This window comes from Urocampus carinirostris, chromosome 4 (assembly GCF_059441175.1).
Source record: "Urocampus carinirostris isolate Australia breed hairy pipefish chromosome 4, RoL_Ucar_1.0, whole genome shotgun sequence".
Taxonomy (NCBI): Eukaryota; Metazoa; Chordata; class Actinopteri; order Syngnathiformes; family Syngnathidae; genus Urocampus; species Urocampus carinirostris.
This window is the reverse complement of record NC_142352.1, coordinates 13580461-13697533: the sequence shown is the minus strand read 5'-3', so window position 1 is coordinate 13697533 and position 117073 is coordinate 13580461. Positions and strand designations below refer to the sequence as shown.

Genomic DNA, 117073 nt, shown 5'->3' with positions numbered 1-117073 from the left:
TATATATATATATATATATATATATATATATATATGTATATACATATAATAGTCTGTGGTTTGCAATAATCCGTGGTCCGTACAGCCCTTTGAGACTCTTTGTGATATTAAGGGCGATACAAATAAACATGACTTGACTTAAAAAACAGGTGCATCGTTGAAATTTTTTTTTACAAATATATGCTTCACCAGTTTTGGCGTTCACGTGTTCCTAAATAGCGAAAGCAGGCACCAAAAAGTGTAAGTACATTTGTACGATGCTTTGGATTTTATTTACAAGGAAGGTAACATCGTAAGCATCAATACACAGGAAGAATACAATTAAAAGTTTACATTTCTGTTCACGCCCTACATGTACGTCTTTCTCTCTAAATGAGACTTCCCGAGGACTTCGTCACTAAACTGGTACGTCAATTTCTTCTTGATCTTTTTTACCTCTCCTGTTTTGCCATAGTTGCGCAAAGCCCGCGCCATTTTTTGGTAGGTCATTTTTTTGCGGTTGCCCTTCTGGATCCCCCAACGGTGTGCCAGGGCCTCCTTGTGTTTGGATGAAAACTGGAACATCCCTTTATCTCGGTCTACCCACCAGATACTGTCCTTCATATCGCCGTTCCGTAGAAGGTCCAGCAAGAACTGATACAAACGGATCTTCTTTTTATTGCCTATGAGAAAAAAGATGTATATATATTAGCGATAAATAAGTTTGTATGACGTAAACAAAGGTGCATTGTAGAGAGTTTTGATGACATGAAATGGACTATGAAGCAGATGGTAAAGCGTGTTTGCAAAGGGTGGGCGGATTGATCCAAATATTGATATTAGCAATACAGAGCGGGTATCTGGATAGGATGAATTTGATTGTCCCGGGATTGATACTGTTTTACCATTTTAACTAGCACAATAATGATGATGGTACTGAATTGGAAGAAAATACATACATTATAGTTTTCAATCGTATTAATGGTGTTTACACTTTACTTTATTTTCAAAATATTTTCCAATGGAAGATATTTTAGTTGTGTCACGGTTGCCATGGTGCCCAATTGGCCCTCAACGCATGGCGTCAGCTGCGGCTCGTTGACAGATTGGTTTCCCTTCTATTTAAGCTCAGTGCTCTCACTCACCCTTTGTCAGTCCGTCAACAAACCTCTGCTTTTGCAAGACGTGGGTTTGACTCTGTCTGGTTTCCTGCTTGTGTTACCTGTCCGGTATTGTTTCCGTCTATTTTGTCCTGTTTAATATCAATCTCCAGTTTAGTTTCCATCTAGTTTGTCCTGTTTAATTTCTATCTCCAGTGTTTGATATCAATCCTGTCTGTCCCGTACTGTCCGGTATTGACCCCATCTGTCTAATATCTGCTTGTGCAATTGGTATCGATCTCGTCGGCTTCTGGCTTCCTGTCATTCTCCGCCAGACTTACATCTTCCGCCCAACGATCGCCGAATCACTGGGGTTTGGGTTAACTTGCATGACTGCCCCATTTCCCGTAAAAATAAAAGCTTGTCTGAGAAACGCATCTAGGATCTCCTCCTGTTCCGGTTCATGACAAGTTGCCCTGTTGACATTGTTAAACAGTATTTTTATTTTTGTTATTAAACAGTTGGAATAGAACTATGTATATTAATTGTCATCCTGTTAAAAGGACATATCAAATCCAGGAGTCTGGATTGGTCTGCTTGTATATTGGAGATTTTGTGTGAAATTCATTTAAATCCAAAGCTGCTTTTTATATGTTATATGACACTATTATAACTTCAAAATTTAATTTTTAATTTTCAATATGTCTTCCCTGCAAGAAAAACATGGAATAGGGGTAGGCACTTAAAAGCTTTAGCTTAGGTCTACTCCCTTATGGGCACATGTTAACATATTATATTAGTGACCTGATCTACCGAAATGAGTCACAGTGAGGCAAATTTAAAATGTTTTTTATTTTGCATTCATGGACAGAAAGTATAAGAAATAAGCTTTAAAATGATACAAAAGTCAAAGCTTTATTTTGAAATGTTTTGAAGATATGGCCATTTGAACTATGGCCTCTCATCCTCCCTTTTCTGTTCAAAAACCTTAGAAAATCACGATTACACTTGTCTGTGCTTCTTTTTTGGTTTGTTGTTATGAAAATGTTTTCTTTTACAGTTAAAAGAAAATTCTAATTTTAAATTTAAATTTGAACAATTTGTAAACACATAAAAAAGAATTAGACCAGAATGAAAGACATTTTAGAATACATTTATTTTGAATTTTGCTTTCTAAAATTGGAAATATTGAACTTTAATCGCTCTTGTTTTTTTATGATTTTCCTCTTTTTTTCTCAGTTTTCTCAGTTCTTTCCTTTCAGTAGCTAATTTATGTGTTTTTTGTGTGTGCTGTGCCTAAATAAGAGATGTATTGCCCTAAACATTGCATCATTGACTTCAATTTTTGGTAAAATAACATTAAAAGGGGTGTTTTCTTAAATCTGCTCTGGTTGATAAATCGTAGTCAGCGAATACAGTTACAGTGGGTGGTTTGCTTATTGAGTGGCGCCTGGCGTTGGTGACATCCAGTGGACATTTTTAAAACTGCAAGTCACTGTTCGATGGCTCACTTTTCTCTTGTGCTTCTTTCAGCATTGCTTCTTGGCCCTGATTAAAACCGTTGGTGAGTCTGAAAGGGCCCGTCAGCAGTAGGTTTGACATTCCAAATACATATCATGGGTTTCCTTACCAATCTCTCCAGGTAGAACGTAAGGGACTTGATCTCGAAGACATTCCTCATCAGACACCTCCAGCGGGGGACTTTGACCCCTGTGCTCTTCATCGTCAGTGCTGTGCTGGGACACGTGCGTCGGATACACAGTCCGTGGGTAAAATGAGACCTTACAAACAAGACACGAACCCTTTTGTTACCAATCTTAGAACCGGTTTCTGATAGCGATAGCAGAATAGCATAAAGACATATGTGAATAATGTCTTTGGGAGTAGCAAGTGCAGACAAGTTCAGTGTTGCATGAGGAATTGACTTTTTTGCAGCATTTGTTTCAAGGGCAGCTGAGCGAATATGCACGCTTCAAGTACGTGGGAGTGTGATGATTAGCAATGGAATCACCTGTGCCCGCTCAATTGGTGCCAACCGCTGCGGGCTCTGATTGGCTCCCTATCCTTATTTAAACCAGTCCTGTCAATCCCCTGTTGTCAGTCCGTCTGCGAACCTCTGTTTGTACAAGGCAAGCCTTTTTTCGACCCTGACTCCCGACTTTCCCTTTTTTGCTCCCGTTTGTCTCCGGCTTATGACCCATTTTTGATCCCGCCTGACAACTCTCCATTCCCGGCTTACGACTCATTTCCGATCATCGGATCGTGTGTGCACGCCTTATCCTTCTTCCCAATAAAACTGTGAGAAACGTTACGCGAGTGGGTCTTGCCTCTGTTCTGTTCTTGACAAATATGATTAAATTGAGTGCAACTATTTTTTTTGAAATCTTAAAGGCGGGGTGCTTAATTTAAATTGTTCTTAAAAAGTTCAAATAAAATATTTTCCCTATTAAGTATGTGTTAACAACACCCGACTGAGTTAAAAAAAAAAACGTTTCTATACTTTTATTCACCACGCCTATTTGGTTTTATCTTACTTCTTAATTTTTTGTTCTGGCCACCGAGCATGCGGAGCGGTGTAGGGGGGAGCTTTTCCTTAGTTCCAGGATGAAAACAAAAAATGACCGTTTCAAATACAGTCGGAATGTCAGGGCTAACCCCCAAAAAAGGAAAAAAAGAAGTGTTTATTAATTAGTCAAGTGCGTGTAAAAGAGACAAGTACAAGCACATGACCGGATGCAGATCGACAGAGGCTGCAATGTTGATCTCAGCCAGCAGATGGCGTCAGCAAGTCAAATATTTTGATTCACGGACACCACCTTTAACAGTTTTTAGCCCTTTTCTCAAAAAAAAAAACAATTATTGTTTGCTACATGTTACCAATATTTTTGAAAAGCTGTTTGTTAAATATGGGTATCGTGCAGATAGAAACGTATTACAGACAGGCACAGTTTCTTTGTTTCCTCAACTTGAGCAAACAAAGTAAGAAGTTCTATCATCAACGTCTCATCTCATCTCATCTCATTAGCTGCACCGCTTATCCTCAGTAAGGTCGCGGGGGTGCTGGAGCCCATCCCAGCAATCATCAGGCAGTGGGCAGGGGACACCCTGAACTGGTTGCCAGCCAATTGCAGGGCACACAGGGACAGACAACTCACTCGCACATTCACACCTAGGGACAATTTGGACCGGCCAATCCACCTGAAATGCATGTCTTTGGATTGTGGGAGGAAACCGGAGTGCCCGGAGGAAACCCACGCGAGCACGGGGAGGACATACAAACTCCGCACAGGAAGTCCGGTAGCTGGATTTGAACCCATACAGGAGGTTCCCAAGACCTTAGAACTGTGCCGCATACGCGCAAACCACTGCGCCGCCGTGCTGCCCTATCATCAACGTGTTAATGCTTAATTATTTTCGTTAAAGTATTTATCAAGAAATATTACAACTACCTGTCTGTTCTTCTTTATTCAACTGACTCGAATACTGCTCGGAAAAACTCAAATTCCTTGACTTCTTTTTAAAGTCAATAGTCAATCATTAAATAGTTACTTTCTCTGCTAAATAGCTACTTTTACTATCAAGTAACTCAGTTACTAATTCAATTACTTTTTGGAAGAAGTATTGAGTTACTATAACTAATTACTTTTTTAAAGTAATGTTCCCAACACTGGCCTTATATTACTTTTACCATTTTCTTGCTACACAAAAATAAGGGGGTGAACAAAAGCCTGTGAGGACGAACATGGCGTAACCCTTTGGCTCTCCCCCAGGCCTCGTTTGTGGAACCTTATGTGTTCCGCCCCGAACAGCTCTTCTAAAAGTAAGAAAAAAGCAGATTGGCACAGTGGAAAATAGAGCATAAGGGGTCTCTGAACTCAGTTGGCCATTGATAACACATACTTGATAGAAAAATTTTTTGGAAAGGCCTCTTTCAAATACTGTCCAAACACCAACCCAAACCCCCAAAAGATGCAGGGTTCATACAGGTGCTTGAAAGGCTAGAATTTTAATGTTGTATTTATTTGGTTTGAAAAGTGCTGGAATTTTGGGTGAACCGCTTGTAAATGCTAGAAAATATTGCCATGTTTCTTGGCAGTCTAACACAATGGACCACACAATAAATTATGAAAAATAGGACACGTCTGCTTGAAGATGACACCGACACGCTAGCTCTGGGGGCTTCGCTTTGTCATTTTATTTATTCTTCCTTCCTGAATAACGGCATCTGGCATTAGTTTATATTTCATGCTATACATCATCACCTCCTATGCTTTTCGTCCAAGAGGACAGTTGCAAAGATGCTGGAAGGGGGCCGTTTTAAGGAATGCTGGCTAGAAAACGAAAAATATAAACGATGGCTAAAACGCGGAACAAATCCACGCACAGCATGCTGCAAGATTTAAAAAAGAGATCCAACTCTTCACAATAGGAGAGTCTGAACTCTCCAGTCATATGGAAGGTAATCCATGAAGATGACTAGCTTAATTATGATGGGTTTTGCTAATTGTTTTCTACATGCTACATCTAAACAGGGCACTATGAAATGATGGAATATGTATTAGTGCAAGGATAATTCATCAAATATGGTCGTTTATTATGGGCCATGTAAAAAAAAAAAAATAGGTCATACATTTGTAATGGGAAGAACTTCCTGCAACTAAAATGTAAGCTACATATTACTATTATTTATCCTAACACCTTTATGGGTAGAGAATAATATTTTACAAATTGATTGTTCAGATGCACAGATGTATCCCCAAATGACTCAAGATCTAAAAATCATGTATTGATTAAAAACCGCTTATGTAAATTGCTGATATATTTGTGGATCTACAAAATACATGACTCACACCAGATTTTTTTCATTTAATGGTACTGGAGAAATTGGAAGATTGGCTTTAAAAGTCCTTAAAACGTGCTTGAATTTGGCTATGAACAGAGCCATGAAGATTAAAAAGGGACAGTTTATTTAAGCACATCTAAGAAATGATGAACTACTTGACTGAGACTGCCATAGTGACTCTGAGCCAGGAGATGGCAGCAGAGCGTAACTACGTTTCAAATTCCGGACAACACCGTTGCATACCTCATACGACACACCCCACTTTTGGATTACACCGGCTTCAAAAATTTGTATTCAGAAGAGAAATTAAAAAAAGGTGTGTTATGTTGGATATGTGAAAGTTTATTTATTTATTTTTTGGGGGCGGGGCGGTAATTTGGGGAATTGACTTTTTCTTTATATGTCATCATGAGACTTACTGGTTGCTGCAACATATGAGAATGAGCCCCAAGGTTCGGATCGAGCAAATTTTCAGGATCGAAGCGCATGACGTCGTGTCGGACGAAGCCGGGCGGGTGCAGGGACTGCACGCTCTGCAGCTCTGTGAAGTTGGCCTCTGGCAGGTTTTCAAACTCCATCGGGTGCACGTGAGTGTGCGTGTGGTAGTCCCATTGATCTAAATCCAGAACACAACCAAACGTACAGGCTGAGTTCTATAACCGCAGACCATCCAAACAAACAGCAAGTCAAAAGTATATTTTTTGTTTAATTAGCTATGACATTGATTTTTTTATTTTCTGTAGATAGATAGATAGATAGATAGATAGATAGATAGATAGATAGATAGATAGATAGATAGATAGATAGATAGATAGATAGATAGATAGATAGATAGATAGATAGATAGATAGATAGATAGATAGATAGATAGATAGATAGATAGATAGATGGATGGATGGATGGATGGATGGATGGATGGATGGATGGATGGATGGATGGATGGATAGATAGATAGATAGATAGATAGATAGATAGATAGATAGATAGATAGATAGATAGATAGATAGATAGATAGATAGATAGATAGATAGATAGATAGATAGATAGATAGATAGATAGATAGATAGATAGATAGATAGATAGATAGATAGATAGATAGATAGATAGATAGATAGATAGATACTTTATTCATCCCCGAAGGGAAATTCACATTTCCAGCAGCATCCCTGAGCTGAGAACAATACAATAATAAAGCAAAAAGAATACAATATACAAATACCCAGTGTGACGTGCAAATGCCCACTGTAGCGTGTTACATAGAATATCTAAATAGTGCTACACAGAATACATATTGCAATAAGATTCGGTAATATGCAATGTAGGTGGTGTGGTTTAATGTGGGCTTTTACTCTGCCGGGTAGAGTTAAAGAGCCTCATGGCATGAGGAAGAAAAGATCTCTTCAGTCTGTCCATAGTACAAGACAGTGACAGCAGTCTGTCGCTGAAACTGCTCTTCTGTCTTGAGTAAATGCTGTGTAGTGGATGCGATGGATTGTCCATGATTGACCGCAGCTTTTCCAGTGCCCGTCTCTCAGCTACTGTTGTTAGGCTGTCCAGCTCTTTGTATTCTGATTAACCACTGGTGTGTGACCAGCTCGGTGGACTTTGGGGTAGGGCGCCCGCCCTGAGACTGGGAGGTTGCTGGTTTGAGCCAAAGACTTACAACATTGGTACCCATTGCCTCCCTGCTTGGCGCTCGGCATTAGGTGTTGGAATTGGGGGAATTGGTCACCTAATGACTCCCAACACATCAGTTGGGTTCTAATAGACCTATGGGAACCTCATTTTTAAGAATGTGGTTATCATTAAACTGAAACTGAAACTAATGCTGTGTACGAAAAGACAACTCTGCCCAAAGCATCGCCTTCAACCTGAAGGACAGTCTTCAGGGTAGGATATCGGGATTATACTAATATTTTATTTCTGCAGTCCAAATTATTAAAATTGGATGATTTAGTAAAATGTTTCACTTCACAACTGCTATTTAAGGTCAACAAAAACATAGTGCCAGAAAACATCCAAAATTATTCACTCGGAAAGAGTGAAGTTATAAATTAAGGGGCTGTAGTAAATTCAAAATCCTAAAGGTGAAAACCACCAGGAAAAGTATGTGTGCGTCTGTGTGTGGAGTCATTGTTTTTGTCCTGTTTTTATTTCATAAGGTTCGAAATAAAATTTTCATTCATTCATTCATTCATTGTGTATGAACAAAAAAGTTTGCTGCATTTATGCTTTTATGTCATGAGTGGTGACGCCTTTACACTTATCTTCATTGAGTGTGGTTTGGTGGTATATTAAAAACTTTTGTCAGGAGAAAGTCCACAAAATCTCCTCCATGTCTACAAACAAACATGACTTGACTGCTCAGTGTGGAGTTGCAACACACTAAATATTATCATCTTTTTCCTGTGTTTTCAGATGTACACCTTCTGAAAAATGACCTAATTGAAAATATCTGGAGTTCTACAGAATTTGGAACTTTGTTACTCTTGAAAGACATATACTAACACACGAAAGGTCCCCTGTTCGAGACTGGGTGGAAGCATGTATATATATAACGTATATACAGGTCATCCTAAAATAATTTAAACACACTTTGACTTTAAATAGACAACACGCTTTTTTTTCTTGCAGATTTTGAAGTAAAAATGGTGGATAATAGGATTATGATGGTGGGGAAAAAAATTACAAATGTAAAAATAAAACTGAAGACACATTGGGGCATTTGTGTGAGGAACTTTTTTGCACTTCAGCTTTATTTTCACATTTCCAGAATGTTTTTTGTTTGTTTGTAGGTACCTAAGTCCAATATCGGCTATTCTTACTTCAAAATCAAATCTAAACTAGCAAAAGAAGCTTACAGGCTGTTTGAATGTCAAAGTGAGTACCGTAAACATTTTTTGGGGCATTCCGTATATAGTAGAAGTACTGGTTGGATCTAAAATTCATATTTAAAGATCATTGTAATTGTAATTATTGTAATATACATTTTATATTATGTGATGTATATTTGTTTCTAAAATTCAGATGAATAATTTTCCAGGATAAGAAAACCTATAACATGTTAAACATGTAAAAGTTGAGGGATGTTGCAGTAAAACTGACCTGCCTGCATCTCAGTATCCAGAACATAGGGGCTGTAATATTCTGGTATTGGAGGCCTGTAGATCTCAGGATCGTACATTTCTTCGGAAGACTACAAAAAAACATTGAAATGTAATAAAGTAATCAGTGTCATATTGTACAAACATACACAATTATTAACGTATTCCAATCAAGACCTGTTTTCATTACTTTGGTACGTTGAACTTTGTATTTTTTTAAATTCAATCTAATCTGCAGAAATACTACAAAAATGAAAGTACAGAACAACAAAATCTCATTGCTGAAATACTGAAAAAGTACAACCACAGTAATACGACAAATTTTATGATAATCTATATCAGTATTTTTCAACCAGTGTGCCGGGGCACACTAGTGTGCCGCTGAAATTTTATCTTTCCAAAAAATCAGGCCATTATTCAGTATTTTTGCTATCCTATGATGAGGAACTGTAATAGTCATCCATATCAGTGGGTGGCAATAGATTTTATATACTTTTTATATATGCTCATGAGGTAGCACAGTACATTTAATAACTTAATTAGTTTAACAAAGCGGTTTAAGATTGCACTGTAAAAAATAGAAACATCATTCTTTTTTATTTTAAGTATTATTTTCTTCTTTTTATAGACTAATTATCTGCGTATGAAGTAGTACAGTAAAATATTTGACATAACTTCATTTTTAAACATTTTCGACGGACGGTGTGCCTCGCAACTTTATAATAAATAAAAGTGTACCTTTGTTCAAAAAGGGTAGACAAACACTGATTCATATAATAGAAAATAATCGTCCCTTTGTGTGTCTTCAACAAAAATACTAGAACAGAAATACTACAAAAATCCTTCAAAACTAATTATCAAATTTAGTGCTTAAAACAGCGACCTTTACAATTATTTTGATTTAATTGTGAGCCTTTCAAAACCAATTTGATCCAACAAAGCCATTTAAAAACTAAAAGTAATATAAAGAAATATGACATACATGTCTGAATGCATATTTATTTATAAATGAAAACATTGGGTAGGTCCCCAGGATCGGCCCCTTGGCCAAATTTCTTCACCAACTCTAAAGAGTTGCCCACCCCTGCTCTACACAAATGAACTTCATCTCATGCTAATACTTCAACTGTGAGACCACTCCTGTTATTCTAAAACTAAAATCAATGACATTCGCTAAAAGATGGTAAAGAAACAATTCTACTTACAGTTGGAATGAGGTAACTCTCCATTCTGTAGGGATGCAACATGGGGGCTTCTCCTCCAACGAGTGGGCTCCAAAACACCTCTCAGATCAAAAGCTCGCTCTCACAACCTTTCAAAACTTTTGCAGCATCATTGCACAATGTTTCAAAATTTCCTCTCATTTAACGATAACCGAAGCATGTCCCTGTGCCCTCTCTTATTGCGCCGTTTGACTCGAGCAGTCCAGGAGGCCTTCGGCGAGATCAAATATGAACGGAAAAACGAGACGGAGCAAGTTGGCACGTCGGATAAAAAAGGAACTGTTAACTTCTGTAAATTTTTGTGAGAGGGAGCATCAGTGGGAGAGTGTCTTCTGCTTCAAAGGAAGCCCACGAAACTTCTTATTTATCACCAGCTCAATATTGTCACCTCCCGTGGTGGCCAATCACGAGTGAACATCTCCCGTCCACCGCTTTATCTACGTTACCATTGAATACACTCAAATAAAGTCAAATGCTTACTTTCTTTGCAAATGAAACAACTCATATAAGACATATTGGAAGCAAGTGGTAGCAAAGTGTATATAATTGCTAACGTTGTTTTTGTTTGGTTATGGGTTTTTTTTTGGAGTGGGGTGCAGCTACTGTATTAAATAGCATTCAAAAATATTTTTTTACGTACCTCGACTGCATAGATGGGCAAACTTTTTGAATTAAGGGCCGCATTGGGTTAAACAAATTTGTAGAGGGGACCAGGATTAAACCCCTTTCTTAAGGAGTAAATATGTTATTATTCACTGAAAAAAACAAAATATTTCGGGTCCTGTAAAGTTGTTTTCTGCATAAAAAAATACACATTTTCATGAACAAAATACATACATTTCACAAAATAACAAGTACAGATACATGCTATATAAAAGGTTGTGGCATATTAGTTGTGGCACCCTCAAGAGTGGCACCCTCAAAAAAATAGTAGAACTTTTTCTTTAAACTTGCTTTTTATTGTTCTTTTTATTTTTATTTTTTAACATAAAACAAACGAAACACAACAATGTTGGGGATTATTCATCATGATCAAGTCATTTTCAAAGTCCAGTCTTTATTGTTTGTGGTGTCTTGTTTTTTCTATAGTCGATCCATTTTCCCCATTTGTCCTTGGATTTGGTCACCTGTAACCCAATTTCAACCTTTTTTTGAACATATTTTATTATTTTTACCATTTTTATTTTGTGGGCCTGGTTAATGAGGGTGACGGGCCATATGTGGCCCACAGGCTGTATTTTGCCCACTCTTGCTCCAGCAGATGTGTGTGTGTTGGGCATTAATATTGCAAGCAAATCTTTGAAAATTAACTAAATACTTTAAACTTTTGACAAAATAATTGTCTGTCTGTTTAAACAAAAATTGACGTTAATCAAAATAATCCAGCCGTTTTTTAAGAATTTTTTAAAACAGTAAAATATACAGTAACATGTTTTTTTTAGGTTGTCTTCGCACTCCATGCCTAATCTCTTGTTAAGGTGTGTACTGTATGGGGAAATCTACCTCACGTTTTAGGTAGATTTTTAATATATAACCCACTTTTTGTTTTATACAAAAGAAAACCTTTTTGGGCGGTTGTTTAGTACACATTGGACCATTTTTGTTATTGTTTTTAACACAATCACCCACTATCTTTAATGATTAGGTTTTTTGGAAAACTACCAAATTGTTATTGGTGGTTTGCCTTTGACATACCAAATAGTACAAAACACCCATTAAATGATTTGATGAGTTGACTTGAATTAAACAACTGGATTTTAGTTGATTGTTTTGCAAACTACAAATCAAAAGTGGATTTGTTACTTTGTGTAAAGCAACCCATAGAATTGGGTTAACTAACTCATATATTGGACATCTTGCACCAAATGAGGACATTTTTGTCCTAATTCCGTAATGAAGGAACCCAAATGTTGAGAACATTTCAAGACAGAGTGTTTTCAAGTCAAGCTGAGCCTCACCTTATTCCATGCTAAAACCTTTTTCCGAATCTTGATATCCTGTGAAGGCTTACAATCTGCAATTACTTTCACATAATCAACCGAATACCCGCACATGACTGGAAGATAAGATGAAGCAACATTATCAGTTTTGGAGGTTGTGATTATCACAAAGGAGATACGAAGGACTTTCTCCGAATGCCAAAGAGGGATATAGCCCCTGCTCGCTACCTCCTTTTAACAAAGAAACATGCATACCTTGGCTTTGGAGGATGTGGACTGATAACACTTTTTTTTAAAAACCCAAACTACATTAAATTACCCTCTTAAATACAGGGTGTTCCAAAAGTCTTGGCACATTTGAAGTCCCCTTATCTCCTTAACTATGAATGGAAGGAAGATAAAAGTAGCGCTATTTCAAAACTAATTGCATTTTTTTTTTTAATTCAGAGACATTAATGACCTTTACTCAACCAGAGAAGGTATTTTGTGTGCTTGAATATGCAAAAACTGAATCATGGACTGTTGTTGAGCTTGCATTTTGCAGACATTTTGGAAAGGAGCCAACAGATTGAGGTGGTATTGAAAATTTATTACAGATGGGTGTTTATTCCCAGCTAAAAGATCGAGATGCTCTTAACTTCAGAAGATGAGGTTGAACAAGTTCAAACTTCTTTCCAACAGAGCCTGTGTAAATCGATCAGCGGAGCCAGCATGGAACTTCAGTGTCTTACAACAACTGTTTGGTGGGTCTTGAGAAGATGACTGTCCAAGACACCTTACAAGCTACAGTTAGTCCAACAATTGAAGAACATTGATAAACCAGCTCATCATGACTTTTGCATTGCAATGCAACAAAAGATGGTAGATGACGGATTTGATGACCGGCTTATTTTTTGGCAATCAGGTGACTTTCCACGTAAACGGAAACACTAACAAGTATAACACTCACATGTGGGAGACTGAAAACCCACATGAAATTCCTGAAGATCAGCGAGATTTCCCAAAGATGACTATGTTTTGTGCTATGTCGAAGAAAGCTGTCTATGGACTATACGTCTTTGAAAGAGGAACAGTGAATAGTGAGATGTACCTTGACAAGCTCGAAAACTGGTTAAATTGAGTAATAAAGTCTGGTGACTTATTTGCAAACAAGAACGCTTGAGCCTCAGGGTTAGACACACACCACTGCCGAATAGATGGATTGGATGGTCCGGGTAGAATGATCACAATCTAATGTCTCAGCCACCCAGAACTCCAGATCTCGCACACAGCGATTTGTTTTTGTGGGGATTTGTGAAAGGATTAGTCTTAGTGAACCCTATTCCAAGAGATGTGGATAAGTATAATGGTTATAGAATAAATTAGTTTCATCATAGAAGTTGTGAAGTAATCATTGAGCATGTCACATTCCATTAGACAGTGTTATGTAAAGACAACAACATAGGTTTTATTACGGCATGTCTGTTGGGCTCTTTTTAGTAGTGTATTCACAGTAAAGTATTTGGGTTAGGAAACATAATCCTTAATTATCACCAATAACTACTCTGTGGTTTGCAATAATAATAATAATCTGTGGTCTTTGCAGCCCTTGGAGACTCGTGATTAAGGGCTATACAAATAAACATGACTTGACTTGACTGAATGAATGGCTTTAGTTTTTACCAGTATTGAAAATACTCAGGTGGTAGTGTATGGTAAACAAATACAAAATAATTATAAATCACGAGATTGATGTCCCTTTTTATGTTCACACAACACACATAATTCATTGGTTTTGGGGTTTATATATTTCATCGACATGTTTTCAGTAGGGGTGGGCGATACTGAGAATTTAGTATCGATCTGTCAAGTAAATACATGGTAGTATGGATCGACATCGATCAAATACTGATACTTTTTGCTTTGAAATGTCATTAGTATTGAATAATTGAGCCCTCTCTTTGAGTTAATTATCTCATCTCATCTCATCAGCTGCACCGCTTATCCTGAGTAGGGTCGCGGGGGTGCTGGAGCCCATCCTAGCAATCATCGGGCAGTGGGCAGGGGACACCCTGAACTGGTTGCCAGCCAATCGCAGGGCACACAGGGACAGACAACTCGCTCGCTCATTAGGGACAATTTGGACCGGCCAATCCACCTGAAATGCATGTCTTTGGAATGTGGGAGGAAACCGGAGTGCCCGGAGGAAACCCACGCAAGCACGGGGAGAACATACAAACTCCGCACAGGAAGTCCGGTAGCTGGATTTGAACCCACTCAGGAGGTTCCCAAGACCTTAGAACTATGCGGCACACGCGCTAACCACTGCGCCGCCGTGCTGCCCTTAATTAGTATATATCTACGATAAATACATAACACAGATTTCATGCACTGAAATGTATTCTTTTTTGTATGAAATAACTCCAATTTAAATCTTAAACAGTATAAAAAATACTTATATTACAGTTGTTGCAGAACAAAAGCCGGAAAGTCCAATAAAAAAGCAGCAATTTAACATAAATACAAATATAACAATGTCAACTATACCTTTCATTACAAAATATTTTTAAAATTGAGTAGTACAAATAGTGTAAACAATACAATATAAAAATTGTTAGCAGGAATAAAAACAAAATACTTCTATTACAACTGTTACAGAGAAGAAGTCAAGAGAGTCAAACTAAAAAAATCAGCAACATAACAAGCAAGTCCTTTTGGCTCTGTTGCTGTAGTGAAAATGGATTTGCAGGTCTTTGTTCAGGAGCAGTAACATGTTCACAATTTTGGTAGATTCCCGTTTACCTGTCATTTGTACCTTCTGATTGCGGTGTGTGCATATGGATTTGGCCCTCTCTTCTGTCTGGCAGGTAAGGTGCAGCAGCAGGCTACGTGGGGAGAGGTGCTGTAAGTGTGCCTGTCAGTCATCCACTCCAGCATAACCTCAAGAGACCAAGGGCGCTGTAGAAAAGCGGCCCTTTAAAGGAAATTGGTGGTGGTGGTGGTAGTGGGATAGGGAGGTGAAGTATCAATACCAAGACAATAGCATCGATCTGATCCAGTACTTTCTTAAAATCGATAAAATCAATATTTGGATCGATCCAACCACCCCTACTTTTTAGGGATGTAAAGTAACAGTACCACAGGTCAAATATGTAGATGATGCAAGAAAAAGATTATTTCCTAGCTTCCGGGTGTTGCGTGGCAAGAGACTTTGGCAACCTGTTGCCCAACCTGCTGTCTGCCATCTGCTTGCAAAGTACAGTGATACATCTGTGAAGAGAGCTCTCCCTTAAAGTATTAAAACAAAACACAAGGGATTATTCTTTTAAATCAGTGACATACCCAATTGGCATATGTCCCCTATTAAGGCAGACATAGACAAACCCTATTGAAAGTTTATTGTGCTGTAGAAATAAAGTTTTCTGACAATGAAATGTGTAGTGATGTGTTGGTATATTGTTGCAACGGGTGTTCTGTATGAAAACATTTCTGAATTGAAATATCAACACTGTTTAGAGCTGGCATTTGTTTGAAGGGTCCCAGTCGACACTACAACAATAACACTACCTTTTCCTCAGCTATCAATTCGGTTCTTGCATAATTTTGTAAATGCAATACTTGTGCTTATGTGTGTTATCTGGTTAAGCTTACGAACAAAACAAAAAAGTACTGCAGAGATAATGAAGTGCAGAAAATGCAATAAATAATGGACTGAGAGTAAATAAACTGAAAGATCTTTGCTGGTGATCCAGCTCTGAGTCGCAATGAGTTTTGACATTCTTTACTGGAAACAGAAACAGAAAGTCTTTCAAGAATCAAATGGAAACAGATAATTATATATCATATTTTTTGTTTATTTCAAGTGTTTATTCTTGTTTTACTAAATATAATACATAAACTAAACCTTAAACTAATGAATATATTAAACATGAATATAATTGTCTGCCAATGGGAATGGGAATAAGATAATTTTATGTAAAAACTTGATTATTTTGCTAGTTTTTCAATTATCTCCCTACATTTCCCAAAAGGATATTTTACAATCCAACACAGGTCTCCATAATTTTATGACAGACTCCCATAATATGCATGCAGACTGAATACAATTCCAACTATTGGAGCTACTTCAAATAAAGCAAACCATGTATGTAATTTAATGTGATTTATCTGGGAACAGTGCATAATACAAAAACACAACAACAGTCACACACAAAAAAATGAGGAAGTGGAAACTTTTCTTTCGGATTCAGTTCTACAAATGTCTCACCATGAATCCACAAAGGCCTAATTTTCACAAAGTTAAGATTATCCTGACTTGAGCAATAGTTGGATGTCTTGTTAAACTTGTTTTCACAGAGAGAAAGCTAAAGAAAAAGAAGGAAAAACACACATCAACAGAGGTTTGTGTTTCAAAATGGTGTTAGAATAATAAGTATTTCTCAACAGAACTCAAAACACAGCAAAAATGTCAGCCCGTTTGGACGAAATTGATCAACCTTGGGAAAACTAGGTTGTTATGTGTAAAACTCCTTTTTTGTCCTAAAATGAAGAAACAACAAAACTAAATCCCATGCTTTTTTCTTGTTGTTGCATATCAAACTAAGTAACTGACTGACAGACTTAGGGACAGAATAACTGATTAACTAAGAATGGGTTTGGGTAAAAAACAGTGACATGTTTTTTTTGTAGGATTTCTAATAGGGCTAGGCGATACTGGGACTTTTGGTATCGAGCCAATCCAAATAAATGTCAAGACCAGAATGGAGACAGGACCCACTTGCGTTGCGTTTCTCACAAGTTTTATTGGAAGAAAGAGAAAGGGTTGCGCCCACGATCCGGTGATTGGACGCAGGTCGCTCTGAACGCGTAAGTGGATCTTCCGTGGTGAGGGATGGCGGTGTCGGGAACGGAAAAATGGGTCAGTAACGAGGAGAGCAAAAACGTGGTCGGGGTCTTAAGCGAGTCGTAAGTCAGGAAAGGAGAGTAGACGTGGTCAGGGACAAAAAGAGGTCGAAAGCCGGGACGGGAGAGTAGACATGGTCAGGATCAAAAACGGGTTGAAGCCGGGGGACAGACGGGAGCAAAAAAACAGGGAGCGAAAAAAGGCTTGCCTAGTGTAAACTGAGGTTCGCAGACGGACTGACAACAGGTGACAGAAAGGAGTGGATTTAAATAGGGACAGGGAGCGAAATCAGAGGCCGAGGCAGTCTGTGCCAAAGGAGGGGGCATTCACATCGGTAATCATGACAATAAATTTACGCTATTAGCGATCAATACCGATCCACAACCGATTTTTTTACCTGGAAATGTCATGATCATTGAAGTAGTGTATGAATATAATAAAAAAACAGCACAAATAGTTTATACTATTTTTTTATTTTTCATTTTATTAAACAACTTTTACAGTATAAATAAAATGAACATAAATATTTCAACTATTTTTCGGAACCAATTTAAAACGAGTCAAACTACAAAACTAGAAAATCAGCAATGTAACGAAAATACAATTATGACAAAGTCAACATGACAACTGTAATACTTTCCATTAAACAATATGTTGAAAATGAAGTCAAAGTGAAAATAATGTAAACAATTCAATGTACAAAATACTTTAGCAGAATAGAAAATCAAATACTTCCACTAAAACAACTGTATCAGACCAAAAGTCAAGACACTACTGAAAAAAACATTTATGAATAAATCAATTTATTCCAATTGTGAAACAAGATTCTATAATATTATTATTGTATAAAACACATTTTTTTATCTTGTATTTTAATGTCATGTGCCTTATAGTTTGATGATCCTTATATATGAATACAAATAATTCACAAGGGGAATTTTAATGACCTCGTGCGCCTTAAACCAAGGAAAGTACATTTCTTTGCACACTATTTTGGAAATAAAGTCAGTAGTGCAAATAGTATGAGTGTGAAAAAGTAAAACCACAATTGGATTATTTTGAAAGTTAGAATGTATGTAGTATTATGACCCGCTCACAACATTATTATAGTGGTATTTGAAATTGGATGACAGTATCGATCCCGGGTCAATATTATTGATCTTATCCAAGTACTCGCTGTGTATTGATAATATTGATATTTACATCGATTTACCCACCCTTCATTTCTAAACAATCAATTATTTAAGTTTTGCTGAGGGCTACATGCATTAGCAGGCCAGATTGGGGATACACTAAGTGCTGATATAAAGATACCTCATATGGTTCAGGCTCCAAAAACACTTGTCCTTGAGGACACCCATTGGGCATAATTAACCAAAGCAAAACAGATTAATTCATTTGGGCTGACAAAGAAAAGAGGGTTGGTCATAGAAACTAAATCGAGTCACTGTCTTGACTAACCATAGACGAAGTTCGATATCTTGTGGCCTGGCAGCTCAGTCACAACCAAGTTACCAAAATAAAACGTTTTGAAAACATTTTATCTATTAGTCTACTGCTTTACATTGGTTATGTGTACACGGGGTTGGGTAGAGTTACTTTAACATGATTACTTTCAATTACTTTTGGATTACTTTAATACCAAATATGCTAATAAAAGACAAAAGGAAAACTAAATATGCCATCTACGGGCAGTGGGCAGGGGACACCATGTACTGGTTGCCAGCCAATCGCAGGGCACACAGGGACAGACAACTAATTCGCTCATTCACACCTAGGGACAATTTGGATGGGCCAATTCACATGAAATGCATGTTTTTGGAAGGTGGGAGGAAACCGGAGTGCCCGGAGGAAACCCACGCAAGCACGGGGATAACATACAAACTCCGCACAGGAAGTCTGGAGCTGGATTTGAACCCACGACAGGTTCCCATGACATGATTTGTGCCGCACAAGCGCTAACCACTGTGCTGCCCGGTATCGATCCAATTCAAGGAAAAACAAGGCACTATTGATCGATGCCGATCCGATACCGATACTTTTTGTTGGAAACATCAGTGTCATCAGCTTTTCTCTGTTTTCTTAGCACCTTGAAGACATGTTTGTTGATTTTGTCTAACCAATGCGAGGTTGGGAGTTTGGGGGATGCTTTCTACATATTTCAGCCTAAAATAGGAGACATAGAATATCTGTAAATGTGATTTTGTTATCTACAAATTGTTTTACAATTTTCTTGTATCCCTGTTGCGGGTCTTTTTGGTGTTTCAAAAAAATGTAAGAGATAAATCTATCTATATAATTGTCATGCTAATGTTTGATATCTATAACAGTTTTTCTTCTTCATACCAATGATTTTGTCCAAAGTGTTGCTTTGTAATCATCAACTGATTGCAAAATTGCAAAAGCTGACATTGACGGTTTCGAACACGACCGTTCAGACTCTACCTTTCTAAACATTTTGACGTTTGCGTGCGACGCAGGATCACGAGTTTGTGCCCACGCGGGTTTTCATCGAAGGGGACTGACACGCATGACCACTGACTGTGGAAAACAGGATACAGGCGATGCCGCAACAGGAAGTGTTGCGCTGCTCCTCTGCAAAACATCAGTTTAGCCAGACTGAGATGGTTGATGTCTAAATTCTTAAAACCCTGTGGTAGTGCGCACGTTTCGTAATCAAACTTGGCTCAACATTTATTTCTTAAGAAATGCTGTTTGAAGAAATGTATGTCCAAAGCAAATTGTGTTTTCAGTAAATTGCTTTTATTAATCTTTTAAACCAAATCATATTTATTGTTGAAGCACTTTTCAGGCAATAAATTACCACTCAAGGTGCTGTATAGAAACAATTAGTGTGCAATAAGACAATAAAATCCCCTCCTTTATCCCCACCCAACAACCCGAAACACCTAAAAAACAGACACACACAATGTTTAAAATACAACAAAAAGAAAAAAAATAGGATTAAAAATCAAAGATGATAATGGCAAGACAAAGATTAACAATGTGAAGAAAGAGACAAGAGAGAGGCTTATCGACACCGATAGGTATGACAGCAGATGGCCTCAGGATTTCAAGCTATTGAATCACACCTTACTAATATAAAAAAGTGGATTTTGAGCCTACTCAAGGCTCCCCGCTGACCTGATGTCCGCCGGCAGACTGTTCCATAGGTGAGGACCAAAGTGGCTGAATGCTGCTTCACCATTGGTTCAGGTCAACACTCTAAGAACAGTTAACAAACCGCTGATAGAGGACCTCACGTAAGGGCTGATATAAAAAAAAATCAGGCAGATAAGATGGCCCAAGACCATTAAGTCATTTAAAAAAACTAGCAAAAGCAATGAAAAGATTTTACAAATGGTGCAAAATGATCTCCCCGGCTCCCACAACACACATGCTGCTGAATTTTATAGTAGCAGCAAGCCGTCAATGTTTTTTGGGGGGAAAACCGGAGAGCAGGGCATTAAGATGATCGATACGAGGGGATACAAAAGCATACATTAGCACATCTGTGTTTGCTTGAGAGACAAATAGGCGGACTAATTATTTTTTGAAGATAAAATCTAATCTGTGCTACGTTTTAGAAACGTGGAGTAAAATTGAGCTCAGAGTAAAAAATAACAGTGACATTTTTAACAAGATCTGAAGGTCTAAAATCTTATGATTTGGGTAAAGGTTTCTCTCTATGACCTCTGGTTTGTCCTGGTTGAGCTGTAGGAAGTGCTCTGCAATCCATGACTTACAGTAATATCTAAAATGCATTTTAAAAGGGTATGTATCCACAGGACTTGGGTCATCAGGGGACACAGCGATGTACAGATGGGTGTACAGCAGGAAGCTTAAAGTTTCGATGGGAAACACATTTTTAAAGGGACATTTTAAAATGGTTTGTTAAGAGTACATCCACATGGAGAATTAAATTACCCTGAACTTTTCTTTTACAATCTGACTTAACATGGTCATTCATTCATTTTCCAGCTACTTAACCTCACTATGATGCTGGAGTCCATCCCAGTTGACTTTAGGCAATGGCATGCACACAGAGACTCGCCTATTATGTCCCGGGGACAAGTATTACTTGCCAACCGACCTTCCAAGCATGTTTTTTATACGAGGGATTGTAGCTGCAAACGTGCAAACAAGTAAATCACTATGCCACTATTTGATTTAACATTTAATGTATCTAAAGATTGTTTTACAGTGTCAAGAGTCAATAAACATGAAATATCTTCCAAAGGAAACAGGTTGGAATAAAGCGTTATGACTAAACAGAGTAAGATCATGATTAAGCGTGAATGAAAAGATGACAAGGGAATAGAACAAGTAACACTCAAAGATCAAATTGCCCAAATGCGGAAACGCCCACGGTCTCTCCGAAAGAACAAGTTATTCAGTCCTACCACTTTGCTGTGTTCGTTTTGCCGCCGAAGTCGAAGCGCCAAAGTCCCCTGGTTATCAACTCCTGGAAGCAAATCGCCCAAGGTGGATGAAAAATGCAGCTTTCTATATATCTGTGAATTAGCAGGGGAACTAAAACTTCCTTAATTCTGCCAATTTAGGTTGGTTACCATAAAGCTCCTTCTCCAATTTCTTCTTCTTCTTCCTTATTAAAACAAGAAGGTGACAAACTTCCTACAGAACATGTTGTTTCAGGCTTTCACTCACAATGGATGGCTTTTAAGTACTGTACACAAAATCTAAAAATGAATTATCTCATTTCAAAGATTGCATTTTTTTTTGTGAATGTAAATTGGGTTGGATTAATATTTGAGCAAAGGAGAGTCCAACTCATTCAATTCATGATTAAAATAATAATGAAAAATGAAGCAAATCTTCTGAGTTGCAATTTCTTATATAAATTTTCCGATAGTTTCAGTTACAAGATTGGCTAACTGTTTTGAGCATGATACCGTGGTGTCAAAAGCATTTATCAATGTTCGTCCATCTTTGTTGATAATAATAAATATTACGTTATCAATAATGTAGCCTAATTCGAGCATTGTTTTTTAAAAAACAGATTTAACTGACTGTTCAGTTTGTTTCTTTTTACAAATGTTAAATCTTTGGCCTGTTATCCTCCTGTAGGCGCTACAGGTCCCTTAAAACGAGGATTAATAGACTCTGAGACTTTCTTATTTTGCAATGCATTGAAAAATGGGTATTCATGGGTATTTATCTTATTTATTGACCTACTTTGTTTTTTTTTTGCCGCTAAATGTTATTGTACTATTGGGCATTGCCCTTTTATTACGATGTTCTCACAACTTCAGCCAGTCTCTAACCCACCGGGTAAATATTTTTGGCTTTTATCATATTTTTTAGAGTGCCAGTCGAATTTCTTTGTTAACAACTATTTTCTTAACAATAACAACATAGACCATTCGAATTCTAAAGTTCTAAATTGTTAAATTTCTGGGGAGCTTTGTTTTGGACTGACATTCCGAAGACGTTTCAGTGGCCTTTGTTTTTTTTTCCAACGTCTCCCAACATGCGTGTGAGGGGACATCCAGAGTTCTCACTTCCTACTACTCACAACCTCCATCCAAGACCATGGATAATATTAGACATTGTGATTCACAAGGCACATGGACGAACAATCACTTTGCATTGAAGGGAGGGAGGGAGAGAGAGAGAGAGAGAGAGAGAGAGAGAGAGAGAGAGCGAGAGAGAGAGAGAGAGAGAGAGAGAGAGAGAGAGAGAGAGAGAGAGAGAGATGAATTACAAAGTTACTGTTTTAACCTTCAACAGTGTTTATTGTGTCTTACTATCCCCTCAAAATTAAAATTTAGAAATGTATATTGTATCTTATAAGGATTACCAAAACTATCCTTCTAAAAACCAAGTTCCTCTTTTGTCTTGTGCTTAAAACAGACAATGATGACTCAGTTGAGATATTAATCATATGTGAGTGAGTGTGTGTCTGTGTGTGTGCTTGCATTTTTTAAAACAAATCCCACCTCATATTTTTTATATAAAAAATATAAATAGTAAAATAAACAAGCATTAAATATATTTTTTGGGGTTTGGATTGCATGTTGAATGTCATGGATCTAAATATACAAGCAAGGCGGTTATTTAAAACAGAAGTTGCCAGACATGTATTCTAATTGAACGAAAAGGAGTCCTTGAGTGATTAAAAAAAAGTCAAAATACTTTTTACTGTGAATCGACAGACAGAAAATCAGACAGACAGATAGATAGACAGATAGACAGATAGACAGACAGACAGACAGACAGACAGACAGACAGACAGACAGACAGACAGACAGACAGACAGACAGACAGACAGACAGACAGACAGACAGACAGATAGACAGATAGATAGATAGATAGATAGATAGATAGATAGATAGATAGATAGATAGATAGATAGATAGATAGATAGATAGATAGATAGATAGATAGATAAAGAGAGAGAGAGTTGAGAGTTGTAGGCTATGTCCTTTAGACTGGGTAGAGAGCAGTCGATGATTTTCTGGGCTGTGATGATGGCTGTTTTTTAGGTTATCATGCTTGTAGCTGAGCATACCACACCATGATGTCGAATGCAAGCATGATCTCCACTGTGGCTCTGTAGAAGGACAGCCAAATCGTCTAATTTCGTTTGATTTTCCTGAGCACTCTCAAGAAGTGGTGTCGCTTCTGGGCCTTCCCTGCCACAGTTTTGGTGTTGGCAGATAGAAATGGGTCATAGGATGAAATGAAATGATCTGCATTTATATAGCGCTAGGAGAAGACGTCTGATGTGGATAAATGCATTGGCTTACTCAAAACGACCATAAATGTTTATCAATTTGAGCAGCTTTCGGTTTCAGTCGATATTAAATTTTATGGCCTCCTGGGGAAAACTTAATTAGCATACACAGCTAACGTTAGTGTCTTACCTATACTATTACTGAGTACCTGGGTACAGATTTTTTTAAGCTTTTGGATGAGCACCGGTGTATGGGGATACTCCATTTACAATATAGTTTTACGTGTGGACTGAAGTCAGGCAGACTGGACGACTTGGTTGGTCTGTGAATAAGTCAGGAGAAAGAAGTTATGCGTAAGTCGGTAGCTGCTCTGCTATCCTCTTTTTTTTTTAAATGCCGCTCTTTGTGCTTTATGACAAGGTGACTATCTCATCAACAGCTGCACAATCTTCGTCTGACAATTCATTGCCAATGGTGTTGAAGAGTATAGCTTTTTTGTTGTCGTTGTCTACTATTTACTGGCCCTGGGGAGTACTACTCACTCTGCTTTACTGCCATCCGTCTTGGCGTTGGCAACTTCCATCATGTGGTTATGGTCACGTGTGTGCAAAAGGCCAATAAGTTTACTTTTGGAACAACGCATTGCCAGAGTCTCACTGACTATGACGTTTGGTGTGAACCTCTGCTAAAAATGTCACAGTAACACCTATCCAATTACATGTTCTAAAGATGTTGGCACAGTCACAAGAGGGAGTCATACCTAATCATTTTTGATTGATGACCAATCTCATTTGAAGTTTTCATTTCCTTGTGTTATTTTAGTACAGTACATCAACTCAGACCGGCCTCTGCCAAGGCAATTTTCTTGTTGTGGTTTTTCAAGTGCTGTCTCCCTCTGTTGGTTGTTCTGCTTGATGTTTCTTGAATCTGTGTCTCTTACTGTAAGTCAAATTGAGCTACACCTGTCAATGTGAAGTGGAAAAAATATAGCTGCTCACATGTTCAATGCAATAATATACAGAATGAGCACAGCCAATAAATTGCCTCCCTCTGGTTCGGAGTTACACAAAACAAAATATGGCTTATCTGTAGTTCATTATCAAAAGTATAATGTTTAGTTGATTTTCAGGAATTACTCTTAAGTGTTTTTCGCCACTAGCACTTCCCATTCAATCACATCCAATTTTATTTTGCACCTTCTTTCCTTCTCCCAATCGTCCATGCTGGAATCCATTAGGGGTACTAGAAGTGCAAAGGACAAATATATCTTTATTTTAAAACCTTTGACACCAAATAAAAATCATTAATCCAATTGTATCTTACCTCTGACATGTCGATGACTTTTCTAAAACAAGTTATTTTGGTGGAGATGATTCTCACACGGAAGTCCGACGATCTGTTGACCATACCTCCCTAAACCAGAGCATACTGTCACTTTCAACTCTAGCTATTTGTGTACCTATCACAAGAATGGCTTTAAAATCAGTTTAAAGTGAAGGGTCCTGTTGTACATGCTCAGGTGACCCTTTGTACAGTAATTTTGTGAATTTAAGGCATTAATAAAAAATTGTTCTGGACACATCACTAAAGTAACAAGCTAAAAGAAGAAGCATACCAATGCTAAAGATGCTGAAGGAAAGGTACGGTCGCGACTGCTAGAACTACTCTTAACTGTTGCTGATGGTTGCCACAGTAACGGGAGGATTGCCAACATTGCTGGATATTGGTGCAAATAAAGGGTTTAAACGTGGACGTGTGACTTGTTGTATGAGCTTGTCCCATAGCCTTCAGGATGCAGGCTCCGATAATACTGAGAGCAGACTGAAGGGTGTTTAGTACAAAACTTTTCCGCCTGATGAATGTGAATATAGAAATCCACGACTTGGATTTGTTGATGTTATAGTTAAAGTGCATCTTTTAATACAAATAAAGCATTTTTTATCAGTGCAGTTTTTGAGAAAAAACCCTCACCCAGATCCTAGCTTCAGTGGCTACAACTCAATTGAGTTTGAAACCCCTGATGTAGAGTTTGTCAGAAGACTGTGTCTGGCGATGATAGTCCATAATTAAATTACTTGACTATTTATATCATCAATTTTTGTCATCAACGTCGGCTAATTGTTGCAGGCTTATTAAGCAGTATTAAAAACAGGGTGTCAAGTCAAGTCACATTTATTTATACAGCCCTTAATCACAAAAATGTCTCAAAGTTCTGCACAGGGTCACGATTACTCAATTATCTGATCTTAAACCAACATGCGGGAACAACTCAAAACCTCAGCGTGAGGAAAAAGAGAAACCTTGAGAAGGGACCTCACAAGTGGTAATCCCCCTTTCAGGATGACCAGGGTGAATTAGATTTAGCATTACAGTACATAAACATAGTAAACACTAAGTAACATGTTGAAAATTTGGGTGGAATTCGACCAAGGATTTCTTATAAATTCTATGTTGCATGGACCGAATAGGCAGACAAAAATTAAAAAACCCAAATGTAATTTCAAGATTAAAACAATCACACTAATATAAACTTCCTTTTAGTAATTTCTTGGGTCAGCCATTCTGAGATTTCCAGTTGAGAGAAGATGACATAATTGTTGGTCAGGATTAAGTAAACAACAAATCATAGCAGGTAGACTGTGATTGGCCGTTGAACGAGACCTGGTCAACTTTAATATAATTTCAAAATGGTTGCCCATTCAATCATTTATTCATTAATTAATTTTACAGACGCTCATCCTTTCTAGGGTCGCAGGGCAGCTGGAGTCCATCCCCCCAAATCTCGGGCAATGGGCACAGACACTCTGAACTGGTTGCCAGCTAACCTCAGGGCACACAAAGACAGAACAGCTTTTACTCATACACTCCTTTCAAAGGACAGTTTTTAATTTGCCTAACAACATGCATTGCAGGTTCTTGAAAGATGAGAGGAAACCTGAGAGCAAGGAGAAATGAAACTAAGGCACGGGAAAAACATGCCATTTACGTCTTCTCTGTAGATCCTCTTCAACATTCGCTCCTCATCCATCTTCTCCATGAGTCCAAACCAACCGAGTACTCTCTTATCCACACGCTTGCTCAGTTCCACTTCTACTCCAGTTCTGTCTCTCACAATTTCATTTGTCAATCTATCCAATCTTGTCACTCCTAACATACTCACCTCAAAAACATTTAATTTTCTTTTCAAATCTGCGTTTAGGCTCCAAGTCTCTGCACCATACAACACAGTCGGCACAATCACTCACATTCCTAATGAATAGAAAAAAAACAACAGTTTTGGTGAACAATGTAGAACCCACCCATCAAAAGTGCACAGCCTATTAGGTAATTAACAACAACTTATAAATCAAATCACAAAGGTTTAATTAGTGTAACAAGATTGTGTTTAATACAATACAATTGAATGCGCCCTGCACTTTTAAAGACATAAAAACACACCCTGGCGTTGACAAAAAATTCTGAATGTGCACCACGCCTTGCTGAAATTAACTCTCAGAGTAACTACAGGCAAGGACTGTTAAACTCTATAAACCCTAAAACAAATGGCAAGTCAAGAGAAAAGGCCATCACAGTCCAGATGACAGTAAAAGAGTAAAGAATACATGTTCTACAGCACGTTGAGGACATGGAGAGTTGGATACAAGATTTAGGATTTGCTTTATTTTTCTTCTAATAGCAAACAAAGACACAAGCCCAAAGGTAAAACATAGCACCAGACAAACAGAATACTGAATGACTGTTACAAGAATATCACGGCCTAAGAAGACTTAGCTTCCTCCAGGTCTGAAATGCAAAATAACTTAAAATAATTTCTTACAAATTGGAAACACAGGCTGTGATGTGACAGCAACTGGACAATTGAATGATGTCATCCCATTAGATGGCTTCAATGACAACAACAACAAAGAAGTGGCACGATCAAATTATCAGCTTCAACTTGAGGTTTAACTTGTTTCCACGTTTTATATAAATTTTCTTTCAGGTTGACAAGCCGTGACCAAAATGATTGATGATGAAACTAATGAGACCAGGCATGCTAGGGAGAGTCATTTCTGTGGATGAGTCATGGATCATCAAGTACGACCCAATGGTCAAACCTTTGGTGAAACGGTTCGAATGTGCCAAGGTTGAGGTGAGCAAGGCAGTGATGGTCAAAAGGTATTTCATTGCACTCTTTGATGTAAGAATTCTAAAGGATTTTTACCATTCGTCAAATCAGCTAGCAGATTTTAAAAGATTTGACCCATTAAATAAGGAACAAAGAAAACCTAATATCTAATGTTCTTGAATGTAGTAGATGATCTAAGGAATGCCATTGCAGTTAAACAACGTTAACCCTTTTAGTTATGATCAAATAAAAAATCATATTGTATTACATAAATAGGGTCAAAAAAATAATAGATTACTTTGACACAATTTCATTTTAAGACTTTTGGTAAAAAAGAGCAGGCAGATCATTTTCTCTTACACTACACAGATATTTCTAAAAAAAAAAAAGGTCATAGGAAAAAAAAGAGCCCAGCTTATGTTCACCTCTGTTATTTCAGACCCCCTAAAAGTGGGAAAAAAAGAGCTTGCTGTTTCAGGAACCACACCGAAGCAAACCTTCTTGTAGACCTTTCATAGTGATTTTATGGTCATGAGCCAAATTTCTTAACACATGAATCCATGCAGTCCAACCAAATGAATAAGAACAACTTCATATAGTCAACAGTTGAAGAAACATTATAATTTGAGCTTTAAAATTAAAAATAATAATTTAACATTTTGACCAATGGTGTGCCTTGATTAGTCTGAGGTTTATATGATTTAGTATTCATAATGTATACTTTAAGTACACTGCCTCCATTCTATATTTTAAAAAGGTATACTTAACCAACCAATTTTGATTTTAGGTCACATTAATAAATCATACTAGAAATCCCAAGTAAATTTTAGCCCTGATGTACAAGATCTTATTGTTCAAATTTAACCATGAATGAATAAAAATAAAATAACTTCAAAAACAAACAAAGGTATCACCGCAAACATCATCATCAACCACAGAGAGCTGGAACCTGTCCCCAAATTTTAAAATCTTGGAGCCCAAATCATGGCCAGGATAGCTCAAACCACAGCCGCACTTGCCAGACATAAACCTATCTGGAGGGACGAGAACATAGCAGTGAAATCAATGGTCGAAGAAATGCAAGCACTGGTTACTTCCACCTTCCTCTATGCTTATGAGAAATGGACTCCCACAGAAAAACTAAGGAGTTGGGGAGGGGGGAATCCAGGCCATGGATATGTGATGCTACAGAAAACTTCTAGGCATCAGCTACTTAACCCATGTGTGAAACGAAACGGCGTGCAACCCCATCAGAAGTCACATTGGACACTACGAAGAACTGTTGTCAACTGTGCGCTGACAGAAATTTCAGTGGTACTGTGTTTGTCTTGCTGTCGGTCACCCCTCTCGAGGGATATGACCAGGGTATATAGCTCGATAGATTATTTATTTAGATGATTTTTTATATATGTTACAGCTGTAGCTGCAGCAAATGTGTCATAGCCAGAAAGTATTTTCTGAGGGTTGGATTGTTTCACCCTACTGAATGCCTAGGTGTGAAATGCACGGCCAGTGATTTTCAACCACTGTGCCGCGACACACCTAGTGTGCCGTGAGAGATTGTCAGGTGTGCCGTCAGAAATTATCCAATGTCTCTTTTTAAAATTTAAAATGTTATAAAACATTTATGAATCACCTTGCGACCCTACCGATGATAAGCGATGCAGATAATGTATGGATGGATTTATGAATCATTTTCTGCAAATATGTCATTGTCAGCACGGCGGCGCAGTGGTTAGCGCGTGTGCGGCACAGTTTTAAGGTCTTGGGAACCTCCTGTGTGGGTTCAAATCCAGCTACCGGACTTACTGTGCGGAGTTTGTGTGTTCTCCCCGTGCTTGCGTGGGTTTCCTCCGGGCACTCCGGTTTCCTCCCACATTCCAAAGACATGCATTTCAGGTGGATTTTGCCGGTCCAAATTGTCCCTAGGTGTGAATGAGCGAGTGAGTTGTCTGTCCCTGTGTGCCCTGCGATTGGCTGGCAACTAATTCAGGGTGTCCCCTGCCCACTGCCCGATGATTGCTGGGATGGGCTCCAGCACCCCCGCGACCCTACTGAGGATAAGCAGTGCAGCTAATGAGATGAGATGTCATTGTCAAGTGTCTGTGCTGTAAAAACTGGGGGTATTATAAATTATATTGCAATTAAACATACTGCTCAGTGTCATTTTATAACATTTTTGGTGAGTGGTGTGCCGCCAAATTTTTCCAAAGTAAAAAACGTGCCCTGGCTAAAAAAAACACTGCCTTAAACGCACAAAGTCGCAAAGGCTGCAAAAGCCATCGTCACAACATCCCTTCATCCAAAACCTACTTGAGGGCAAGGGAAACCCAAGTGCATTCATGTTGGACCTCTTTTTTCAGTTTTATTTTTTTTTATTCAACTTTTTTTTACAGTAGCGTGCGCTTTATCAACTCCCAAAATAACATGTTGCAGTCAAACTAATTAAGAATATTTTTGTCTTGGAAACAGAACACGCCTAGCAACCTCACTCCTGCAGTCCTTAAATGTTAAGTGTTGTAAGGCGTGATCATCTACTTGTTTTACCTCCTCCCCATTTTTCCTCTCCAAAAAGCTCATACGTGGCTGCTGGAGGAGGGGAAAAAGAGGTTACGAAGCGGTGAAGGCAGCCTCGACCGGGGCCATTCCTGCTTACTGTTGCGGGCTAGGGGATCCCGACAAATGCGTAGCGGATGGAGAGCAGCTTCCACTAAGTTGGCCTGGATGGCAGGGACACTCCGGTGCAAGGATTCCTAATTCACTAGGTAATAAAACGTTATTATCGACTTTACTAACTTGGTGCAAGTGATGCTTATGGTAGTGCCGTGCACAGATTAAGCACGCTGACGCAAAATACTTTGGCATGCAAGTCTCTTTTTTGTGGAGCTAGCGTTAGCTTGCTAACTTTTCTGTGGGACAGCAGCTAATTTCGCTCGACGCAGACAGAAAAGTATCAAACCTCGTACTTATGAGAAATAGGTTTCAAGTAACGAAGTATTACTCTGATAATCACCATAGCTACGCGGTCAAACTGATGAGAGCAGCCAAATTTGAGCACTGTTTTAACGCCTAACCCGGGGATCGGCAATCCAAATTGTTAAAGGGGGTAAACAGACGTAAATACAACAACAACAAAAACAAGTCAAATAATATTTATGTGTTTATGTGTTCATTTCACCTGTGATAAGTGATGAGTCCCGGGGACTCGCACGCTCAAAAATCTATGGGTCCCAACAGAGATCTATGGGTCCCCAAAATTTAGTGTTATCGAGGTTGAAATTGTAAATCGGCGACAAATATATAATATAAATCTATATATTCATTCAGTTTTAATCATCACAGTTTATTGGTAATACAAATCAGTTATCACTTCAATTTTTTCAGTTCACAACAATATTGTACATTATACAAAATAATATTGCTGAAATAATTATATTAATCTATATTTTCATTCAGTTTTAATCATCACAGTTAATTCATAATACAAAGCAGCTATCACTTCAGTTCACAATATTGTATATTATACAAAATAATATTGCTGAAATATTAATCCTTACATTGATGCAGTTTTAATCATCACAGTTAATTGGTAATACAAAGCAATTATCATTTAAGATTTTCCAGTTCATAAATTCTTCGTGGTTTGCTGTTCCGCCACAGTTGTAATGCCTTCTCAAGGTCCAATCCATTATCATCCTCCTCATAGCGTAACCAGGATTACAATTTAGCCCATTTTGGCAGAAAAGTCATTTTCTTGCTAATTTTCTTTTGCTTGTTTTCTTTCGTCGTTTTCCTTGCCTCGGCGATCTTCCGAAGAATTTCTCCGACGTTTTTTTGTGCCGGATTTATTGCCGTTGTTATCACTTTCTGCATTATGTTTCGACTTATTACTGACACTGAAGAAATTACCACTTTTGTGTTGTTTTTCACCAAATACTAACTGTTTTTTTCGGAGGCATACTTAAACTTCACCTTCCCCCGACGACAAGCACCACAACAATGACGTAATCTCGAAGCAACGAGATCTCGTTTGCCGAGATCGGCGTGCAGACGAAAACTCGAACCGCGAAACCAAAACAACAATGGAATGCGGTAAACCTTTGTTAAAAAAAAGCGGGGACGCACGTTGATTTGACACGATGCGTCCCCAGCAAAAATGATGCGTCTAGGACGCAAGGACGCGGGCAAATGAGAACACTGCGTATAGCCCTTATCACAAGGAGTCTCAAATGGTTGCACAGACCAGCCTATTGCTAACTACAGACTATTAATTTACTATGCCCTGATCTAAAACCTACGTGAGGGCAAGGAAAAACTCAAAAACCTCAAGATTATTAACAAAATGTCTGGTGACGCAAAACAATTACAAGCTTTTTTTCAAAGAAAACTTAAAAGGGATTCATATATACAAGTGTGTCCCTTAATATTAAATACACGGAAACATTTTTACATCATGGGAAAAGTTTTAAAATATGTTTGTCGAGTTTTTCCTCCTACATAAACCGAATCAAAAAATGTGTTAAAGATCTTCCTTCTTTTCCTATTTCCAAACATTTTTAACAAAGCTCCAGGGAGCCACAAAGGCACCGCTAAAGAGCCAGATGCGATTCGAGAGATGCAGGTTGCTGACCCGCGGCCTAAACACTGCAGCAAGATACTTGTAACTTGATGTAATGCAAGATGAAAATATCATTCGTCATATTGAATTGTAAATTAGGGTTGGGGGATACTGGGAATTTGATATTGACCTGTTCCAAATAAATAAATGATAATGGCAGTAATAGTAGATACAGATCCGATACTGTTACCTTTTGCTTTAAAATGTCGTCAATGAATAATTGAACCTTCCCGCTTGAGTTTTTTTAGACACTAAAAGTGTTTCATTTTTATTAAATAACTACAATTCAAACCTTAACAGTATAAAAATAAATACAAATATTTATATGACAACAGTTACTGAACAAAAGCCAAGAGAGTCGAATAAATAAGCAGCAATCTAAAGGAAATTAAAAAATATAACAATGCCAACATGTAAACTATACTTTCCATTGCACAGTATTTTGAAAATAAAGTCAATAAGTGCATATAGTGCAAACAATGCAACCTAAAAACCTAAAACCGAAGCAGTGTAACGAGCAAGCCCTTTTGGCTCTGTTGCCATAGTCACAGGTTTTTGTTCATGAACAGTAACATGTTTAAGTTTTTGGTAGCAGCTCGTTTCTCTGTGTGTAAAGCGTGCCACTGTATTGAAGCATCATGGGAATGAGTTCAACGACTGATTGACAAATTACGTGCGCCTTCAAGATAAAAAAGACAACATGGTTACATTGGTTAAAAAAAAACCAAGAATATTCTGATGATGAGATCAAATCAAATGTCTTTGTTTCCATGTCATATAGATCCCTTGTGGTCTAGTGATAATACAGTGGGCCCATGTTCATTTTTATTGTTGTTATTATTATTTTCTCTATTGTTATCATTATTGAAGTGAGAATGTTGTCAGACAAAAAAACTGGTCTGGTACATAAAAGGGTGCTGACCACTGTACTAGACTAACAGTGGTACATATATCACATACAAAGGCATTCAATTTTATCTCGTTATCGTCATACGTCACTAAATACTGCAAACCAGATAAGTACAGATGCATTTACCTTCATCTGTCTGACAAGGTCACAGTTATAACCTTGGGAAATGAGTAGTCCTTAATTGTTGACCAATCAGTTTTATAGAAGTGAATCTTAAACATATTTAAAATCTACAAACATTTTTATGATCTTTTTTTTATAACTTGCAAAGACTACTGTTATGTTTAACAAAATTAATCTATTTGTTTAGATGATTTTTTTAAACATTAATTCACTTTATTTTGCAAAGAGCTGAGAAAAATGCATACATATGTGCACCCTTCCTGATACACATCATCATCATCATGAGTCCAACAGATGCGGTTTGATGGATAGGTCTACACTGTTCAAATGAAAGTGGAAGTTGTGGGGGGTCTTTTTTTAACTTAACTCTTTATTTTCTATGTATACTATTTTTATTTTTATGTTTTCTAAGTACTGTTTTCCGGTGAGTAGAGGGTAGACAGTGAACCTGACTTAGTCCAATGTGACCTCTGTAGATGGTCTTGGCATGTACTGTGGAGCATAGCTGAAAAAAAAATGTGGCATTCGCTGGCCGAAATGACTTTCAAAAAAGCTTTTTTCTATAGCCTTTACACTACAAGAGCTTTTCTATCCATAATTTCAAGTCAATCCAAATAATTAACAACAATGTAAACATGCATCTGCACTTCCAGCCTGGACACCGCTACACTGTTTGCCTGGATGTAAACATCTGTGTCATTGAACCGGAACCGTCATGTTACACCAGTGTCTGAAATAACGACTGCCCGAACGCCCGGGGCGTGCATCTTTTACGTCGGGCGTACAATTTACAAAACGTCTCCGCCCGGGTGGCCGACAACTTTTTCAAGAAAGAAAAAACAACAAAAGATTGTTTTTCAAATTAAACCTTTGCTCTATTCCAATTTCAAAATCTTCGTTCGGTTTGGAAATTTCAGAATTTTGGTTCGTTTGGCAATTTGCATACTCGGCAGCCAAGCCTGCATTAAATAAGTTGGTGCTTCCGGACTTTTCCGAGCATTATAAAGTCATGCATTTGCATATCATTTTCCAAAGTAGACGCACACAGAACACAAGAAAAATGGTTAAGTGGTTAGGAATCAAGCCAAAACCTCAGCCCAAGAAGAAACATTCAAAAGAAGCTACCAAAATCTATGACGCTACAAAACGTAAACGTACATTTAAGCATCGTGGAAAGAGGAGTTCACGTGGCTTGTAGCAGACGAAGCAACGCTAACATTCAATGAATGAAGATGATTAAACACAGGTACATACTGATGGCAGATGGAAAACGGCGATGTCATATACATGCAATGAATGTTAAAAGTAGATTTATAATAAACTTGATTTTAAAGTGTTGCACTGTTTTATATTGTGATTACCAATCCTTAATACTTTGCAACACTGTTTTTTTTTTGCGATTAGTCGTCTTATTGTGATTCAAGTTGTGAAATATAGGGCAGGCAACTTTATGGCTGTGCAGTCAACTTTTCAGAGTTGTCTGCCCTGGTGTCTGGTAACTTTTTGTCATGAGTTTCAGACACTGCATTACACCACATCATTTGTAACGCATTGTGTTGACGACAATGATAAGCTGTTGTCGCATTTTGCTACTACAAAAGGGCCAGACTATGACAAATACTGTGAATATTATCTTCTTGTGAAAGTTATAAAAACAATAAAAAAAAAACATCAGGGTGATGAATACCAGTATTTGTCGGAGTAGAGGAGGTGCCCGTGGCCGGCAAAGCTCAACCAGGATTCACACATGGAAAATCAGTTAGCTTTTGTTGACATGAAAATGACGAGGGAATTTGCCCACATCAGGGTCAAATGTTGTATGTGCAATTGGAAATACTCTCTTTTGGAGTGCAGAGGGAGGGCTTGGGGGACAATCTGTTGTTTATTTGGAGTAAAGTATATTCAAAATTCACTTAGACATTCATTTTGTCATAAATACAAAGCAAAAAGCAGTTTGTTTAATACAGACAAACGAGATAGGTTCCGGACAATCGTTTGTAAGTTGCTTCAGTGCTATATTTTGTTTGCTTAAGTATGTTTAAGGCTTGTATAAGTAATCTGTTTTGTTTTGTCTAACATTTCATAAAATAACATGCTCTATAAAGATAAATACAGTTAAGTGCAACTTATTTTTGGAAGGTGTGCTTCAAGAGGTCCTGCTCCGTGGTAAAACGTGGCAGAAAAAAGCGCTCCGACCATTTTCTCAACCGCATCAGGCTTTCTAATTCCACTTTCATTTGAGAAGAAACTGCTCGCCTCTTCTTTACACTTTACACCATCCATGTTGAATGGATACATGAGATATTAAACAGTCACTTTCTGAAAGCTCGAACAAAAGTCTCGCCCAAGTGTCGACCATCCATTCTTTTTATTATAATCCGCTGTAAATTTTCCCGCCATCATAGTCCGGATCTGGGTGGAAAAAAATGACACCGTTTCATGAAACAAAAGCAGCGAGACGATAATAACTTTCGAATTGCTAGATATGCTACAATGTTAGCATCTTCTTCCGCAAACAATGCATTGCGTGTGTAACATGTGTCCTCTTCTTTCTGTGGTAAACTTTAGGCGAACTACGGAGAAGGTATAAAAGTCACGAGATCGCTAACATGCCGGATTTAGTTGGAAATGTAAACAATCTCACGAAAATTATTTCACCTACAAATATTTTAAGTTTTGACTCAGCCAAGGCCGGAACCTGTGACCTCCCGGCTCGTCGAAGTGTCCTTGGGTAAGACACTGAACCCCTAATACCCCCAATAAGCAGGTTAGCGCCTTACATGGCTGCAAGGCCGCTATTGGGAAATGTGGAGCACATTGTAAAGCGCTTTGGGAAGTCATTGACTTGAAAAGCGCTATATAAATGCAGATAATTTCATTTCAGTTGTGGGCGCCCAACCCTAAGACCACCGAGCTGCCCTTCTCGCGCATCATATGATACACAGGGCGCACTGCACGATTGGGCGTGCCATACAAATTGAAGAAAATTGGAGACTTTTATGTGCGCCTTATAGTCATGAAATTACAGTAGTTTTTCTCTTTATTTTGGTTTGTAATGCACATGTAAATTTATTTGCGTCCTTTGTTGGAGCACATTGCTGAATTGCTTTACATTTAAGGTTAGTACCGTGGTTCTGTACCCAATGCCCGATGTCCCTTAAAACATGCTTGAGCTAGTTTCCATGTTACGTGACTCTATTAAATATGCTGCCACACCAAGATTGCTTTTGTACCGTGCATGTTGGAAAAGCTGCTCCTCGTTTTGGTATTTCACTAATTATAGCTGTAATCAACAAACCGTCACCGTCACCATTTTGAAATGTTGACATGTCTTAGGAGACACGCCTGTCTTTTATTGTCCATTACTTCAACACTTTCAAAAGATCAAGAGCTGCAAAAAATACTGGGAGGAATTTTGGGTATTTATTGTATGTCACTAAGTTTTTAGATGATCTTGCCGGCAACCCGTAATATATTTTAACATGCATTGCTAAATCTTTTAAATGACCAAATATGTATGATTTAACAGTTTATTTCTCTCAAAATGTATGTGTCAGAAAAATTAGGGTTTTCAACGCTAGTTTCTTATATTATCAAGCTAATTGTGTGACTTATTTTATGATAACATGGGCCAATTACAAATGAAAAATCCACTCCATCTGGATGCAATCACTGGAGTTTAATCCATCTTTAGTTATTTTCAACTAACTGCAAAAATGCATGAATATTTACTACCAGGTTGTAAATAGGTAAACAAGCTTCTCATGTAGCAACCATCAGCTTCGTTGGGGATATGCCTTGCTGGAAAGTAGGGCTGTGTCTTACTAGAGCTGCGACTAACAACTATTTCAATAGCCAACTAGTCAGTGACTATTGAAATGATTAGTTAAATAATCGCATAATTATTCATGTTTTCTTAAATTCAGAAGAAGTTTATTAAATTATTTTCTAAACATTAGAAATACAAGAAAAATGGGGAACGGTGGCTCACAGCCCCATGGTGTAGAGGCCCAGGGTTCAATTCCAACTAGAGGCGTCCCCGTGCGAAGTTTGCAAGGTGTTCTTGTGCCTGTGTGGCCCTTCTTCGGGCCTCTGTTTTCCTCCCACATTCCAAAAACATGCATGTCAGGTTGCTTGGCGTGTCCAAATTATCTTTAGGTGAGAATTAGCTTGTGGTTGTATGTTTCCATGTGCTCTGTGACTGGCTGACAACCAGTTCAGGGTGTCCCTTGCCCACTGCCCGAAGATAGCTGGGATGAGCTTCAGCACCCCTGCAACCTTAGTGAGGACAAGCTGTGCATAAAATGGATAGAGATAAAAAAAAAAGAAGAAAAGGTACAATGAAAAATACATCTGTTGATGAAAATACTGTTGATTTGTACAAAAAAATACAGCTCAAATCTAGAACTAATTAGGCACATTGTTCGGTCAGTAGCAACATAACATGAATACATTTAAAAAACTAGTTTTTTAGGGACAAGTAAATAATAAATTTCAATCAAGTAAACATTTGAATACCTATTAACCTAGAAATAGCTCATTAGCAGCAGTAAAACAGCAAATAAAACTATTATTATGCGCACATTGTGAAGTAGATTCAGTGGTCAACTAACGAATCTCAACAGTTTGAAATCGGTTTTAACAAATAGAATTTGTCGTTTTTAACGTTTTAACAACTGACGTCTCCAGATAGCGTGCATTTTTCCAAATCTTTGTTTCAGGCACAGTCTGGCATTACGCTTAAGCCCTCTTTTATAGCAAAATATATGCATATAAAAGGTCATCAAAGCTTTATAGGCTTGAATCTACCTGAGGGGAGTCGGCCTCATTTTGTTCATAGTCAAACATGACCTGTGGCTGTATCCAGGCTACAATGCTCCCAAAGATTAGAAGTTTTGGTACGCATACTTGATGTTGACACTGCCATTTCTGTATGTTTATGTTACCACTCAGGACAGAGACACTATTGTGCATGTCTGATTCTCGGCAGAGATCATATTTATGTAGGGATGCCTTAAAAACTATCTCTATTATCAGTATTTGACGACGTCAACTAATCGTTGTAGCCTGAGTGCAAGCACATACTAGTCTGTTAAATAAATATTGTCATAGAATGGGTTTGAGATGTTTTTCATACTACACAGCTTTTCAGATGATAAAGCTGAATATAAAAATTCAGAATTATTCTTCACAGAATCAAGGTTTAAAAATGTATTATCAATGTCATTTACACTAATTATTTAATGTGATGTGTTGTTATTTTTTCAGAATCTGCTGTTAAATGTGCTTTTTGGCCTACGGTACAAATGAAACCTGAAGGCTGCCGGAAGCCCATCTGGGCTGTATCTGCTCTGCTCATCATTGTCAGTCTACTGACGTTGACCTACAGAACAGTATCAGGCCAGAAGATGACTCAAACTGCCATGGCTCATGCAACAGCCAGGGCTGCAGGACCAGGTTCGAACTTCACCGGTGACTTTCAAAGCCTGCAGGCTCTCGTGGACTTCCTTGCTTGTGAGCATGCTCATGTTTGGGGCTTGTCCCTTATGGGCTCAGTTGTTGTTGGCCTCAGTGGGATTTTTCCTTTGCTTGTCATACCTATCGAAGCTGGAGCAGCCTTGAAAACTGAAGGTAGGACAATTTAAGATCAATGTATTTCTAATATTTTGCTGCTATTTTTTGTTCTGGAGTATGTGTCATGTTAACAAAAACATTTTTACTTTATAAGGATGTTGATGCAAACATATATGACATTTTCTAGACCGAGTTCCTGCTAACAGATGAAGCGATTGAGTACTCCATGACAAGTGTTACTTGATAATCAAGTATGTTTAGCTTAACATTATGTATGGAACTAAACAAGAATGTCTCTCAAAATTAAAACAACAGAAAAAATTGGGTAAAGACTGCTAGAAATATTGAATCCCAAGCTCTCAAGAAAAAATTTAGATAAAAGACAAGCTTCACTCTAAGGCGCTTTGTTAAATGTGGATTTTTAAATTCAAATAAAGTAACACAACTTTTTACTGCACTAGCTGGTAAATAAAGCAACATTAGCCGCCAAAGAGATGTTGGTTGTTTATGCAGACATATATGTAAAAATGCACCGAATCTAGGCCAGAGACTGTCACAAATCTTAACCCTGAGAAAATGGACCCAAGTTTATCTACTCTTATAATGTTCTAGCTGTTTGAGACTGCAATGCTATCCTTCACAATTTTCTATTGACCTGCCACATACTGCTACTTTAAATTCCGGTTCACAAACATGACAAAAAGACTTGTTGAATATGGTGTAAGTTTGACAACTTTAACTCAAATGTCATTCCTGGCATGTTCATATATAACTCCATATTTATGTAGTGTGTAATGTTCTGGTATTGAAATAACAGTCTGGCTGGGCTATTTACATTAACCAAATGACCAATTGGAATTTCTAAAGCTGTTGGTTTTCCAGACATTTTTAGCTTTTCCTTTTTTTTCTTGGCTCAAAGAATAGGAAACTAAGCTGTAACCAAGAATAATTGTCAGCTGATACTGAGCTGTTTGCAGTTCCCTCTCTACAATGACAGTAAGTAAACAAGAACAATAAGACAAGATGGAAATAGAAAACCTTAGAGAACAGGCAGTATATGTTAACCCAGTTCATAGGAAATACGTAATTATATATAATTATCTATATGTTATTTAATCACTCACGTTATAATTCCAAGTTTTGCAGGTGACTGGGAATTTATTTTAGTCTAACTGAGGAATGCAGTGTACAATTATTTTTCTTCACTGCAACTGTTAGTAATACATGTCATTTAACTCAATTTGATTTGTGAACTTTGCAGGTAGTATTTAACCAAGCTGCAGTTGATGGTCTCTAGGGTGTCAATATCTCAAACTAAAGACTAATGTACCGTATTTTCCGCACTATAAGGCGCACTGGGTTATAGGGCGCACCCCCAAAAAATTGTTTTTGGTCCTATATTTGACATACATAAGACGCACCGGATTATAAGGCGCTACAGTGGGAACGTCGACAAAACAGTCAGATAGTTCAGTCAAACTTATTACCCCCTTAACATTCCCAAAGCTTGCAAATATGTGTCGAGAACACGTGCGGATGCAGTGTCCGTACGATGTCACTCAAATACATCGTTCCATCATTCGGAAGGTTAAAGTCTTGGGATTCAAGAAATGCCAACCATTCCTTAGTTTCTATTTTCTTTTTCGCTCGCAACTTTACTGTGCATATGACAATAAACACTTGGAATTGAGTTTAATTTAAAAATAGACATTCCATTCCATCCATTATCTGCACCGCTTATCACAGAAACATCGAGTTTAGTCTGAAACAAGATACTGGGAAAATATATAGCCAGAGTAGCTCACCAAAGTCGTTGTGTTCAATAATAATGTGCAGCCATGGTCCTTATATCCGTGAGTTTAGTAAATCCAGGAGAATAAAATATTTACAAATACAGAATAGTAAAAAAATGCTTTCTGTATGCCGTCAACCACGTGCTATACGCATTCATCTTTTTCGGCCAATTGCAGCCTTTGTTTTGCCGCTTCAGCCAATGCCAGCCTGTAAATGATAAAAAGGATCCGCCCCTTGACCTCCGAAAAACTTTAGCCAATAGTGATCGATTCAACTGATGATTGACACATTTTTTTCGGCCAATTGCAGGCTTTGTTTTACAGTTCAAGCCTATGCCAGCCTGTAAATGATAAAAAGGATCCGCCCCTTGACCTCCAATTAACTTTAGCCAATAGTGATCGATTCAAATGATGATTGACACATTGGTTAGCCAATGAAACACCGGTAAATAAATCCCAGCATACCCCGCAGACTACTTGGCGTTCGGGGGAAAATCTAGTCGGCGGCTGCAAGTTAGTTGGAAGACTTTGCGATTTAATATTGATCCATAAATAAGGAGCACTGTATTATAAGGCGCATGGTCAGCTTTTAAAAAAAATTAAGACTTTTAGGTGCGCCTTATAGTGCGGAAAATACGGTACTTGTCCTCTTGCAACTTATTTTTCTAGTCTGGTTAAAGCATGTTTGTGCTGTTCTCTGAAGGGAGTAGTACGCACTGTGGTAGGTGATCTTGGGTTGCTTGGAAATTTCTCACATGAAGTTGCTTTCATTTCTTCGAAAAACAATATACTATCGAGTTTTACACGAAAGTTCTTTTTAGGGCTACTCTAAAAGTTTAATCTCACGCAAAAACGTGATTCTCCTGATACTCTACTAGCTCAAAATAAGTTGTATAGCTTCTCTTACAAGATAAACTGTTCTCAGCTGGAACACTAAAGTAATGGTTTATGGAAATGGGCTTTAACCCAAAGAGCCATAGAGGCAAAAATACACAATATATTTTAAAACAAAATTAAACATAAACGCCAAATCTACTTTCCAGAGAAAAGCTCATTCTTTCAATTTGATTTCATGAAATCTATGAAATAAGAAGAAGAATGCCAGAACCTGTGTCCCATATTAATATGAATATACCACTCAACATTTGTCTTCCTCCCTCAATTACTTGTGTTGAACCTCATTTTGACCTAAATAATGGTTTCATAAGAAGGTGCAAGCAAAATTCTGATGTAAAAATGTCCCAAAAACTGCAAACTATAAGGATATCATTGTATTTGCTTTTGGTACGGACTGCACTGAGCGAGAGAGAGAAGGGACTGTCTTGCGCTTTGTACAGAGATCCGCCCACCACTACCGCTCACCCAATCGAATTGCTCTGAGTGGTTTGCTGGCGTTTCCTGGTATTTACAGTTTGACCAGAGGGTTTTCATCATAAAGTATCTCAACAGTGATTATTCATAGTTTAATGAGCTTTCATTTAAAGGTTTCTTAGTGACCTTTTGCCAAAACAGTGTATATTACTGTGACACCCTGACTGCCTTATATTAACCTGACTGAACCTTTCATCGGTAAGGTGTTGCTTTCGCTTCGCATGTATCAAAATCGGGCCGTGACCACCTGACTATGGAATGCTTTTGCAGTGGTTGCATTTTAACCCCGAACAATATATACTCATATTTTGCTCGCGAGTCATAGGTTTCCGATCCCTGCTCTATGCACCAATTTTGGCTAGGTTCACACTACAGAGCTTAATGCTCAATTCCGATATTTGTGTAAAATCCAATGTTTTTGTGAGATAGTTCACATTTCCAACTGAATGCAACGTGATCTCCTGTTTGAACGGTGATGTATACATAACATATTTCTATAGATAGGCAAGCGATCTGACATAACAAATTGAAAAATAATTTGTTCCAGTGACAGCATATCAACACTTGGCTTTGCGTCATTTTAATCTTTTTCTATTTTCACGCTTCACAATAATTTCCAGCTTTATGCTCAGTGCCTCAAATAAGGCCTCTGTAGGGTACGGTTTAAAGATATATAAAAGGCAAATGAAAAGTCATGTTTGTTTACTGTATGACTAACCTCACCCTTATTTATTCACAGCCGGACACCAAAAGCTAAAAAGACTTTTGAGCTTCGCTATTGGTGGTCTTCTTGGCGATGTGTTCCTTCACCTCCTTCCTGAGGCATGGGCACTGTCTGGTTCTTCAGGTGTGTCACGTTTCCTTCACTTCCCCAATTAGTGGTGTGAACAGATAGACACTATATCACATGCCATTATTCCAGCCCGCCAAACGAAAATGGATGAAATACAAAAAAAATACAGTAATCCTTTGCTGTATTGCGGTTTACTTTTCGTGGTTTAGCCACCCATCGGATTTTTATGTGCATTGTGTTAATGAAATGAAATGATTTGCATTTATATAGCGTCAATGACTTCCCAAAGCGCTTTACAATGTGCTCCACATTTCCCAATAGCGGCCTTGCAGCCATGTAACCTGCTTATTGGGGGTATTAGGGGTTCAGTGTCTTACCCAAGGACACTTCGACATGTAACACGGACGAGCCGGGATTCGAACTGGGATCCCTTGATCCCAAGACGAGCGCTCTGCCACCAGAGCTACTGCCCCCCTTCACACTTTTCCCTTTTACACACTAACCGATAGCAGCGTCAGCCATGCAAGGCAACTACCTGCTATCGGGATTATTAGGGATTCAGTGTCTTGCCCAAGGACACTTCAACATACAACACGGAGGAGCTGGGAATCGAACCTGTGACCTCTTCATCCCAAGACGAGCTCCACCTCCTGAGCTAATGCCGCTGTAAAGTTCACTATGTGTGAACTAAGCTGTGTTCAGTTACTCCCACCAATTACCTGGACTTCATTGAATGTCTTTAATTTGACATTCAGAGAACTGCATAGAAGTTTCTTTGATTAGTTGGATTCCCCTATTCCGCAACAGATTTAAGGCTGCTTGCTAGGCGCCATCCGAGGCAACCCACCCAGACTGCGAGGCCGGCGTGTTGTACGGCACGTGGCCCTGTTTTCTGGCTGCGCATAGCATGGCACTTTGTCGGGTGAACTTGAAATCCTTGAAAATGTTTTGAATTTTAATGCTGTGATTTCAAGGTTTGAAAGGTGCTTGAAGTTGTTGCCATGTTGCTTGGCAGTCGTACTCGATAGAGCATGCATTAAATGAAGAAACTTAAAACAAGCCAGCCTAAAAATTATGTCAACACCGCTCTCTGGTGGCTTTGATCGCCATTGCATTTCGTCTTGCCACGTGGTTAACAGCAGCTGGTATTACCGTAAATTCCGTACTATAGAGCGCACCTGATTATAAGCCGCACCCACCACGTTTTAAGAGGAAAACCGATTTTGTACTTACACAAGCCGCACCTGTATATAAGCTGCATGCGCCCACATTGAAACATGTAACACAATCATAAAATTAGCCCAAACCCGGCTTTGTGTCCCGCGATTGTAACTGAATCTAAAGTACACAGTCCAACAACCACAGCCGGCAAAATGAACAGAAAATGATACCGCTACTTAACGTTTAATGCAGACCTGCAGAGTCTGGGTGCCCGTTGAAACTAATCCAAGGAAAAAAAGTCTATATTTCCAAAGGTAAGGGTGGGAAAAATATATATCCACTATTGTCCCCCGCGACAACCGGTCTCACTCTCCTTTACCCCACTTCCTGTCAGCCCGCGTTTGCTCCGCCACCTCTTTTTTAATTCGCAAAACATATCAGAATAAGTGTCTCAAATAAATACATTACAAAATTCTACAGGTGCAAATACATATTATACATCGGTTACACATATTTACAAAGAAAGACGGTACACCAAGAGAGTTTTCAAAGCTTTAATTATAATATTATAACTTTCATCCCAAACGGTGCCTGTGAAGGGTAGCAAAACGCTACTACCAACACGCTCACGACATAGCAAACGAGTCTGTTAAAAAAAAATCATACCGGACTTGTAGAAACCACGGTAAACCGTCCTCATCTTCCTCCTTGTACCTGTCATCAGAGTCGTCTTCCCAAGTATAGGAAAAAGACTTTATCATATAGACGTCGTCCCAAGCTCTCTTACTCAAAAACACGCTAGCAACACACTCGCAAAGTAAAGTTTACGTGCAGTAGCTCTGTTTCCTTCTTTATCGGACTGCTAGTTTGCTTTTAGCTTGAAAGCTGCATCATGTGCCTTTTTTTTTTTGCAGTTTGCATGATGAGGATATGTCTACGCTAAATTAATTTGTGCACAAGCTAAAAAGTTGCAGCCTTCCTCGGCGCATATATTCCACCGGTCTACCTTTTGTACTCGAGCGCCGCTGGCGGCTGTTAGAAAAATGACATAAATTGGCCGCATCACTGAAAAAGCCGCAGGGTTGAAGGTTTGGGAAAAAAGTAGAGGCTTATAGTCCGGAATTCACGGTAGTTTGTATGGCGTTGTCATGTGAAGCGTAATTGCGCCCTACTCCCTAAAAGTATAAAGTAGCAAAGCTGCGTGCGCATTAAGAACGATAGCAACTTTATTCTTTTTGATCCAAGTCAACACAAAAAAACTGCATTTTTTTAATCGGCGCGACTCATTTTGTCCATATTGGGTAAGTAATGAATGAAATACGTTTTTTAGGATAGCAAGTGTACGTAACATAGAGGGTCAGGTGACCAGTTCATACTTAAAGTAGCTTAGTTCACACATTGTGAACTTTACAGCAGCATTAGCTCAGGAGGTGGAGCTCGTCTTGGGATGAAGAGGTCTCAGGTTCGATTCCCAGCTCCTCCGTGTTGTATGTTGAAGTGTCCTTGGGCAAGACACTGAATCTCTAATAATCCCGATAGCAGGTAGTTGCCTTGCATGGCTGACGCTGCTATCGGTTAGTGTGTACAAGGGAAAAGTGTGACGCACATTGTAAATCGCTTTGGGAGGTCTTCATTGACTTGAAAAGCGCTATATAAATGCAGAACATTTACATTTAGAAGAATTTACTTTCCTTTCTCTAGACATTGATGTCATCAAGTGCTGTTGGTAAAAACAAAGACCAAGTAGCTTTGATTCAACATAGACCAAATATTCATGTAATGATGCACAAAAACTCAGTTACATTTACATTTTCTATGCTCCATTCTGTGAATTTTAGCTGCTGGTAAATCATTGGGTTCAGATATATCAAATGTTCTGTTTCCTTTCCCGACTCGCAGCTCTCAGTTACCTCAGACAACACTATGGATTCACACCATTTCTATTATTTTATTGGTACTGTAGATATCATTTTATTTATAAGGATATTTATCAAATTTCAAGCAAGAAATTGGGGAAAACTGAAAACATTTGGAGATGTGAAAATGAGAAAATTCAAAGTGTTTGGGCATCTGTGTAAAAATCTTGCCCTTGAGCTTTGTGTTTTCAGAAAATTTGATTTTTGTTCACCAGGGAGGGATAAAAACATAAAACTATTTCATGTTCTATCTCATGTCTCTTTCTCTGTGTCTTTTAACCTCTTTTGCTCTAACTTCCTTTTTTCAAATTTTCTGAAAACACAAAGCTCAAGCGCAGAAATATAATTTGTTCTTGCTCTACTAAATTCAGTTAATTCTTAATGCTTAAAAAGGAAAACAAGATGTTACTTGGATTTAGTTCTCCTCCAGGGTTGGGTAGGGTTACTTTAACTTGATTACTTTAATTACTTTTGGATTACTCCAATACCAAATATGCTAATAAAAGACAAAATAAACTAAATATGAAAAAATTTATGACTCACAACACATGGTAAGCTTTCTCTCCTGGCTTTGATCTCTGATCTCCGGCAAAACTAACATAAAATGCGACAGAAAAAAAATGAAAATAATTCTAAACAGCTTGCCAACATCATTTTTGCCGTTCCATGTATTCCGTTACTCCCCAAGCCTGCACAAAATTTAGTAATTTTATTCATATTTAGTTTCTTTTGTCTTTTATTAGCATATTTGGTATTGGAGTGAATCCAAAAGTAATTGAAAGTAATCAAGTTAAAGTAACCCTACCCAACCCTGTTCTCCTCAGTGTTTCAAAATCAACTCAGTGAAATGGTCTATTAATAAATATCAAATGAAATCTATACATGTAGGTGTTTGCATGTATTTTATTTATAGATCCGTATAAAAATATAGGCCTATCCAATATCTTTTTCCCACGTGTATTGCTAATGTATGTTATTCGAAGGTCCGGTAGACACAAAAAAAATCAATCATTATTGTTCTTGTCATGATTACCCAAGTGGAGCCATCTGGGGTAATCATCTGGCGCGCTGGAATGCGCTTCCTGATTGGTTTATGTTCCCTTTTTAAGTATGCTACGCGGAGACCTCTTCGTCGGAGGATTACTTTTTACCCCGTTTGACTCGCCTGATTTTCCTGTGTATTTTTGACTTGTTTACCTGATTCTGCCTGCCTCCGATCCGACCTGCTTCCGTTCCACGCTACGATCTTCTCTCCAGTCCCGGTAAACTCGACCTGCTTCCGTCCCACGCTACGATTGGCTACGTGTCCCGAAGTTGTCTTCACGGCGTTGCTGCTGACGTTCGACGGTCATCGCGTCTCCCGCTAACCCTGTACGCTTCCCCAAATAAAAGACTTGTAACGAACGCTCTGGGGTCTCCTGCTCTGTTCTGGTCCGCCCTGACAGAATCCTCCGACCAGAATGGACCCCGCGTTCGTACATGTGCCCCCTGACGACTATGAAAGCCAGAACTAGCAGCCCAATTCCCCTTTAGAATGTGCAGTTCGGCAAGTCATTTCCGACGCGGCGGTATTGGCTAAGGCACCTTCGGCCTTGTGACTGCGCAATGACTCCCATGCCTGCCTGTTCGACTCTCCGCGGCCTGCCAGTTCGACTCCGACTCCGCTGCCTGCCAGTCCGACTTCGACTCTCTGGTCTGCCACTCCGACTCTGCTGCCTGCCAGTCCTGATTCCGACTCTCCTGATTCTCCTGTCCTGTTTGCCGGTTCTGAGTCGACTCTCCTGTCTTGCCGGTTCTGATTCTGCCTGTCCTGTTTTGCCGGTTCTGAGTCGACTCTCCTGTTTTGCCGGTTCTGATTCTGCCTGTCCTGTTTGCCGGTTCTGAGTCGACTCTCCTGTCTTGCCGGTTCTGATTCTGCCTGTCCTGAGTTGACTCTCCTGATTTACCTGTGTTTCCCTGTGACGTGTCTTGGGTTTTTTTTTTTTTTTCTGGGGGACTTCTGGAGCCGTCCCTTGAGGGGGGGTTCTGTCATGATTACCCAAGTGGAGCCATCTGGGGTAATCATCTGGCGCGCTGGAATGCGCTTCCTGATTGGTTTATGTTCCCTTTTTAAGTATGCTACGCGGAGACCTCTTCGTCGGAGGATTACTTTTTACCCCGTTTGACTCGCCTGATTTTCCTGTGTATTTTTGACTTGTTTACCTGATTCTGCCTGCCTCCGATCCGACCTGCTTCCGTTCCACGCTACGATCTTCTCTCCAGTCCCGGTAAACTCGACCTGCTTCCGTCCCACGCTACGATTGGCTACGTGTCCCGAAGTTGTCTTCACGGCGTTGCTGCTGACGTTCGACGGTCATCGCGTCTCCCGCTAACCCTGTACGCTTCCCCAAATAAAAGACTTGTAACGAACGCTCTGGGGTCTCCTGCTCTGTTCTGGTCCGCCCTGACAGTTCTCCTCCTGGCCTATTCCCTCTGTCAAATCTTAGAACCGATTACGGCCCACGACTTAAAAAGTTGGCCGACCCTTGCACTAGATATTGCTAGGGATCCTATGCCTTTGTTGTTCCTCATGAAGGTACTCTGTATCTATCTTATATTGTTAAGTAATTTAAAGTTTACACATGAACACTTTTTCTATTATTTAAAAAAAAGTGAGAATTTTACAAAAAAATGACGTTTATTGCTGTCATGATTACTGATGTGACTCAGCTGTGCCCGCTCATTTGGCGCCAACTGCCGCGGGTTCTGACTGGCTCCCTGTCAGTATTTGAACCCAGTCCTGTCAATCCCCTGTTGTCAGTCCGTCTGCTAATCTCCGTGATACGAGGCAAGCCTTTTTTGACCCTGACTCTTGCCTGTCCCGTTTTTGCTGCCGTTTATCTCCGGCTATGACGCGTTTTTAATCCCGACCACGTCTGCTCTCCCATTCTGGCTTACGACTCGCTTACGACCCAGACCACGTTTTTACTCTCCTGTCCGGGGCTACCGACCCATTTTTTTCGTCCCCAACACCGCCATCGCTCGCCACGGAAGATCCACTTCCTTGTTCAGATCACAAAGCGAGTACGAAAGCGAACACCGGATCGTGGGCGCAGCCCTTCTTCGTTCCGTCAATAAAAACTAGTGGTAAACGTTACGCAAGTGGGTCCTGTTTCAGTTCTGGTCCTGACACATGCACTTGTTTGCATACTAGGATTTATTTATTTATGAATAAATAAATTAGTATCGGTGGGGTTGGGGTGGGTGGATTTACCTAAACATTTGCCTCCTCAAAATGTCTGTATGCCACTGACCACAATGTTCACAAGTTTTTACCGTTGATTCTATATCTTATATTTTTTATCCTCTTACTCAAGGTCATTAATTGGAAAATGCTCCCTGTCTGCTTTACTACCTATAATGATTGTTGAAGAAACGTGTTGCTACTCTGTTATTAAAAAGTCCGTCCTTTCTTTCTCCAGCCAGCAAAGAGAAGCACTACATGAGCATGGGTTTGTGGGTAATCTCCGGTATGCTGACTTTCCTTCTCCTCGAAAAGATGTTTTCAGACAAAGAGGAGCAACAAGATCCACCATCTCATTCAGACGTCAATTTAAACTATACTGTAAGTTTTGCAATCTTGTCATGCGATTTAATATCAAAGCCAAAAAACCCTCACCTGAAAAATGCAATGAGATTATTCCATTAGCATGATTTATTCAACGTGTCAATGCACACTTTGTTGTATCTGAATTGAGTAATCATATCGCATTATGTGTTTTTTTTCTTGTACAGACAAGTTCAGTAATAAGTGGAAAGGCTGATGTCTTACAATCAAATGGCACTCATCATGAGATGCAGAAATTCTCCAAGCATCCAAATATGCAAGAAACGTCTGAGAAAATCAGAGTATGTATGCTGACTCCACACACACAGTGACCAAAAAAAGCAGCAAAAGGAAAAAAATGGCCATGATGGCGCTTGTACCTGTATTTTAAATGTGCAGTCTTGCTTCATGATACTCTGGGTATTCAATATTACATTTCTTCCAACCAGTACTCAGCTCACTCAGCTCTTGTTAAAGAGTACCACTGTTAGTTTTGATACTTTTTCTCTCTATTAAATAAATAAAAAGAACCTCACACCTGTATATCTCTGTTCAGCTTTCAGATTCATTTTTTTTGCTATAAGGCCAACGGTAATTTTGATTCGGATAAATGGTGTTTTTACTCAACCATAGGGTTATGATTTATAGTCACGGAGGCAGATCTCTAATTTGATATTACAGTCCTTTGAAAAACTTTGGGAACCCTTGATAATTGTCAACATTTTCCTTTATACATCAATAATGGTTCAGATTAGCAATTTCAGTTAAATATATAGCAGTGTTTTCCATAGAATTGTGTGAGAGCCTGGTGGCTGGACAGTATAGGGGTTCCTGGGGCATGCTGTCACCTCGGAAGAAAATGTTGTTCATTTTAAATTCAAACGCATCGATCTGGTGCATTTTAGAGCAGAATCAACAAGCTAGATATATGATGAATGTGTGCCCTTGTAAACTATTGAATGATAAATACACTAGTTATGGAAGGGATAGGAAATAAGTAACATCCACAAATAATGGTAAATGAAAGTGTGGTAAATGCTAAAAACAAATCAATTTGTCAGTTAACTAGACATGAAAGTGTTGTTCTGATGCTTTACTCTTTTGAGGTACCGTCAGGGTTGGGTAGGGTTACTTTAACTTGATTACTTTCAATTACTCTTGGATGACTCCCATACCAAATATGCTAATAAAAGACAAAAGAAACTAAATATGAATACAATTGTGACTCACAACACGTGGTAAGATTTCTCTCCTGGCTTTGATCTCTTTGATCTCCGGCAAAACTAACATAAAATGCGACAGAAACAAAATGAAAATAAATTCCATGTATTTCGTTACTCCCCAAGCCTGCACAAAATTTAGTACTTTTATTCATATTTAATTTTTTTTGTCTTCTATCAGCATATTTGGTATTGGAGTAATCCAAAAGTAATTGAAAGTAATCAAGTTAAAGTAACCCTACCCAACCCTGGCACCGTATTGACAAGTAAACAAAATAAATAAGTGATATTAGTTTTAAATTTAACTAAATTTAATACTGGTTTGCAATAGGTTGCTGTAATCCGCAAATTATGAGCTACAGTTGGGGTCTGTGTCCATCAAAGCCTTATCCTTTATTGAGAGAATTTTTTAAATTGTTTGTAGTTGTAGCGTCCCATATCAACGCTCCGTTGAAATTGCTAGCATTGCAATGATGCTCTGGGCAGGTATTTTAACGCGTAACCTTTTTTTCTGGTGACCGAGAGTTAAAAAATGTTCATCTTGGGGAAACCGCGTCGCTCGTCAATGTCACATTTTACCCAGCCGTCTAATCACAGTGCAAATGGGGTGGGACAAACACCAGAAATACCAATCGGGGACAGAGATACGCAGCACAAATACACATAATGGTGTTTGCAATAATTTATGATGTAAAAAATTTTAGTCATTTGATTAACTTTGCATTTATTTACATTTGAAAAATATTCGATTTTTACCGTTACAAGTTTATAAGACTGTAGCGCAGGGGTCCCCAACCTTTTTCAAGCATCGATCTACTTTTTGTTCCTAATTAGGGCGAAGGCACCCAGTTTGATATAGCTAGATGGTTTACTAAATAGATACAAATTAGCTTAGTAGTCAACTGGAAAAGTAAACGGGTAAAAAAACGAAAAGGGAGCCAGATTGCTAGCTAAAAGAGTAAAACGCTGAATTTATTTTGTTGTATTTCCTATAAAATAAATTAATTAAAAAAAGTAAATAAATGTGTTTTATACATCGCATAGATTCTCATTTTCTTTTTATCAATCGCTTAAAAATAATTGTTAATACTTGTTTTTTTTTCTATGAAGCCCATGAACTGGAATTTATTTATTTGCTATTTCTAATATGACAAATTATCATGTTATTACTATGTTGGTAATATGCCATTACCAGGTTAAGTTAGAAAAAATATTTTACGAGAAAATATCAATGAGCCAGCACTGGTGAGCTATTTTCACAACAGGCCTGTGGGCTCTTCAACTGTCCTCAAGGGCACCCTCGTGTTCCCGGGTACTATGTTGAAAACCCCTGCTCATGCAGGACTAATTAAACTCTGTTGGCTCACCAGAATTTTCTTATGCATGGGGAACACTATAACAGACAAACTCGGTGATATTTGAGAGGTGGAATGAAATTCATAGGATTTACGGAGAGTGTGCAATAATTACCTTCACAAAAGTAGGCAGATGCATAAATTAGGGGACAACAATATTTAATACATGTTGTCATGACTTTGTAGCATAATCCTTATACTTGACCTGTATTTCAGATAAGTGGCTACCTTAACCTACTGGCCAACTGCATTGACAACTTCACACATGGACTGGCTGTCGCTGGGAGTTTCCTTGTGAGCAAGAAGGTGAGCAGCTGTGTGTGAGCTAAAAAGTATGCATGTGATCCATATTATAGCAGATTTCACATAGAAGATTCATAAAATGCTCCAGTATCTGGCTGCATTTTATACATAACAAATAAAAGACAGCTTTTAAAACTTAACTGTCAAACTGATAGTTTGATTGGTTTTAATCAAACTTACAAATGAAGTCGTTTTTTATTTTGACAAAATTAATTGAATAATGACTGATCCGTCATACAGCTTCTTTACTGTCTGCGCAATCGCAATAACTCTTAAGGTCTTGATGATTCAATATGACTGTGTCTTCTCTGTAAATGTAACAATACGTGTACTTAGTGTATAAGCCATTACTGTTTGATTAGAAGAAACGTATTCGTTCAATAATAATACATCCGGGGGTGGCACAGCAGAAGAGTGGTTAGCTCGTCCACGGTACAGTTCTGAGGTCATGGATTCAAATCCAGCTACCACCCTTCCTGTGCAGAGTTTGCATATTCTCCCCGTGCGTGCATGGATTTCAGGTTATTCGGCCGGTCCAAATTCTCCCTAGGTGTGAATAAGCGAGTGAGTTGTCGGCCTTTGTGTGCTCTGCGACTAGCTGACTGCCCACTGCCTGACGATAGCTGGGATGTGCTCCAGCACTCCCGCAACCCTACTGAGGATAAGCGGTGCAGATATTGGATCTTAAGTAGATGCTTTTATTCATGAACGCTGCAATGGTCATTCAATAATATTCTGTACTTTTATAATCAACGGTTAAATTGTGCTCTCAGATAAGAATTGTTGTTTTCGATTCAACAACAAACCCCATTTATTTGTTTGTATGTCGCCAAGACATTTCAGTATTCACATAATTTAACAAGTGACTTTGTAAAATGATTGGTAACTATATAAATATGTAATTATTCATAGTTATCTTTTTACAATCTCACCACTTTTTAAATATAGGGTCTGTGCAAATTACCTACTACAAAAAATATTGCAGCAGATATTTTTATCATTTTAAATATTTGTATTATAATATACTGTATATAGTATAATGGGTATTATATTATGTATATTATAATAGATTTTTTACAAAAATAATCAAAAGATGTTTTTTTAGAAAGTGAAATTAAAGCTTACAATTAGATAAATTGTCTGCTTTCTGTTAAATCAGACATTTAGTCTTACCTAGTCGTGGGTACATAATATGATACAGAAATATCACTTCTGAAAAATTAACCCAGAAATACTACAAAATACAACTGACGCAACATTACAAAAATACAACCAAAATTCTACTTTAGAAATTCGTATAAAAATATAGAAATACTACAAAATACCACTACAGTAATATTATAAAACAATAGCACATCTTGAGATATATTGATGCAGAAATACAACAAAAATACTACTACAGAAGTATTAGATGTTATTAATTAAAAGACATAAATGATTACAACAAAATACTGTAAATATTCCACTACAATCATACCACAAAACTTCTACAGGTATGCTGGAAATACTACAGAATAACTAAAAAAACTGCAGTAATACTACAAAATATACTCTGTTAATACTACAGAAATACTACAAAAACAAAACAACAGTAATACTACAAAAATACTACTATGAAAATAGTAAAAACATGAAACTACAATAATACTAAAGTAGTACAGATATAAATAAGAAAATACTACAAAATACTGCAAAAATAGAACTATGGTAATACAGTACTAAATAATACTACATTTATTATGGTCCATGCAAAAACTTGAGGTAGCGTTTCCCAGTAATGAATTATAGTGAGAAGAACTTCCTGCAATTGAAAATGTAAGCTACATATTCACAATTTACTGAAGATCTAAAAATCATAAGTCTTGATAAATGCATACACAAGATTAAAAACTACAAATGTAAATAACACATATATGTGTGGATCTGCAAAATACCTAATTCACATAAGATATTTTCTTTTTAATGGTACTAGAGAAATGGAAAAAAATTGGCTTTGAAAGTTCCTATTGCTTGAATTTGTCTCTGAAAAGAGTGCACGAACCCTCTACCCAATATCAAATATTCATTTCAATTCAAAATTTTATTCGGATATCTTATTCAATAACACACTCAGCCAATTGATGGCCACATACATGTGTATTGTTGCTGAAACAAGAATAGTCCAGTTGGTGTGACATAAGGCTATCAGCAGGAACTATGGATGAACCTGCCAAAGAGGAAGTTAAAAAGATATCTAAAAATGCTTGCGCGCGTGCAATACTGGTTCTCTTGTGCAAGCTATTACCATATGTCCCTTAACCTGAATGCTCTAACTTGAAGCCATCCAGGGTAATTTTCCAGAAACTTTGATAATAGTCTAAGAAAGTTAATTAATAATGCTTTGTTTTCAGGTCGGCTTTCTTACCACCTTTGCCATTTTGCTCCATGAAATCCCACACGAGGTGAGACCTTTGCACAAGTTAGCTCCCGTTTGCCTTTTTGATTTTTATGTTATGGAAGGTTTTCAACCCCAGATCTATGAAATGTGCCGTTTTCCGTAGGTGGGCGACTTTGCCATTTTGCTCCGAGCCGGGTTCGACCGGTGGCGCGCCGCCCGTCTGCAGCTGGCCACCGCGCTGGTTGGTGTTCTGGGGGCATGCTTTGCTTTGTATGCTCAGTCCCCAAAAGACGCAGGTAAGCTGTTTTCTTTGTTTGTAAAATAATTCGATTTTGAACCATGCCAAGTGCAGTAATAATTTGTCCTGTCCAGAAAATGCTACCTCCTGGATTCTCCCATTCACCTCGGGAGGCTTCTTGTACATCGCTTTGGTGAATGTCCTTCCTGATCTTCTCGAAGAATCCAGTTTGAGGTAAGAGCCATTCCTTACTGATCATGAATAAAGTACACTGACCCCTCTGCAGACTTGTAAGCTTATGCTTAGAATTTCTCAAATCTTGAGTGAATTAACCCGGTCTAGAATGATTAAAAACATATGAATCGGTTCCTGACTTCCCAAAATCGTCCAAGTTGACCCTAAATAGCTATGTAACACATCTTCCTGATCAATTAAAACACAACTATAAATTGAATAGAAAAATACAGCACTGAGATATCGAGTTGATATTAACAAAATAAAATGCTAATTCATTGTGATGAACCATTGAGCAAGTCATCTGTTGCTAAGGGAGATTTATATGTTGTTCAGAAGGACTTGGAAGCACAAGGGACTTTAGATGAAATGCAAGCACTTACTGTACACTTACAATTACAGTTACTGTAACTTTAAATGAACACACACACACACACGGCACAATATTTTCTTTTCTTTCTTTTTTTGCTTTTTTTCAGTTTTTAAGTTTCTTCCATGGCTTTTTTTTTTTTAAAAGGCCTTTCTCGTCGCAGTTAAACACTTGCTGCGGAATATACCTTCCTCAGAAATTAGTGAAGCTAAGCGCTGCATAAACTTCTGTGTCTTTGGTATCGGCACTCGCTGCTTCCTCATGCCCTACCACAGAGTGTATACCAGTCCTCTCCTTGAATTTCTGCTACTACTGACCTTGAAATCCACTCCATGTGTACCCGATGATAACTCCCCCTCTCTTGACACTGTCTCAACTTTTAGGTCCTTGTACAGGGACAGTGTCTCTTTTGAGATTTATAAGTTCAAAGTATAGTAGACACTCTAAATAGGGAGAGAAGAAGTCAACGGATTTTGAATTTCCAGGTAGAACAGAGAATAATGCCCGAACCTCAGATAAGAATTTCCAACATGTTATGAACCCTCACTTGAGCCCTTTCTTGTTTGGGGGCAGCAGTGGCTCAGGAGGTAGAGCCTACATGTCGAAGTGTCCTTGGGCAAGACACTGAACCCCTAATACCCCCAATATGCAGGTTAGCGCCGTACATGGCTGCACGGCTGCTATTGGGAAATGTGAAGCACACTGTAAAGCGGTTTGGGAAGTCTTTACCTGAAAAGCGCTATATAAATGCAGATCATTTCATTATCCAATCTCCTAGGTTACAAAAGCAGATCAGCTATTAAGGATGTGGATATCAAAGAACCATAACATTAATAGCCGTGAGTGACAATGATGTGAACAGTGCATAATAATAGCTACATATCCACAACAAGAGGAGTCTCTTCTTGTAATCCAGGTGACTCTTAATTATTTCAAGCTGTTGTTTTTGGACTGTGTACTTCATATTCAGTTAGCTTGGCCTTTTAGCTTGGCCTTTGCCATGATCCTTAGCTTGGCCTTTGCCATGATCTTTGATTTTTGCATTCCGGAGATGGAATAAGAGCTTGCTCTGTCCACTCCACGCATCGGCCCGGTATTGCAGTACCTCCGGGAACGGTGCATTCGCAATGATCGCAGCAAGGCTTTAGGGCTAGGACCTTAGCTTTGCCTTTTGGCTGAGAGTAAGTGTCCCGGCTCCTAGGCTTTGTAGCGTATTATGAACTGACCGATAACGGATAATGGATAATGAATAACGAAGATAGAACAACAACCCTTAAAAACCCCCAAGCTACTTTTTATTACAAGTTAGCGCCAAGGGCACCCAGTTTGATATGCATCTCTAAAATAAAAACATACTATGTAGTTAAGATGTTATTAACAGGTTAATTATTGGAAATGGGGTTAAATAGACACAGTCAACCACTAACAAAATTAAATTCCTAGAATATCACAATGACCCAGGACTGGTGAGCAATTTTCTGCACTGGTCCACGGGAACTTCAACTGTTCTTATGGGGCACCACGTCTGGAGACCCCTGATCTAGTCATTATTGGTGGCTCCCATGATAGATCACTCACACAAACACCACGCTCATGTTAGACTAGTACAGGGGTGGCGAACAAGTTTGAGACAAAGAGACGAAATTTTTAACTGTGAGAGTCAAAGAGCCACGCCACGCACTGACTTCATTCAAGCGATTTGTTTATGTCCGATATTCTGGTTTCAACTGTTTGTCGTGACAGCTGTAGATCAGTTATGGAATCTTTGAGTTTTTTATTATCTGGAGCCAGAGTTTCAATTAAATCCACAAAACACTGTTTCAAAAACTCACCTTCGCTGTATGTTTTTTTACTACGGGCAATGTTCCATGCTACCTTATAGGAGGCAAGTGTCACAGTTTCTCCATGCTTAATAAATTGCTGAAACATTTGAGACTGTCTTCTTACCTGGCTTTTCAAGGTGCTTAATTTTTGCTTGCGTAGTTCAGTACTTTTGGGGAATTCTGTGTCAATATTAGCATGGGCTGTGCTAAAATGACGCTGAAGATTTGAAGTCTTGAAATGGGATATCGTGTTACTGCATAATAAACAGAGTGTTTTGCCATTCATATTTTTTCCTTTTCCAGAACTCATGGCTAGGGTCGTAAAAAAGCCACAAAAAGGAGATAAAAGAAATAAAACACAATAAAAAGCTTGTGATCAGGTTTCTTAACGCGAGAAACTCATACGCATTTGGGAGGAGCTGATGCCAGTGGTGAGCGGTCTCTACTGGTAGTGTTGGAAAATTCTCGTAACCTGGATTTTCTCTCTGGCAACATTTTTGCTCGAAAGACATCTCGTGTCTCGGATTTCTTGTATCTTGAGTAGCTTGTATGTAGAGAGGACACTGTATTTACTTAATGTCCCTGAAACTACTTATGTTTTTCTTTCTTTTCTAGGCACTCTTTACTTCAAGCCCTGCTCATTTTCTGTGGTGTGGCGGTCATGGCTGTCCTCTCAACTATCGTCATTTGAACTCTTGACGCTCTGCTGCTGTTTTGCCCATCAAAAACACTTCAACCAAAAGCAAGCAGGACATCTTTGACACTGATCCTGCAGTGATCCTTTTTGAACGCTTCCAGTCCATCTCCACGGCAATTATATACAGTCTTGATAATTGTTACCCGTCATGGTTTTGGCTAAACAAATACCAGGAAAAAAATGCACTTTATAGTAAGATGAACTTGATTTTTTTTTAATTCCAACATGGACAATGTGCTAGTTTTAAAAATCAAGGGAAATATAATGATTTGTATGGCTCTACTAAGGTGTTTTAAAATATATTTAAATATAGTATATCAGATAATCTGGCGATGGTCCAGAGGAGTCAACATTTTATATATATTTAAAAAAAGATAGACACATATTTATTTACCAGACATTTGCTGTCACACAGCATATAAATTGGATTTGTGTGACAGCAAATGAGTGCAGCATTAATTTTTCACAGGGTGTTATTATTTCAATTAAAAACAGACAATTGCAGCTGTTATTAACTCATCCAGTGCCATAATGTACAAATACATTTAAATACAAGTTTTTAAAAGTCACTTGAGTGCCAAAAATGTAAAGATATATATATATATTATTTTTATTTTATTTTTTTTTTTAAATCAAAAGGCTTCTGCACTGGACATCAGTAAGCCCCCGGTAAAGATTTCGGTATGATAAATCTCAACTAGCCGGAATGGCTCTGATCAGATTTTCGCCCTCACATCGAGGAGCCACCACTTTTTCGTGTTGCTTTGCTTCCTCTATCCAGCGATTGAGAGTGTGTGGTCGGCTCCCTTGTTACCGAAATCGTGTGATCTTGTCACCACAAACATAAAAAGTTATTGTAAAGTTTATGCATCGTTCATGCATAAATTCTGTGTTCTTGCAATAAAGTGTTATTTTGAAAGCAAAGTTTAAGGAAAGCATTGTTAGGATATTACACAAATTCAAAAAAGGCACCTAAGTGAAAGTTGTGCTTGAAATACATCTTTTCACAAAAGGCCAATTTTCTCGGAATTTTTCTTGATAATGAGTTTTTCCAATAAACTTAGCAATGTTTAGCTGTTGTTTATTAAACAATGATAAAAGCTAATCAAGATGAGGGTTCAAGCATTCTTTTGATATGTCCTGTGCCTATATAGCTACAGAGCAAAAATTTCTGTAGGCCTTCAAAAACAATAGTCAAAATGGCACCCACGCTTCCCATTTAATTGAAACGTTTATGGGAAAGTAAATATGAAATTCTTATTTTTCAGTTCTAAATAGCGAGAAATACACTCATGAACTTATTCTCACTAATGTATGATTTTCTTTCATGTGAATGTGTGACAAATGTGTGACCTTTTTTATACCATTGAAATGTTTTCTTTCTCAAAATTGTATACCCCATTCTTAATATATAGTTCTGAAGCATGTCTCTATAACGCGGTTGTAGAGGCACCACTCAAACTGCCATATTTTAAGTGTCAGGATTTTGCAATAGTGTGAAATAAAATGTTATTTATGCGTTTTTGTAAGACTCTTATTGAAGATTTTCAACATGTTTAGCAAGAAGGTTGTGCTCAACCAAACTGGTCTATTCAGTCTGTATTATGTACCAGTGGAACCAGCCCAGCTGCATTGCTGCACGAACAACCCGGTGCGTGGATTAAGCCTTGCTGACGAAATATTTCCCCACTGTATGTCAAGATTCTCACATCTCATGTGTTAAAGGTATTCAAAAAGGCAAAGAATGAGTAGTGTCTCGCCCAAAAATTATGTTGCAAAGTATTCCACCCGCTGGGGGACTCGAGAAATGTAGACTAACTTGACTGATATGGCTAATATCTTCAAGAGATGTGAGGTCATGGAAGAAATACATCTTTTCAGACATGGGGAATTCAGTGAACACAACATACAGTATGTCACATTAGTGAGTATACCCTTCACATCTGCAGAGATTTCCTGATGTTTAATAGAACATCACTGACGAAACACCGCTTTGACAAAATGAAAAGTATGTAAACAAAGGCCATGGTTTACTGGAAAGATACTCCCCGGTCTGATGAGACATAGATAAATTGATTTGGCTCAGATGGTGTGAAGCATGTGTCGCGACAACCAGGTGAGGAGTACAAACATGCTTGTATCGTGGCTAAAGTCAAGCATGGTGTTGCGAATGTCATGGTTTGGGGCTGTATGAGTGCAACTGGAGTTGGGGAGTTGCATTTCATTCAGGGAAACACAAATTCAAGTATGTACTGTGAAAAACTAGCATAGAATAATTTTCTCCCTCCAGAAACTGGGTCGCAGGGCAATGTTCCAGCATGACAATAACCCCACATACACTTCTATGGCTTTTTAAAAGGGGCTCATGGTAAAGGGGTGGACTGGCCAAGCATGTATCAGATCTAAATCCAAAAATTGGGGCCTCCTCAAGCTGAAGGTGGAGAAGCAATCTTCAATATCCCCTAGCTCAATCATGGAATAGTGGAAGAGCATTTCAGTGGCAATTTGTGAAGCTGGTGAAATCAATGGCCAGGAGGATTAAAGTGGTTCTGCAAAATCATGGTGCCCACGCAAATTATTGAACTTCAGGAACTTTTACTATAGGGTGTACTCACTTTTCTCACCAGGGGTTTTGTGACTCACAATTTTTTACAATTTCTTTTAAATATGCACTTGTGCACAATGTTATTATTTCAAGTTTTTTTTTTTTTTTTTGCAAATATCCTAAAATGAACAAAATGTTCTCCCATACTGTATATGTTTTGCAAGTTATTACTGAGAAAAAAATAAGAAACCATACATAGTAAAACAGATAAATGTAGTTTATAATACCAGTGTCAGGCAACGCATTTCACACCCAGGCTTTCAGGTGTTTACTGATGTTCGCGAACGAACCTGCTTTATGGAAGTTTTTGAAAGTAAACAAGAAGAGCTGGCTCCCCACCAATAAAGAGCCAGTTCCTTCCCTCTCTTGTGATATTCGGGGATTCTATGTTGTTGGCTTTAAATTATTTGAGTATAAAAAAGGTTGAAATTGATTTGTATTTTTTGGGGGGACATTTGTAAAACAATTTATGTTTCCTGTCTTTCAGGTGTAATGTGTTTTACATCACAAAAATAGAGTTTATTCTTGTACTTCATAGTTTCTTCGTTGTTGCACTGAAAAGTCAGGATTTTATTTGGTTGTGTTTTTGTTACAGATTCTGAGTTGCTTGACACTAAAGTGACTTTAAAAAGTTCAAGGTTTAATTGAATTTAAAGTTTACTGTGGAGTGAAAAAATAAATGCTATTAGAATTTAGTTGCATAATAGATTTTATACTTTGGTGCATTGCTGCCTCCTAGCCACCTGAAAGAATGCCTTGATGTCGCCAACTCAACATCTGATTGCTAAACCAACAGCTTTATCTAACACCGATTTTATCCGTGAGGCCCTCAGTAGTCTTTGTGAAGGCCTATGGTCAGATTTCTGAGCCTGGCAACAATCAATGGCTGAAATGTGATTGGTTAAATGCAAAAAATATAAAGCACACTTCTGGAAGCAGCACTTTTGGGCAGTGGGAACTGGTTGCCAGGCAGTCGCATTGCTCACAGAGACAAACAACCATTCACACACTCGTTCATACCAATTTGGACCTACCAATTATCTTCACTCATGTCTTTGAAATGTGGGATTAAACCAACGGAGGAAGCCCACACAGGCACAGGGAGAACATGCAAGCTTCGCACGAGTAAGGGGGGTGGGTTGGCGGTAGCTCGACTTGAACCCTGGATCTCTGCATCATAGATCTGATGCACTAAAAACTCCAGTGGGTATCATATAGCGCCCTCTAACTGTCTAGAAAAACAAATAAGAATATAACCATAGATCTAATGAGCAAAACTCATTGACTATCAAACAAACAGGAATTTTTGAAAAATATTCACAGGTCTTATTTTTTTCAGCTGAGGTCCTGCAAAAAGCATGTTCCCTTGTCTTTTCTGTAATCCTTTGGAACATACCCTTGATTCTCATCAAGCCATCGTGCATTTTAAGCATTTTTTTTATGATCAATGTTAGAAAAGTGTTCCTCTTCAAAGGACCTCATATTGACTTAGTCGGTGATTCTCTTTCCTAAGCTGTTCTTCGGTTGCCATAGTGAATTGCGTCTGTTTTCATGGGAACATGACATGGATTAACACATTTTTTCCGAACTAATCATGTTGCCCACAAAAATACGTCATTTTTTTGGCTAGGCTACTTCTTTACCCAACCGCATCAGATTGGGGTACTGAAATGAGCAGAGTCAAACAGAGCAGAGCTACTTTGACTGTGGAATCTGCGATTTTAGCAAGTAGAGCAGACTAGATGAAGATAGGTACAGTCTGTGGAAATAAGCCTTTAGTCTCTTCTCGGCTTAAGCAGTACTAATGCACTCTCTTCAGTCTTTCAGTCCCCTGCGTTCGGGATGAAACAGGTAAAAAGGAATTCAGTTTCTCTGACCCTCTGCTTGGAATGCTAGAACTGTGTTTTTCAGAACTTGTCTCATTGGAAACCTTCTGTTATTTATTAAAAGACTGACAGTTCTTAAACTGTTTCAGTAAAATGAAAATAATGCATTTTTTGACACCCTATTGTTTTCTTTTGGGGGGTTTGACAATTGTGTGAAGGGGGTGGGAAAACTATGAGTTGCGGGCCACATTGGGTTTAAAAAATTGGCAAAAAAGCCATAATGGGAATAATATATACATCTCATCTCATTAGCTGCACCGCTTATCCTCAGTAGGGTCGCGGGGGTGCTGGAGCCCATCCCGGCAATCATCGGGCAGTGGGCAAGGGACACCCTGAACTGGTTGCCAGCCAATCGCAGGGCACACAGGGACAGACAGCTCACTCGCACATTCACACCTAGGGACATTTTGGACCGGCCAATCCACCTGAAATGCATGTCTTTGGAATGTGGGAGGAAACCGGAGTGCCTGGAGGAAACCCACGCAAGCACGGGGAGGACGTACAAACTCCGCACAGGAAGTCCGGTAGCTGGATTTGAACCCACACAGGAGGTTCCCAAGACCTTAGAACTGTGCCGCACACGCGCTAACCACTGTGCCGCCGTGCTGCCCATAATATATACATATAAACAAATATACATATATACATATATACATATATACATATATACATATATACATACATACATTTTTTTGTATCTTTTTTTCAAAATATTTTTGCATTATTGCACATTCTATCCAGGCATAGATAAAAAAAAGACGAGAAGATACGTATTTTTCGAGTAGCAAAAACAATACACATTTATGAACAGGCTAACATTTAAAAATACATGTTATATTTTCTTTTTCATTTGCCTTAAATAGACTATTTAATCCAATTGGATTTCAAACACTCAGAGTTAAAGCTAAGTGATGAATTATGCCTCTTTTCAGTGTATTCGTTCACTTAATGAGCATTGAAAAACTAGAAATGAAATATAGTTTTCTCTGAACATCTTTGATAAATAACAACAAACCTCTGCACTTGCAAGACTTGTGTTTTGACTCTGTCCGGTATCCTGCTCGTGTATCCAGTATCCAGGATCGTTTCCGCCTGTCTTGTCCTTTTCGGTATCTTCCTCCAGTATCCAGTATCGATCCCGCCTGTCTCGTCCTGTCCGGTATGTTGCTCCAGTCTCTAGTATCCGGTATCAATCACATCTGTCTTGTCCTGTCCGGTATCTTGCTCCAGTCTCCGGTATCGATCTCGTCTGTCCTGTCCTGTCTGGTACCTTGCTCGTGAGTCCGGTATCAATTCCGTCTGTCCAGTCCTCTCCGGAATATTGCTGTTGTATCCAGTATCTGGTATCAACCCCGTCCTGTCCGGTATCTTGCATGAGTATCAGGTATTGATCCCGTCTGTCCCATCCTGTCCAGTATATTACTGGTGAATCCAGTATCGATTCCGTCTGTCCTGCCCTGTCCGGTATCTTGCTCCTGTATCCAGTATCCGTCCTGTCTGGTATCTTGCTCCAGTATTTGGTATCTGTCCCGTCCTGTCCGGTATCTTGCTCGTGTAGCCGATATCAATCCCGTTTCTCCTGCCCTGTCTGGTATCTTGCTGTTGTATCGAGTATCTGGTATCGACCCTGTCCTGATCGGTATCTTGCTTGTGTATCCAGTATCCGGTATCCATCCAGTCTGTCCCGTCCTGTCCGGTATCTGGTATCAATCCCGTCTGTCCTGACCGGTTTCGATCTCTTCTGCCCAGCGATCGCCGAATCTCTGGCACTTGTGTTCTCGTGCATGACTGCCCCTCTTCCCGTAAAATAAAGCTTTTGTGAAAATGTTACGCGTCTGTTCGGGTTCTGAGAGTAATACTGTATTTGTATTTTTGTTTCATTGCTGCTTTTTGTTTGACCTTCTGGGCTTTTGTCCTAAAACAGTAATGATAAAAAATACTTGTATTTATTTTCTATTCTGTTAAGGTTTGCAATGTAGGAATTTCATTCTTTGTGCTGTTTATCCTAATTATAAACTATAATGTTATGAGTGCATTGCAGGAAAGAGGTCTAAATATAATGGAAGCTAGAGCTCTTGTTGGTGATAGAAAGGAGTGGAGAGGTGTTGTGAAAGGATAGTGGGATTGTGGACGCGTTGTTAAGGATGGGCTGGGCACCCGTATGATGCGCCAGGGGTAAACCAGTGAAAGCTGTCGGGCCCTGCTGTTGAACAAAAGAGTGTGTTGTGTCACCCTGACCCGAGTGACATGGCCGCTTTCTGGTGTCCCGTTTCATCTGGAGGGACGAAAGCATGACCAACTTGGGTGCCGAGGTGCCTAACTTGTTTGGGTGTTTGGGCAATTGGGTTGGCCATGGTCCAAAAAAATTCGTGTGTTTTTTGCTATTTATTTCCCTTTTATTTTCTTTGTTATTGTATGTGTGTGTCTTGTCTTAACCTAAATCTAAACGGCTGCTAATTTGACTTTTTGCACTACTGGCAGTTCTTTATAGCTTGCCACTCCTTGCACATTTGCTCTCTGCACTATTGTACTTACAGCGTTATTGTTACAGTGTTAATGTTACTGTTTACCTGACTTGTTAACCTGACTGCCCATTTTGCACATCTGGTTAGCTACTCCTCTTGCACTATCGGCACTATGGTAAAATACTATACGTAGCCATAATACAATACAACTTTTACTTATATCTGTACATTCAAGGAAACTGGGCAGGTCAGATGTATCGACATTTCGTTCTGTATACACGTGTACTAGAATGACAATAAAGTAGATCTGAATCTGAATCTGAATCTGCTGTCGGTCACCCCTCTTGAGGGATATGACCAAGGTAGATAGATAGAATAAACTAACTCGAAGGGGTGGGGTTCATTTATTTAATCATCATAACCTTTCCATGCTAAAAGTAATGGGTCTTATCGGTTGTAACTACCATGTCTTTACTCGGATCAGATCAATACCAAAATTCCCAGTATCGCCCACCCCTACCCGACATCCTGGAGGAGAGAGCTCGCTACTGCATCCCTCGGCCCAGTCTCCTCCTCCTTCTCCTCCCAGAGCTGGTCGCCATCCATCCGCTCGTTCTGTACCACAACAGATGGCGACAACAACATTGCACCCATTGGCAATACAGGAGCAGCAGCTAAATCTCGTGAGCGTCCGCTAGAGCCGAGCATGTTCGCAGGGCAGGACTGCGTAAGGTGAGAACGTGACTCCACCGGGGGAAGCTTCTCTCCCGTCTCGGGAAGGGGGCGAGGGGGACGGAGGAGGGGGGGAAGATGGCCGCTATGAAAATCTTAACCGGCGGAGGGCTCTTCCTGGCGATGTGCGCGTTGGGGCTGCTCGCCATGGCCATTTGCACCGATTATTGGTATGAAACGGACGCGAGGAGGCACCGGGAGAGGTGTAAAAACTACGGTAACAAGCGCAACGACCCGGGCTACATCTACATCTCCAACCACAATCTCCCCCTGCGGATGCCCCCGAAGAGGAGCGCAGGAGGCGGCCCGGAGGTTGCTCCTCTCTTCAGGGCTAAGCGACACTTTGTGGCCGGGGCTTCCGCCATGGAGTCCCACTGCAGCCGTCAGTTCAACTCGACCGTGTCTGGCCTCTGGAGGAAATGTCACCGGGAGGGATTTGACCTTGAAACCGAGGACCTTATTTACAAAGGTAAACATGACGCGTGAGGAGGAGGCCGCGATGCTCGGCATTCGGCTGCCACACGCGCCTTTAGCTTGTCAATACAAACACAGACTAGCAACCCAAAACCTGACTAGCTTGCTAATTCAGATTGGATGGAGATGACTTGTTAAAGGTATTCCCAAATTTAAAATCATACATCATGTGAGAAAAAAACTGCATGTTTTTGCTAAAAAACAAATCAATAAATATTTCATCGGTGGGCAGCACGGCGGCACAGTGGTCAGCGCGTGTGAGGTCATGAGATCGAACCTCCTGTGTGGAGTTTGCATGTTCTTCCCGTGCTTGCGTGGGTTTCCTCTGGGCACTCCGGTTTCTTCCCACATTCCAAAAACATGCATATTAGGTGAATTGGCTGGCCCAAATTGTCCCTATGTGTGAATAAGCGAGCGAATCGTCTGTCCCTGTGTGCCCTGCGACTGGCTGGCAACCAGTTCAGGGTGTCCCCTGCCCACTGCCCAAAGATGGCTGGGATGGGCTCCAGCACCCCCGCGGCCCTACTGAGGATAAGCGGTGCAGATAATGGATGGATGGATATTTCATCGGTATATTTCAAATAGTTCCCATACCTGTCAACCTGTACGTTTTTGCCGTACAAAGTATGTTTATTATGCATTTTAAGACGTGTACGACGTACAAGAAAATCTGTACGGAAAAACGCAAATTTGTCAATTATGGGTACCTTTCGGTAAACACCAACTATCACGAAACGGCAAATCAATCAAGTCAAACGAGTTCGCCGCGGTAGGCTCTATCTCTGTATCGTTTTTTTTTTTCGTTTGATGCTACTGTGCGCATGTGTCTGTCGCCTGGGGATTTCCCATCATGCATCATTCTGATCACACGTGAACAAAGCGAAAGCAGAGCAGTAGGCCTACATTACAACATAGTTTTGAATTTTTTTTGGATACAATCAAGTCGCAATGGCCGAACCTGAATTAAAACGCCGTAAGTCTTTCTGATCTGAAAACAACAGGCGGGGTTGATTGAGTAAATTTGAAATACATGCGGTCTTAAAAAACATCGGATTTCAGGTGGTAGTTGTGTAGTGAAAGGAAGTCTGTCTCTTTTTAGAGAACCGGCTCAACTCACTAAAGAGAGCTGGCTCTCAAACCGCTCACTTGCTTGATGCATTATATTACGAATTATTATGTTGTATAAAGAAGATAAGAAAAAAGGAAGCATAAAATGAGATAATAAAAAAGACAGGTTTGTGGTTATCCCTTCAATCAGTATATTACCAACAATAATTTAATGCAGAAAATGAGTTAATCATTTGAATAAGAAAATGTATTATTCTACTTAATTATATTTGCATGTATTTTTCCCTTCTACAGTGAACGTCCAATCTACGTAATTTTTGAACTTTTTTTATAATAAACCTCATTCATGTCGAGCAACATAGTATCTCACAACAAAATGTTAATTAACAATATATATGGTATAATGAAACACATGTACCGGTACAATATAACACGTTAAACTACATAAATAAACACGTTTGAAAAAAAAATATGGTGTAAGAATATTTTGTATTTTGTAAGGGAAAATACCACAGTTTGTAAGGGGATGGAGCCATGGAGGTTGACAGGTATGAGTTTCAGAGATATTGCATTTAGAAGAAGGTCTGTCTCGCTTTTGACTTTCTGAGCTGTGACGTGATGCAATGAACACCCTCACCCGAGCAAGCCACTCAACATAATGGTTAACCTGTTAAATAGTCGAAGAATTTTTAACTGTTTTAAGCCAATTTGGTAGTTTTGTGGAGTAATGATACAAAAACTGGCTGGCAACCATGAAGGGGCTATCAAATGTTTGCTTTATTCCGATTTCGAAATCTTTGTTGGGTTTGGAAATTTCGGAATTTCGGTTTGTTTGGCAATTTGCATACTCTGCAGCCAATCCGAAGCCTGCATCCAATAACTTTGTGCTTCCGAACTCTCCCTCTCTAGACGCACACAGAACACAAGAAAAAATACATAAGTGGTTAGTAATCAAGCCAAAACCTCAGCCCCATAAGAAACATTCAAAAGAAGCTAACACAATTTATGATGTAACAAAACGTAAACGTACATTGAAAGCATCGTGGAAAGAGGAGTTCACGTGGCTTGTACCATATGACGCAACGCAAACAGCGATGTCATATCCATGCAATGAATGTTATAAGCAGTTTTATAAAGAACTTAGAAGAGTAGCTCAGGAGGTAGAGCGCTCGTCTTGGGATCAAGAGATCGCAGTTCGAATCCCGGCTCCTCTGTGTTACATGTCGAAGTGTCCTTGGGTAAGACACTGAACCCCTTATACCCTCAGCAGGTTAACGTCTTACATGGCTGCAATACAACGCCGCTATTGGGAAATGTGAAGCACACTGTAAAGCGCTTTGGGAAGTCTTGACTTGAAAAGTGCTATATAAAAATGCAGATCATTTTCATTTCCTCAAAGTGTTGTTCTGTTATATATTCTTATTATCAATCCTTAATACTTTGCAACAATGTTTTTTTTTTTTTTAGCAAGTAACTTTTTTGTCATGAGTTTCAGACACTGGTTTAATGAAACAAAAAGCTGGTTTATGAATTAATATAGTGCATGTAAGTTCTTATGTCACTATTTGTGCAAAAATGGGAACAACTTGAAATTTCAGATATCAGGAACAAGTCATTTTTTCTTTTGTTTGGAATTATTTTTGTTTAAATGGAAACACGTAATCATGTAAGCATGCTTATTGTTTTGGTTATTGTTTTGATGAAAAGAAAAAAAATGGGTGACACAGCCAACGATCGTCAAGAACAAGCATGATTAAATGATTAAAGTTGTATGCAGAATATGGTTGCTAAGAGGCGACATGGCATCAAAGCTGGGATGTCATCTTCTATATATAATGAAGCTTACGATGTTTTATGGAAATACTATAACGAAAACCAGAACTGGGACAGAGTGGGGAAAATGAGTCACGTCTTTTGAATCATCTCAAAGAAATGTGTGTGTAACATGGTGTTAATTCCCTCATTGAAATAATCTGCCCATGTGACGGTTTTATGATTATGAGTGATCTCATAAATGTCAAGACTAAAGTGGAAATATTCTGGCTGACTGTATTTGTTCAGTTCAGTCAAGTCATGTTTTTTTGTATGGCCCTTATTCACAAAGAGTCTCAAAGGGCTGCACAGACCACAGATTATTGCAAACCACAAACTATTATGACAGCATCACCTGATCTAAAACCTACATGAGGGCAAGAAAAAACTCAAAAACCTCAACATGAGGAAAATGAAGAAACCTTGAGAAGGGACCGCACATGAGGTCATCCCCCTTGCAGGATGACCAGGCTGTAATGGATTTTGCAATAACAAATAATACACATATATTGTCTACATGAAATATTGGTAATTCATAAGCTATAGAATAGAAATGTGTTTTAAGCCTAGATTTCAACACTTCCACTGAGGTTGCAAATCGAATCTCAGGGGGCAGAGCATTCCACAACATCGGGGCCCGCATGGAGAACTTTCTTGAACCTGCGGTTCTCTTCTTGGCTCTTGGGATCACTAACAGCTATTAAAAAAATTTGCAAACATCTGAAGTTAATATATTCAGTTACTTTCAAAAAAAATCCTTCAAGAATGAGTTTTGGATCCATTTTGGATTGAAGGCCTGGATATATCTATTTGTAGTCTAATTTTTCAGCACAATACCAGTTGTACAGTGATACCTCTACATAGGTTCAAACATTTAAATTAAAAGATCGTAGTTTTAAACAAACATTATTTATTGTTTATTCTATAAGAAGTCACATTTGGCCATAATTTGATTGCCTCTATAAGGACTAAATTGCTATGATACAGCTTACGAAAAAATTGTAGTTGAATGTTCATTTCGCTGAACTTTTTCTGTGATTTTAAAGGAAGATGTGTTTATGTTCCCCTTTTTTGTTTCACCAGGACTAATTCAAAGGTGCACCCCAGTAAAGTACCACTACACCTCGTCCATTCTTCCACGAAATTTACCCGTCAACATCACAAAGACCATACGGCAGGACGAATGGCACGCACTTCGTGAGTAACCACGTTTTGTATTTTTGGCAGGGTTTGCATATTTGGAACTTATGTTTTGATAGGTTTAAACTTTAGTAGACAGTCAAAGTAAGGAGAGAAGACTTCAATGGGTTTTGAACTTGCAAAGAGAACAGGAGAGAGCACAAACCTCAGAAAAGAAATTCCAACCTGGTTTAAAAGCCCTTCTCTGGACGCTTTGGTTACATCAAATATCCGAAATTACTAAAGCAGATCCACCCTGAAGGGTTTGGTAATGGCAAAAAAGCAACATGATTTGCTGATAGCGACAATGATGTAAACAGTGAGTAATAGTCAAAAGAACGAACAACAGTAGAGGTATTATAGTCAAAATAACAAATGGCAACCTATGCTATCTCCTTTGCAGGTGTCCAATATTTGAAACGGATAAACACTATCAGTTATATTAACGGTTTTTCTGATGTTCTGCGGAGGTGTTTTTCTCATTTGTTTTTGCTGACATGTCATCAAGTGTCAACTTTCTTGAGTCATACGTATCTAGAACTTCTCAGACTGTGAACAAATGTTCCCTATTAGACATAACTGAAATCCAATTAATCCGTTTCTGGCCTCCCAAAAATCATCTAAGGTAACCCTAAATAGGTATAAAACATACTTTCCTGATCATTTAATACAAATTCAAATAGTAATTGAACATTAAAATACAACAATAAGATAAATAAGATGATATAAATGAAATAAAATGTGTGTTTAAAACCCACAACAGAGCACGGGATCCGGCTTGTATGGCGGAAAATCCAAGAGCTAACTTGGACTAGGTGATGCTGGCGGTGAGTGGTCTCAGGCAGTCTCTAGTGGTAGCGTCTGGAAATTCTCCTAACTTGGATTTTCTCTCGTAAGTCAGGCAAAATTCTTGCACAAAAGACATCTCACATCTCAAGTTTCTTGTAACAAGAGTAGCTCCTTTGTAGAGGAGGCACAATAAATAGATATGCTATCGCATCTATTGTTTTCATGCAACATTTGCGCTGTCAGCAGGAAATGTTATTCAAATGAAGAGGTGGTTTTAGGGGAGCTTGGTTTGAACTACTTACCAATTGTTTTTTTTTTAAGTCTTATTGGCCACGCATGTGTCCAAAAAAGAAAGCAAAAAAGATAAGAGAACGGTAGTAAATAGAAGGTTAGCTGGACAGCAACTAGCCGCAGCATCCATGCGCGCCGCCATGTTGGATGACATGTAGGTGCAAGATCTCCCCAGCGGCAATCAATCACCATACTAAAGAATGGTTGTTAAACATTGAGGTAATGGGATTTGCTGGCGACAATGATTGCATACAACCGTGATTTTTAAGTGATTTTTAAATATTAAGTAGAGATAAAGCGTGGCCCAGCATGTTGTGTGCCTTGGTTTTGTACTTTCTGCAAAAAGAAATTAAATTATGTTAGAAACATTAAATTAACTGTCACTGTACTAAATAATGTCAATCACACTCCAAAGCTTCAAAATACTTAGGTTACACAAATGGGTATGATGAGCCAAATCACCTGCTATGCAATGTATTCAATGTTTATTTAATAATTTCCCTCGCCACCCGTCTTAGCAACTTGTTTGTGGCCTAAAGCTAGCCACCATTGAAATGAATAGCTAGAAGTGAGGGCCTGCAAGGCCTTCGCTGCTGGGGCAAAATTATCTGAATCATGTGATGTTAATTATATTTTGTCTATCGATACTGAGATAATTGAATCATTTACAATTTTCTGTCAGCCACCTTTCATTGCTTCTTTCTGGTTGCGCTGCTTCTCGATGTGTGTTTTCTTATCTAAACATTTCACCAATCACATTTCAGCCATTGCTTGTTGCTAGGCTCAGAAATCTACCCAGAGGCTTTTTCTCAAAAACATTTTAAAGGCCCTGAGGCATAAACTAATAAAAGCTGTTGGTTTAGCTAATCCGATTCCAAGTCGGTGTCAGAACGGCAGCTAGCTGATGTTGGGAAACGTCACCAGTTTCACAAATTATGATTGGCTCGGGCGCGGTAATTCATCATGCTGCTTAAAAAAATAATACTGTTGTGTTGATAGCGAAAGGTTGGACAAAACGTTCTGTCCGCCACTTTCAGCCCAGAGATAAGATCTTAAGCCTGAGCCCGGGCCCGACCTGTTCTAAATTCCGATCCATTTGGGCCGAAATGTCAATCATTACGTTTGGGTCGAGCAAGCTTCATTCTAGGTGACTTTTTTTTTCGTATTACCCACCCATCGTTATTCTTCTGGTTAATCAATTTCGTTTTATTTTGATTTTGTTACAAAAAATAAGTGTAGGGTGCACAGCCCAGGGTCAAAATGACCAAACTGAACCCTTCTACCTTTCATTTTCTTCACAAGTTTTTTTGGGTGGTTGGGGTATCTCTAGCAGCAAGATGGCAGACAATCATTTCAGCTCTCTTTAGGTGGGCCTCATGTTATCTAAGATAAATACAAATTTCCGAAATACGTTAAATTAAAAAAAATACACGTCTATGTGATAATTAATGCATTTTGGTTCTTTTTACCACTGAAAGGAGCTAAATAATACACAATGTCTCTTTAAGAGGGGGGGATTTTTTAAGGGTTATTGTTCTATTTTCTTTATTATTTATCCAGTATCCGTTATCGGTCAGTTCATAATACGCTACAAAGCCAAGGAGCCGGGACTCTTACTCTCAGCCAAAAGGCCAAGCTAAGGTCCTAGCCTTAAAGCCTTGCAGCGATCATTGCGAATGCACAGTTCCCGGAGGTACTGCAATACTGGGCCGATGCGTGGAGTGGACATAGCCCTTAATCACAAAGAGTCTCTTTAAGAGATCTACTTCAGTTTTTAGACAGTTTTATCTGGATAACAGTAAATACTCGTAATCATTAGCTATCAATGTGGCCACAGTACATGTTAGTTGAGGTGTGTTTTTGTACCGTTGTAGTGATTCATGATTTTTTTTAAATGCTACATGCACAAGTTCTTATGTGCATATTTAAAAATTATCACAAAAGAGATTTGTTTAGCATTACTGGTTCTTAACTAATTTGACTTCTGTACCCAGACTTTCACACTGAATTAAGAAAAAAAGTCTACTTTTCAACTGTATCCATTGGAGGTATCGTGCAGTTTGAAGCAGAGATGCTATAATTTATTTGCCTTTGCCAACAAACAAAATGACCAGCAAATCCAAATCAACTTCAAGTACTCGCGTATAAATCTACCTCACATAAAAGCGACCATCTAAAACTGCTTTGAAATAGCCACATACGTACTAAGGATCCCTGGACCATGACACAGGGAAAAGAAAAACATAAAGACATGTTTAAACCAGTTTTTGTACCTTCTGCCATCACTTGGGTGGCAGAAGCTCGTATTCTGTTTTCTTATTTCCCTATTGTTAACTTCTTCAACTGGATTGTTGTTGTCACTGTTTTCCACTTTTCCTTTCCCTTATCACTAATAATCCTTGGAACCCAAGATTATGGGCAGATAGAGGAAATTAATCCCCCAAAAAATCACAGTAAAATGAGATGCGATCCCTCTCAAACACACTGATTGAATTGGTAAACGAAATCACAGGGACATTATCCCTATCTACTGTTAAGGAGTGCATTTGAGCCTCTGTTTTTTCCTTTTTTAGCATTATTTTGACAAAGAAAAGGCCCGTGACCCACTAAAAATGGGGCCGCACCCACTTTTGGGTCCCAACCCACCAGTTGAGCAACACTGCTCTAAGAACTAACTTAGGCTATATACAGCAAAAAGAAAGAAAACTAGATAAAAGTGAAGATTCGCTAATGGAAGAAAGCGAGAATAACAGTGCAGCTTTCTGAACCCAAGGTATTTAGATGCTATGTGAAACTAGGGTGACATCTGACCACATCACTTAAAAGCCAATTTGCAGCAATTAGTACAACCTGCCTTGCAAAGTGGCGACTGTTAATATGCTTGATTTAAAGAGTTGAAGACTTGCTGAGGCAAGTCATCATTGGCAAGAAGATTTGTGTAAGGATTAGTTTGAAGAACATAGTTCAGCAAAGGGAACATCTTGAAGAGGAACAATCCCTCACGGCCTTTGGATTGCAGCCCCTGAAGTCCGCTGGTTTACTGCAGAGTGTGATATAGTGCCTGTACAGTGTTCACTGGGATTTGGAGCAATGTTCCCTCTAATTTTCCAGGGGTCTGAGCGTTCACACAGTCGGTGAGTAACGCTTGAAACAACAGTGAGCAACCATAATCCCAAGTGTGGCAACTAAATCATTATCAAACATCACTTTTGAATGAATTGACCAATGTATTATTGCAAAGGTTGTACGGCCTACAAACGTCATTTGTTTTTACAACAATTCTTTCACAAGATTTCCATTTCTTTTTTTCCTGGTATCTTTTGTCACATAATACTAACATTTTTGGGGGCTTATTGAGTCGGTTGCACGATACGCAACTGTATTTAATCACATTTTTTAGTGGAAGTTCAATGTTGGCAACAAGATTGACTTTGTATAATTGGAAATTATTTGAATGCAACACAAACTTTTTCTTCTTTTTCCCTGTTTTTTTTTCCATTTTTTTAATTCCTTTTAAAAAAATCTCATTGTGTTTATTTTTTCCTAGCTGTTACTTTTTTCCTTTGTTTCTTTTTCTTTTCTTTTTTGGGGGCTTTTTTTCTGAAATGTTCCTTCTTTTTTCTCTTCCTTTTGTTTCTTTTTTCTCAGCTTTTCACTACTTTTTCGTTTTGGTATTTTTTTCTTTTTTGTTCTATTCCCCCTTCCTTTAAGTCATTTTGTGCATAATTTTACATAATATTTGGTCATATAGGGATAAAAGAAGCAAAAACAACCTGAAGAGCCATTTAGGACTTCCTTTTAGTGAGCCGAGCCGAAGAAGCAGGTTCTCGAAAAACTCTACTGACTTTACTCAACTTCGTTCTACTTCGACCTTGACTTACAAATACCGCATTTAGAACACAACGTCAGGGGAACCCTTGTATTTTTACCTTCATGCACTGTAACTTTGACCTAATTCGCTTCTTAATTAGCAATTTCGAGCCCTGATTTTTGTGAGCTAGCTAGATTTTCTTGTGCGTGGAAAAGCTCTGGGTAGTGCGCAATTACCCACACACGCAGCTTAGAGGGAACATTGATCTGGAGGCAATCTCAAGTCCTGCAGCTTATTGGGAGCTTTTTTGGCGCGCGGGCCTGTCCTGAAATCGATTGCGACACATGAGCAAGCGTGAGAAGCACTTTATGGAAAATCTGCCAAAAAGAAGAGCTCGACGAGGCTTGCCCAACTAGAACCACATATGTAAAAGTCTGAAAAGCCATGTGTTTGGTAAAAACAAAGGTTTCAAACCTTGCAGGGACTTAGCCCAACACCTCTCCCACCCTTTATTATCTCAAAAGTGTCAAAAAGCACATTTTATAGATATACTTTTTCTTAAAATGACTGTCGTACGATAAAACCTCACCCATTTAGACAACAGAGTTAAGTATCTGAAAACAAAGGACATCAAATATGTTTCACTATTAATTAATTCAGCTTAACTGAGGATTAACATGAGCACACGTTATGACATTCAGATACTCAGCTACATTTCTCGGGAAAATGTCAGTCGTGTCATCCTGCAAGCACAGAAGTGAATACATAGGCAGAATTTATTGTTTCTAGCTTATCTATAATGTTTCAATTTTCTACAAATCTGTTCCTCTCCAAGAATGTCTTGTCTCCCTTCAACACAGATCCTGTTCATCAAAATATATCAACCCAACCAGGTCAAACCCATTGTGTTTCTAGTTTTTGGTGGACAAGTATGCGTTCTGTTTTTAATATTGGACAACTGCAAAGAAGTTTGCCTAAGTTGCCAGGGTTGTTTGCTACGCTGACAATTATTCTTCACTGTTGATTGTTACAAAGAGGGGAGGACCTTTATAAATGATTTTCAATTTTTCATCATGAGGATTTACGTTCAGTCCTCTCTTGTTCTCTTTTCAAGCTCAAAATTCATTGACGTCTTCTCTACTTGTGTCTACTAAAGTATAACCCCGAGCAAAAAGTATGAAATCACCAGTTATGGGCAAGCTCTCACTCAGACATTTTATTCTGTAGAAGAAACTCAGATCGGGTAATTCCAAAGTTCAACATATTGGCATTCAGAAACTCTAAGAGAAATCAAGTAAAAACATTGCAACGGTCAGTAAATGTCACTTTTATAGAGCAACTGCAGGAAAATAAATATGGCATCACTCAATTCTGAAGAAAAAAATATGGAATCAGTGCGTTATGAGTGGAAAATAGGGACATACCCTCTTAATTTTCTTTCCTTAATTGACTTAGATTAAGTCTGCTCGCTAGTCAGCAGTTAAAAACTGTCCAGTTATCACACCTTAGAGGGCTCCTGGACTAAGTGAATTGGCAAGACTCATTGCTCCAACAAGATACATGGCTCTTGAGACCAAAGACAGGATCGTCAAACATCTTGAAGAAGGTAACTCTATTCGTATGGTCGCCAAAGATGTGGGCTGTTTTCCAACATGACAATGCATCATGCCACATAGCAAAAACTGTGAAAGCATTTCTCCATGAAGGACGTGCAAATGAGCTTGCAAATAGTCTAGAACTAAACCCAATTGAAAACTTGTGGTGGAAATTGAAAAATTTTGTCCACAGCAAGGCTCCGACCTGTAAAGATGATCTGGCAACTGCAATCAAAGAAAGTTGGCACCGGATTGATGAAAAATACCGATGAAAAATACTGTTTGTCACTCATCGCTAATGATACCGTCCATGCCTCAGAGACTGCAAGCTGTCATAAAAGCCAAAGGTGGTGCAAGTAAATACTAGTGATATGTTTTGATTGTTATTTCTTTGTCTGTTTTTCATGATTCTATATAGTTTTCTTCAGAATAGAGTGATTCTATTTTTTTCCCCTGTGCTTTGTCTTTAAAAGTAGCATTTACTGACCACCACAATTTTTTATTCATATATATTAGTGACTCTGAATGCCAATATGTTGCACTTGTGAAAAACGTTTTAAACTATTCTATATAATTATTTTGTATTACACACTACAGTATTTTTATTACTCTATTCTTTTACATCTATTGTTTTATCATTATTGAGAGTTTGCGTGTCAAATGATTTCTTGTATATCTCATGTTTATGGTTTATACTGGCTGAATACAAATAAAAACAATACAATTATTATTTTCATGCTTTTTATCTGAGTTTGTTCCACAGAATAAAATGTCGGAGTGAGTACTTGTCCAAGAGTGATGATTCCATACTTTTTGCTAGAGGTTGTATAAAATCAGTTGCATCGTACCATAAACCAAAGTTGAACGTGATGTAGCTGTAATTGGAGTGCATCTGATTTTGTACCCCGGTGGTCTTTTCTTGCAGATCTGAGAAGAATGACGGCTGGCTTTGTGGGAATGGCCGTCTCCATCATTCTTTTTGGCTGGATCATCGGAGTCCTGGGATGCTGCCAACAGCATGACCTCATGCAATATGTAGCTGGCCTACTCTTTCTCATGGGAGGTACTGTGTGCAAACATTTGCCCATATTGAAACCGATACTCACCAGCCACAACATTATGGCCACTTGCACGATGTATCGACGTCCATTAGGCTGTTTTACAACCATACCGATGCTTACATTTGACTGACATGGTAGTGTTAAATGTAATCACGTCACAGATCTGTACGCGGCCACTTGTTAATTCATTGGAAGGAGTGGGGGTAGCGTTGAAGGCAGGGCTTGGACCTCTATCATGGGGTCACATCGGTACCATCTAACCATTGGGCTCCGGACTGTCTTTCCCTGTGTTCCCACCTGTGGCCCACCGTCCGTAACTACAAGGTGTTCCAAAAGTCTTGGGCACATTTTGACATTGAAACTATCCATACATCCATCCATTATCTGCACCGCTTATCCTTAGTAGGGTCACGGTGGTGGAGCCCATCCCAGCTATCTTCGGGCAGTGGGCAGGGGGGTGAGAGTCAAAACAAAGTTGCCGGACACAACCGAATGTTTGATCTTACATTACACATAGTCCAGCGTTTTTCCGAATTGCTCAGTCCACAATTGAATGGATTTGGGAGTCCACGATTGAATGGATTTGGGAGTACAGTCCATAAACATGCCCGATTAAAGTCGCCGTCGACGATAAAGCTCCGTTGGGGTAGTGAAAGCTGCTGTTTAGCAGCGGGCAGGAGATTAGCGCTATGCTAACGTTAGCATCTGGTGAAACTGTTAGCGGTGGAAAGTATACAGCAAACACAAAGACCACAGTTAACTCTCCCGGTACATAGCTAGAAACTCCATATCGAGTGAACAGTGTGTGTCAATGGTTCCGCTATTATTGTAGCGCGTATACTCCAACCCCTGTTTTTACCGGAGTCTTCATCTCGTTCGAGCCGGTGATGTAATGCGGCGTCGGGAAAGCCAAGACTACGTGATGGCAAAAAAAAAAAGTCCTCCAATTCCGGACGCTGTTGGTGGCGATCCGCAGCTCAATTCACTCATTGTGGACGGATGGATCTGGCGTTGGTTGAACATGCTAGGGAGCGCTGGTCTGTGTGGTCGCCTTCTTAGCTTAGCTCAGCCTTTTCTCCGTCGTTGTCATTGTCGGCAGGCGGCAAATCTTCCAGGGAGATCCGGTGGTCTCTGTATATCCCTCGGGATGTAGTGGATATTATTGTAAATGCGAAGGGAGTCGAAGGGAAAATAAGAGGGATCAGGGGACACTGAAAAACAAAAGACGAACTGGAGCCCGAGCCGCAGCGTCTACCCAACGCGCCGCCATCTTGACTCAATTGATTCTTGATTTATCTGTGGTTGCATCATCAAATTGTGCCTTCAGCTCATCAATGTCTCTTGAAATAGGGGCACAGAGACTAATCCTTTCACAATTCCCAACAAAAAATCTCATGGTGTGAAATATGGAGATCTGAGTGCCCAGGACATAAGTTTGTGATCATTCTCCCCAGACCATCCAACCCATCTGTTTGGCAGTGTTGTGTTCAGAAACTGTCTTACCTTTAGGCTTCATTGTGTTAGTGCCCCATTCTGTTGGAAAATTAACCTACCAGACTCCTTCTCTCCGTATTTATCCTTTAACCAGTTCTCCAGCATGCTGTGGTACGTCTCACTATTGACTGCTGCTCTTTCGAAAAAGGATGGTCCGTATACCGCAAGTTCATGTGGGTTCTCGGCTCCACACATTTGTTGACATGGGACACAGACTCTGGAATTATTATTATTGTTTCATAGATTTTATCAAATCATTAAACTTCACACTCTGAGATGATATGTGCTGAATAATTAGCTTTTGTCTGCAGAGTAGGTTTGGTGGTTTAGTCCGATTTAGTTTTAAACTATATGGTGTGGCTCTTAAAATACATTTTGCTTTCAGGGCTCTTTGAGTCAAAAAAGGTCTTGAACCCTGATTTAAGTGGTTTAAAATGTTTTTTTTTATTTTTTGGTCTCACAGGGTTCAGAATTTACACGTGAACATGGCGAAAATGTCGTTTTTCCTTTTATATACTGTTGACTCTTGTGTGTGTTGGCAGGGACGTGCTGCATCATCTCCTTGTGCACGTGCGTGGCAGGAATCAACTTTGAGTTGTCCCGCTACCCCCGCAACATGTACGGCCTCCCCGAAGACATTAGCCACGGCTACGGTTGGTCTATGTTCTGCGCCTGGGGGGGCCTGGGCTTGACCCTGCTGGCCGGGTTTCTTTGCACCCTGGCGCCTTCCGTCAGTGTGCCGGCCCGCACTGCCATCCTCAAGCCCAGACACGAGAACGGAACCGTGTGACAGAAGAGCCACCTCCAAATCGTGGACCTTTAAATCCACGCGTCTTGTGTCTCATCACCGTAAACACAACGTGGCCGTCTCTGTGTTTCTTGTGCCTGAGCTGCATTTTGGAACAAATGAGCAAGAAAAGTTCTCGAATCCACCGCCGGAGGACTACTAGGGACACCAGGACCGCACAAGGTTTTCTGATGTTGTCGTTTTTTGACAAGCTGACTTTACGGAAATCGAAGGTGACTCTTTTACTATGGTGCTCTCTGAAATCCGTTTGCCACACTCTGCCTGCAGGCCGACAGGTTGGTTTTCTGCTGATGAATCAACCAGGGGGCAAGAAACGAGCCCAGAGCAGGAGCTCTTTCTAAGTCTGACCGTGCGGTCATTTTAAGAACAGAATAAATAAATCTGTAATTGAAAAACAGATGACTAAAAAAACAAAAACAAATTGGGTTTGAGTATTGACTGATCCACTACTTGGGTTTGCGAGTTTTTTAAGGCGAGTTGCCTCGTTTGAGGCGTCCTTTAAAAAGTCTAAAGTTAAATATTTTCTCTATTAAGTATGTTAACAATTCTCTACTTACTTAACAGAGGACTTATACCAGACATGTCAAACATAAACCCAGCCTGTTGGATCATTTTCTCCCCCTGCCATACATTTCTGGACATGTGTCTCAGGTCATTTCTATCAAAAGTAATGCTTTTTTAAATGAATCCAAACCAAATACTTCCTTTGGCCCCTAGAGAGTAGTAAAATGTATACTCTCAGCTTTATTAGGCCCAGCTTTGTAATTTGATTTGACCTATTTTAATCTTATTGTCCATGTACTGCTAAAACGATTATTTATTTATTTATTTATTTCAGACCAGTATGACGATTAAGGCAAAAAATATGTTTTTTTAATGCTCTTTTTTTCAATCTGCATAACGTGGTGAGTTGGTTCAACTCTAAAAGTGAATTCAGTTAACTATTAAAATAATCCAGTTAATACATTCAATGCAAATACGAAAATCATTTTTTTCCCAGTTTTTTGTAAATACATGTGTTGTGCTTAGAAAAGATCCCTTGTCAACTGTGATTATAATATTTTGGGTGGGCTATTTATGATGGTTGAATTATAAAGCATAGTATGAAAAACAAAGCTAAATATCTGGAGTATATCTATATATTTTACTGATCCGGCCCGCCTGAGAACAGAAAGTCTGAATCTGGCCCCAGAGCTAAATTGAGTTTAGGGCGGAACCCATTAGGTAAGAAAATGGGGTGGAAGGGTGTAGAGTGACGTTATGCTTGTCCCCGTTATTTTTTTTTTCCTTTTCTAATGTAGCATGACAATGGTGAAAGTAAGAAGAGTCATACTGCAACGCCAGACGAAACCCCAAGAAAGATAAAGAATGACGAGTTATTCAAGCACGACTAAAAAATGCGCGTATTGAAGGAGCTTTACATTAAGGAGCTTGCAACGATGACACAAGCTAGTAAAAAAAGTTCAAAATTCCATCTAGCTCCTTTAATCAACAAACCGGAAGAATTTGTCATTTTTCACAACAAAGCCTGAGCCCACTAAAACTGGGGTTCATTTTAATCGAGAGCTTCATCTGAACGGTCAGACTCTCTTTAGACACTCCACATTTGTAATATAATATATTACATAATTAAAATACAGAATCATAATCACCCATAAATAGAGTATGAACAACAATGAGTAGTTACTTTGTTTGAAACAGCACAGAAGCTCCCAGATCCAAGAACAGGATCAGTCCATTTCGACCCAATTTGTGTATTTTGTGACTCTAGTGTTTTCATAGTGTGGCAATGAGTGCCCATTGCTTACTACTAGGTGTAACGTAACAACATAAAGACCATGATCGGTGTCTGTGTCCTCTGCTGAAGGAGTCAAATGAGAGCAGCACAAAAAAACAAAACTAAAAAAAAAATTGCATCCTAAATCAAAGATCTGTGTGTGTACAATGACATGTAAACTGAGATATATGATTTATGTAAAGTAGACTTTCAATAAGGTTGTTTATATCCATGTTTTGTTGAAAGGAAGGGACCGAGAGTGTGCAAGTGCTGGCTCAGCAGGATGGTCCGAAAGATTTTAGCTTGAGGGAAGATTTTATTAAAGGTATTATCAACATTTTGAACAGTTTTGGGGAAGAACTGAAATGCAAAAACGCTGAGCTGAGACTTTGTGTTGACGTTTTGCTTGCTGACAGCCGATGTTAGACCTATATAGTTGAGATGTGCCGGCACTGTTTACACTCACAATTCGGCCACATTGCTGTCATAATTCAACTGATGCCACAAAATAAGAAAACCTTGCCTTGACTCTACAGGGTAATACCGATAGATAAGAAGAAGGGAGCAACCCTTCCAATGTATAGTTGAACAAAACAATTAGAACAAAATTATTTTCTGAAACAATTTCTCCTCTTGACAGCAATAGATATCAAATATCTATTTTCTATTTATGAATGTGAATACAGTAGATGCAATTCCATTCCCCTCTACAGTGCTAACAAATACATTATTACACTGCCTTTTCCACCACCTTCATTGTCTTTGATGAGCTCACTGAACCATGACCACCATGAAAAAATGAGGAATTTTACACTGAATTCAGCCCTTTATATCCACTTCAACCAGTTTACTGGGCGAAAGCGAGAAGTGAGAAAATAATCAAGTGTGTGGGCGAATGACTAAAATTATCATAGACAGGGTTTGTAAGAGTGCTTTAAATCCCAAAAATGCTTGAATTTTAACGTTGTGTTTTCAAGGATTGAAAAGTGCTTGAATTTTCGGTGAAGCACTTGAAATTGTTGACTTGTTTTTTAACAAGTCTGCTTCAGAATGACGCCGACACTGCTCTCTGGTGGCTTCTCACTTTGCCATTGCATTTCTCCTTCCCTCGCGATGAACTGCAACTGGCATTAGTTTGTACGGCATTGTCCTATGAAGTGTCTTTGCCACTACAGGTCGTGTAAAGGAGGTCCGGTGCGTGCTACACCTCGAAAACAAATATATTCGCGACTTACTCAAAATCTAAAACTCATAAATGCAAACCCAAGAGTAAAATTCACATATGTAATTCTCAGATATATTTGTGGCTCTGCAAAATATATGAATCGCACGGAACATAGTTTTAATGATACTGGAAAAATGTAAAAAATGGCTGTGAAAATCCTTAAAAAGTGCTTGAATTAGGCCATTAAAAATGTGTATGAACCCTGAATAAAGTTCAGGACTGCAAGTAGATCTAAACTATTTAAAAGTTACTCTACCTTTTATCATAAGTATTTGTTTTTAATGATTCTGACTTTAAATTACTTGATCCCAGATTTGTAGGTAAAATCAAAATAACACATTTATATTTTGTTTAAAGCCAAATCCCATTACTTCCTCTTTCACCTATCCACTTCATCTTTCTAACCCCCTTCCACTTATTTGGTGAGAAATTTGGAATATACTTCCTGCTTACCTTGTCACAACTTGGACATCGGTTGTTGTGACGTCACTATGCGATAGTTTAATCCTTTTCTGTTGTTGTGGTTTCCTTTTTTTCACATTTCACACACCCCTAGACAGTAACAATAAACTGTAGTTTTTAACATAAAAAATTAATAAGTATTCCGCCAGATGACTACTGCACTTCAGTCTTGTTTATTCTTCCATGTCTTTCCTGAAAGCACCTCTGCTGCGCCTTTGCCCTTTTCCTTGTCTGGTAGAACCTTCTTTAGTTATTTATGTTCTATAACACAACATAAAAACACATAATTGGTTAATACTCTTACACGATTACTTGCAGCTGTAAGGTAATGCAGAGTGGGCATCGCTAAGGAGAAGCTAGGGCACTCCTTACCTGAATGAGTGAAAAGTGGCATGTGTCCCTCTTCTACCTTACTCTCTGCAGAGGGTTTGGACTTTGTAACCCCATGATGAACGAGTTTTGCGAGAGTAAGGAGTAAAATAAATGGAAAGGGAATTAGTGGGATTGAGCATCAGAGCAGACTTTTAACAACTTTTCCCATAGGGTTGCATCTTGCTCCCAGTTGAGAGCGTTTCAAGTGTGCGACGCATTTTTCATTTTTATTTTTGCACAACGTTGACATAGGCTGCAGTTGCGTTTAAGGCCAAAGGTAGCAGTCACGAGTAAAAAAGTGACAGGCTCCGTAATGCACCACGATAGCAGTGTGGTAAACCGAAGATTACATGTATTCAATAAAGAACTATTAATATAATTTTCTCATATTAGCAATACTTTACAAGTCTATTGTCAAGCAGGGTTCAAACAGTGGTTTTACTGGTATTTTCTATCTTTGTTTAAGTAATTAAAGTTGAGTCATCTTCATCATAAAATTAATAATTTCTTTCTCAAGACTTTGAGTACCTGTAAGTTGACCCATTCAAGCATATAACTGTTAATTTTTCTTCCAAGTTCTTGGAATTTGGGTTAAAATTTAGAAGTCCCTTTTATGCTGTGTGGCTGAATCATGAAAACATGTTCTCATAGTTATTAATTTGCCATTACAGTTTTGTTTTGATAAAGACTAGTATAATAAAGAAAACACTCTCTTTGGATAGAAGTAACAAGTATTACTTTCAGTACATTAGAAATTAAAGTTATGAATTTAAATCAGTAACAAGTCCACAAAAAACTACAATAAATAAAAGCATTTTTGTCTTAGACTATGTAGGTAAAACAACTGTAAAATTACTTAGCAAAAAAGGCCAGGTATTAGCCTGAGTACTCGAACAAAGGCAGGTTTGTATTTAAAGGTGAATGAATTGTCAAGAAAATGTGTCTCGACTTGATCACTGAAAACAAGTGATCTGAACAAAATGAAACGCGAGAAGCATAATAATAATAAGAATAATTCCCATGCACAATTAAAAGCCCATTAGAATAATGGTAAACTACTTTAAAAATTGTCTTGCACAATAATGTGTTGATCCTTTGATACAATGCCAAAGGTGTTCAGGATTGTGCTGACAATTTCGCATGCGATGTCCATCTGGCAGAAGTTTGAAGGGGTTCGTACGGGCTCTTGAAATCCTTGAAAATGTTTGAATTTTAATGTTGTGTTTTCAAGGATTGTATAGTGCTTGAATTTTCAAATGATTGAAATTGTTCCCATGTTTCTCAACAAGCCTGCTCAAAATTTACACAAACACTGCACTCTGGTGGCTTTGCTTTGCTTTGCCATTGCATTTCTTCTTTCCTCGTGATTAACGGCAACTGGTATTTCTTTGTATGACATTGTCATATGAAGCATCATCGGCCCCTACGGGTCGCGCCTCAGAGGACCACGTGCATATTACACCTAAAAAGGGCAGTATATAATGTGTACTAGTGCAAGGATTACGTATCAATTTTGGACCTTTACGGTATTATGGGCCATGCAAAAAATTAAGGTAGCGTTTCACAGCGGTGAATTATAATGGTAAGAACTTCCTGTAACTGAAAATGTAAGTTACATATTACAGTCAATTTTTCCAAATACCTATATAGTAAGAGATTTGTTTCAAAAGTATTTACTCATGTTTCGTTTAGATTTACGCAATTTCCTCAAGATCAAAAAATTATATGTCTTGATAAATACAAACAAAACATTAAAAATCACATTTATAAATAGCAGATGAATTCATGCCTCTGCAAAATACATGATTACTTCATTTAATGATACTGGAAAAATTGGAAAATTGGCTTTGAAAGTCCTTAAAGATATTTAATTTGGTCATAAAAAAGGTGTACGAACCCCTGAGTTTGATAAGAACTGAATGCTGATTGCAAACTGACATCTGTGTCTTTGTTGAAACTTTGCTGTACACAACACTTCAAATTTAGAGAAAACAAAGTAACAAAGTCCGTTGATGAGGTAAAAACCGGTACAAGCATGTGTTAACATCTGGCTTTTGTAAATTTATAAAAAGGCAGTTGAAGCTTTTATTGTGAAAATATGATGGAGCAAGGCAGTGTGTGCAATCATTTTTTGTTTGTTTTTACACTTTCCTCAAATCACATGACTCATAGTTCATGCGTTTGTAAGGTAACATAAATGTTACGGGTTAGAATGAATGTATTAATTTGACATACTGGAAGCAATAGTACACATGTATCATTATCATTGTTATCAGTATTATTTTTGCATACTTGGTAACTGTTAACAGCCTTGTCCTTTTTGGGGGTCAATGATCAATGGAATTTTTTTTTTTATGGTAGATGAGTTGACACATTATTTTTCTTATATTTTTAGGGTTACAATTTATTTTACCCTCCTGTTACATACCCCCCCTTACTTTTAACTGGAATTTTTGCAACGTGGAAATGAATCACTGAGGAAAATACATAAATATAGTGTCAAGAACCAGAACACGATCAGGACCCAATCGCGTGACGTTCTCACACAAGCCTTTTATTTTACGGGAAATGGGGAGTCATGCACGTTAGGCAGCCGGTCTGGCGTGGAAAGACAGGAAGCCAGAGACCAACGAGATCGATTTCAATTGCCTGAGTTGATATCGGACAGCTGGGGTCGATACCCGAAAGGATAGATAACAAATCAGGATATAAAAATAAACAGGAGAAACTAGACGGGAACGAAAACTGGAGAAAATAATAAACAGGACAAAGATGTACAATAAGCAAATAAATGAATACTTTAAATAGCAACATTTTCGGTCAGCAGTGAAAAAACCTACAAGGGTTATAGTATTCTTTAATTTTAGATTTTGTATTTCTTTTACTTGAACTTTTGCAGGGTTAGTGTTACATATGCATATTGGAGAGATTATAAAGTACACCTTTGGGTGTCCTATCGCAAATTGTTGTATTAGAAGCATATTAAAGGGATATTGTGTATTAAGTGCCTCCTAGTGGTAAAAACGGCATTTGTTTAAAAAAAAAAATTGGTTTCAATAATAAGCAAAAATACTATCATAGTACTCGTAGATCAAGGACCTTTATTTTTTTTAACATGTATTTACCATAACATGAGGCTCACCTAGAGGGAGCGACATACTTTTCCGCCATCTTGCTCCTACGGCTACCCTAAATCCTTTTGAAAGGCCAGGACAAAAAATATTTTTTTAAAATGGTGCAGTTTGGTCACTTTGAGTATCCGTTGTTTGTATTTTTCCCTGTGCTAAAAAGCATTCGCTTTGGCTTGCAGTACACAATACATCAGCGGTGCCCCTAATGTCAGCTGAGGTACTCGCAGACCTGTTCTGAAAATTGCTCTCCAGTACATGGTCCTCGTGATTTTCTAGAAAAAAACATTTTTGGGTAGTTAATGAGCTTATTTAACCTAACTTTTAACAATTGACCGAGTAATAACAGTAACAACATAGTAATAACCTGATGGTGACCCCTGCAATACCGAGACATCTAGAGATCAAATATTAACACAGTGTCCCTTTAAGCAATGAGAGCAGAATCTGTATTTGAACCCTTTATAAGTCCACTTTTAAATACAAATGAAGATGTCACTTGCGAGTCAGCTCAGTGTTATGATGATTGAAAGGAATACCTACTGGAACATGGTACTGTAGCATAGCTTTCTTTTCTTTTCTTGTTTTTTTTAACATTTGTTCAATTCAGTATAATTGCTTTGCAGTGATTGAGAAGACATAAACTACATGCATGCCATTCCAGTACATGTCAATATTAAACTGTCAGTTTTCCTTATTTATTTTACTGAAATAAAAGATGTGATTGCTAGCTTTCTGCTTGCCAATGATTTGTTTGCCTCGAGATTATTGAAGTCTGCAGTTATGAGGTTCTTTTTCTAGGGTGAGACGTGAGAGGGGTATGACATTTTGTCACTGATCATATAGTGCCACCTAGAGGGAAAAACAGATTGGATCTTTTTGGTATTTTCACCATGACAGCTAGTTTGCATGATGAACAAATCACATGACACATATTGTATAAGAATAACAGGCAACCCTGTTTATATAACATATACATTCTTTACATATTCTCTGTTTAACTGAGGAAGTAAAGCCTATATATATATATGAAATTGCAAGTATACAAGAAAAAAGTATAAACAAAAAGTGTTTTAATTCACTGATCTGAAAACACAATAGAGTAACAGAAGGGTCTATTTCTTTCCCCGGTAATGTGTGTTGACCACCATGTAGTTGTCAGGTGACAAATTGAAACCTTGCTGCTTGACTTTGTCCCTCTGGCTCCTGATTTCAGATCTTTGTCCACCTCTGCAGGGGTCGTGTTTCTGCAGGTAGCTTAAAAAGGTCTCCCAGCCTCCACCCACCCGGACCATCACGTGACGCTCATTCAGCATCTGTCACATAGAAAAGGGCTTTATTACACGAGCACATGTACACCCCAATGGTAAGATTGGGCCTGGATAATCCAGCCTAACCAGGCTCAGGCCCACGAGTACTAAAGCCCGACTCACCCCGAGACCAACCAATTAACTTGATTTGCGGGACCGAGCCCGAAACAGACGTGAATTTTCACATTTTATTTGCGAGGACTCGGGAGGAGGAGATGTGATTTATGATAACAAATTAAAGCCTGTCTTTTGTAACAAAATCTAAATGAGACAGGACTACAAAAACATTTACATGTTTTATATTTCTGTGTCTGCAGAGGTTACATTAACCAACAATTTTCCATTATTTATTTTTTCAACAGTTGAAAGGACATTTTAAAGGCCCGCCATTCTGACGATTTGAAAATAAAACCATTACCTGCAGTACTTAAGAATCTAGCGTGGCACTTCAGGAAAATGAGAGTCAGACAGACAAAGAAAAAAATGACAGGTGGATAATAAACTGAGACAGGAAGGAGTTCTTTGAATTGATATTGCAGGAGTTTAGTACATTATGCGTTGTTATGAGGACCGCGGTCTCTCGTGCCTTAGAACGCCCGACCCGAACGTAATGATTGATATTTTAGTCCCGACCCTGACGGAAACTCCGGTCAGACTTAGGCTTGGGCTTAAAATCGTACTTCTGATACACACCAGTCAGCAGTAGTGTGCACATTTGGGTTGGCAATACTGGGATATTTGGTATAGATCCATTTTAAGTAAATACAGGGCAGTATCCATTAATTCAGATCATTTTTGTGTGTGCATTAGAATAGTTCTGCATTCAGGGACATTTAGTACATTTGATTGATTATTTTCTTTTTGTCTCTTGCATTTAATTGTTGTTCAGAATCCACTATACAAGCAATGTATTGTTATTTTGTGAGAATGTTTTACTTCATGTACATCATTGTTGTAAACAAGCAGACCTGCAAAACCACTTACTCCATAAACACACATGTACCACAACAACACTTTGTAAGTGTAGTTGCTGGCATGGCCTCCGATGAAAGTTATCCTTTTTCTGAGGCTTGGCATGCCCATTTCAAACATATTACACTTGAACTTGGACCCCAGATATTCAATGGTTTGATAGAAATTTAGAAAGTGAACACTTGGTGTGTTTAAAACTATATTGGCTTTAATATGAACTAACACGGGCAGCACGGTGACGCAGTGGTTAGCGGGTGTGCGACACAGTTCTGAGGTCATGAGATCGAACCTTCCTGCGTGGAGTTTGCATGTTCTCCCGTGCTTGCGTGGGTTTCCTCCGGGCACTCCGGTTTCCTCTCACATTCCAAAAACATGCATGTCAGGTTAATTGTCCAGGCAAAATTGTCCCATGGTGTGAATGAGCGAGTGAGTTGTCTGTCTCTGTGTGCTTTGCGGCTGGCTGGCAACCAGTTCAGGGTGTCCCCTGCCCACTGCCCAAAGACAGCTGGGGTGGGCGTCAGCACCCCCACGACCCTACTGAAGATAAGCGGTGCAGATAATGGATGGATGGATGGATGAACTAACACAGAGCAGATCTTGTCTGCCATGGGAAAGAGAAAGTTATGCTTAATGAACTATACTGTGTAATTTGAAATTTCAGCACTCTTTTGTTGTGCAACCAACTACCTGAGTTTGGTTTCTTTTATCTTGAACACAATTTAGTTATTTTATCTAACTGTTTATTTTGACTTGTATTAGGATATTCCGTAATCCAAAAGTAATTGAAAGTAATCAAGTTACATTCCTACAATATTATGGTTTCTGATTAGGTGACTAATTATATTTTTCAACACGTAACCGTATCAGATTACATTTCTAAAGTAACCCTCCCAACCCTGCTGGTATAAACTGACATGAATTCTGCCGTTCTGCCTCAACAATTCGCACACAGCTCAGCTATGTTCAACTTATTTACAAATAAAAAAAAGGGGGCTTAGTAGTCAAAGCACTCTATATTTCTTTAAACTCTTGTCCTCCTAAATGTCTGTGAACAGCACCGCCAACAAGTCATATTTACAATCTACCTCTCGCATATGAAGTCGTAGTCATGAAATTCAAATGATGTCTCTCATAGCGTCGTCCAAATCTCATTAAAGCCAATGAAAGAGCACCTCGCACCACCAGCTGAGCTCACGCGAGAGACTAATCCATCTCTGAGCATGCATGCGCGCACACACATTAGCGGTGACGCACAACGCCTCATCCGCACACAAAGCACGTCAGGTGCACAATTTCCAATCCAACCTACAACCTCGCTCTTGCCCGAAAAGGCCTTTCTCCTCCCTCCGATGCAACGCATCCTTCACAGACAAGAAGGCTTGGCGGTGAAAAGCAACTGCTGCCATGGCAACTACTTCCATAATATGAAGACAGGCTCACACAGGCACACACATGAAAAATAAAGGGGGATTGAGATGAATCCATTGCACACCCACGACTCTCAGGGGACGTGGACATTCCCCGGAGGCTTTGCGAAGCGGGCCTTTGTCCTGTCAGCGCTGCCCCCCCCCCCCCCTTTTTTGGGGGGGTTTATCGCCAATAAAGCCTTCATTAAGGACGCATTTAGAATGTGATCACACGAGCAGATATGCCCTCCCTGCTCCTCCTCTCCTCGTGTTTGCAGTGTGTCGCACGTATGGAATGAAAAATCAATGGCACGTGCTGAGACTTGAGCCGAGACGTGCTCCATCTCAGCTGACATCGCCCAGATTAAAATGTTAAGGTTGACAGAGGTCAAGTCTGACATCCTCGCTCTGCCGTTTTCCTGACTTAGAGCCACCGGAGCTCATTCAAATGGACATTTTGTATTATATAGCGCCTCTTAGTGGTTAAAAAACGTCATTCTTTAAAAAATAAATATTGATTGTGCCTTTTTATTTAAATACTCGAGAAATGTGTGCCTACTAGGGTTGTACGATTTTAGGAAAAAACTTAATTGTGAGTTTTCAGACCAGTATTGTAATTTCGATTTTGAAAAATGCATTTTCTGTGCTGTTTTTTCAATTATCCATTATCCGTTATGAGTCAAATCATAATACACTACAAAGCCAAGAGGCCGAGACACTTACTCTCAGCCAAGAGGCTGAGTCAAGGTCCTAGCCACTGGGCCAAGCAGCGATCATTGCGAATGCACCATTCCCGGTGGTACTGCAATACCGGGCCGATGCGTGGATTGGACATCGAAACAGTCCATAACTCACAGTTCTCAAAGTCAATCCTAATATCGCAGTCGGCCTGAGGGTGGGGGACTCTGAAGACTCAAAGAGGGTTATTTCCATCCATTATCTGCACCGCTTATCCTCAGTAGGGTCGCGGGGGTGCTGGAGCCCATCCCAGCAATCATCGGGCAGTGGGCAGGGGACACCCTGAACTGGTTGCCAGCCAATCGCAGGGCACACAGGGACAGACAACTCACTCGCTCATTCGCACCTAGGGACAATTTGGACCGGCCAATTCACCTGAAATGCATGTTTTTGGAATGTGGGAGGAAACCGGAGTGTCTAGAGGAAACCCACGCAAGCACGGGGAGAACATACAAACTCCGCACAGGAAGTCTGGAGCTGGATTTGAACCCACGCAGGAGGTTCCCAAGACATGAACTGTGCCACACATGCGCTAACCACTGCGCCGCCATGCTGCCCAAGTTAAGTATTATAAGTTGAATTTTAAAGTGTTCCTTCAACGATGTGTATTTTAAGGTACCCATTAATAGTGTTAATTTAACACTTAAATAGTTCTCTTTAAACACTAAATGTGAGAAAATATAGTCCTTATCTATAGAGTGTTACATGTATACGGGTTATTTAATTGTGTATCCTTTATGAATATGTTGATTTTATTTTGACAATAAAGCCCCTTTTTTTTGTCCTCAGTCCAACACAGGGGTCAGCAACAAGAGACTGTGGAGCCACATGTAATTTTGCGCTCCCTGACGGCTCCCTGGCGCATGTTTTGGTCGTATATGGCTCTTTCAACATTTTGGGTTGCCAACCCCAGGTCTAATGAGTCTTCTGCACGTCATGTTTATCCGTAAAGCTCTTAACCACAAAAAGTCTCAAAGGACTGTACAGACTACCGTTACACCATCCCCTAATCTGAAACCTACATAAGGGCACGGAAAATCTCATAAAACCTCAGCATGAAGAAAATTAAGAAACCTTGAAAAGTGGTAATATCCCTTCCAGAATAACCAGCCTGCAATGGATGTTGCAAGAGCATCAATACAATACACAGAAATCATCAACATGAACTAAAGGAAATAACAGAATGTCCAGTTGACAGCTTTCTGATCCAAAATCTTGACCGATGCAGCAGGTTCTAATCTAGATGCCACACATATAGTCTCAGTACCGGTAGAATGGCTAGAAATGCATGCACGGTGCAACTTGCATGGAGAGGGGATTCAAAAACAACTGCCAGTAGGATGCAGACTTGAGCCGAATCCACAGCTTGTGAGAGAAGCGGGAACAGCAGACCCTAATCAAATTTATAGTAATATAAATGATCCGCTTGTGGGTGCCTACCGTTATTATTGGAAGATTGTTAAAAGAAAACAAGATTAACAATCCTGACTTTAGTTTTTCTTCCATAAAGCTTTATTACAGACTTGCACACATCTAATTAGGGACCAAGAAAGCGGAGCTTTTGTGTTTTGTACTACCAAACAGCGGCGGAGCACTTCATGGCCACCCGTGATTGAATAATCCCTCAAGGGAGAAGGAAAAGGAGGTTTGGGGGGCCTAGTCTAAACACGAGGGGCCGCCACGCTTGGTCGCTCATTAACAAGCCGTCCAATGAAACTCACTAATGAATCTGTCTTGTGGATCAATAACATACAAAGGTGTGTCCACACTTGGGGGTCATGGTGGTGAGCGGTCATTGATGTTTCTAGTGTTTCTTTCCACACGTGAAAGCAGTAGCACGACCCAAACTAAAGACATGTTCTCATAAACTCAGCTGAACATATGCCATTAGCTCTTTTTTTCTCCAAGAAATGGAGGCTGAGGGCATCGATTACCGTTTGAGGTGTGCCTGTGTGTCCGACTTTCAATAAGGTTAACAAAGCGGTAAATGGGTTTCCACTGGTGACCAATTAGCCAATGTACTTGTCCACACGTCAGCTTTACGGGGCCCTAAGCCATATTTCCTTTGGATCTTTCTCTCATAAATAATTCTCCATTAGCATTCCACGAAAAAAGGTTTTGTCACTCTGCTTGGCATTAAATGTGATACATCAACAGCCATATAGCTTGACGGACCTCAGACGGAGTGAAATAAATCATCATACAATGAGACGTCTTCTCGTTGACACCCGAGGGGGTTGCCATTTGAAGCGTACACAAAGCCATATCTGGCAAAAATCTACCTGAAAGAAGCACTTTTGTTTTCCCCTCAAATCTGAACTCGATGCTGAAGGTCTCTGTGGTGAATAAAATCATTGTCAGCGCAGTCTTATCCGGACCATTCGTTGCCAAGCAACCCTGACTCCCAGAAGGCTTTTCCTTGAGCCTTTGTATTGAAACATACAGGTGGTGAATGACTCAGGGAGGCTGAAAGGCAGTAACGTCTCCATCGCAGATAAAGGCAAATGAGACTCAATTTAATCTGCTGATGGATTAATAACACAGTTTTAGAGTCATAATACGCCCGAACTTGAACAATTGCTTTGAGAAAATTTAATTAGTAATTAGTATACCATGTACAGTATTTGCCTTTAAATGACTTGAAAATGTTGAGTATTTTAATGTTTGCATTATGTGTCTCTCTTGACAATTTTATTTGTCCTGGTTTGTCACAAGAAAGTGCTCAAACACAGTACAATTGATAGTATAAGTTTTAAGAGAAATACATAAATGACTTTATTTTCTGCATTATAATTGCTCATTCACACTTAGGGACAATTTGGACCAGCCAATCAACCGGTCATGCATGCTTTTGGAATGTGGGAGGAAACCGCAGGAAACCGGGGGGTAACCCATTGAATCACACGGAGAACAGGCAAACTCCGCACAGGAAGGCTGGTAGCTGGATTTGAACCCATGACCTCAGAACTGTGCTGCAGATGTGTTAACAACTGAAATGACATCTACAATGGATTGGTTTCAATTTAACAATATAATGGCCAAGCCAAAGTTCAAACCTCAAGGATATCGATTATTTGTGGAAACATCTGGAAAGGTTCCATACAAACGATCGCCATCAAACCTTCAGGAACTTGAGCAGTTTTTTACTTAAGAATGGGCAAATATTTCTGTTTCGAGATGTGCCAAACGTATAAAAACTTTTCCAAACAGACCTTTGGCTGTGATTGCGGCAAAAGGAAGTTGGAAACTTCTAGGCATCAGCTACTTGGCCCGCGTGACAAACAAACCGGTGCGTAACACCATCAGAGAGCACATTGGACCCTACAAAGAACTGTTGTCAACTGTGCGCAGACGGAACTTCAGTGGTCAAGATAATTCTCCAGAGCACAGTCCAAGGAGGCAGGAGGAGAGGAAGCACCAAAAAGAACTGGGCCGAGAACATTAAGGAATGGATTAGAGCCAACTTTGAAACGACCCAAGAACAGGCCAGGGTCCATGAACAGTAAAGAAGGCTGTCCAGAGTTACGTGCTCATTAGTGCCCCGACGACTCATGCGATTAATGGATACGTGAACCGGGAACGAGAAACATTAGACTTATTTTTGGCCATGATTTGGTCCCCATCAATGCCAAGATGAAACCTACGTCTGTCACGACCAACACACAGGGTAGACCCAATCGCGTAACGTTTTCTCACAATTTTATTGAAAGAAAGAGGAAGGGCAGCAATCCGATGCGCACTGGACGTAGGGAGCAAGTCGTTCTCGCACTCGGATTGTGATCGGAATGCGGAAGTGGATCTTCTGAAGCGAGCAATGGCGGTGTCAGGGACGGAAAAAAAGGTCGGTAGCCGGGACTAGGAGAGCAAAAGTGTGGTCGGGTTGGAAACGAGTTGTAAGCCAGGACGGGAGAGTAGACATAGTCGGGATCAAAAATGGGTCGTAAGCTGGGATGGGAGAGCAGACGTGGTCTGGATCAAAAGAGGTCGTAGCCGGAGACAAATGGGAGCGAAAACGGGACAGGCGGGAGTCAGGGTTGCCTTGTAAAAACAGAGGTTTGCCGACGGACTGAAAACAGGAGATTGACCGGACTGTGTTCAAATAATGACAGGGAGCCAATCAGTACCCGAGGCGGTTGGCGCCAAATGAGCAGGCACAGGTGATTCACATCGGTAATCATGACATTGTCCTTGGTTTAATGACACACAAGTTGAGAAAGTCAAGAAGGCCCTCTTGTCGCTGTTTGTAGAATTTAGACCAAATGCATCTGGGATGTACCAAATCCTCTGTCCAAATTATTAAAATTGTATACACATGTCTCTCCACAGTAAACATAACAACAAACTTGGAAAAATCCACTATATGGTCCAGGAATAGTAAAGAAGGTGACTGTGACACGAATGTCAACGTATACATTTTTTTTGTATTTTACACGGTTTTGGATAATAGATTTTTTAAAAAAAAGATTTTTTTTTTATCAGCCAATGTCGTCTTGCCCATTTCGGCTCTACTCCGGATCCTCTCGGTCACTCGTAGCAGTCGACAATGGCAATGTAGATTGCCAATATTGTCACGGTACACTTGCAAATGTTATCTTCAATCAAACATTTATTTTTCGTGCTTATTGTTTTCACAAATTCTTGGTCTTTGTTCTACATTGTCTGTCTTGCTGTGAGTAAAAAGGTGCCTTGTTGTGTTCCACCCATTCAGCCCATGACTTTATGGTCTTCTTTAATAAGAAGATTCAACGCATACAAGGAAGACATTTCTAAAGACAATGTTAATACATCACGTATTAAAGATCTGAAATCTATAGATAGATAGATAGATAGATAGGTAGATACTTTGTTCATCCCCGAAGGGAAATTCACATTTCCAGCAGCATCCCTGAGCTGAGAACAATCGAGAACAATCGAAAATAACACGGGAGCTGCTGGAGTGGCTGCCATTCGTGACGGCGCCGGAAGAAAAGATTCAATTTGAATCATGTACAAACAAACAAACAATTGAATCATGTACAAACAAACAAAATATTCATGTTTCAATAAGTGGAGTGTTAATAAAATGGGGGGAAAATAATTTCTGATGCGCAACATGGTGGTTGTCCAAGGACTTTTTCCCGATTTAGTTATCTGTCATTCGATAATCTTAAACAGGTGGTGAATATCTTTCAGATATAATCTCCCCCTCTGTTCCGGTCTGGAGCCTTCGCTCTGAAAACGCTGGTCTACTAGTGATCCCAAGAGCCAAGAAGAGATTCGCAGGTTCGAGAGTGTTCTCCATTCGGGCCCCGGTGCTGTGGAATGCTCTTCCCCCTGAGATTCGATCTGCAACCTCAGTGGAAATGTTTAAATCTAAGCTTAAAACACACTTCTATTCTATAGCATATGAATAACCTATATTTTATGTTGACAATATCAGGGGATGGTGTCATAATAGTCTGTAGTTTGCAATAGTCTTTGATCTGTGCGGCCTTTTGAGACTCTTTGTGATTAAGGGCTATACAATTAAACATGACTTATTATCAGTTAAAAACCGGAATTGCATTCAATTGGCGGAGGTTGTTGTGAATGCAATGTACACTGTACAGAGAAGGACAAAGTACAAAGAAGGAATAAGTGTAGCCATGCAATTCTTACCCGTATATAAAGAACCTTTTCCCCCACACGATAACAACTTTTAGGTTGTTTTTCAACGGGGAACCTGTTTGGACAGCTGCATGGTGGATTTTCAATAATGCTTCTCACCTGATGGAGGTTAGAAAAACACACACACACTGTGTTGTTATTTTAGACCAACACAAGCTTGAATCAGATATTCAAAGAGTAATACATACAATATCATCCATAATATCCCTTGCGTCGGTTCCATTTCTGAACATGAACTTGCAGGTGTGACGCTTGGTAATTCTGGGTCGGGAGGCTGCCGGGGGCCTGACCGCAATGGCCCCCTGAGCTGGCGGTTTTGAGCTTGCGGTTGTGCCGGAAGAGCACAAAGGAGTTTGTGTTGAAGCTGCACTTGTGCAAAGTTTGGGAGCTGAACAAAGGATGGGCTGCGGGGGGGATAAACATGTTGGCATCGGGTTGTCTGCGGCTGAAGGATGATCACACGCCAGGGTCGAAACGAAGGAATCTGAGAGCCAGATGGAACTTGGAGGAGGAGAAGGGGACAAGGATGGAGGATTGCTTGATCCTGATTTAGAGCCAGGGTCCGGGGACGGAGAAAAGGAGAAAGGGAGCGGGGACAAAGATGAGTTACCCACTTCATCCTCTCTTTCTATCTCCCTCTCCAGCTTGACCAGACCAGGAGCCTCAACTCCGTACCTAAACAGACAAATGTATGCCAATGTTTATGGGGTCAATCAAAATAAACACAATTTGTTTTAAACACCCACGAGCAAAGGGAGGGTGGTGTTAATGTTTCCATTTTGGATTTAAGTATAAATATAAGTTTGTTTGTTTGTCCACCTAAGAGAAAGGGGAAAAAGTTTAGATATGACCACCTTCTTTCACAGGCAGTCAGATAGGTTACCCTAGATGTGAAAAATTCCCCCAGAAAGCTGACTTAGCACTTATGGTTTTGTTGACACTTTTTCAGAAGAATAGAGCGAGAGGATGACTAAAGAGGGCAGCACGGCGGCGCAGTGGTTAGCGCGTGTGCGGCAAAGTTCTAAGGTCTCGGGAACCTCCTGTGTGGGTTCAAATCCAGCTACTGGACTTACTGTGCGGAGTTTGTATGTTCTCCCCGTGCTTGCGTGGGTTTCCTCCGGGCACTCCGGTTTCCTCCCACATTCCAAAGACATGCATTTCAGGTGGATTGGCCGGTCCAAATTGTCCCTAGGTGTGAATGAGCAAGCGAGTTGTCTGTCCCTGTGTGCCCTGCGATTGGCTGGCAACCAGTTCAGGGTGTCCCCTGCCCACTGCCCGATGATTGCTGGGATGGGCTCCAGCACCCCCGCGACCCTACTGAGGATATGCGGTGCAGCTAATGAGATGAGATGAGATGAGATGACTAAAGAGCGGTGTTTCAACTTTCAGTCTCCAGTTTTCTTTTGTTTTCTTGAGGTTAATCTTTTCCAAACAATATATATGTAGACAATTGCATATTTAGGCGGTTCGTACCCCCATTTCAGGATTCTAGTCTCTATCTGGACCAATAACCTTGCAAAATTTGATCAAGTATGTGCATATCTTAGATGCACTTAAATAATTTTCTTTAGGGGTTTTGGTTTGGCGTTTCGACTTATTTAAAACAGACACTTTCTTATTTTTACTCTTTTTAAGCTACACTAACAAAAAACTGTAAATATGAACATAAAATCACTCGCCTTCTCCACCTCCCTGCTTCCAAATGTTTTGCCCGTCCCAGAACACCTTTGTTAAAACTAAGAGCAAAACAGATGGGCGCGGTGGAAAAAAGATATAAAGGCTCTTTGAATTAATTTTGACATTGCTAACACATATTTTATAAAGAAAATATTTTACTTTTAAATTTTAAGGACACCTTAAACAACCTTTAGATATTAACATTAGTTGAGTAACACTTGAGTAACACTTGGGTATTAAACCAATAAAACACTTTCTAGTTTTAAACTAACACTGTTGATTTTGCAGAATTTTAAATATTCATGAACTAAGAAATGAAGGCTCTTCAACCGGCATGTCAAACATGAGGAAAATACGCTATTTTAAAGAAGTTTAATTCGGGTTGGAGAATTCAAGGATGTAATATTTAACCACTAGTTGACACTGTATTGTCTAATGAAAACTAAAACTAGTACCAGATGAGCACAGTGTAGCAGCAAGTTGCCAGACAAACATGGTGGCGACTGCTAGGTATGGATTTCAATGTGTAAAGGAAATACACATTCCTCAACCTATGAATAATCATAAACATTAACATTAGTATGATAATTCATGTATTTTTCCCCATTAGTCAAATCAATGTTTTTTGTTTTACTGAATGAAGTTTTTTTGTACCAAGAGGAAAAACAAAATATCAAACACAGTCTCTTTAATAAACAATAATTACCTTGCAGCCATGCGGCCCAATTCCACGAGGCAAAGACACACCTCCCTTGGCTTCTTATGGAGGACTTCACACAGCACATGTGCAGACAAATAAAAAAAGGTTTTAGTGATATGGACTGAGATGAAATCTGAATAAGTAGTGTATTTTTTTGACGAAAAATATTTCCCGTAAATATGTTGATGGCAATGCGGGCATGTTATGAATAGGAGTGTTGTCTCTGTCTGTGCAGTTTATCTCTATCTTTGAAGCTGAGCTGGAATTCTTGTGGCCCTTTGAACGTGCATTTGAGGGCATGAGGGCATGACTGCTTCATCTCTTTCTACTATCCCACTTCCTCCACATCAAACAAAGTGTCTATCCGGATCCAACAAAGCAAACACCTTTGGAAGAAGGTAGTCACTGTCTGCCTACCTGGCTCCACATCATAACATCTCATTGATCTGTGTTACCGGAAAAGAACGATGATAAAAAACAACCAACAACCACGGCATAATCTTATCTGATAATATTGAAGAACTTCTGGAGCTGGAATAGGAAAAAAGTGGAAGGAATAGAAAAAGATCGTACAGTTGAAAATAATGATTAAGTAAATGACAAATCTTACAAATGAAACTGATAGATTTCTGGAGGTGGCTGTTTCTATTCATTTTGATTGTGATTTTTCCCATTTTGCTATTTTCCCACCATACTTTTCTTATTTTTCTGTATTCTTACCTAATTATTGCACGTCACTTTGCAAAATATATAGGAAGTTGGTTAGGTACATAGGTAAGTAGGTAAGTAGGTAGGTAGGTAGGCAAATAAGTAGGCAAATAGGTAGGTAGGTGTCATGTCCCGCACGGTCGTCATGGCACCCAGCTGGCCCCGCCCCTTGACACCGGCTGAGACGCATTGAATTGATTGCTTGTGGAGTACTTAAACGCTCCTTTTGGGACTGCCCGTTGCCAGACCATTGCTTAACTTTGAGGAAAACCTGTTCATGCCTGTTTGTGCTGAGTAAATGCCTGGTTTGTAATTTTGATTGCATTTAAGCCTGTTTTGTTTTGTCTTTGGTCCGTTTGTGTTGGATAACTTTTCTTTCCTAAATTAAAGTGACAGATCGTCTACGCATTTGAGTTCACACTTCCTGCTTCCTGGCCCGTTTCCTGACAGGTAGGTAGGTAGGTCGGTAGGTAGGTAGGTAGGTAGGTAGGTAGGTAGGTAGGTAGGTAGGTAGATAGGTAGGTAGGTAGGTAGTTAGGTAGGTAGACACTTAAGTAGGTATATTGGTAGGTCATCAAAAGGTAGGTTGGTAGGTAGGTCAGCAGGTAGCTAGATAGTAGGTAGATTTCTTTTTTTATTGGAGTTGGTCCAAATTGCCCAAACAAGCGCTAGGTTATTTATACTGTATACTGAATAAATAGATGTATGTACAGTGTGTATTTATGTATATATGGCTGTGCGTATGTATTTGTATGTGTGTCTCTCTGTATGTAGGCAGGTAGGTAGGTAGGTAGGTAGGTAGGTAGGTAGATAGGTATTTAGGTATGTAGGTATGTAAGTATGTCGGTAGGTAGGTAGGTAGATAGGCAAGCAGGTAGTTAAATAGGCAATTTGATAGGTAGGTGGGTAGGTAGGTAGGTGGGTAGGTAGGTAAGTAAATCAGTAGCTCATCGTAAGGTAGGTTTGTAGGTAGGTAGACAGTAGATAGATTTCTTTTTTTAAAGAAGCAAATTTCCCCTGTCATGGCCACCACAGGAAGTCCTTTTTACAAGGACGCATTTTCACATATAGTCTTAAAGAGCTGCAGAAGCCCGCAGTTAAGGTAATCTCTGATCTTAAACCTAAACCAAAGGACAAAACTCCCAAAATAGTAGCTTTAGAGAGAATGAGTAACCTTGATAAGGGACCACACATGAGATGAACCAGGCTGCAATGGACGTTGAGTGGGCATCAAATAGGCAACAAATATTCAACATCAACAATGCTTATAAGCTAAGGGTCTCCAACTTGGTGCCTTCGGGCAACACATAGCCCCCTAAGAACACCCGAGTAGCCAGTGGTCAGTTTCTGTAAGTAGCTGGCCATTGATGGGTCATTGCAATTTTCTAATTTGTTTGATTTCTATCTGACTTGATGGTGTAGTGGTTTATTTGATTTCTAATAATTACAACCTGGTAATAGAAAAGTAACAACATAGTAATAACATAAGTTGTTAAATGAGAAAAGTATACCAAAAAGGTAGCCCTTCGCGCCAATCAGTAACCGAATGTAGGTCTCAGCTTTAAAACGGTTGGTTATCGCAGATGTAAACAATAACTTGAACGATGTAAATGTCCTGCGTGTATGTGTGGTTTTACACAAACATCCCATAAACTCACCCAAATCCTCAGATTCAAAAAGGTGGGCTTTGTCAATTCCAATCTTGTGACACCAGTAGAGAAAATTAGCAGTGTTGTCCCTGGCAAAAAAAGATCCAGATGTTGCATCGGCGCGCCAATGGATAACGCTTCTTCTGAAGGGCTACACAAAGTACAGAAAAAAAAACTGCATTCAGTGAAGAGATTTGTTGATTTCTTTACTTGGAGATGCGGCTTTGAGTAGATTTTGCTTCTAAACATTTCCGAAACTTTTTGCATTTGAGTTTGTGGAGTATTTTAATCGATTCTGTTAGTGGCGGTAACAGGCCCAGCGGTTTACACCTAGGCCTTCAGCTCCAGTTTGTATTAGTGAAGTGTTGTCCGCAAATAAACCGGCTCTGGTAGCCGTTTTTTGAAGTGAAGTATTTTCGAGGACTTGGGTCGAGTAGGGAGATGCTGCCCCCCAGCGAAGCACACTCAGGAAGCCGGCAAAGCAGACTGCTCAAGAAGGGGTGCCAGAAAGTGAAATAATACCGTATGTACAGAGACAAAGAAAAACAATGACGAAGTGGATGATCTTTTTTTTTTCAAGTAAGCAAGAAAGGAGATCTGCCTGACCCAAACGTCATGATTGACATTTTAGGCCTGATCCGGCCCGATATTCTGTCAGGCTTAATATTCCACCTCTAGGCTGAAAGTGGCGGACAAAACATTTCTCTCCTCTGAAAGGCTTGCTCGCTTCGGAGTTGTGCGACATTTTGCTAATAAATGTACACAACAATATATTTCCTTGAGTAGCTCGGTAGCTTAAGTTTCACTGCAGTTTTGGTGGATTACCGTCCCCAAGCCAATGATAGTTTGAGAAACTGGTGACATTTCGTAATGCCCACTAGCAGGTGCTCTGAGGCAACGTCTGATTGGCTAGACAAGCAGCTTTCTTAAAGAATGATGTCAGGATTTTTTGCGAAGTTCTATGGGTGGATTTCTGAGCCTAGCAACAGGTGATGGCTCAAATGTGATTGGTTAAATGCTTAAAAATGAAAGCACATATTTAGGTCATGAAAGTAATAACAGTAAGCTGACAAATAATTTGGAAGAATTTGTTTTGTAATGAAACATATAATCATCTCATGATTCAGATATTTTTTAAGTGAGCAGAGAAGGCCTAGCAGGCCGTAAAGGCCCACTGCCGGGGAATTCTTTTTAAATGTATGATGTCCCACACAGCATGCATAATTGGACGTTTTTATTTATTGAGGAAAAACAACACTCAAATAAGAAGGTGCAAAAAGCAAATATAAAAACTTCTATTTTGTTCTTTATCAGCACCTTTGAATTTGCGTTGTGGCTCATTCTTTCCTGCAGGAACTGAGCCAGTTGACAAAGAACAATGCCATTGTCCAGTCGCTCCATTAGATTGTCAGCAGTGACGTCCACTCCTACACACAAACACACACACACGATACTGAAACAAGTTCTCACCGTTGGATTAGTGTTTTTTTGTAAACTCTTTTTAGAAAGCGAGTAATTAACAGCTAGTTAAAAATAAAAAGATATGTCATGATCACCGATGCGAATCACCTGTGCCCGTTCATTTGGCGCCAATCGCCGTGCATTCTTATTGGCTCCTTGTCCCTACTTAAACGCAGTCCTGTTAATTCCCGGTTGTCAATCCCCGGTTGTCAGTCCGCCTGCGAACCTCTGTTGATACAAGGCAAGCCTTTTTTGACCCTGACTCTCGCCTGTCCCGTTTTTGCTCCAATTTGTCTCCGGCTATGACCCGTTTTGATCCCGACCACGTCGGCTCTCGCGTCCCAAATCACGACCCATTTTTGATTCTGACCACCTGTCTCCCATCCCGGCTCACGACCCGTTTCTGACCCCGACCACGTTTTTGCTCTCCTGTTCTGTTTATCGACCTGTTTTTCCGTCCCTGACACTGCCATCACCCACTATGGAGGATCCACTTCCGTATTTGGATCGCAATCCGGTTGCGAAAGCATCTTGCTTCCCGCGTCCAGCGAGCATCGGATCGCGGGCGCTGCTCTTCCTCTTTCTTTCAATAAAACTGTGAGAAAATGTTACTCGATTGGGTCTGCCCTTTGTGCTGGTTGTGACAATATAAGGGTATTCTACATTTCAATAAAATCTTAAGATTTTGTAGGAAACAAATTGTAGTATATTTTTCGGTATATTTTTAAAGAGATAATGTACATCATTATCAGTGTTAGTGTGTCTTTCATCATTGCTTGCTGCAGGCAGAACATGCATGCCAACGTAGTTTGCTTTGATGCACTTAGAAAACATTACTAATGGATGATAACATTTAATCCGATTTGAGATCTTATTATTTTTTTAAGTCTTTCTGTGAATTATAGTTTTACACGAATATTGGCCCAGCGTTGCTGGGCTTGGCGTTACCGGGCATTCTATTTGGGCGAGGTTGTTAGAGAGTTTTTTTAAATAAGAATTTATGTTAAATGTTGTCTAATGTCTTGTCCGTTGTTCATTAAATTGTCGGCTATTGTTCGAATTAATTTTGACTCTGGTGTTTCCTCTAATAATCTTACCACTCATCAAACCTAGTACAGGGGAACCTCGGTTTTCGAACGCCTCCCAGTTCGAACGAATCGGAGTCTGACCAAAAATTTCGAGAAATTCTTGCTTCGCTGTTCTGTCAAAAAATCGGAGTCCGAACGCCGGTAATGCGTGAGTGCGTACGCTAGGATGCGATGCTGACGGGTGTAGATGGCTCTTTTTGTGACCAACTGTTATCGCGTGCGGACGTGCTTCCTTTTGCTTTCGCTTTTAATATAGGTGTACGAAGTGTTTTAGCCCCTAATTATGCCTCAGAAGAAAGTCAGTGCAAGCAGCAAAGTTGCTACAGGTGAAAAAAGAAAAGTAGTGCGTACAACTTTTGCATTTAAGAAATAAATAATAGCAAAATATGAAGGATGTAGAGTGTCTGATCTTGCCTGCGCCTTCTGCTGACCACCACAAAGGTAAGAAATCCTATTCATAATCCTTTTCTTTATTCTTTTTTTAATTTTTACACGTTCATGTTAGCGTAATCTTTCGTACGGAAGATTACAATAACGCGGACGTACGATTAGCCTTGGTTAGCTTTATGTTTATGTTGAACATTTAAGGTAAACATTCAGTGTGTTGGAACAGAGCTCAACTTTCAGGGTGTTGGAAACGGAGCCCCCTTTCCAATGAACCGCTCACCACTTGTTGTGGAGACCCGGGTGCTAAATGACTTGTAAAGGACCTCATTTTTTATTTTTACACGTTCATGTTAGCGTAATCTTTCGAACGGAAGATTACGATAACGCGGACGTACGATTAGCCTGGGTTAGCTTTATGTTTACGTTAAACATTCAAGGTAAACATTCAGGGTGTTGGAACGGATTAAAACGATTTACATTATTTTTAATGGGAAAAATGATTTCGGTGATCGAACAAATTGGTTTTCGAACAGGTTCTGGAACGGATTATGGTCGAGAACCAAGGTTCCACTGTACTAGTGCAGTAGCTTTTTTTTACCTCAGCTTAATAGCATAAGTGCAACATTTGGCTGCTCAACTTAACCATCTCACCCAATATATTATTGAGCCAGAGAGCAAGGTCTTCCTTCATCGGAAGCAGACTGGCATCATGGCGGTAGGGGAGCCACTCGTTGTACTCCTGAGGACTGGCAAGACCTGGTCCACAGTGGCGATACTTTGGGCTCACGGAGCAGCATATACCCAAGCCTGTTAGTGGACTCACGGGACCCCCAGCTCGGCCCTCTGTTGAGTCCTCGTCAGCATCCATACGTCAACTTCGATCAGCTTCCCAAATCACTGCAAGGAGTATAATGCTTAGTTTAATGGTTTTGTAGGAATTTGTTTACCTGTTTGTTTAATCTAGAGTTCCTATGTAATATTTTTAGTTTCGTGTGATGAGGTTCGTTTCTGGTGAGATTTACAAATGAATGAACGTACATCTTATCATCATTTCATTGGCAAAGAAAGAAAAAGAAAACAGTATATAAACTAGCACAAAAATGAGAAAAAAACGGTATTGTTTTAACTTCCTATAAAAATATAATGCAACCAGTTCAGGGTGTCACCTGCCCACTGCCCAAACATAACTGGGATGGGCTCCAGGACCCCCGCGACCATACTGAGGATAAGCGGTGCAGATAATGGATGGAGGGTATTTGAGAAAAAAACGCAAATAAACCCCTGTGTCGAGATTTTTGGTAGAATTTTTGTTACTCGTATACCGATGTTACATTCTGTCCTTTCTAAACGATGGCACTTGGGTGCAAACGGTTTTGGAGACATAACATGGAAAAGCCCTAGATTATGTAAAATGTGTACATTTCTTTAAAATAAACTTGCATTAAAATTTATACAAATATAATATTTTCTGTTTTTGCCTTATAACATACAAGCATATTGGGCCGGCATTGCCTGGAAAGTAGAAGATTGGATTTGGCTGCTTGGAGAGGTCAGTGTTTGGGAGCTTCAGAACGTAATTTGGCCACCATAGGGCGTTGGCTACCCCACTAAAACAGACCTCTCTAAAGTAGATGTTTATCGATTTTGTTGGTATTAATCGGAGCTGCTTTGTCACAAAACCTAGCTGAAGACACTCATGGAGGCCTAAAGTGTGTACTTTTTCATGATAATTGGTTCAGCCGTTTCATAGCCTATAAATCACATACAAACACACACACAATCAGGATTTAGAAAGTAGTTTACATGTAGTTAGATCCAATATTGTTGACCTTTGTTTACTTTTTCATGTAAAAATATTGACGTCAAAACTACTGGTGGTATCAAAACACAGCCTCTAATGTTACTTCAATCATTAAAGTCGGCTTGAAAAGGGTATCGAACATTAGAATCCTAAATGAAAAACATTGTCTTTAGCTGCAATGCTTAGTTAATCTGCTGGCGCTAGTGCACGGCTCATTTGTCATGTTCACACAGAAGCCTTTGTCATAAATCTCAGCCAAATGCTGACAACAGCGCTATCTGCAGGGAATACTTGCTACTCAATTAGGACACACACACATGAACCATGTCACGCAGAAGGTTGGTTGGGATTCGGTCGCCAAAGGCTATCCTTGTCCTCAGTCTTCTTGTCAGGTTTAAGCCCAATCGTAAACCTTATTTAGATGCAAGACATTGGAAAAAAACAGAATAAAACACACTTGCTATGAAGATATAACATGTTTTAGTGCAGTTTACTCCAAGGCCTTCAGCTGTGAATTAGTGAGGCACCGTTCGCAAATTATCCAGGTTTTTTTTTAGCTCTTTTTGGCTCTCGGAAGTGAAATGTATCTTATTAGTGACGACTTGGGTGGAGTTGAGATATGAGTCGGCCTTTGCAGCACGCTTGCTTCTCTGAGGGAGCCGATAACCCAGATTGCGCAAGAGGGGAAGGATGGGGTACCGTGAATAGCCCTGCGCTGCCTGACACGTTTTTTTGTAACAAAATCTGAGTGGATAATAAAAAAGTCAGAAAGAAAGAAGCTTGGAGCAACGATTTTTTTCCATGAAATGTGTCCTTAATAACGGTTTCAAAACAATGTGCATGCAGAGTTCTTTTGTAAAAATGTCACAAATTACTGCAAACGATAAGCATATCATCATATTCACTTTCGGTGTGGAATGCACTGTGCGAGAGAGAGAGAAGGAAGTGCCTTGCGCTGTTGCAGGGATCCGCCCACCTCTACTGCTCATCCAATCAAAGTCGTTTGCCAGCTTTTTTATTTATCAGTTTAAATGGTTTCTTATTGAACTTCTGCATTAAGTTGCTTTGGCTTTATATGGACCAAAATCGTGATGAAATCACTTGACTTTGACTTTCATTTTATTTCGGAGCCATTCGTACTCATGAAAAGAGCCATATATGGCTCCCGAGCCATAGGTTCCCTACCCCTGCTTTAGGGTAATGATGGTCCTGGGGAAGAAACTGTCTTTGAGCCTGTTAGTCCTTGTTTGAAAGAACGTGTAGCACCTACCAGAGGGCAATAGGTCAAAAAGATGGTGTTTATACACTTAAAACATACTTCGCAAACATTTGTTTCCAATTTTGCATAAACTGGTTTCGAATTATATGCACCTTCAAGTATACCTGATATGCTTGAATATATTCAATAAGGGATTTCTTGAGATATACTTCGTTTTTTTGTGAAGTCACAAAGTAAACTAAATTCCTGCACACCAAAACAGAAAAAAGAAGCCAACCGGCGACGCGTCGTAAGCACTTTGTGAAAGAGCTCTTTTGTAAAGACGAGACGCAGACTCGAGAAAGACCCCGTCGCGCCAAGCCGTAGGCTCCAATTTTGGTTGACCGGCGCGCCACGAGGGTTTGCGTCTCTGACAAAAACATCCAGGTGAGAAAATCACACCTGTGCTACAGGCTTGCCCTGCTGGGGAAAAAGGTTGGCAGAGGTCACCCACTGGCCTGTTTTTCAGACACTAGAAGTCTTTGTGCTCCACTAAAGCTCAAGATGTGCGTCTGTGAAGACATTGCACATCACATGATGCGCAACGTACACTTGGGCTTGAGTGACATTTCTCGACCATTAATTGCGCTTTCAGGGAAATGTCCGGCACAAAATGGAAACAGTTGCAATTGAATACCAGCAGAGCTCAATTCTATAGACAAACTGTCTTTCATTGGTCATTGTGATTGAAGAAACAAATTCAAACTGATGGAGAAAGTCTTTAGACACCATAATAACTTTTGGTATGCAGCCAAAGCGTAAAACTACAATCCAAAAATTAACCTTTTCCTATATTCCTTTGATAACCGAAACGCAAATAGTCAAGAAAAGGGCCTCGGGACAGTTTGTTCCAGTTTCCAGCAGATTAGACTCGGTCATAAAGAGACCGAGAACATGAACAGACCGTACCTTCCCTCACCAAGAAAATCATCAAACATAATTATTCTTATCCAAACACGCTCATTTGCATGACATTAGAAAAGATGGGATAATGATTTAAGACATAATCAAGTTATTTGCATAGCCCTCAATCACAAAAGGTGTCAAAGAACCACATAGACCACGATTGTAACATCCTCTGGGCTGAAACTTACATGAGGGAAAGGAAAATCTAATAAGAAAACTCAGCATGAGGAAATTAAAAAACCCTGAAACCAAATTACCCCAGCTAAAATGACTAAGACTTTTCATACAGTCAATGAGTAACCCCTTCATAGTTTATAACATTATGAAAACACACAAAGGAAATACGTACTTACAAAAAGTGCTGATCGAAATCACAGATGGAGGTTATGGGAAGGTTTTCATCCAAATTTGCACATGACTCGGAGCCCAAAGGTGGTGTGGCCTCACCCTCCCTCGCGGGCAGGCGGGGTTGAAAATCACGGAAGAGTACCTTCAACTCACAGCGGGCGGTGTTGTCTTACATTCATACTCGTCTTAGCATAGGTTTTTGAAGATGAGAAATCCAGACAATATCATCAGGTGTCACTCAAATATTCATTTATTGTGGAAACATAAATTCTTCTAGAAGCTGAAGTGTTACCAACACAGCCCAGAAATTCATTGGCTGTACTCTGCCCAATCTGGGGGACATTGCTTGCTTAAATGAAGCAGTCATCTCACTCTGGCCACCACCTCTTTGACCTTTTGCCCCTCTGATATGTGCTACAGACACACTTCTTTTTAAAAAGCTTATGATTGATGCCCACCTGATATTCTGTATTGTCCTGTCTTTTACCGACTGCCTGCATGGTGGTGATACGAAGGAGAAGTACGATTTGAGATGAGTCAGCGGACCAGTGTTTGACCTGAAGCATGTGAACGCCTGCATGGACCAGCTGGCAGAGATGGGAAGCTGCGACTTTCTGGACTAGCTTACAGGCTGGGGACGTCGCTGCTGTCATGCACTTTCCAGACAAATTTTCAACATGTTACATAGTGTTCACTATGTTTGTGTAATGTAATGCTAAATATAATTCACCCTGGTCATCCTGAAAGGGGGATACCACTTGTGAGGTCCCTTCTCAAGGTTTCTCTTTTTCCTCACGCTGAGGTTTTGAGTTGTTCCTTGCCCGCATGTTGGTTTAAGATCAGGTAATTGTGTCATTGTAATCGTCTGCAGTCCTTTGAGACATTTTTGTGATTAAGGGCTATATAAATAAATTTGACTTGACTTGATTTGACTACAGGTCCTCGTTTATAGCTATACACTCCTGAGAACACCCGATCTTGGGAAGCTTAGCAGGTTTGAGCCTGGTTAGTACTCGGGTATTAGACCGCCTGGGAATACCAGGTGCTGTAAATAGGTCATTTGCTGCACACTCTGCTGCGAAAGCACTGACTGCACCCACTGGTAAAGTTGGTGAAAATGATTTCCCGAATAAGTTCTGTAGAGTATTCAACGTTTGGTCAGAATTCCGTTTTGCGATGTCAGAAAATTATCAAACAATGTCAAAACATGTGAAGTAAATACCTGTACTGTTTTAAGTCAATCACATGGATATGTTATCTGACTGATACTGCTGGAATGTGAGGTTGGGACGGGGGACATTATCTGCATGTCTGCATCAAAGATCTCCATGACAACTACACCACAGGGGGGGTCGGTCCCTCCCAGTAGACAGAAAACCCAGAGCTGGTACACGTCTCACCTTGCAAGGGCAGTCTGGTTTTGGCCAGCCACAAGACAGCAGGGTTGTCCTAACAGGAGAAAAAGCTGGACCAAGGCCCTAGCCGGTCCTGGCCAGGTCTCACTTCAACAGGCAGCTGGCGAGCCTTGCCAGGTCGGCAGCCAAGCTTGATCAAGCTAACGGCCAAAACAGTGGGACAGCCAGCAACCTCAGAGAAGCCTTAAGCCACCAGCAGTCAACCTGTCCTTCAACTCTCTGCATCCGGTGTTCCTCGTCCCAACCAGCTCTTGAGCCTACCTGGATTCCTCATTGCTCTACAGCAGAGGATGTAAAGACTGGGCCTTCATCTTCATGGACGCAGAACTTCGCAGAACATCTCGTTGTTGTTATGTATTGGTATTGGTGTGACGTAAAATGGGGAACTCTATCGAGATAGCATAAGGTTATAATCAAGCCAATGTTGTCTATCCAAATGGTGACAGTTTAAGTTCTCCACTACTAGTTTTGTTTTATTTTCTTCTTATTGTTTTGTGTTATTTTCAAGAATCTTTCGGTAGATGATTAGTAAAATAAAAGTCCGTAAATCCAAGAATGTGTGTCTTGATTAAAGTACATAGAACGATCAAAACGGTCAATACAATTCACCTAAAGTGTCTGTAGCCACCCTTTAGAATAACCAAACAAGGTTTTACATTCGTTTTCCTGACATAATGATCTAAAAACGTATGTGGTGCTTCAAAAAGGCAAGAAGAGTTTTGAAAAGAATAAACTTGGCTCATTATTTTAATTGGTCGATGAATGGTTTGTTAGAATAATTTATTTACCAGCCATTTTTGCTACAGTTGAATTGTTATGATCAAACACAAGACTAACAGGCACAGAGATAGTTACCTACAAAGGACCATCAGCACCCTAAAAATGAACACAAGACATCAAAAAATATATATTTCTTGGCAGTTGTATTGAAAAATGGGTATTATACTGAAAAAAACAGTATAGTTTTCATATCTTATTCATCAACTTCTTTGGAAAATTTTGTTGTGGACACATGTTTTTGTTGTGCACAATTCTTCATTTGTTTTCCCCATGAAATTACAAGACTCCCTTTTAGCTTTGTTTTGGGCAAACTTTTGATAAAGATGGTGTCCGTAAGTTTAAAATATTCTACTTGCGGACACCATATTCTGGCTGAAATCATCACAGCAACCTGTGTCAAACTGCTTCTGTGGTGGGTGCACGCACGTTTCTATCTTAGGGCCCGGTCACACAGTCGTTTGCGGCTGAATCACGGCCAGAAATTTCTGCCTGTGAGGCGGACGCTATTGGACGCTTTGAGATCGCCATACAGACGAGATACAGCAGTGCTTAACACGCGGTCGGAAATTCACGCGCGGTTGGCAGCGCGAAAAAGTTTCAATACTTTAGAGAACGGGTACACAGCCTTTCACGGGCGTATCGAGGCTGAATCACGGCCAGAAGCAGACGCTGTTGGGCGCTGTTGGACGCTTAGAGACCGCCATAAAGACGAGATACAGCAGTGCTTTACTCACGGTCGGAAATTCACACGCGGTTGGCCGCGCGAAAAAGTTTTGAGCTGATCAAAACATTGAGCACGTGTTATCCGCGGGCGGCACACGAGGTAATGACGCGGAAATGACGCGGAACGACGTGCCCTGGCCGCGGCCAGGGCGTGGTTACACATGGGTAGGACGGGAAATTTCAGCGGGTAATCGTGGGTGGAGCATGGTAATAGCATGTTCTGCGCCTGTATCGCGGTGTTATACGTGAAATTAGCGTGTTACGCGTGTGACGGTCAAACGCCTTTCTCCGCGTATATACAGCGCGATTTGCCGAGCACACGTCAGTTGTGCTCGAGACGTCAAGGGGTGGGCATGGATCTCCGTCACCGTAGTGACCTCGTCTTAATCCATTTTTATTTCTTGACATTTCTTTTCATTTCATAACAAGATAATAAAATCATCATTTTGCGTAGGAGTCGGATTTGGGCACAACACCGGCTCGGGAGCTTTTATACCCGTGGTCCACACGAGAAAATGACGCGGAAATGACACGATGAGGAAGCGGAACAGTCGCCGGCGTCTGTTTTGCGGGCATACCACCGATGAAGAGCGGGTTGGCCAATTTCGCGCATTTTCCATCGCGGGCAACCACGGGCAAAAAAAAACCCGCAAAATTTTACCCGCGATACAGACGCAAACGGCTGTGTGACCAGGCCCTTAGAAGCACTCGAATAAACTATTCTTTTTTCTTTTAGGTGGGCATTTGGACTGTATTTGTAACAGTCCTATTCTTACTTTCATCATTTTCATCCTGGAATTAAAAAAAACCTACGGCCATGTGCGCAAAATAACTCCCCTGCCTGCATCCCTCTCACCTCCTTTCCTCCAGCGTAATGCACTGCGTGGCCGGAACACGAGTGACAAAAGTAAGATGAAAGCAGATAGGCGCAGTGAAAAATATATATAAAGGCTCTTTGAACTCAATTGGGCATTGTTTACCCATACTTAATGGGGAGATATTTATTTCTAAACTTTTGTAGGACAGCTCAAATTACGCACCCCACCTCTGATCAAACAGATTAGTTGTATCACCAGTTTTTGTTCTTTTCTGCTTATTTTCTGGTCGTTTCCAAAGGTTTTTGCACAACTTTTTGCAGGGTTTTCTTTTTTTTTCAGGTACCCTCAGCAGTAAGATGGCAGATATGCATGCCAGTTCCCTCTCAGATAAGATCTGCAACCTCAGTGGTTGTTTTTAAATCTCAATTTAAGACACTTTTCTAATTTTTAGCTTATGATTGATGCCAAGCTCAAACTTTTCTTTTCCCGCCACCTTGTTTGTGGCAAAACGAGGGACAAGGACGAATCGGGATTAGTCAGCAGACCAGGTACTGGACCAGAAGCATATCCTCATCTGCATCGACCAGCCAGCAGAAATGGGAAGCTAGGTTTTGCTGTCATGGACTTCTTCAACAATTTTACATATTAACTATGGCTTTTTTAATCTATGTTTACTAAGTTTTGTGTATTGTTACCCAATGCAACATCTATTGCAGCCTGTTCATCCCGGAAGGAAGATCCCCACTTTTGTGGCCCTTTTTAAGGCTTTTTATTTTACTCATGCTAAGGTTTTTAAATGTTTCCTTGCCTGCATGCCTGTTTCGGATCAGGGGATGTGTACTTGTGGACTGAGCAGTCCTTTGAGACGTTCTGTAAATCAAGGCTATACAAACAAATGTGAATTGACTTGACCACTGGGTGAGGCTCATTTTAAGTAAAATAAACGTACATTTCTCAACCTCATTTGCATTTTTATATAGTAGTTGGTGTAATTTTGCTTATTATTCAAATCTATATTATTTTTAACTTAAAATACGTTTTTTTAAGCACTATGAGGTGGCTCCCTGTTAGATGTGATTTCAAGGTTCTGTTGGTATCATACAAAATCATGCTTGGACTTGCTCCCTCATATCTTTCAGTTTTAATTTCCCCCTATGTCCCGGTCCGGAGCCTTCTCTCTGAAGATGCTGGTCTACTGGTGATACAAATAGCCAAGAAGAGATCGGCAGTCTCGAGAGCGTTCTCCATTTGGGCCCCGGTGCTGTGGAATGCTCTTCCCCCTGAGATTCCATCTGCAACCTCAGTGTAAATGTTTAAATCTAAGATTAAAACACACTTCTATTCTATAGCACATGAATAACCTATATTTTATGTTGACAATATCTGTATTATTTGCCCTCATGTAGGTTTTAGATCAGGTGACGGTGTCATAATAGTCTGTGGTTTGCAATAATCTGTGGTCTGTGCAGCCCTTTGAGATTCTTTGTGATTAAGGGCTATACAAATAAACATGACTTGACTTGAATAAATGATGCACACTGTCCATGTAAGGTGTGTTAAGCAGTAATGTCATATTTGGTGAACTCCAACTAACTCTGGCGATACCTTATTTAATAAACCCTGATTTATTGGGATTTTACTGCTGAGGAATGGCCATAATTGTGCCTCACAAAATTGATTCAAAAATGACATCGTAATTATGCTTTCAATAGTCATAAATCTCAATCAGATTCATCAGGATTGACATCGGGTGCCCAAAATAAACTACCTGTTTTCTGATTTGTTCCAATTGATTGGGTGGATATAAATTTATATGAATAACGCATGTGTGCATGCATACATGGTCTGTCTTTGTGCTCTGCAGCTCAGGTGTGTGTGATGGTTCATTCGCAGTCCCCTTCCCAAGGGAGAGGAATTACCTTAAAAAAAAGGAAAGAAAGGTCCTCTTGAAGTGTGTCTCCTTCCTAATCTGCATACAAAGCAGCATGTTTATGCATATACATGAGTTTTAGTTGGAACGTCCTTTAACCTATAATTGAACCTTTTGCCGAAAACACCAGGACACTTCCGCCTCAGCGGGCATTCTTTATTTAAACTCAACATGTGGATAAATATAACTCGTTGCAAGGAATAGTTCAAATGCATATAGAAATAGTGTTGTACTTAGAAACAAAAGCCAAAAGGCATTTGTGACTGAAGTATTGCTATTTCATTGTTTGACTCAGAGATCAGCCCACAATTTGATGAGAGCAGCATACTAACTCGTTCATTGCTCCAGGCGGTTAAAGACATCGAACACACACTTCTTATAAGTTGACAGTAAATGAGTTTATCTTTTCACGATGAAGACAAAAGATATCTATGTGCTTGCCAAATGTGACAAGGCTGGATTAAAAAATTTAAAAGATTTTACCTGAACCTCATAATGATATTCAGCACCAATACTTGCAGGGTTGGGTAGGGTTACTTTAACTGGATTACTTTCAATTACTTTTGGATTACTCCAATACCAAATATGCTAATAAAAGACAAAAGAAACTAAATATGAATACAATTATGACTTACAACACGTGGTAAGCTTTCTCTCCTGGCTTTGATCTCTTTGATCTTCGGCAAAACGAACATAAAATGCGACAGAAACAAAATGAAAATAAATCCAAACAGCTTGCCCACATCATTTTTGCCGTTCCATGTGTTCCTTTACTCCCCAAGCTTGCACAAAATTTTGTAATTGTATTCATATTTAGTTTCTTTTGTCTTTTATTAGCATATTTGGTATTGAAGTAATCCAAAAGTAATTGAAAGTAATCAAGTTAAAGTAACCCTACCCAACCCTGAATACTTGACTCAAAACGGGAACGGACTCCCTTCTGAAAGGGGGTCCTTCTTTAAGGAAATGATTCAATTAAAAAGCATGTCCCGGCAACATAATGCCGAGCAGCACGCACATGACAGATGGCATTACAGGTTGCCAAGACAACGCAGCTCCTCTCCTCCCCCGCTACATTAATGGCAGAAGATCGATAACGCGGCGCGAGGCACCATGTGCTGTGTAGCATTCAAATTGGTCCCCAGGGTCAAGAGGACCTGCGGCCTATCAAATGGGGGACACTCTTATTAGAGACTTACAAGTGTTTTATCTTTCTGTCAAATTAATGTAGATACCGTTCCGAGATGGGATGATCAGCATATTTAATTAAATATACATACATATACTGTATTTAATTTATATATATATATATATATATATATATATATATATATATATATATATATATATATATATATATATATATATATATATATATATATATATATATATATATATATATATATATATATATACATACACACATACATACAGCTCAGGAGGTAAAGCGTAAATGTAAAGCGCTCGTCTTGGGATCAAGAGATCGCAGGTTCGATTCCCAGCTCCTACGAATTATATGTCGAAGTGTCCTTGGGCAAGACACTGAATCCCCAATGCCCTCGATAAGCAGGTAGTTGCCTAGCATGGCTGACGCTGTTATCGGTTAGTTAGTGTGTGTAAAAGGAAAATTGTGAAGCACATTGTAAAGCGCTTTGGGAGGTTTTCATTCACTTGAAAAGGGCCATAAATGCAGAACATTTACATTCATTAGAACACTGGAATACTACTTCCTGGAAATGGGCATTGTATTACTCTACCGTCCTCTTTTATCCGGTATTTGTTTATATGTGCCCGATCGAAATCATTGATTAAAGCGGTGATCTTCAACTGCACTTTTAGCTTCTAATACTGGTGCGTGCATAGTTTTGGCCCTTTCTTATGACTGGCAGGCAGGATGCAGCAGCAGGCCAGGTAGGGAGAGTTGCAAATAGTGTGCCTGTGTGTCATGCAAAAATGCTTTAACCTAAAGTTGTTATAGC

At 39.5% G+C, this 117073-nt stretch overlaps 4 protein-coding genes, 1 long non-coding RNA gene and 1 pseudogene across 6 annotated transcripts; 3 read left to right on the top strand and 3 right to left on the bottom strand.

The window, feature by feature from the left end:
• Positions 1 to 348: 348 nt before the first annotated feature.
• On the bottom strand, positions 349 to 10574 carry spi1b (Spi-1 proto-oncogene b). Of its 2 annotated transcripts, none has more exons than XM_088333177.1 (5): positions 10232 to 10574; positions 9028 to 9118; positions 6342 to 6538; positions 2668 to 2860; positions 349 to 662 (listed from the first exon to the last, which is right to left on the bottom strand). In XM_088333177.1, exons 1-5 carry the CDS (start codon positions 10271 to 10273, stop codon positions 349 to 351), a joined length of 837 nt encoding a protein of 278 aa, XP_088189303.1. In that variant the 5' UTR covers positions 10274 to 10574. The 2 variants fall into 2 exon arrangements, with proteins under 2 accessions (XP_088189303.1, XP_088189302.1); XM_088333176.1 differs by having other exon boundaries at positions 2710 to 2860.
• Positions 10575 to 19058: 8484 nt separating this feature from the next.
• On the bottom strand, positions 19059 to 21715 carry LOC148366877 (uncharacterized). Its single transcript, XR_015850184.1, has 3 exons — positions 21475 to 21715; positions 20216 to 20296; positions 19059 to 19666 (listed from the first exon to the last, which is right to left on the bottom strand). It is a non-coding gene; the product is annotated as an uncharacterized LOC148366877 (long non-coding RNA).
• Positions 21716 to 30343: 8628 nt separating this feature from the next.
• slc39a13 (solute carrier family 39 member 13) lies at positions 30344 to 58961 on the top strand. The gene is made up of 10 exons (XM_088333700.1): positions 30344 to 30642; positions 38797 to 39159; positions 43006 to 43113; positions 49598 to 49740; positions 49911 to 50024; positions 52514 to 52603; positions 54991 to 55041; positions 55141 to 55273; positions 55350 to 55449; positions 58258 to 58961. The coding sequence occupies exons 2-10, from the start codon at positions 38835 to 38837 to the stop codon at positions 58331 to 58333; spliced, it is 1140 nt and encodes a 379-aa protein (XP_088189826.1). The 5' UTR covers positions 30344 to 30642; positions 38797 to 38834; the 3' UTR covers positions 58334 to 58961.
• On the top strand, positions 56786 to 56946 carry LOC148366876 (U2 spliceosomal RNA; annotated as a pseudogene).
• Positions 58962 to 65841: 6880 nt separating the features above from the next.
• Positions 65842 to 81379, top strand: tmem276b (transmembrane protein 276b). The gene is made up of 4 exons (XM_088333175.1): positions 65842 to 66496; positions 70465 to 70578; positions 77972 to 78109; positions 80144 to 81379. The coding sequence occupies exons 1-4, from the start codon at positions 66106 to 66108 to the stop codon at positions 80389 to 80391; spliced, it is 891 nt and encodes a 296-aa protein (XP_088189301.1). The 5' UTR covers positions 65842 to 66105; the 3' UTR covers positions 80392 to 81379.
• Positions 81380 to 88427: 7048 nt separating this feature from the next.
• Positions 88428 to 109480, bottom strand: gas2b (growth arrest-specific 2b). The gene is made up of 8 exons (XM_088333173.1): positions 109434 to 109480; positions 105767 to 106012; positions 103497 to 103606; positions 102189 to 102330; positions 99829 to 99892; positions 97634 to 98120; positions 97437 to 97544; positions 88428 to 88689 (listed from the first exon to the last, which is right to left on the bottom strand). Exons 2-8 carry the CDS (start codon positions 105981 to 105983, stop codon positions 88489 to 88491), a joined length of 1329 nt encoding a protein of 442 aa, XP_088189299.1. The 5' UTR covers positions 105984 to 106012; positions 109434 to 109480; the 3' UTR covers positions 88428 to 88488.
• Positions 109481 to 117073: the final 7593 nt, after the last annotated feature.

Bases quoted from the DNA above. Each gene is read 5' to 3' on its own strand.
- slc39a13 (XM_088333700.1), top strand. From the start codon at position 38,835: ATGAAACCTGAAGGCTGCCGGAAGCCCATCTGGGCTGTATCTGCTCTG. The intron at 49,741-49,910 runs GTAAGTTTTGCA...TTTCTTGTACAG, and splicing joins ACGTCAATTTAAACTATACT to ACAAGTTCAGTAATAAGTGG. The intron at 55,450-58,257 runs GTAAGAGCCATT...TTTCTTTTCTAG, and splicing joins CTCGAAGAATCCAGTTTGAG to GCACTCTTTACTTCAAGCCC.
- spi1b (XM_088333177.1), bottom strand. From the start codon at position 10,273: ATGTTGCATCCCTACAGAATGGAGAGTTACCTCATTCCAACT. The intron at 9,119-10,231 runs GTAAGTAGAATT...GTTTTTTTGTAG, and splicing joins AGAGTTACCTCATTCCAACT to TCTTCCGAAGAAATGTACGA. The intron at 2,861-6,341 runs GTAAGTCTCATG...CTTGTTTGTAAG, and splicing joins CTCATATGTTGCAGCAACCA to GTCTCATTTTACCCACGGAC.
- tmem276b (XM_088333175.1), top strand. From the start codon at position 66,106: ATGGCCGCTATGAAAATCTTAACCGGCGGAGGGCTCTTCCTGGCGATG. The intron at 70,579-77,971 runs GTGAGTAACCAC...CTTTTCTTGCAG, and splicing joins GGACGAATGGCACGCACTTC to ATCTGAGAAGAATGACGGCT. The intron at 78,110-80,143 runs GTACTGTGTGCA...GTGTGTTGGCAG, and splicing joins CCTACTCTTTCTCATGGGAG to GGACGTGCTGCATCATCTCC.
- gas2b (XM_088333173.1), bottom strand. From the start codon at position 105,983: ATGGATGCTGACGAGGACTCAACAGAGGGCCGAGCTGGGGGTCCCGTG. The intron at 103,607-105,766 runs GTGAGATGGTTA...GTTTGTGTGTAG, and splicing joins CTGGCTCAATAATATATTGG to GAGTGGACGTCACTGCTGAC. The intron at 98,121-99,828 runs GTAATTATTGTT...TTGTCTGTTTAG, and splicing joins TTGGGCCGCATGGCTGCAAG to GTACGGAGTTGAGGCTCCTG.